This window comes from Wyeomyia smithii, chromosome 1 (assembly GCF_029784165.1).
Source record: "Wyeomyia smithii strain HCP4-BCI-WySm-NY-G18 chromosome 1, ASM2978416v1, whole genome shotgun sequence".
NCBI lineage: Eukaryota > Metazoa > Arthropoda > Insecta > Diptera > Culicidae > Wyeomyia > Wyeomyia smithii.
Window position 1 is genome coordinate 82237198 of NC_073694.1, and position 133714 is coordinate 82370911.

General features: G+C 38.8%; 1 protein-coding gene across 5 annotated transcripts; it reads right to left on the reverse strand.

Moving 5' to 3' along the window:
* Positions 1 to 16140: 16140 nt before the first annotated feature.
* LOC129726236 (neuropathy target esterase sws) lies at positions 16141 to 111815 on the reverse strand. 5 transcript variants are annotated; one of them, XM_055682978.1, is made up of 12 exons: positions 111755 to 111815; positions 111320 to 111606; positions 111083 to 111164; positions 86668 to 87227; positions 86400 to 86606; positions 86001 to 86345; positions 85714 to 85943; positions 49090 to 50086; positions 48748 to 49023; positions 48489 to 48675; positions 48121 to 48237; positions 16141 to 16217 (listed from the first exon to the last, which is right to left on the reverse strand). In XM_055682978.1, exons 2-12 carry the CDS (start codon positions 111416 to 111418, stop codon positions 16156 to 16158), a joined length of 3162 nt encoding a protein of 1053 aa, XP_055538953.1. In that variant the 5' UTR covers positions 111419 to 111606; positions 111755 to 111815; the 3' UTR covers positions 16141 to 16155. The 5 variants fall into 5 exon arrangements, with proteins under 5 accessions (XP_055538953.1, XP_055538954.1, XP_055538955.1 ...); XM_055682979.1 differs by having other exon boundaries at positions 111694 to 111761; XM_055682980.1 differs by lacking the exon at positions 111755 to 111815 and adding an exon at positions 110334 to 110439 and having other exon boundaries at positions 111320 to 111396.
* Between the last annotated feature and the right edge of the window lie 21899 nt (positions 111816 to 133714).

Below are 133714 nucleotides of genomic sequence, written 5' to 3' on the forward strand. Positions count from 1 at the left end.
TTGCTCTCTTAAGCGCCGCTCTTGCGGAACTGAATTCCCCTCGACGATCTTCCCTTTCTTCGTCGGTTCGCGCACGTTGAATCCTTCTTCTCGCTTGAAGACACGCTCTGCGGAGGTCCGCTATCGCGTCGGTCCACCAGTAGACTGGTGGCCTTCCATGCCTAGGCTGGCGGTTCCTAGGCATAGTGGCGTCGCACGCCCGCGAAAGTATGGCAACAAGTTGATCAGCGCTCGGGTTACGAATTCTGCTTGCCTCGTGTTCTAGTCTAATTGCTTCCGCAAATACCTCTTCGTTGAAGTGTGATATCCTCCACCCGCGAGGAGCTGGAGTGTTAATTCTACTCGCCACATGCGGTCTCGTTTTACAGTCTACGCTATAACAGACCGCCAGATGGTCGCTATGAGTGTAGCCATCGTCTACCCTCCAGTTCGTGATCAATCCTGGACTACAGAATGTCACATCGATGATCGACTCCGCGCCGTTTCTACTGAAGGTGCTCTTCAAGCCGACGTTGGCCAGATCTATGTTGAGCTTCGCCAAAGCCTCCAACAAGATCCGGCCTCTCTGGTTTGTGCGTCGACTTCCCCACTCAGTTGCCCATGCGTTGAAGTCGCCCGCCACTACCAACGGTGATAGACCGATCAGCTCCCCGGTGGCTCGGTCGATCATCCTTGCGAACTGCTCGGTAGACCAACGAGGCGGAGCATAGCAGCTGCAGTAGTACACTCCGTTCACCTTGGCAACCGCGTATCCTTCGTTTGAAGTTGACACTATCTCTTGAACCGGGAACCTGCTCGTCGTCCATATTGCCGCCATACCGGACCCGTCCGAAATCCAGTTACCGTTTCCGGAAGGAATTCGGTAGGGGTCCGAGATTATGGCGATGTCCGACAACGACTCAGTGACTGCTTGGTATAGCAGTTGCTGAGCCGCGAAGCAGTGGTTCAAATTTAGCTGTGTCACTCTCATGCCCGTGGCTTGCTAGTCGGCTTACCGGCCGTGCACCTCGGGCCTCCCATTATGTGCTTTGCGTCACGCTTCCCGGCGCACGCCAAGCACTTCGGGGGCTCTCCGCAGTCTTTGCTTTTGTGGCCTGCAGCACCACACCGCCTGCATAGGGAGCTCCTGTCAGGCCCTTTGCAGCTAAAGGACTTGTGTCCTTGCTCGAAGCATCGAAAGCAGACCTCCGGCGGCTGGTAGATGCTGAGTGGGCACATTGACCAGCCCACTTTGAGCCTCGCTACCTTTAGCGCCTGGTTTGCGTCTACTGACGAAAGCCTGACAGTGGCGGTCTGGGTTCCTACTGGGCCTTTGCGCAGTCGAACTGCCTCTGGTGCCACAACCACTTCGCACTGCTCCTTGAGGGCATCCACGACTTCGCATGCCTCGGTGACTTCGTCCAGGTATTTAAGTTGTAGGGTTACCTGCGACGTGAGTGCCCGAACCTGCACTCTATCTCCAAGCGCCTCTTGGGCCAATGCCCGATAGGCTGGGCCCTTGTTTCTGGCTTCTTTGCGGAGCTCAACGATCATTTCTCCCTTGCGGGATCGGCGGATGCTACGCACATCTGCCCCCAGATCTTTGAGCTTCGCATCGCCTCTCATTGCCTTAAGGACTTCCGAGTACTTTGACTCTTCTGTCTTAAGGATGAGTGCGTCGCCCTTATTTTTAACTTTCTTCGTCGCAGGATTTGTAACCGGATGCGGTTTTTTGGCCACCACTTTTTGGTTCCTACTCCTTCCCGGAACCGTTACCCACGGGTTACCGGGAGCCTTCTGCTCCTTGGCTGCCACCGTGGGCGTTGCTTGCGCCACTCCTACACCGGTCTGAGGGCTGTTTGCGATTAAACGCTTCTTGGTGCCCCCGGGGGCCGTCTCTCCCGGGGACTGTCGCGTTCGTTTGGCAGCTGGCCCTGCCGCGCAAACCGCCGCAAACGTGCTAGCGTCCGTTTGGACCGACTTCGTCGCCAGCTCGGTCACCTTCGTCTCCTCTTTCTCCGCAGCCGCAGCTTTCATTTCGAGCTCGGCGTGCTCCTTTTTCGCAGCATCGACGGAGGACCGAAGCATGTAGAGGGCCTGCTTCAAGTACTTCGTCGTATTGCTGCGACTTTTCGCAAACTCGATTATAGCATCGAGCTGCTCAGACAGGGCCACTACCCTCGGTAGCGTGTCCCGCTGTCTTCCGACCGCCTTTAATAGCTGTGGACCAGCCACCGCGATGTCTTGCGTAGATCCGGTAGGCGTACTGCCTTTACCGTCTTCGCAGGCGACCTTCACTGCATCCGTCTCCACTTTTCTAGGCGGAGACCGCTGGATGCCACCTCGCGCAAATGGGTTTTCCAACCCATCTGCCCCCATCTCCAGAGTTTTGTTTTTCTGCATTCTTGTTTATTGGGTCCCCCTACCAGCCGCTATCCTTATCCATAATGGAGTAGTCGCCTAAATGGTCCCAAGGTAGTCTATGCCGGAGCAGTGAGGCCATGGCTAGGGGCGGCTGCCATAGCGCCTTATGAGCAACTATGACACCCCCGACCGGCGCAAGTCAGGAAAAGACATCTGATCCTACTCCTGCCTGGTTCCCACCAGGCAATGGACTCGGAACGTACTGGAAGGCCTGCCAGGTTTTACGGGACGGAGACCCCTGCACCGGTTGTAATCTCGCCGTTTCAAGCCGTTATCACACGACATTACTAAGGGAGCTCGGCGCAGGTGCCAGCCCAAAATCATGGTACGAAAACGAAATCCGACTCGTATCCTATAGTGATGCGACCAGTTGCCGTAATTGGGAACATTACTGGCATCAGTCCCAATGGGCGGTATAGTGCATTTGGGTGGTGGGAGCGGCACTACTCGCTCCGTCGGAGCTGCTTCCGGCCAGTGTGGCTTTTGCGAGAATTCAGCGGCCCAGTGCCTGAATCTCGCCACGACCTAGGCTAGCTCCCGCTGATGGTCCGGGACTGCTTGCTAGCAGTGAGCACTTCCGTGGCCTTCGGTGATCGCCAATTACCGACCCGTGGTGGCATACAGCTCTGCCTATATATATATATATATATATATATATATATATATATGTATAACTACTGATGTTTAAACAAATTTTGCATGCCAGTTACATTTTGTGAATTTTTAGACAATATAAGCGTTAAAACAACAGTAAGGCGACATCTATATATTACGAAACGCAAAACCCATTTTTTTACCCCAAAGTAACGATACACATACCCCCTTATGAACATCACGCTACAAAAGTATCCTCCTAATTTTAAAAAAAATCGGCTCAAATCAAACTATTATAATATAATTAATAAAATATTATAATATTTATTTCTGCATTCAAAACGTGTTCATCTCGGTAAATATTCAAACTGTAGCGTCGATTTTACCGATGAAATTATTCTAATCAATTGCTCTGAACATCCGGCTACTAGAGAAACTTAGCGGAAGATACATCTATCTGAAATATTCTTTTTAATGAGCTGGATGATGAAACGTAACTGATCTGGTTTGTCAAACATGCTGCAGTGATAGTAAAAATAATAATTACACCTGCAGTTTTGGTTAATTTTACATATTTGCGCACTGATTTTAGATGTTATATGATGTTATGTGACGTCATTACGATCTGCAGACACTATTTTTAAAAGACGAACGGAGAAATAACTGGAATTTTTCTGTATCGGTGATTCCGGAAGTTTTTTGCGTGAGTTTGTGTTTTTAAGGTGGCGAAAAAAATAAATACACTAAAGTCGCTTTTTACGCGGGGGATACGTGCCGCGTAAAAAAAACCGCGTAAATTCCGGAATCCGCGTAAAAAAAACCGCGTAAATTCCGGAATCCGCGTAAAAAAACCATCGTTAATTTTGCATTCCGAGTGAAGGGAAACCGAAATCCGGGCAAAAAAATAACGCGTAAATTCCGGAATCCGCGTAAAGAAAACCGCGTAAATTCCGAAAACCGCGTGAAAAAAGCCGCGTAAAAAAACAGCGTAAAAAACGCGTAAAAAGCGACCTTAGTGTACACTATTAATATATATATATATATATATATATATATATATATATATATATATATATATATATATATATATATATATATATATATATATATATATATATATATATATATATATATATATATATATATATATATATATATATATATATATATATACGTTACACCACGACCGACCGGCCTAGGCGCACCCGGAGCCGAGACGTCAGCAAAAACCCAGCTGAGGCCCGTAGCAACAAGCGGAGGAACCAAACCAGCAACGAAACCATAAATTGACAATCGATGACGACTGCAGGATTCGATCGAACCACGCGGACAAAGGCTGCATCAGAATTGAACCACCGGAGGAACGACGAGTCAGCGGATTTAGTTTATTTAAGCTTTCTAGATTTAATTTTCAATTCAGTCTTGTGTGTAATTCAGTAGTGATCGGACATTAAAGTGTTAATCGTAGTAATAAAGTTTTTTTTAGTTCCCGCGATAAATCACGGCATAATTGGCACAGTCTCAAGGCCAAGTGGTTAGAAAAAGTGAACAGTGTTAACAGAGTGAATATCTAGTATCACAGTCACCGAGTTCTACAAAGAGGAACAGCCCACGTCTATGGCAGACAACTGATACACCCAGCAAGAACAACCCCTGAGTGAACATCAAGGACTTGCGGATATCAGAGGACCGATCCCGCCATTTGGAAACCTACCCCATCCATCCGTCACTTCACACCAAGACTCCAGGAGATGAAAGCAGTAATCTTCCTGTAAGTAACCACAATCATTTTTCTAAGATTAACACAAACAAAACCATACTAATTCAGAGGTGCGAGCCCCCACCAGCGGTAAGCGGACACCTGAAATATCACAAAGTGAAAAAACAAAACTAACAACTAACCGTGAAAGTGCAGTGTAAGGGAATACTGACAACAAATCTATACGCGATACAAAGCAAACGAAGTTAATTTATTATAATGGCCGAGCGCGACTTAATGATCTCACCAGATCTCGCAGCCCCAGAACTTTATGAAGAAGAGCCACAACCAGCTCCTCAACCAGCCCCACAACCGGCAATCACAATTGAGGGTTTACTTCAGCACATAAGAAGTTTAACCCAGAACCAAAATGAGTTGATTGGACAACTCAGAAATTTAAAAGAGAAGGCGGATGATCCTTTTATGCAATTCAGGACTCCAGACCCAATCAAAAATCTAACAACATTTAGTGGAAATAAAAAAGAGACCCATGCATGGCTGGAAGACGCGGAAAATACTCTCGAACTTTTTAGAAGATACCGAGATGAACCAGTGTATAGCCAATTAGTCAGGGCAGTGAAAAATAAAATTACGGGCGAAGCCAAAGAGATTTTGATCGCTGCTGGCAACCCGAACAGCTGGCTAGAAATTAAAGAGGTGATTTTGAATTCCTACGGGGATAGACGTGACCTTACGTCACACATCCAATCATTATTTTACATAACACAAGGGAAAAAGACAATTCCTGAGTATTATAATAAAATCAAAACCATCGACACCGCTATCAAATCGACAGCGGCGACGATGGAAGATTATCAGAATGCAACTAAGGCAATAAACAATTTAGTAAGCTTGATGACGCTTACTAGATTCATAGATGGCCTCACAGACGAATTGTCTATGCATGTTAGGAGCTATCGACCAAAAACATTGGAAGAAGCCTACGCTATAACAACGCAATACGCGAATGCCGCGTACAGGCAAAAATTTAACAAACATTCCAGTTCAACCTCTAACAATTCATTCAATTCAAAACCGTTTTCAAATTCCAACAACGGTAATCAGACGAATACAAAACCCAACTACACGAACAACAACAACAACAGCAACAACAAGCACGGTAACACGTTCAACGCGAAACCGAACGGATCAGGGAAATTTAAAACCCCTAGAGGTCCACCGGTGGACGACGACGTTTCAATGAAAACCGCAAAGTCCCGTACGGAGGTGAACAACCACGAAACCAAACCAAAACAAGAAAGCGAATTCAGCAAAAACTACGAGGATGAGTACGACACCTCTAATCAGCTGGAGGAATCAGCTATGAACTCGGAAGACGATGATTACTTCGTCGACGAGGAGTTAAATTTTCACGTGGTAGAAGAGCCACGTCGAAAAAAATAAAAAGCGATAACAATTTTGTACCTTATATAATAATTCAAACCTCGAAAGGTGAGATGAAATTTTCGATCGACACAGGAGCGAACAAAAATTATATTTCACTTGAGCACGTAAACATTGAAAATTGCAGAACTGAGAATGGAATCAGGGTAACGAATATAAGTGGAACACATAATAAACAAATCAGCTTCTTTTGATCCATTTCAGATCAAGAAGAAATTGAAATTTTATATTTTTAAATTCCACAAGTTTTTCGATGGATTAATAGGTTACGAGTCATTAAGAGACTTAAATGCTCAAATCGACATTCGTAATAATTCCTTGAAAATCGGACGAAAAACAATAAAAATGCAAAAAAAATTCCCTGAAGAGCAAGCAATTAACATAAATGAACAAGAATTTCAGTACATCGCACTGAAAACCAAAAAGAACGGTGATTTCATAATAGCGAATGAAAAGAAATACAATTCATTCACTATTTTACCTGGTATCTACAGAAGCAGCAATAATAAAGCTTTTGTAGCGATTCAAAATTTCTCAAAATCTTCACAAGAAATAAATTCGAGTGAAATCGAAATGGATGAGGATCCGTTCGATTTAACCGAATTGCCAAAGCAAATAAACATGACAAACTATACCTTTCGTGACGACCACATGAATAGGGAAGAAAAACAAGCCCTTGAAACGGTGATCGACCAATACAAAGATGTTTTATACGTGGAGTCCGACAAACTGTCATTCACACACAAAATAAGACATAAAATTCGAACGGTAGATAGTATCCCAGTCCATACGAAATCATATAAATATCCCTACGTTTATGAAAGCGAAGTACAAAAGCAAGTTAAAAAGATGCTAAACGATGGAATTATAAGAGAATCAATCTCACCATACACCTCACCCGTATGGATAGTCCCGAAAAAGGCAGATGCATCCGGTCACAAGAAATTTCGTTTAGTGATCGACTACAGAAAGCTAAATGAAAAAACTATCAACGACAAGTACCCCATACCCGAGATTACCGACATCTTGGATAAACTGGGAAGGGCTACATATTTCTCAACTATTGATTTAGTTTCTGGCTTCCACCAGATCCAGCTGGCAGAAGAAGACACAGAGAAAACAGCATTTTCTGTGAACGGAGGAAAGTACGAGTTTACTCGCATGCCATTTGGGTTGAAAAACGCCCCGGCAACTTTTCAAAGGGTAATGGACTGTATACTAAGGGATTTAATTGGAGTATGTTGTTTCGTCTATATGGACGATATAATCATATTTTCCAGTTCACTTCAGGAACACAAGAAAAATTTAGCACAAGTTCTAAAAAGACTTAAAGAAGCTAGACTAAAAATTCAGCTAGACAAGTGCGAATTTTTTAAAAAAGAAACGCAGTTTCTAGGTCATACTGTCTCTGAAGATGGAGTAAGACCAAACAGTGACAAAATAGAAATCATGAAAAAATGGCCAATCCCTAAAACAGAAAAAGAAGTTCGTCAATTCTTAGGAACGCTAGGCTATTATAGGAGATTTATAAAAGACTTCGCTAAAATAGTGAAACCGTTGACAGCACTTCTTAGAAAAGACGCGGAGTTTGAGATAACACCCGAAATAAACGCATGCTTCGAAAAGTGTAAACAAATTCTAACGCTAGATCCTGTGTTAATTTACCCCGATTTCAGCAAGGAATTTATTCTTACTACCGATGCAAGCGATTATGCAATAGGGGCAGTACTGTCGCAAGGGCCCGCAGGCAATGACAGACCCATAGCATACGCATCGCGAACTTTAAGTAAAACAGAGGAACGATACTCAACAACGAAAAAGGAATTTTTGGCAATCGTTTGGGCGGTCAAACATTTCAGACCGTATCTATACGGACGGAAATTCAAAATGTTTACAGATCACCAACCACTTACCTTCTCTATGACTAATGCAAATCACCGAATCATAAGAGGTAAACTGGCTTTAGAAGAATTTGACTACGAATTAATCTATAAACCAGGGAAACAAAACGTCGTCGCAGACGCGTTGTCTCGGATAAACCTAAAAAAACATAATCAATTAAACGCACATTCACAATCATCGATGTCTTTAAACGTGGAACCCTCCGAACGAGAAGAGGAACTTTCAGATGATGAAAGTGACGACATGACAGTACACTCAGCGGATACAAGCGATGATTACTTTATTCCGTGCACTGAGAGACCAATCAACACATTCAGGACCCAAATTATTTTTAAAATCGGAAAAATAGAGATTACGGCATATGAACAGATCTTTCCCAAATTTCACAGGCACATAATAGTCAAACAAAGTTATACGGAAGAAGAAATAGTAGAAATATTAAAGCGGACTCTTAACCCCAGAGGTTCAAGTTGCCTCAAAATTCCAATCTCTTTAGTTCAATTAGTTCAAGAAACTTAACGGAAACATTTTTCAACTAATAGCCCCTACAAAGTTTTTATTTCAGAAACCCTTCTAGAGGACATACGCCTAGATGAACAACAGGATGAAATTGTGAGGGAAACTCATAATCGTGGCCACAGAGGAATCAAAGAAAATAAGAACCAGATAATGCAAAAATATTTCTTCCCACAACTTGATCGAAAGATTAAAATTTTGATAGATTCCTGTGATATCTGCAAAAAAGCCAAATATGACAGGAAGCCACCGAATTTGATAAGAAAAAGCATTTTCGGCAATAACCCTTTCGATCGAGTCCACATTGACATATTCTTTTTAAAAGGTCAAAAGTGGCTCACCATAGTCGATTCGTTTTCCAAATTTGCAAATGCCATACCTTTGGAAACTAGAACAATAGTGGACGTAAAAAATGCTATTACAGAACACATTAGACAATTTGGCAGACCGAAGACTATTGTGAGTGACCAGGAACCTTCTTTCAGGTCTATTGATTTCATCGGATTCCTTAACGACCTAGGAGTCGAGTTACATTTCGCGAGTAGTTCAAATTCAAAAGGTATTGTAGAACGGTTTCATTCTACCCTAATCGAAATTTATCGAACAAACAAAATTAAATTCAACGATTTGTCTACAAGAGATCAAATTAATATCGCCGTCGATATTTATAACAACAGTTTTCACACCGCTATAAAAAATTTACCGCGTAATTTGGTATTCAATCATTCGGGCTCGACAAACATGGAAGAAATTTCGGAAAAATTTAAAAGCTTGCAATCAGCGGCTAAAATCGAACTGGATAAAAGGAAAGCTAAATATGAACAACAAAATAAAGATAACGAACAACCGGAACAATACAACCCAGGCGATGCTAAATACATTAAAATTTCCCAACGAATAACTAAAGACGTAAACCCTTACAAAATAACTACCATAAAAGAGAATAACGATCTTACATTTAAAGACATCAATGACGTAAAAATACACAAAAACAGAATAAAAAAATAATCGTTTAAATCAATAACTTAACTCTCGTTACAGATTAACTTACATCATCCTAATACACGGCACAAAATTTAAAGAAATATCATATAATAATGGCATAATTGCCATAAAACTAAAACAAGTTAGGATAAGAATAGGGTTCGAGAGAGTTATACACAAAATCAATATTAAATCCATTGCAAACAACATTGACTACATAGAAAAAACGACAGAAAACCTGAAAATAATAGATCATCTCAGAAGGACCCTTGATTACAAAATCCAATACGCAAGAGGAAAATTGTTGAGTTTATATCCCCGCAGAAATAGAAGAGCATTAGTTAACGCTTTAGGATCAGTAATTAAACTTATTGCAGGCAATCCAGATAACGATGATATGGAAATTATAAATCATAATTTAGAAACGTTAGAAAAGCAGGGAAACTTACTCTCTCAATCTTTATCAAGGCAAATAATTATAAACGAAAGAATTCAGAATAAACTGAATAATATTACAGATATTCTCAAGAAAATAAACAAACAAATTGTAGACCAAAATAATAACTCACTTACGACCAATACGGACTTGGAATACATTAATCTTATTATGAACCTTGACATGTTAATTCAAATTCTCACTAGCGTAGAAGAACAAATCGAATTTGCAAAGCTAAACATTTTGAATAGAAACTTATTTTCATTAGATGATAAATTGTACATTTATAACAGACTTAAAGCACAAAAATTGAATCTGGATTACTTAGATCAAATATTCCAATACAGCTCAGGAAGCGTAATTGTAAAAGGCGACGAAATCCTAATTTTGGCGAAAATACCCATCCTAGAAGACAACGAGTTCGACCTGATCAACATCCAGACGCTCAACTTAAACAACACACGAATCAGTACAGACATCAAGCTGGTGGCAAAGCACAGAGACATTATCTATAAACAAGAGCACATTTGTGACATCTGCGAAGCAACAACTCTTATCGAAGACGACTGTATCAACAACCTTTTGAATCATTTGACACCAAAATGTGTCCTAAAACCCGTCAGGCAACATATCAGAATACAAGAAATCAAAAAAGGAATCATACTATTGGATACGAATCAACAAGTATTGATTTCCGACTCATGTAATAACTCGAGATTAGTCAACACCCCGACTATTGTCGAAACAGACAATTGTACGATTAAGGTGATGAATCTCACATTTAATGGTGAAAAGCATCTAACAGACCACGAAGAATACCTCATACCAATCTATGGAAGGAAATTCATTCAACTCAACTACTCGGAAGAGCGGAATGAGATCACCCACATCAAACTGGAACACTTAGACAGTCTTCAAGAGATAAAGTTGGACCTGCATCGCTCGAAGAGGACAACAACCATCGGAGGAGGAATTCTCCTCACACTAACCTTTTTCTGCTCTTTTGCAATTTATATCATCAACAGAAGAACCAAATCTAAGGAAGATACCATCCTGAAAATCCATAAGCATGCTGAAACCACCACGGAACCTAAAGGAACCATTGGAAAAGGAGAACCCGCAACCTTACCGAGGCTCGTCCTTTTCGAAAAATCGTCCGAGGACGGACGACAATCTAAGGGGGGAGACGTTACACCACGACCGACCGGCCTAGGCGCACCCGGAGCCGAGACGTCAGCAAAAACCCAGCTGAGGCCCGTAGCAACAAGCGGAGGAACCAAACCAGCAACGAAACCATAAATTGACAATCGATGACGACTGCAGGATTCGATCGAACCACGCGGACAAAGGCTGCATCAGAATTGAACCACCGGAGGAACGACGAGTCAGCGGATTTAGTTTATTTAAGCTTTCTAGATTTAATTTTCAATTCAGTCTTGTGTGTAATTCAGTAGTGATCGGACATTAAAGTGTTAATCGTAGTAATAAAGTTTTTTTTAGTTCCCGCGATAAATCACGGCATAATTTATATATATATATATATATATATATATATATATATATATATATATATATATATATATATATATATATATATATATATATATATATATATATATATATATATATATATATATATATATATATATATATATATATATCCCATAACAATAGTGTAACTTTTCAGATCGATCGGTGAAACGCACGATTTGCGCCCGATTTTTAAAGTTTCCATACGATTTAATATGGGAAAATCCACTTTTTCAATACTTATTCTCTAAAGATATCAAGTTGGCACTTAAAAAATATCAATACATGAAATTTCATTAAGCAGACAGTATATATAGTAGAGAGAACGAAAATTAAGCGAACTAGAAATATGATACAGTTTTGGAAAAATATACCGCATCCCGACGGGACTTGAACCCGCAATCTCCCTGTCTCCGGCATGGTGTTTTGACCAATTAAACTACACGCAATAGCACATGGTTGAATTTGCAACAGCAGCATGCTGCAGCAGTATTGCTAGTAAAATTCAATGGTGAGCCGTTCGTCAGATATTCAGTCAGTCTGGGGTGAATTTCTTTTTTCACAAGCCAGGTAGCGCCTTGCGGTCTTCATAAGAGTTTTTCCCAGGAAAATTTCCTATAAATATCATGTTTCGATATATTTTTAGGAGCCAACTGGACATCTCTATAGAAAAAGTGGTTTTTCCCATATAAAATCGTATGGAAGCTTTAAAAATCGGGCGCAAATCGAGCGTTTCACCGATCGATCTGAAAAGTTACACAGTTGTTATAGGATCCATGAGGAACACGAAAAGTGTATGGGAGCGAAGAAATAACACCACCGCTTTTTTCCCATATAACCGTGTCCCAGTCTAATATATATACACAAAACATTCCAACTAAGCTTCATTTCTCTACATATTGTTAGAAAAGTGAACTTTTACGTTACAAAACTCACTTTCAATATTATGCGGCATGTCCTTTGTTTCGTTAGATCATATTCAATCTTCGTGGTATGTTTACCACCAGGTTTTCACGAGTAGAAGCTGGAATTACTTACCACGCTGCCTGTACGATGTTCGTCGACGTAAGTCTGTTTTATTCTTTGAATGATGCTTTGCAACCTAGACCTTCACAATCTACCATAGATTTTCTAAAGGATTCAAACTAAGAGACTGCGCTCACCAATCTAATAATGTTATATTTTCGTTCGAAAATCATCTTCGTGTTTTCAATACTGTATGTTTAGGATTGTTATACCGATAAAGATCCAGCAAAGTGGCATGTTTTCTTCGGCGTACGGAAGCAAAATTGACCACCTAGGTACACAGGAAACTTTATTCTACTTCAAAAGCGACACATTTAGGCAAAAACTGAATTTTCTAAAACGTTCTTAGACTAGGGTGCAACTAAATGGCACATTGTGTTTTGGTCGGATGAGTCAAAATGGTGGTGAGCTGGTGAGAAGACCGGTATTAACGCACAATTCACCAAGAACGCAGTAAAATTTGGAAGTGGCCACAAAATGGTGTGATGCTGTTTTCTGATGCTGGTGTGAAACCAATCCATTTTATAACATGAATGAGTACTAACGACTATGTGGATATTTTACGTAGCGTGATGCTTCCGTATACCGAAGAAAACATGCCACTTCGTTGGATCTTTATACAGGGTAACGATCCTAAATCTACAGCATTGAGAACTTGAAAATGATTTTCAGAGGAAAATATAAAATTATTGGATTGGCCAACACAGTGTTCTAATGTAAGCCGTATCAAAAATCTATGGAAGATTGTTAAGTTCAACGTTGCAAAGCATCATTCAAAGAATGATACAGACTTATGAAACGTCGTACTGATTTATAGAGCTTCTACTAGTGAAAACCTGGTAGTAAACATACCGACATACCGAATCACCAACACAGAAACATTCCAGTTATAGTAGTTATAGTTCCTCTTTTAAAAAAAGTGTCTACAGATCGCAATGACAAAATGTGGAAAATTATCCAACACTGCAAGTGTATTTATTATTTTCGCCATCACTTATATTATTCAACCGATTCTAATTATTTCAATCACATGTCCCAAAATATTAATCCTTCTTCGAATATTCCAAATCGTGTCAACTTATCAAATATTTCTGATTCTACCGTGTTTTTCGATACATGATGAAAGAACCTCGTGGAATCCCGGATTATTTACGCGTGCAGCAGATCCTCAAAATTTTTCCAATAAACTTCGAAACATCAATATGTTCTATACTGACGGATCACTTCTCGATGGGTCCACTGGCTTCGGTATCTACATTAACAATTTAACCGTCTCCCATAAGCTCGATAATCCTACTTCTGTTGACGTCGCAGAATTAGCTTGATCATAGTGCACCCTAGGGATTGAGGCTCTCCGATCGATGAAAGATATTAAGCACTCTCGTGTTTCCTGGGGAAAATACGGTAACATTTGAGTGCTTTATCCGAAAAATCTTCTAGATTACTGCTCGATACCGGGCAATGAGAAAGCGGACTCTTTGGCTAAGGTGAGCGCAACAATTGGTGACATTTATGAAAGACCAATTGCCTTTAATGAGTTTTTTTGCATTCGTACGTCAGAATACGATCATCAGTTGGCAAAATTCTTGGACCAGAGGGGAACTGGGAAGGTGGTTACATTCCATTATGCCCAAGGTATCGACGAACCCGTGGTTCAAGGGGTTGGCTGTAGGTCGAGATTTCATTTGCGTGATGTCTCGGCTTATGTCCAATCACTACAGATTTGACACGCATCTCCGTCGTGTTGGGCTCGGGGAAAGTGGTATCTGTGCCTGTGGTGAAGGTTATCACGACATAGAGCATGTTGTTTGGTCATGCCCTGTATACCGTGACGCCAGGTCTAAATTAATAGCTTCCCTTCAGGCCGAAGGTAGGCAGCCGGGTGTTCCTGTTCGTGATGTCTTGGCGAGCCGTGACCTACCTTACATGTCCCTTATATACGTTTTCCTGAAATCGATCCATGCCATCCATGCCAGTCTAGTCCTATTCCCTTCCACCTACATCCAGCCAAACGACAAGAACACGCTTAGAACCCGGGTCCGGAACCAGCAACCAGACCCGCAAGATATTCTCAGGGCCCGAGGGAGACAACACAATCTCCGTAGTATCTTGGCCCAGCAGCGGAACATATTAATATGCTGCTTACCTATGGCAATGGAAAACCATCAAACAACAAACCAGTGCTTCTTATGAAAAACATTCTAGCTTTAAGTTAGATTTAATTTCAGCTATTTCAGTTATTAAGATACTTTATAGACACCAGATATATCTGGCTCCGTTAAACATTAATTTGTATTCGTGCCATGTCAAATAAATTATAGATGAGGAAAAAAACGATTCTATTAACTCCATGCACGCAGGCGTAGATTACTCAACAACAAACACGCTCAGTGATAAATAAAAGTGCTCAATTCTGTTCAAAATGACGTCGGAACAAGAAGCCTTCTGCAAGCGTAATGTGCAGTTCTAACTGAACTGCAAAAAAATTCAGCAAAAAGCTCACGGTCAACCATTTTAAAGGCGAAAGTTTTTCGGTTTTGACTGTGTATCATTTCCTGTGAACCACTTATGAGATATGAATCGGGTATTGTTACCTGGTAGGTTTGACTTCTCTCTTTTTATTTTTTCTTAGGAAACAAAGCAAAATCATCTGGAGAAGAGGATGTACAAATCGTCGCAAAAGCTGTCGACAATCGCTGATCACTACCAAATGTACTGTAATATTATGTATTATTTATTGATTGTGAAAAAATGGAAGTGATGAAGGTTGGAGTCACTATAGTTGAATAAATAAATAAACAAACGATGTAAAGTAGATTTTACGAATTCTTGAATATTGGCTCCATAAGTTTGGTTTCGTGTCCTTGATAGTCTGAATCGGAGCTTACATCTGTTCAGATTTTATCTTGCTTATCAATGATCAAAACCGCGGCGTCAGCGGAAATTCACCAAGCGGTTGCTGAAAAAATCGCTTGGGTTTATTTTTACAACAGACACACGTACAGACTTATGCTCAGTTTTCAAAAGTGAGTCAAGTGATACGAAAGGTAAGATTTTTTTCCGTTACGTAACGTTTATCTTACCTTCCCCCTCCCCTACGTTCCCCTATGTAACGTTAGAACGTACCCCCGCTCCCCCCTAGGTACGTCACGTAATCTATGGATGCCGCCTAAGTTATTTGAGAAGTATTTAAAATAAGTTCAGCGAAGCAATCTAATGTAGTTTTCACCGTATCGAATTTAAGCTTTTGCTGCTTTGGTACTTTAGTAAACGGTAATTTTTGATAACATTGGAACAGTTAAGCATATCGCTACCATAGTTGGGCAAAACGGATTATTATTCCTTTTTCAAGCATTCTCAGCATGTGAAATAAGACCCGGAGTAAATATCGCCCGTCTTAATTAAAAATCGTCGTTAGATACGCTGGTAAAACCTTATAATGTACTACAATCTGTAATGTAATTTATCTGTGCAGCGGACGGTGATTTTTTAACTCGTGATTTTTGCGCAGTTCGTCGTTTCGCACAGAAAATCAATTTGCTAGAGCAGGTGTTCTTAAATCACGCTCCGCGAAGCTCTAGCAAGTGCTCCGCGGCATTTGCTATAGGGTGGCCGTCTTGCCCGAGGTTCCTCTAATCCTGTATTCACCATCTGTACATAAAACTATGGTAATCGATTAGTATATGCGTAAAAAAAAAGAAATATGGAATAGGCAAAAAACGAAAGAATATTAATAATGTTCCAGACAATTTACGTTTTAAAAATAAATGGAATCAGTCGTTACGTAAAAAATAATGCCTGAATGCAATTTTAACCATTGCGAGCTTCGCTCCGCGAGTTATGTGTGAATATTTTAGCATTAAATATTCTATTTTGTTAACTCGTTCACCTCCATGAATTCCATGCTGATGTGACGAACTAAACCGTAGAATCAAAATACATTGATGTCATATTATATTCAAAAGAACACCGAGTGGCGAACAAAGGAATATTATCCCTAAAATAGGAACTCTAATAGTTTATCGATTTAGAAAGAAAAATAAATCCGAAAAAATGTCTGCATTTTAAAATTTATTTCTCTTGGGGAAAATAAGTGAACATATGCATATTTTACATATGCACTTCACGGGAATCCTGTGAGCAAACTATAAGTGAGAAAATTACTAGCGAAGAAATTGCCAATTAATAAACTATGTCCGAGTTTCTCACGTGCGTGTTATTTTGTGAAATTATATCTGTAATAAAAATACGTAATATCATTTTTAAGGAGAACATTAGGATATAACAAATAATGAATTATACAGCTGTATCAAGTTATACTACATGATTTTGATTAAATGATTTGAAATGGCAAATGATTTACATTGGTGCCTGATAAAGAAAATTAAGGTTTTTAGACCAGCAAAGTGGATTTACGAATATTTTATACCCTTAACGATTGGTTTTGAGATACTAATCACTTGGTACAGTGGAAGAAACTCTACAAACCCTTGGATTAAGATATTTTACTTAGTTTGCCTGAAAATAACACGCGGTACACATATAAATATATGCCAATAGTGTCAGAGTATATGTAATCACCGTTGTCGGAGCTCGGATTTCAGTCTTTAATTTCGAAGACAATCCATCTCTGCCTCGAGTATGCGAAAGTCAGGGTTTGTTCACCATCAATCTTTTAGCAACATGAGTTGTTTTAAGCATAAAATAGCATTTGATAAAATAACAAAAAAACATAGTTTACCACTTGGCACAGTGCAATGAGTGTATGGTAACACGAGACAAAAGTCAAAACTACATGATTTTTTCGTGTGTTCACACATTGATGTAATAAGTAACATTTTTTCATTATGTTTAGAGCTACTACTTGCATGAGGGTCTTATAAGATTCACTTAATCGCCAAAGTGTCCCAGCGAATTTTACTTTCATCATTATATCATATAAAAATTCAGTTTGTACGGAAAAGTTGTAGCACATTTTATAAAAATTAATTTTGTCGAAAACACCATACTTCTATCTGCTTATTTAAATAGACTTTTGGGAAAATTTCTGTAGAATACCTCTCAAAATCAATTTTTTATATAACTTTTAAAAGTGAATTTTTCAATGTTCTGCAATGTTGTTTGCTATAATGAAATATATAATTTCACCGAAGATAACTTATTTTTACCTCCCATATTTCTTTAGTTACTGAAGATTTCTCTAAAAACATATACATACAAAAATGACATCGCTAGTAATTATTTGCTTCGGAGCACGCAAAACTAGTGGCGTCAGAATTCTATGCTTCGAACTGAGGAATAATGAAGTACGTTTACTTGCAATTCATAGCAATGAAACTAGAAAGAACGAGTATAGTTTCGCAACTCTTTTTTTCTCTTTTTGCACTGACAAACTATATTGGCTTATATTTTAACACAGAAAAAGTTTTATCTTTGGATGTTTGCTGTTTTTGTAGATATCGGTTAGTTAATTAGTGCATTATTTTGAAAAATAAATCAATAACTAAAGAAATATAAGAGATAACGATAAACTTTTTATCTCTTATATCTCTTCGGTAAAATTGTGTGTTATGTTATAGCAAAAAATATTGTAGGACATTGAAAAATTGTTGGGAATCACTATGAAGTTATATTGAGAAAATTTATTTCAGAGTCATTCTATACAATCCATTCTATGCTGCACAAAAGAATTATTAATAGAACACAGACGTAGGACACTGTTCGAGCATCCCTAATATATAATAGGATTAGTACTAAAGATTACGAAATATCGATCTCGCTCACTCAGCAGATCGCACTAGAAACTATACCTTCCTTATCACTAGCTTTCGGATAGCGAGAGAAGTCGTTCTGAATAGGCTTTCTCCTATCTTTGTCAGTTGAATGTACATATAAGCCATACGCAGCTCTTTCGAGAGTTCAGTCGAAATAATTTATCACATAGATACACATCTCCGGGCTTTTTTAAGCAGAAGAATTTCGGTCAAATATAATCGTGTTCAATAAAACGTGTCTTAGAAAATTCAACAATTTCACATTCCATCCGAGCAGCGAAGTCCGTCGCGCATTCAGACACTATGGCTCTGAAAGTTTTGTTTCTGGGCAAATAATTTCGATCACGTTTTTGTAGCGTTGGAAATAGTGTGCATTGCACAGTGGGGAATCGCTGGCCATCAGCCAAAATATTTTTTCGTTAGCTGTTTCATAATATTTTCCTTTATTACTATAACATTCAAGTGTCTAAATCCAAAATTTGGGCGCAATATCATGAAATTTTAATTTTTTATGACTTTTCAAAGCTTGTCATACTGACGTTTTTTGACATTTTGTTGAAAAAAAGTACATTACTTTGAAACGCTCTGTAGCTTCAATGATAGCTTGGATTTTTTTGACGTCAAAGGAAAAGTTGTTGTAAATATTATGCAAAACAAACCCCTTCCATTAGATATTGTAAAATTTGGTCATAGTAGGCCTGACACTAAAAAATAAAAAAACGTGATTTTTTGTAGAAAAGTTTAGTTGCCGCAGTTTGCCACGGTTGTGACTATATTCAAAATTTAGGTAAAAACGTAAGCTTTCAAATGCATACAGTCTGGTTTGCTACTATCTGCAACCCTCGGAGAAATATGGACTCAAAATATGGCTATTTTCAGTAAAAAACTAGAAATATCTTTACAACAAATGAAAATATCAAACCAATATATTCTACAAAAATGCGACTTTTAGCAGAATGAACAAAATCTTAGAACATCTTGAATTGTTTCGACGATTACAGAAAAAGTTACAGACGAAAAACTAATTTTAAGGAGTGTTTCTCGTAAAACTCTATTTCGTCATATCAGACGTACAGATAGAAGATTACAGTGTTCAGCAATTCTTTTTCTTATAAATTTTCCTACAACTGTGCTGAAGAAAGCAATCTGGTATTTTTAAAATTAGAAAAAATAGTTTTTATGGTAAGGAACGGCTTAGGCAGTAGCGCCTTTATAAATCAGTCGCAGAAAACAGGCCTCAAACTCCTGCTTTTTTAACAATATCGACAATTTTAATGATGGAAACGAAAACTTTGATTGTCTAGCTGTCTTACGAATATAAAAAATACCGTTAATCACAATGAAATCTGTGAATGGACAACATTTGAAACAAATCGACCTATATTGCAGCCATACAGGAGCAACTGCTGCAAAAAAAAAACGCCTGCAAAACAGATGGAAACTGCTTAAAATAGGTTCGGGGTAATTGGAATAGTGTCCCTCGATTGGTAACTTTAATTGATTATTCTTAAAGTTTGCTAACTCAGTTTTACAATCTGAAAATAAGTTCTGACAGAGAAAACGATAAAGAACAGACTGATATACTACTGTTTGAATTTCACTCAACACATTTCGAGTATTTCGTCTGAATACACAGGCGGTTCCTAAAGCTGCTTAGAATATGTTCCCTACCCTATATCTAACTACTAGGGGAATTGATCAAAAAACCGGAAACGCTAAAAGAAAGGCCTTGTTATATGGAATAAACTTGCTGAAGACACTGGGTACATAAAATCAATATTTCACAGTCAAATCTAAAACGATCACGATTTTTCGAGTTTAAACCACTGTGGCATCGGTTTGAGAACCAGCGCAAATTCAACATGAAATGTGAATTAAATGTCTGCTTCGGAAACCGGTGTTTGCTGTGCTTATAATAGTATTTCCGGTGCTTCCTCAAGCATACTTATATTTGTTTCCAACCCAAAAGGTATTTAGGAGCACTTGTGAGTACTTGGTGTATCCAAATAAAAAAAGATGTTTGTCTATGGCTAAACGCACTGTGCTTGGTTGCAATTCAGTACTTATTAAACTAAAGTCTCTAAAGTCACTTTTTACGCGGTTCATTTTTACGATTTTTTACCCGGCTATTTTCATGCGGAATTCGAAATTTACCTCTGTGTGGACTCATCACTGCGACCAGAGACATATTGATCTATTGTGATGTTGCCCAGGTGTTTTCTGTACTCCGCACTTCATATTATTGGCAGTATCACTATTGAAGTGAATGATACGCTTTTTTTTATTTATATCCGTGCTTGTGTGTGAGAGTTTACCCTTTCATTTCAAGCTTACTGCTCTACTATACCGAGCCTCTTTTCTATCCTACCAATATCGCCAAATTACAATTCCCTGAACTGAGGCTACACCTAACGTTCCTCTCTGGCCAGGTTTATTCTAAGAGGGACTTATTATGTCAAGAGAAAGGAGTCTTATCGAAACCTCGTTCCTCGTGCCAATATCGCCAATTACAATTCCCTGTAGAGAGTGAATATTTCTGAAATCAGTTTTATTATAAGAAGGACTTATTTTGTCAAGAGGAGGGATCCTTATCGAACCTCGTTCCTCCTACCAACACCGCGTCACAATCACAATTCCCTGAAGAGGCACTCAATGCTTCACCTCTGGTCAGGTTTATTATAAGTAGGACTTATATTTTTGTCAAGAGGAAACCTTGTTCCTCAAGCCAAGACCGCGTCATAATTACAATTCCCTGAAGGGAACTATTATACGTTACTCAGAACAGTTTTATTATAAGAGGGACTTTTTTGTTAGGATGCAAGTCAGCAAGGGTACTATAGAATTCAGCTTGAAGGAAGGGTATGTAGTGGAGAACCTGAGAATGAACCCATGTTAAAGTCCTTTGACAACCAAATGGCCTGATTCTACTAAGATTCGAACCCACGACCACTCGCTTATCAAAGCGGACTCTGTAACCTTGCGGCTACGAAGCTCTCGCTGTTTGTTTTTACGCGAATTTAAAATTTACGCATTTTTACGAGTTAACCTAATCCAATTACTGAATATACAGTCAGGTTTGTTTTTACGGGGTTTTTTATACACGGATTTTTTTACGAGTTTTTTTTTACGCGGATTTTTTAATTAACGCGGTTTTTTTTACGCGAATTTTTTAATTAACGCGGTTTTTTACGCGATACCACGCTAATTAAAAAAAAAAATTGGCAAATTTTCGAATTAACGTGGGTTTGGAACCAGAAACGTTTAAGTGTTTATCTAGTAAAAGACTTTGTCCAAAAACTACCCTCCGCCCTCCGAAAGATCCGGAATGACCGTCAACGAGGACAATTTTAAATACTGGTTCTAGAGCGTCTTGGGATTTTTCTAAAGCCCTTCTTGCTGGACTACTTTACGCGGATTTTTGAATTAACGTGTTTTTTTACGTGGATTTTTGAATTAACGCGTTTTTTTCACGCTGATTTTTTAATTAGCGCGGTTTTTTTACGCGGATTTTCGAATTACGCGGTTTTTTACGAGGTACGTATCCCCCGCGTAAAAAAACCTGACTGTATATTGTTTATTTCCTTCAGCCTCATTCAACTTCACAGTCTTAATGAGAGGTGACCCTTTTATGTTTTAGCTGATTCTCATCTCAATTTGCAGATTGAAATAACACTGCTATTAATTCTTTTTCGAATACAAATGTAGAAGCAGAAATGATACAAAACCTTTAGCAAATAAGTTTTTTACGCTGATTTCGGAATCTACAGGTTTATTTAAAAAAAAATCAGTAGTCATTCTGATTGCTAAGTCGGAACCACTGTATATTAGGTTCTTCACAACAAAGTCGTCTTCTCAACGAAGGATATATTTACAACTAAAATCGCTATGTCGGTGGCATGATGTGTAAATTGAATAAAATAATATTTTGCAACGAAAGATTGCAGAACGAATCAAAAATGGCATCAACATTGCATAAACATTGCATTACACAGGTTGAGTATAAAAATTTGGAAAAAGTGCGGCTTGAGTTGTCCGACAGGTTTGTCATGATTTCGATTGGTTGTGGATCGGTCTATAACTGCCTATCGCTTCAAAGTTTGTGGTTTGTAACAATGCGTCTCTAAAAGACGACATGGAAATTAATTTACATCAGTCTTTTTCAAGACCTTTTTAAAACTTGTTTTGTATGTAGTAAATACTTGTGTGATATTCTGCGTGAGCAAGAAGCTGGCGTAATGGAAGTTATTGAAACTACAATTCTTACGAAGTATTATTTTTCTGTGTATGAAACTACCTGTGTGTGGTCGATTTTCAAGAGAACCAAAGTGTTTTCAGCAAGGTTTTTTTTTCTACATACGATTACTTGAAACTTTGCTAGAAACTTCACTATGATTTGACAAATAATAAAAAACTATATTATTTTCATCTCACTTCAGGGTGGAATAATCAAAAATCTAGTTACCATACGTTACCAATGAGATCTGCAGAAACTTTGTCGAATACATTTTAGTATTTAAATTGCATTTTTACTCTGAAAAGCCTGATGATCACGTTTTTCACTTTCAAACCCCTGTTCTGGTCTGGTTAACATTGAATATCTGGTTAAGAAATGTGTTATCATCCGTACAAAACATTTACAAAAAATCTGTACAATATAAGGTTATCGAAAAATAATACAAATTAAGTAATTAAAATTAATATTCAAAACGTACATAATCGAAGGTTTTAACGTTATACATCTATAAGATCACAATAAAATCAATCAATATAAGCGTACATTTACCTGGAACATTGTTTGTGTAACAACCATCTAACAGTAGATGACCATCTCTATTATCACAGATAGGAGGGAATATTCCTGCTACAGACATACTAGCACGAACATAACGCCACAGTGTCCCTGGTAGTTTGATTGATTTAAATAACATATTAAGCGATAACAACAATAATTTAAAATCAATAAAAAACAAAAAAAAAATATCAATTTTTTTGTGTGTGCCAATTGTAAACGGTAAAGAGTCGAATTTCATATTGATATGCCAATTGAAAATAGTAAAAACAACATAAAATAAAATAATCCTACAAAATAGTTCTGAGCTTAAGTCCTTCCGATTTACGGGAGTCTTCAATAACTACTCTCTTTTTTCCTGGTATCTGATCAATTGTTGAAAATTAATATCATCAAAACATATATACACTTATAAAACTGCGTTAGCTATGTGTTCAACAAAGCGAGAATCTGTTTGGTCATTGTTGATTATGTCTTCATAGATGTGTCGTGTGTAGAAAAACAAACTTTATGAATAACAGACGAATAAATAAGACTTCGTCAGGTAAAAATTACATACTTGAATATACCAGGAATATATTGCATGTATTAGACGCTTGTTTTTTGGATATTAGGAAAACTATTGTAAGAGTCCACATAAATGCAATATGCGTGCAGAGAGTGCGGTTCTCCTGTCCATGATGTACTGAGATTGTTTATTTTCATCGAATATGATCCTTTTGAATTAGATATTGAAATACCCATTATATCCATATTTTTCGTTTTACCGTACATACTGAGCAGTTTCTCAAAAAAAATCCCAGTTTTAATATTTTTTTTAAATTGTCATTCTCGATTTGGCTGAAACTTTGCATAGACGTTTCTATAGGCAAAAGATGCCATTCTGTGTTTCTATTTGTTAATTTTTTTGAAACTCGACTCATTTTTGAGAAACTGTTGAAAAATGCTATTTTGGGAAGGTATTGATGATTACAAATATTTTTAGAGCCAAAAAAGTTTGTTTAATCGGTATGACGTCTTCAGAAAAGTTGTAGGTAACAATTTTGTCTTTCCGAAAAAAATATATATTCTGAAAAAAAATCTTTTTTTTGTGAAACTAAGTTAAAATAAAAATTAAAAAAGAATTAGGGTATCGAACGTCTTCGTCAGTGGTTTTCTTCGGCAGTTTTTCTGCAGCAATCTTATGCAAAAGGGGGCCGAAGAAAACCACTGACGAAGACGTTCGATACCCTATCTAAAAAGCTCATTTTTAAAAAATCTGTTTTTTTATTAAAAACTACAAAAGATTGCCTAAAGAATGAAACCAGTTCGATCATGGAGATATCAAGAAAAAAATAGTTACAATTTTTTGAAAAAAATGTGGTTTTTCTTTTCACAGGATATATTTTTACATAAGGACAAAATTAGTATCTACAATTTTGTCAAAGACACTATGCCAATCAAACAAACAGTCTCGACTGTTAAAATATTTTTATTTCCTCATGGAGTGCTCTATAGGAATTAAAAAATATTTCTACAGCCAAAACGGTTTGTTTGATTGACATAGTGTCTTCGGCAAAATTGTGGATAACAATTCTGTCCTTCCAAAAAAAAACATTTTTTTTCAAAATATCATAACTTTTTTTTTTCTTGATTCCATGATTCATTCCATGATTGGACTGGTTGTATTGTTTAGATAATTTTTTGTAGTTTTCATAAAAAAAATTAGATTTAAAAAAATGAGCTTTTTTAGATAGTTAATTTTTAATTTTTTGAACTTTTTTTACAAAAATAATATTTTTTTCTTAGAGTGTATACTTTTATAAAAGACAAAATTGTTGTCTACAACTTTGCAGAAGACGTCATACCGATCGAACAAACCGTTTTGACCCTAAAAATATTTGTAATCATCAATACCTTCCCAAATTAGCATTTTTCAAAAGCTTCTCAAAAATGTGTGTTCTGAAAAAATTTAACAAATAGCACAAAATGGCATTTTTTTGACTATAGAAACATCTATGCAAAGTTTCAGCCAAATCAAGAATGGTCGATCAAATAGGTTGCCCGTTTTGTGTGGAAATGCTCTACTGCAAAATATCAAAACCACCGCATAACAGCTCCCAGAAAAAAAAAAACGACAGCCCAAATCATGAATAGAACTAAAGTTTGTCGTTTTGTCATTGACGCACGAGATTTATGAAAACATTCGTGTCAAAGCCTCTTTTATTTTTCGACAACGACAAGATCCTCCAACAAGAATCACAACATCAAAATATTCGGAAACTAACTAACCCGGCTGACTCCCACGCCACAAATCAAACTAAATTTAGCATTGTAAATTTCGGTTGAACTTTGAAAATTACTGCTCCCTAGAATAACCAATATACTCAGGATAAGTTATAGCTCTGGTAATATTCTTATTTTTGTTAAATCTAATAATTGAGGAATACACTGCCTTCATTTTAATCTTTTTAATCGTTATCAAAAAATATTCACAAATGTCAACAAATATTCTTCTGAACCTATTTTAAAAGTTTTCAACTTGACCCTCTCGCTGAATCTGATTTTCTACATTTCAATGGGAGCATCCTGAACATGTCTCTAAGTGATTAATGATTGATCTTTGATTTTCATGTGCGTTTTTAGCAAGGGGCCATCCACATACCACGTGGACAGATTTTCAACGCTTTTGACCCCCCCCTTTCCCCCTCCGTGGACATCTGCCCATATAAATTCTAAAAAAATTGTATGGACCGTGGACATTAGCCAACCCCCCCCCCCCCCAAAGATGTCCACGTGGTATGTGGATGGCCCCTAAGCTATTTTATTCCCAGTTATTTTAGGTATTGCTTGATGGAGTTAGCTCCAACTTAGAACTGGTTAAATGTAGTTCTGGCTACTTGATCAAGGTAGTTTTCGAATTTCCAGTTACAAGAGGTATCGTATGATCAGTAATAGTTGAAGTATAGGACAACCGAAAAATCTTCATGAGGCCAATGTAGTTATAAATACATAATTTGACTTTTTTTGGTCTAGCCAGAAACTAACCATTTCCTCAGGAGCATTAAGAACTTAATTTGACTCCTTCTGATCTAGTATCTTAATGCCTACTAATTTTATGTACCGCATTTATGTACCGCAGAGATTTCTGGGACCGAATATGCTACTCTGAAATAGTTTAAAAGAGCTCTTCTATTCGAATTGGTCCAGTAGTTGCCAAATAGAGCATCCATTTCCCGACGGTGATCAGCTTCCCGGGAATCGGGCAATAAAAGTTTGATTTCCCGGGAAATTTTACTACTCAAATTTCGTTTAGCGGCAGGACTCAAAAATTTATTTTTCTCGGAAAAAGTTTTTAAGAAAAATATAAAAAGAGCCGCGGACAATTGTTCATTATATTTTTAAAATCGTCTTTTTTATGCTAAATGTCTCAGAAATGCATGAAGCGTCGGGATCTGGTGTTAACTCAAAAAATCTTTTTGGAAAAGAACCTGGAAATTAAGACTGGGAGACTTTCCCAGTTCGAATGTTTTAAAAAGTCTTAGAAAATTGATTAAAAAATCCAGAGAATATCATACATTAGCACTCTAAGGAGCATATTCAAAGACATAGAGTGAAAAGGATGATTCATACTGTTCAGGGCCGGGTTTGCAAACGGTTATGCAATTTTGATCAACCTTGCCCTGAAGTGTGCACAATTTCGAAAGAGTCTAATTTTTTTTCCGGTAACCCATCATTTTAATAAAAGAATTCCCTGGAATCAAGAATTCCGGGAAATTCACGACGTCCCGGGAAGGACACTCTATTGCCAAAGAAACGATGCCCTATATATTTATTTAGGGCATCTTCAGCGGTGGTCTATTTTTGAAACAACTTTATACTAGATTTACACCAGCGAAACCTGAATAGAACCAGTTAATATAGACCAACTTTTCGTTCTCCGCACCGGTGTTGTATATCTTGTTGTTTTAAACCGCTGACTTCTGTCACACTGTCCACAATTAAATACCCCATGCTATCAGTTTATGAGACTTGTTATAATAAAAAGCACTCAATATTTAACAAACGGAAATTCGATAATTTTTACGCACATTGAACAATTATTTTGGCAAGACACTTTATATCCACAAGACTTTATGGATTTGACGTTTGACCCGAGCGACAATGACACTTCTCAGGATGGATTGGTATGATCAAAAAATTTCTGCTACAAGTAGGGCTTCGGAGGATAGCGAAAAATATTTGAAAAAACGAAAATTTATGGATGTTTATAAATTAATAATAATAATGCCTTATAACAATATCTTATGGCCAACGATTTGTCGTTTCGTAGTCCACGCCATTTCGCAAATCAATGATGATCGATCATTTCCGATTTCGCTGAAACTTTATACAGTTGTTCCTTTCTGATAAAGAGGTCATTTTATGATATCAGTCCTTCATGTAGACTCACCACTGCTGTTTCATCCAAAAATGTGATTGGTAGATAAAAATTTCTGTTTAAGAGAAATGACTTGTTTGATTGAAATGGTGTCTTCAGCAAAGTTGTAGGTTGCAGTTGTAGAAAAAATAAATACACAGTAAAAAATTGTTTTTTGGATCAAATTTTCCAAATTGTCACAAAACAATATCCATATTCGCAGTTTTATGACCTTGAGCATTATTGAGTCACGCTACTGCAAGACTTATGGGTGCTTGCAAACATTTGAAATTAAATGGCAAGTTGGGGGGAAATATCTAGATACAGGAGCAACTTTGCACCTTTTGTATTTTACTTTTGAAATTGTTGCTTTAAAGATTTTAAGACTTTTTCAGTTTGTTTTCGTTATATTGATGGCATGGTGACCTGAAAACAAACGGACACCAAATGATTTTTATTCAATAAGATAATTGGAGATCTACAGTTTTAAAGGATTTCTATAAATCCGGAAGCTGAATTTGCAGAGTAAGAAACAATATATAGCGAAATTGATAGTTAGCAGTTTCTTACGATGTATTTAAAACTTTATTGGACAATTTCGAAGCATTAACATGCAGAGCAAAAATTACCGAATACAAATAACAAATCACTTTTTCGTCTTATACACCGACTTAACCGCCAATAAGTCATCTACATTTTTCGTCATTTTTTCTCTTTGAAATGATTCACCCATTTATTTTTGAATTGTTTCGACTTTTGCATGGGGAACTTTAGGATGCCAGCAAAAAACTGCTACAAAAAACTGTTACTCAATGTGGAAAAATGCTGAGATCAAATTGAAGACAATAGTCAGCTGATGGATTAAAATGAAAAACATCTGGCACATTTGCTCATCAGTCAAATTTATGTTTACCCTTTCATGAACAAATGAAATTGCTTTTTGTATCGGTTCAAAACACGGTGACTATCGCCTAACCAAGTATATAATACACAGACTTCGTGGATAATTGTTTAGAGTACAAAACAATTGCGGGGTTAGTGCTACGAGACCTTTAGACTAACCAGGAGGATGCCGGATTGGAGTGTACGATTACAGGAAAACTACTTGAACTACATTCGTTAAAAATACAGTCAAACTTGCTTTTGTGCGAGGGATAGGGACCGCACAAAATAAATCGCATAAAAAAATCATTTGAAGCTTCACGTACAGCTACAAAACAATATTTCCACAACATAATTGAAAAAAGAAACTTTTTTATGCGGTGCATAGAAACCACATAAAAAAACTTCTCAGTTAAAAATAACTCGAAAGTTGTTGATTCTGATTTAGAATACCTATGAGAACAATTTTAAAACATCGGATTGATAAACGTAACTTTTTTAAACATACTAATCCTTTCAACCGCTTTACTTCGTAGGCTAGCAATTCGTGACTTTTCCTACGTAAAACTGTCTCAAATAGTAGTTTTTTGACGCAACACTTAGGGAACATCCATAAATGACGTAGCTATTTTTTGGGTTTTTTTTGACTCCCCCCCGGATCGTAGCATTTCGTCACAAGTCAAGACCCCCTCTAGATAATTTCGTAGCTTCATGTCACCACCCCCCCCCCCCCTCCCTCTCAAGATGTTTTTTTGCTTGTTCTCATTACCAAAAACACATATATGAACAAGAAAAACCAAGAAAGCAATAAAAATAACCCTAAACAGACAAAACAGTGATAAAATAGAACAATTAAAAAAAACCTTTTTTCCTAAATTTCATATTAGCTACGTAGCTTGGCTTGACCCCCTACCCTCCCCATCGTCACATTTTGTCTCAAAACTACAAACCCCATCCTCCCCCCTCAAATGCTACGTAATTTATGAATGTTCCCTTATGTAATGCGTTGGAATTCATTCCAAGAATCGGAAAAAAATAAATAGCTGAAAATGTTGTCGGAAGTGGTCCTTTTTCATAGACCGCACAAAAACAGTCGCAAAAAAAAACGCATAAAAAAAGTCGTACAAAATAAATTTCGCACGAAAAAAAGTCGCACAAAAACAGGTTTGACTGTAGTTAAAATACGCAACTATTCCACCACAGTCATAAAAATCACGTTTTTCAATTCTTTTAAGGCTTTTGCTGCAAAAAGTTATCAAAAATAGAGATTCTTAACAGAATGATGTCACACGTCAACGAAAATTCAATTTTTGCAGATGAACAGTTTGGATTTTGCCATGGGTATTCCACTACTCGTCAATTGCTCAGAGTTACTAATATGATACGAGCCAGCAAATCTGAAGGTTTTTCAACTGGAGCCGCTCGTTTAGACATAGAAAAAGCATTCGACAGTGTTTGGCATAAAGGTTTGATTGCAAAATTGCAAACTTTTAATTTTCCAATTTTCCTAACCAAAATTTTAAAAAATTATCTTACTGATCGAACTCTGCAGGTTGTCTATCAGAATTCAAAATCTGATAGTTTTCCAGTTGAAGCAGGTGTGCCTCCGGTCTTAGGTCCAGTCCTGTACAACATGTTTACTTCAGATCTTCCTGATTTGCCTCCGGGATGCACAAAGTCATTGTTCTGCGATGACATAAGCATTTCCGTAAGAGGAAAAAGTCTTCGTGTCATATGCAGTCGATTGCAGAAAAGTTTAGATATTTTTTCTTCCTACTTGCAAAAGTGGAATATCTCTCACAATGCTTCTAAAACTCAAAAGATAATTTTTCCCCATAAGACTAGGGCTTCCCTCAAGCCAAACAATAATCACGTTGTCAAGATGTATGGGGTTTGTTTAAGTTGGTCTGACAAGGTTAAGTGCTTGGGACTAATTTACGATAAAAAATTTATTTTCAAAGAGCACATTGAGAGTATAAAAGCCGAGCGCATCAAATATACGAGATGTTTATATCCTCTCATTAACAGGAATTCTAAACTTTGTTTAAAGAACAAGCTTTTGATTTACAAACAAATTTTTAGACCAGCAATGCTGTATGCTGTACCGATCTGGTCAAGTTGTTGTTTATCAAGGAAGAAAACGCTTCGAAGGATTCAGAATAAAATTCTGAAAATGATTTTGAAGCGTCCTCCTTGGTTTGGTACACTCGAATTACATAGACTTACTGGTGTTGATACATTAGAAGGTATGTCAAATAAAATTAACAATTTTCGACAAAAATCGTTGCAATCCTCAATTGCTACCATAAGCTCTCTTTACAGCCAATAAGTTAGCAATTAAGTTAGTTGTTAGTTTACTTCCTTTTTTTGACAAGTAGGTTTAAATCCCTACGAATGATAAGTCCTAATTGCGAAAGCAAACAAATCCTAACAATTAAAATTATAATTTTCTAACAATGTTGAGAAGTTACCATTTGTGATTGGACACACGTACTTATAATTTACTAATAATTAACATAAATACTTAAGCTACTAACCCCTTAATGGAAAAATATCGAAAATAGAGTATTATTAAATGGATAATTACGCTGGTCGACAAAACCGAAAAAATGCCCTAAAGCTCGAATTGGACAAAAATGAAAAATTATAGCTTTTCAACTATTCCTGTGAATTTTGGAGCCCCTTGCAAAGATAAAAGCACTTCAAAAGGCCACGAAGCTCGCCGGGTTCATCGCTTCTACGTTTGCTCACGGAAAAATTTGATTTAAGTTCTTAAGACTAAGGTCCTTCCGACTTGTCTAGGAGAATCGAAATTCACAGGAGTGGTTAAAGAGCTGTAATCTTTCATATTTCCAGATAAACATTTCAAAAGATTCTATCTGCTTCCATCGTTTTTCCGAAGCGTCTTCTTATTTTGGTAATGGTTCAACTTAGGTAACTCTCCCAAGCGTGGTTTTCGTTCAGAAGGCTAGAGTGATCCCTCCGCTATCAACCTGTGCAAATAACGTGTCATGAAAGGTGTTTGATAAGTTGTGGTGATTGAATGAAAGTGATCGATCAAAAAATCGATTAAAACAGATAGGACCTTTTGAAATGTTTCTCTAAATTTGACGGGGAACTACGGTTTACTTTAGTAGGGTGGCATGCTGTGCAAAGTGTAATGAAAATGTGCTCTGGTTAAATGCATATAATGTGACTCTATCGGATTTAAAACACCAATGCCTTTGTCTAAAGTGAAGGTTGACTCTAACTTGTATAATAATTGGAATATATTTTCAATAGTATATATATGAAAAGTTGAGTTGAAAATCAGTCATTTTGGTTTAGTTTTGCAGCATTCAACCAATCATCAGCTGGTTTTTATAACGTGTGACAACTAAAAATTTGGAATTTTTTCTACAGCTGTCACAAAAAGGTCCACCTTAAAGAAAAACTGATTTTTGCCCATGAAGATACATTTACTTTGAACTAACAAAAAATATTGAACATTTGAGAAAGGTCCGTTACCGGCCTCCCGATGAAGTTTTCCTATGGTGCCAAAACAAGAGCGTTGTACGGCCTTAAAGTCAGATTTTCGAATGTGAGCAAAATCATTTCAAATCGCCTGGAAATACGCGAAAATTTAATCGACCATTTTTGATTTGAATGAAACTTTGCACACGTATTTGGCTTAGCAAACTGAGCATTTTTCACAGGTGGAGAGATTTTTTACACCCATGAGTTACATTCTAAAAGGGCGTATGCCTTTTGGTACAGGTTTTATTCGAAGCATTTTAGCCCAGAAACCGTTGGTTGTATAGAAAAACTGTCTGATAATAAGTTGTAGGGAATTAAAAATGCAGCATAAAAAATATACACTGTACAAAAAAAATTTTTTTTCTGACCAAAAAAAAAATAAAAATAAACATTAAATTTCAATGTAAAAAAAAAGAGTTGAATTTTTGTTTTATTTTTTTTTAAAGAAACTTGACATTAATACGCAACTTTAAAAAAAAAGTCCAGGATGGAGAAATGAAAAATAATTTTTTATGGTAGATAAATTTTTTTATGAAAATTCTAATTCAAACATTTTTCAAAATATTTGTATTCTGATGATTTTAAAAGATGCAAAAAGTCAAAAAGCTCTTGGTAGTAAACATTCTGAAGGCATTGGTTTTCGAGTTATTTCTAATTTAAGCTCGAAAAATTATAATTATTTAGGAAAATACACGTTCTTCTTAATTTGTCCATGGTTCTCCAGCGAAAACCATACGTTTTGTGGAATGCTTGATCAAAAATATACAATTAATTCTTTGACAACAAAACGATTGGGCGAACGGTTCTCAAGAAAAGAGTTAAATGTTTTAAGTGATATAAATATATATAAGAATTAAATATTTATTTTCGAGTTATATTATCTTAGGAACATATTTTTTTATGACATAGATACTTTACAGAACTAGTTTCACCTTATATTTTATATACATCATAAGTAAATGATTCGTCATCTTTTGAAAACAGCTTCGTTTTTATCTTATTTTCTGAAATCGGAACAAAAGACTAATACTTTTGTGTGGCAGCTATTATTATAGATTTTTTGAAAATATTGCTCCATTCTGTTACTTCTTGTTCATATTCTTCATATGATACCCAACTAAATGACATTTTTGATGAATTTTTATTATTTTGCTGATTAGACCAATCATACAATTCTTTTGCGCTTGTAACGGGATGTTCATGTTCTTTAGCTAAACTTGCATTTCCTGCCATTCGTTTTAATACCGACCAATTGCATCGCATGGGCCTTTACCATGAGAAGTCGCAAAAAATGCCACTCTGCATCGACGTTTTATTTTGTTTTGAACTTGCAAAGACTTGCAAAGTTTTTTCTATTTTTATATTGTGAGGCAGCTCCATCAGACATTAATATCGCTTTCTTCAACTCTATTGTTGTTTTCAAAAAACTCATTAATTTGGCAATGAACACCTGAACCGCAACAGTATCATGATGGAGTACTTCCGATATTATGATGAAGCTGATATTCTCAAGTGTTCCAAATTTGAATAGTAAACATCGAAGGGATGAATGGTGGCTTGACTATCATTCCAATAACTACACGAATCACGAATCATTGATAAAGACGTATTAAAATGAGCTTGACTGTTCAATATTTTTAATTTTGCAATAACATTTTTTTTTAATTTGCGTAAGCTTGATGAGCACCGATGATCAGGAAAGGGTTTACAGTATTTGTGCTTGGTGTATTCCATTTTCACTTTATTCATCTTCACAAAATGCAAACTGTTACTAACACATCTGGAGTAGTGCAATCGTATTTATATACGAAAACAGATGTTATAGGTAACCCAGTAGTTATTGGTTGCGTACTTTACAAACAGTTATTATTGGTAAACAAGTGATAGTGTTGCACGACAAACATATTTTTTATAAAACATTCGGCAAGGGGGAACGTGTAGGAAGGCTAAGGTTTAGCGCTTGAGTTATTTATCCAATCGTTTTGTTGTCAAAAAATGAATTGTATATTTTTGAACAAGCATTCCAATGAACGTATGGTTTTTGCTAGAGAACCATGGATAAATTGAGAAAAACGTGTATTTTCCGAAATATCAATAATTTTTCGAGCTTAAATTCAAAATAACTCGAAAACCGATGCCTTTAAAATGTTTACTACCAAGAGCTTTTTGATTCAAAATGACCTTCTGCATCTTTTAAAATCATCAGAATATCAGAATCAGAATATATTTTGAAAAAGGTTTAAATTAGAATTTTTATAAAAAAATTAATCTACCATAAAAAAATATTTTTCAGTTTTCCATCCTGGACTTTTTTTTAAAAGTTGCGTATTAACGTCAAGTTTCTTTAAAAAAAAATAAAAAAAAAATTCAATCTTTTTTTTAAATTCAAATTTAATGTTTATTTTTAATTTTTTTTGGTCAAAAAAAATATTTTTTTGTACAGTGTATATTTTTTTATGGTGCATTTTTAATTCCCTACAACTCATTCTCAGACAGTTTTTCTATACAACCAACGGTTTCTGGGCTACAATGCTTCGAATGTGCCAAAAGGCATACGCCCTTTTAGAATGTAACTCATGGGTGTAAAAAATCTCTCTACCTGTGAAAAATGCTCAGTTTGCTAAGCCAAATACGTGTGCAAAGTTTCATTCAAATCAAAAATGGTCGATATTCGACCATCGGTCATTTCGCGCGATTTGTCTCATGTATCTCTTGTTTCTATCGATCAACTGTTCGCGATTCGTTGATCTCCAGATATTTTTGCACCGAAGGAATTCAAAATCTCAAAGAAATATTCGATTGGACGACACTGAGGTGGATTTGTTTGGTTGCGTATTTAGGGTACCAAATGGAGTTGAGTGGTTGTTCAGAAACGTGTTTATTTCGACGTACTGTGATGATATTTTCTCTAATCAAAACTGATGGCAGCAGGCCCGTAGGTATCGGGGGGGCTAGGGGGGGCTTAGCCCCCCCACGCGTTTGTATTGGCCCACCACGCAATTTTCTCATGTATGTGATTGATACTAGGTGAAAAAATCCAAAAGAAAAATCTGAAATACTAGCAATAAGCAATATTGAATAGTCACCAGTTTTTTTTCAATGTTAACGGTATCAGTCAATTTTTTGGATAAATTATAGGATAATTAATTCAATCTTTTGGTGGATAAATTATTCAATCTTTTGGTGAGCCAGTATCCTAACTTTCTGCAATATGATCTTGTGATTCATGTTCATGTTCAGTTCAATGTATTTTGGCCGGACTTTTCCACATCTCGGAAGCATAACCCAGACTGTTACCTGGCCCGGACAACTCTGTTCCGGTTCGGTCCGGAATAAAATCAAACTATAAAATTGTAGTCTAACCGGACTTCGGACTAGGCATTCCACACTCTACCTGGTCTGATGGTGAACACTGATCAAACAAAGCCTATCGTTAAATTTAGAATTTGAGCTGACGGTTGAATCGCTCCATTCTCTCAGTATTTCTTCGCGAATAGATTCTCTCAGTATCGTTGGTTGACATCGATCGGCGACTCTCGAAGCTGGATTTATAACGCTGTAATTCCTTCAATGCATTTGTTGCTTTAGAGTAAAAACTTTTAAAAACTCTTCTGTTCTTAGCTGAACTTGCGTAAAAAATTGGTCCCCTGAAACTCAATTGCACAATGTTAACCTGCTCATTTAAGTTAGCAAACTCATTAAAATTTGAAGATTTTTTTTTCTTTAATAAGGAGGTTTTTAACCACAAGCTGGCTCGCCACTGTAAGACAGAAATTATTTCAATTATACGCACATTCGCAGTTTCGTTTTTTTTTTCGGAATATAAACCCGGAAACCGGATTTTCGGGAATAAGAAAATACTTACGGGACACCCCTAACGCTTATTTGAAAATAAATGAGCTTCTAAATCTTTAGGTGCTAAAACAATCGAAATGGGACGAAAACTGCAAACGGTATAAGAATTTCAATTTATGAATACCCAGGTACTCCGTTGGACGCGTAAAGATCCTTTTTTTGTCGAGCACATAACGGTTTTAAACTGCTTACTCCACAAAAAATAACGTTTTAAGAAATAAAAATTCTCTGCCACCTCCCCCCCAACCCCACGCAAAACGGAGTAGCTACGGCTCTGGATGGCAGCACTGCAACCTAGTGGAATGTGTCATTTGCATCACGCTTAGTATACAAGTGTAAACAAACAATCAATAAAGAATTACTTCTATCCATTGTTTTGAGTTAACCGCACGTGGCTATTTGCCAATAGGTTATGGACAGCATTTTTGCGGAAAAACGCGTCGGAACAAGTGTAAAAATCTATTTTTTGTTTTCGGTTCGAGTATAAGTTTTGCCGCCGGTAGTATTTTGTCGGTTTTATGTCGAAAATGGAAAGATCGGGAATAGCAAAACTTAGGAACGAAAATTACGATTCGTAGAAGTTAGAAGTCGATTTTTTTGCTGGTGAGAGGACTGTGGAAGTTTGTCTCATTAGGAGTGAACGGTCGGCAAACAATGCGAACGCAGCGGAGCTGGCAGCTTGGGATGAATGCGACCAGAAAGTGCGTGCGACGATTGGATTGCTTTTGACTCGGGGCCAACATGGCCATATTCGGGACACAACTACTTCGGAGGCGGTATGGAAAAAATTGGGGAGGCAGCACGAGAAGAAGACACCTTCAAAGTGCAACTATTAAAACGAATCTGTGACTTGAAATATGATATAGGAGACGACATTGAAGAGCATTTGGCTGCATTTGCTAATTTCTCAAACAAATCCTCGAACGCTAGGAGGTGCTAGCGTTCGAGGATTTGTTTGAGAAATTAGCAAATGCAGGAATGAAACAGGATGACGATTTTCAGGTTATATTAGTTTTTCGCAGTCTGCCTAGCATGTTTGATGCTTTGACTACAACACTCGAAAATCGCTGTGGAGATGAATTGACCATGGCCTTGGTCAAAAGTAAAATCATCAATGAGGTGAACAGACGAAGGAGTGTACTCGGTGAGAAATCGGTCGTTTTGAAGGCGGATGCTAGGACCCAAGTAACACACGTTGTTATAGAGCAGTTGAGATAACTCCTCTAATACAACCTTTAGTTATAGATTTCAGTTGACATTACCTTTTCCATGGCATCTCTATCACCAGAAAAGCGCAAAAATTGAAGGCTACTATAACAAGTAGGTACTGGTGCTATATGAAGTATTATATAACTTCATGAAAGCAAGCCAACTTGTTAGACTGAAGCTGCAAAATACATCTCAAGTACCAATACGGTTAGAAAAATTTCAAAACAGTTTATTTTCAAGTTGTAATTGCTAACTAATCAAAACATCATTGCGTGAGCATAAAACTTCAAAATAAAAATATTGTTGAACGGCACTGATTTATATTAGGAACAATAAAAAAAATAGTGATTATGGCGTTTCGAATAATCACCGGAATATAAGAAACAATATTAGATCAACGTTTCGATGCTTGTAATTCAAAGTTCTACGTGCGCGTCCAATTTCGTGGTGAAACATTGTGTTTTACTTCTGAAAAAATCATGCGCCATTCATTGGATACCGTTTTCTTTTTATCAATCAGTGGAAAAAAAGAGATTATGCATTACAGAGTGTTCGCTTATTTATTAAATTGCGAAGAGTCAATTTAGCCCACCACCGCATGGATTTGGTTCGTTAACAACTATCTGGCATCTCTTTCTTACATGCGTAGTAAATGTAAATGTCGTTTTTTTTCTTGGGTAGATCTGCACTGACCCAGTGGAATAAAGAAATTCGCGCATTCGTGGGTCAGAATCCGCCACAACAAAGCGAATGCGCAAATGCGTTGCTATGACAACATTTACCCAGCGCATGCGCAAATGTGGTGTTATGCGCAGTGCGACTAGATCGACAATCGTGTCGTCAATGGCAATTTGAATTGATTATAAAAAGCAATGTACAACCTTTCAAAATGGATTGTTTCTGTAGCTTGAATATTAAAATTGTTTTCGCATGGTTTCAACGTTATCTAGACTCAAAATATAACAGAACTAGAAATATTGTTAGATATACGGTAACAAAAAATGAAGTGATATGGGTTACACTGCAAGCGTTTTGTTTATCTTTTCATGGCACATTTTTACCCACCTCGAAAAGTTTTATTGAAATCGTTCAAAAATTTTAATAACAATTTGATCAAGTAATTTTGCATTGGCTGCTGAATACTAAGATCAATCATAAGAAAAGCACTTTGTAGGTACGTAGTGTTATAATTAGGTATGTAATATTGAACAGACGCGACTACCCCGGCATTTTATACACAGTTTTTCTAAAAGTGCAAACATCCGGAAGACAACTTGAAAACAAGTGCCATCCATGTAATAGTTATTGTTCGTTTAACCCATTCTATTGAAAAACATCTCCAAACCAGGAAAAAAAACGAGCTTGTTTTCGAAATGTGGTTGAATCACTGGTTAAAAACAACTTCTCGCAAATGATGTATTTTAAGTTGTTTTCTGTGCAGTTTTGATAACATCATAAATATAAGTTACGGAAAAGCAACGGCAGTTTATATTCAATAATATATGAGACACAATTCTGCTATAAAAGAACATCTCGAGAACAAGAATACAACAACACAAGTTTGCAATTTCGCTTGTAGTACTCTTATATGACTACGCTGCCGCTCATGGTAAGTCCGTCCCAATTGCATTTTTATCTATTTTGAGTTTATTAATGGAATACTTTCGATAAAACAAATATTTTTGAATACTTCGTTCTGAGGAACTATGAAAAAAATAGCAAGTCGGTTTGTCCCATAGCAAAAGTGATCGCAAGTCGGTCCCATTGAAAAAATCTCCGCAATTTAACCCCACAGCCAATAATGATTATGGAAAATGTGATATTTATCACAACTTATGGTCTTCAGGTTTAGAATTGGATGTAGGTACCAAGTGATATTCGATAGGAGGTTTGATTGAATTTTACGCGTTCTACATTGTGTGGCTCTAGCTGATAGTACAATGTTTTCTTCACGATAAAGCTTCCACCAGTAGCTTCTTTCAGCTGTTGTTTGTTGACAGTGAACGCTTTGGGTGTGTCACTGTATTGTTAGTTAAACCATTCTTTAGTAAATACTACTTTTCGTATTTTATCCGTATTTTTTGTAAAGATGTGAATAAGAATTGTTCAATTATTGTCGTGAATTTCGTTTTGAAGTATTTGTCAATCATATCAAATACTTCGGTACGCAACTTAGCTGTTTTTTAACGGAGCAAATATTTTCCTAAGCTATAGGTGTTCTTTCATATTTGCTACCACTGCTACGTGGAAGCTGTCCGCCGTCACGAACGTGTCACCGCTCTCAGGAAAATTTAGAGCAAGTTCCTAAACCTAAACTGATTTTGAATTTATCAGTAGTATCAAATCTAAAAATAAAATCTAATTTTATTTTGAGCCGCGCAGTTGGTACATTATGTTATGCTTCTCACAAAAATCTTGTCTAATGAAGCACGAGAGAAGGTCATTTATGAATTGACCAGCGATGGTTTCATTCCAAACGAAAGCTTTAGCACCGTCATCGATTTGCAGTAGTTTGTTTTTCATCACCGGTCTTTGCTGGCTATGGGACTGACTTACTATCATTCTGTCTACGTACCGTAAAAGTAATCGCATGTGAGTCCCAGTTTATGATTTTCAACAAATCTTAATCAAATTTCGGTGTTTATGCAAGTTTTATGAAGCAAATGTGTTAGATTGTCATTGCAGTACCAAATTCTGTTGATGGTCTTGATTCAAAAAGCATTTGAGTGCAAAATTAAAAAAAATTAAAGCGTTACGATTTTTAATTGCTGTTTTCTCATCAGCACCAAAACGCAAATGGGACGGACTTGCTATGAGCGGCAGTACGGTCATTGTAAATTCTTTTCTAACATGTTTTGTGTGTTACTCTTGTCAAAAGGTGGGCCATGAGAAACGTGTTTGCAAGCTCTTGGCCATAAATCGTGAACAAACCGAGAACCATCTTTCAGATGAAAACCGATATAACACATGGAAAATTTGGAAAGTCGCACCCGAGAGCAAAGGTTGCTCAATCGAATTCGGAAAACATTGCTTCCGGTGTTAAAGAGGATTCCGTCACTGACTGGATTATCGATTCGGGATCTAGTTCACACATGAGCTCCAATCGGAATTTTTCCAACTCACTGGTTGAAACAGGTGAACACATTCCCAAAAGTGTAACAATGGCCGACGGTAAAGAGCTATAGTGAAAGGAATTGCTAATTGTGTGGTGTGTTGCCATGGACCAGATGGCAAACAAAACGAAATTTCGTTCAGTGATATTCTATATGTACCGAAACTTGACATGAAGCTGTCGGTAGGTTGGTGCAGAAAGGTGCGAAAGTAACGTTCGACGAAAACGGATGTACGAACTCAAATAAAAACCGTGTGGCAATCAACGGGCTGTATCATTTGAGTTTGGCCAATGCAGTTACAGAAAAGCGGAACATATGGTGTAAGCAGACAAACTGTATGCATGACTGGCACCGGAAGCTAGGACATCGGGATATTGAAATCATATAGGATCTTGTGAGAAAACAGTTTGCCACTGGAATTAAGATACGTGATTGTAGTTCTATCAATACGTGTGAATGTTGCCTAGAAGGCAAAATGACTCGACTGTCATTCCTAAAAAAGGCAAAGAGAAAGTCGAAAGCCGTCCTCGATTTGATTCACAGTGATTTGTGTGGGCCAATGAACACAGTCACACCAGGAGGTTGCAAATATTTCCTCACATTAATGGACGATTTCAGTCGGTATACCACTTTGTATTTTCTACGACAGAAATCTGAAACAGCGGATGCAATTCAAGATTTCGTTCAGCGCATGAAAACACAGTTCGGTAAACCATCTAAAGCTATACGATCGGGTCAAGGTGGGGAGTATCGCGGCGCAAAGTTAGTTGTTTTTTTTTAAAAAATGAAGGTATTCAACAGCAATTTACAACCGCTTACACACCACAGCAAAACGGCGTCGCAGAGCGCAAAAACCGTTCACTGGTCGAGATGACGCGGTGTATGATACTGGATGCCAGAATCTACGATCTGGCACGAAGAAAAACCGAATATGGAAATGGTGCAAATATTTGGTTCACAGGCATATGTGTTTATTCCGAAAGAAAAAAGAAGAAAATTAGATGCTAAAGCAATGAAAATGGTGTTGGTCGGATATTCATTGCAACATAAGGCATGGCGTTTCATTGACCCAACGACCGAGAAAATAGTAATTAGCCGAGATGCCAAGTTTTTGCCATCGATTGGAATTGGAAGTGTGAAACAATCAGAAGTGAATGATGTAATAGATTTATTTCCGTTGACTGAATTAAATGTGTTAGATAATTTAAATGCTAATTCAGAAGTGAAAGAAATAGGCAGTGAATCCAATAGTGCAAACGAGAAAACTGAAACCAATGAAAGTGAATGCGAAGACTTTGTAGGTTCCGAAGATTTTTCGGATATGAGTTCATATAAAGATGCCAACAATAGTGAAGACTTTCCCATACAGGAGGAGCAATTATTAGAATCTGTCGGAACGCCAAGGCGATCTAAGCGGCCAACGAAAGAGAATCTACCGCAGAGGTTTGATCCAAGCAGTAAGTTTGTCCAGCAAGAATCTTATGAACCACGTACGTACAAACAGGCAATTAGCTGCACAGAAAGTGAACATTGGAAGGCCGCAATGGCGGATGAAATAAAGTTACTTCGAAATTGTGACACCTGGGATATTACTTCATTGCCTCCTGGAAAAAAGACGGTTGGGTGCCGATGGATCTACAAAAAGAGAACAAATGAACAAGGTAAAGTTATCCGTTACAAAGCGCGTCTTGTAGCGCAAGACTACACACAGCGGTACGGTACTATTATGATGAGGTGTTCGCACCTGTTGCGAAACACGTGACATTACGGATTTTGTTGACGACTAGCCGTCACCAAATTCAAGTGAAACACATCGATGTGAAGACGGCTTATTTAAACGGGGATCTAGAGGAAACAATTTTTATGAAGCTTCCGGCGGGTATTACTGCGGATGGTGACAAAGTTTGTTTGTTGCGCCGAAGCCTGTACGGTCTGAAGCAGTCCGCTAGGATGTGGAATCAAAAATTGGATGATGTACTGAAGCAGAACGGATTTAACCAAGCCGAAGCTGATCCGTGCCTGTATGTACGCTATCGCGACGGTAAGCGATCGTACATTTTGGTATACGTCGACGATATGCTGATTGCAACATGCAGCAAGCGCGAGTACGATGAAAATAAAACATATTTGGAAAATATGTTTCAACTGTCAGTGCTTGGAGATGTAAAACATTTTCTAGGATTACAGGTATCACGAAACAAAGCAGGTTACAGCCTGAATCAGAGAGCTTATATCGAAAAGTTGCTATTGCGTTTTGGACTTGAAAACGCGAAAGAATCAAATACCCCTATGGATTCCGGATACATACAGCAAAAGGAGGAGAGTGAGGCCCTTCTGAATAATAAAAAGTTGCAGAGCCTTATCGGAGGATTGTTGTATCTATCTGTAAATACAAGACCAGACATCGGTATCTGCACATCTTTCTTGGGAAGAAAAGTTAGCAAGCCAAGTTTAGCAGATTGGACGGAGGCCAACCAGTAACTTGGAACTTCAGTTAAGAAATGGTCTTCAGGAGCTTGAGGGCTTCACCGATGCTGATTGAGTCGGAAACGCGAGCGATCGAAAATCAAACTCAGGCTACATTTTTCAACTTGGTGGCGGCTCGATCTCATGGAGTTCAAAAAAGCAACCATGCGTGGCACTGTCATCTACGGAGGCCGAGTACATTGGATTGGCAGAAGGCTGCCAAGAATTATTGTGGCTTCGTAAACTGCTCCGAGACTTTAATGAAGAGTGCAAATACCCGGTTCGTATCCTGGAAGACAACCAAAGCTGTATGAAACTGTTGAATAAAAACGAATTGAAAAGGTCTAAACATGTAGATACAAAATTACATTTCGTTAGAGATTTGGTTGAACGCAAACTGATAAGCGTAGAATATTGTCCAACACAGGACATGCTTGCCGACATCTTTACTAAACCGTTAGGTCGAGTTAAGTTGGAAATGCAACGGGAAAAGATTGGTCTACGAACAGCGCGCGATGAGGAGTGATGGCAGCACTGCAACCTAGTGCAATGTGTGATTTGCATCACGCTTAGTATACAAGTGTAAACAACCATTCAATAAAGAATTACTTCTATCCATTGTCTTGAGTTAACCGCACGTGTTTTATTTTACTCTGCTATTTTCTAATAAAAACACATACTTTTAATCTGTATGGTATTTCGGAAGAAATGGAATCATAATGTTGTTCAAACTTTCGTTCTGGTATATGCTTTGAATGATAGCCAAATCACTAGGCTTGAACCATGATTTGACAAAGAGGAAAAAGCGCTTTTCTATCCACTACTCTGGCCGGTCTTCCACTATCTTCCTGGCGAATTATGGTTGAGGTTTGAAGGAAACCATAACCAATAGAAACCGGAAGATTTTCGCTTCCAAAATAGTTTACCATGAACTTTTTGCCAAAATTTTTGTGCAGTTCATAGTGAACTGTACAATGTACTTGCGGAATGCTCTTTGTTTGGACGCCATTTTTAACTGAACTGAGCATGTGTAAACAGAACAAAAAACACTGGCATAAAAAGGAAAGAGAAAGCTTTCATATACATATTCTCATTTTTCTCTGAGCGTGTTTGTTGTGGAGTAAAAGAACCCCAAAAAATTGCAGATTTCTAGTTATCACCCGTTAGCTGAGAACAGGATGGTATAATGTAGAATCGTACGTATCATGTGTGGCTCGAATGCATGTAATGTAACTTTCACTAAAGAGATCCTGAACACTAATGTCCTTATCGATAGATGAAGTTTTTTTCCAAATCAATATGTATAATAATTGGCATATCTTTCCAATTGGAAACCAGTGAAAAAATTAACTAAAAATCAATTGGGAAAGCAGAACATCTCCTATCACGAGTTCGCTTTCTGTTCCTGATGCTTACTTTAGTGCCATCTTCTAACTATCTCAGCCTTTATTACAAGTTCTCAGAGTTTGTCCGAGTTTCGGGCCGATAAAGCTCTCATAAACGCAACAATATAACACGTATTGTGCTGTGTTGCAGCTTGCAAGAACGACAATTAAACTATTTTCGACTCGGATGGTACCAAAAGTGCAACTGTCGCGTGTTGTATATTGCTGCTGTGCGACTGGGAAAAATTCTGTTCGTGCTGACATGAGTATGAAGCTCGAAATCCTGCTTTGATGTTAAGCTGTAACCACCTTTGATTAAGACGTTACATCCTTTTAATGGAGCGTTGTGAATGTTCTAAAACGGATTCAGCATTGTTAGCAAAACAATCTGAACTTATCTGCTAAAAATCGGAGTTTTTTTTTAAAGGGGGGGATTTGTTAGTAGCTTAAGTATTTATGATAAATATTAGTGTATAATGAGTATGAGTGTCCAATCACCAATGGTGACTTCTCAACACTGCTAGAAATTTGTAATTTCAATTGTTAGGATTTGTTTGCTTTCACAATTAGGACTTATCATTCGTAGGGATTTGAACCTACTTGTCAGAAAAGGGGAAGTAAACTTACAACTAACTTAATTGCTAACTTATTGGCTATAATGAGAGCTTATCGTAGCAATTGAGGATTGTATTGAGGATTTGAGTTTTAGAAGCATTGGGAGAGTATTCCACTTTTGCAAGTAGGAAGAAAAAATATCTAAACTTTTCTGCATATTACACGAAGACTTTTCCCTCTTACGGAAATGCTTGTGTCATCGCAGAACAATGACTTTGTGCATCCTTAAGGCAAATCAGGAAGATCTGAAGTGAATATGTTGAACAGGACTAGACCCAAGACTGAACCTTGAGGCACACCTGCTCTGACAGGAAATCTATCAGATTTTGAATTCTGATAATCAACCTGCAGAGTTCGATCAGTAAGATAATTTTTCAAAATTTTGATAACGAAAATTGGAAAATTAAAAGTTTGCAATGCTTTTTCTATGTCTAAAAGAGCAGCTCCAGTGGGGTTATTCCAGATTTGTTAGCTCGTATCATATTAGTAACCAGTGTTGGAATTGTCAGCAAAATATCAATTTCAAATGCGATACGTTTTCGCCTCTGAACCTTCTGTCGCTCGTTTCACACGCTGTTAAATCCCGATTGAACTTCGAGGTGCATGAAAACGAACTTGCATGAACTCGATTTGCCGCAACTCACCGATGCACGGATACGCAAACAATCAGATCGTTTTTTCTCGCTATCTCTTTACATCACATTCGCTCATGATATACCGAGAGCACATATCGTAAATGAAATAGCATGAAATGATTCGGGATATTGTTCGACGAAATATCGATCTTTACTCGCTCTTCAGCCAGATAACTGATTATACATACATTTCATTTACGACAAGTGCAATGAAGGTGCTGATGGGTGGTTCTAATGTAGGGCTATCTAGTAGTTGCATATGACAGCCTAAGCAGATAGCGAATTTCCTTATTTCACTGCATCAGGGCAAATATGTCGAGGAATGAAGAAACGACATCGCGATTTACGACGCAAGTATGAAAAAGATTCCAAATAATTGTTAACGAATTAAGAAGTAGAAGAAGTAGAATACTTTTACAAGAAAGATAACTCGGCTGCTTGCGTGTCAGTCATTTTTTTTCCAGTAAATAAACGTTGACCGTTCATTGGCAGTATTGTAATTTCTTTTTGTTTGATATTTTGAATGAAGTTCATTGAATATTTTTAAATTTTGTGCAAATGAGAAGTTGAAGTGCTGCCGAATTGTAATATGCACATTTAATACGACATCATCAAACGGGAACGGAACAAAGGCTACGGTTATGCAGAACGCGAATGACGGCGCGATGTGATTCGCTCTACCGTGGTGAAATGTACAGCTCTTTTTAAGGCGAAGTAGACCTATACATTTCAACACATTTCGTCTTGCCGAATCGCATCGCGCCGTTATCTGCGTTCTGCATAACCGTAGCCAAACACTAAGCGACGCTCGTAACACGTAATAATAGTCAGAGCAAGCATGTAGATGAAGATAATTAACTTTGGATTATAGCGCAAAACGAGAAAATATTAACTCTTCAAAAATTTTTAATGTCTTTTTGTGCAAATTATTGTACTTAGACAATAATCCTGTTTTGAATTGGATGAATTTTTAGTGAATAAACGTGAACCGTTTGTTATTCAAAGTTGGTCATGATGATCGCAGCCTTTGCGCTGCCCCTACAGTGGAGGGTTTACTAAATAAAGTAAAAGTAAAAATTAGACAACTACAACAGAATTTGATTGCATTCCGCACAGAATGTCTGCTTGTGTTGATGCCAGAAAATTACTAACCTTCAATTATTTGTTTATTTGCCTAGAAAAAAGCATTTTGCGGTTCAAAATCGGTTGCTGATTACAACTTTTGAGCTGCCGTAACATTGGGGGAATTAAGATACACGGACAACATGCACTGTGGAAGCTATTTTACATTTAGTAAATTCGACGGGTGCGACAGATTTAAATTGCTAGGATGCAACATAGAATGCTTGCTTGCGTTGACAAAAATTATTAACTTTCAATGACTTGTTTATTTGCCTTGAAAAAGGCATTTTGATTTCCAAAATTGGATTTTCTGATGGCAATCTTCATGCTGCCCCAACACGGGGGGAATAATGGCTGTCTGGCGACACACGCAGAGAAAAACCGCGCTGCTCCTGAGACGTGGTGACCAACCACAGGGCTAGTGCTGCTGCTAAGGAAGGACGACTGCTGTTGTCGCTGTCTAGAACTATTATGAGCGGCTCCGGCTGAAACAGGCTCTTATATAGGCCAAATAGCATGTTTGATCCTGTCGACCGTGCTTGGGAAGCAAGCATATAACGACAAATCAGAGGTCGCATTTTTCGTTTTGAAAAGGCTTGACTATTTTCAATAGTACAATAGTGTGAATGAAAAAAATTACAATTATCTTCTTTTGAGAAGAATCTTAGAAGATTTTCCAATCTATTGCTGCAAGAACGAAGGAAATCCATCGAATACTAACCGATTTATTAGCATTTGAAATTGGACATATTTTTCACTTTTTTCAGTTTTAGATTTTCATTTCACATCCCTATGTAGCCGAACTTCCTGAGAGAAGTATTCTACTTCAAAATATCCTTAGATCGCATATCCTGGATGATCTTCTTGTGCGAAGTTCTTTGGCGATTTTTCATTGCATTGAGCGGTGAGTGAACTTTTTTCTTATCATGATTATTCCAACACTGATTGGTATGATGTGCTAAGATCCTGAAAGATCCCAATACATGTTTTCAAAGAAAAGATTCAATTCAGCAAAGTTGATTTAACCTTTGGGTCAGATGATATTTCTGAATTTTTTGGTTTTCTCTCTGGCCCAGGGAGGGGTTTCTCGATTGTCTGCTCTTGACTTCTCTTTTTTCATTGATTTAAAAATGCAGGTGCTTCGCCAAATGTTTTGATTTAAAAAAGTGTTCCGCCGAGCAAAAGATGTGAAAGCTAATAGAAAAAATATGTTTTTTCGAGGATGGTTTTGTTTTTATCAAAAATACCGCACTCTGCTTTACATTATTCTATATTTAATTCAATTTGAAACGAACGTAATTGAAAAAAATGTCTAACGATATACTGATTCTCCAGAGATAAATAATAACTTTACAAAAAACTGGCGTCACAGTGTTGGAGGTATGTCTTTTTGATAACAACAAGAGAAACGACGTGCCCAAAACTTATCGATAAGACCTGTACAAAACTCCCATCACGATTCTGCAAAAAATACAGAACATGTAAAATAGCGTTTCAAAAGTTTCATCAGTATGTCCAACCTGCCACTATATCCTATACATAAAATAGGATTCATTCTATTACAAAAGGCCAATTTGTTCGAGATGGTTATATACTGTTAGGAGGTATTTTTTTGTAATGAATAGACATTGTATTGAGTGAAAATGTTAGTGATGATAAATTATGTCTAGATTTAATAGAAACTAAAAAATATAAACTAACAGAAAGCAATGCATGTTTCAACTTTCAATTGTACAAATAGAATGAAAAGATAACATAGAAAGCATCGAAAATGTGGATTGGTAAAACATGATATGCTATATTTACCTGGTAGGTTATTGACATAACCGCCATCCAGCAGCAAATGTCCATCTTTTGGATCACACAACGGTGGCATATATCCGCTAAGTGACATTGATGAACGAACATAGCGCCAAAGAGAGCCTTCATGTGTTTGATGGAAGAAATTGTTGGAAATGTTTTCGTGAAGGAATATGAAAATAAATTTTATGCAGGATGGATAGTGCAATAAAATGCAACGATTTTAATTAGAAAATCCATAAATTGAAATGAAAAAAGAGAGATTTCTTTAAAAAAACAATTGTTGTTTGCATATCGGGAATTCGCATAAGCTTTCAGAACATATTTTATGGGCATTTGAAAAACAACAAATAATGACAAAAGACGTTTTTTACCGTGAGTATGAGTACGTGCACAGCTGGCAGATATATCGGTGGTAAGTGTGAAGTACGGAATCCACAAGTCTTCGATGCATACATCACCAAAAGTTCCGTGAATCGTCTGGTTGAAATCTCTTCCAGAGAACATGGAGGTGATAGGATATGTAAGGTCGAGTAGCTGCCGACCCCATTGGGTCATTTTCTGTTTGCAAAAGCGTAGCACATATGAATGTAATGACATTGCGTAACTGCATTAGAAATAAAAAAAACTTACCTTGCACCATTCACGAGCTTTCTGTGTAACAGTAGTGATGTTTTTCTCTGAACACCATAGAGCCCCCATGAAAGCTCCAATACTAACTCCTCCAACCATATCGATTGGAATGCCAGCTTCTTGGATAGCTCTTAGCATACCAACATGCGCTGCACCGCGCGCTCCTCCGCCACCAAGCACTAATCCAACAGAATTTCCAGTCAGCCATCGAGCCAGCCTCGAAAAGTCAGAGTGAATATTTGGCTCAGACATAAGAACTTTACTGTATAAATCATTCTACAATCAATTAGAAACGAAAAATATGACGGTTGTGCAAATTCAAGAATACTTATGTGTATTTACAATTCGATATTGACTTCTCCTAGTGAACATGCGCCTCGGACATTGAATATGGTGATGTTGCGATACCCATGCCCGCATGTTCAACCAGCTGGTAGTATTGCTAGGTCGAGTCGAACCCTCACGATGTAGAAGGACCAGTTCCTTAGCTGTTCGGATTGCCAGTCTATCTATTTCTTTTTCGATTTTTCCAATGGTAGGTGGACGGTCGCCCAGTCCCACAATGATTATTACATCAGCCTGTCGCAAGCATCGTTGAGTCCATGGACCAAATGTTTGATCACACTGATACAGTGCAATGTTGTGACGATCTTCTTGTTGACCAAGCCAGCTGGTTAATCTATATTCATTAGATTGCTCCATTATTTGAGGTCCTAATGTTTTACGTATAACCTCGGACGTAAGTCGTAAGGTGGACCCGATAGCGCATAACGAGTGATATAACTCGTATGTGAACGCGGTTAGTGGTACATCTTCGCTTATTCCAACAATGGCTACAGTTGAATACCGATGTTGGATTTGCTGATTCGTATCAAATGGAACGGCTGTCAATGAACTTCCTTTGATTGAAGCAGATTGCATAGATCCTAGTATTCGGTGACTAAGTAAGCTTATTAATTGAGTTACCACAATTGGATACTTAAACTTTATAGCATTGAATAGGCCTTCTGGTAGCTTGGCTAGCTCAGAATCTCGAACAGCCATTACAGTGGTTGTGCGTGGTGTTTCAGTAATCATCTCCACTATGCCGATTAAGTCACCTTTGCCATATTCGCCAACGATTTCTTTTTTGCCGTTCGAATGGGTAATAACTGAACGGAGACGACCGTTCAGCACAATGTAGGTGCAGTCACTATTCTCGTCCTGGCGATAAACCGCTCGTCCCGATTCAAGAAAATTCCAGTCTAACGCAAAATCGCATTGGCGTACTAAAGGTGACAGTCGCTTAACTACACTGTCTGCAATATCTAAGACTACACCGGGGCGTTCGCGCATAATACTGTAAAAGATGTTTAGAAATAAATATAAAATACGAATTATATTTCAATAAACAAAGATATAAGGTTTTAACCAGCAAAGAGTTGCGTCCTAATTTACAGTATTGAATATATATATATATATATATATATATATATATATATATATATATATATATATATATATATATATATATATATATATATATATATATATATATATATATATATATATATATATATATATATATATATATATATATATATATATATATATATATATATATATATATATATATATATATATATATATATATATATATATATATATATATATATACATATATATATATATATATATATATACATATATATATATATATATATATATATATATATATATATATATATATATATATATATATATATATATATATATATATATATATATATATATATATATATATATATATAAAGAGTAGTGTCGCCAAAAACGGAAGAAGTGGGGTGGTTTATAACATCCTTTATTATTTTAAAACTGTTGAAAAGTTTGTTATGCAAATGCTTACCGTAGTAACGTAATGTAATGTAATCCACAAAACATTATTTTACTTAGATGAAAAACTCTGAGATGAAAAAGTATCAATAAAACAGTACAACGAAAATTTACTTTTTCTTCTACCTTGGCTTCTATGTATGATGTTTTCATGTATTTTGACGAAAAAACAAAAATTCCTCCGACTTTGAACACGTTTCACACGTTACCATTTTGAAATTTTCGATAAATCGGAAATTTTCTATGTTTTTTTGACGCAATTGTCTTTTAAAGCAGAATATCAAACGTCTAAGAGAACAAAAATTTCTCCGACTTTGAACACGTTTCACACGTTACCATTTTGAAATTTTCGAAAAATCGGAAATTTTCGATGTTTTTTGACGTAATTGTTTTTTAAAGCACAATATCAAAATTCTAAGAGTTTGTCCACATATTAGCATTTTCTAACCCATCTTTTAAAAAAAGCAGATCTCAAATAAGACAAAAATTGAGCTTAAAACGGTGATTCTACGAAAACGGTTTTAGCATGATTTTAGTATATTTTACACGCGAAATAATATCGAGTATATATGAGCATTAAAGGTTGTTGGGGCTGCAGTGGACTGTGACTACGCCGGTCGGTAACGTTGCTTGCGTTCTCAGCGGAAAAAAAGCCGCGTGGAAGCAGGACCCTTTCGTTCCTTTCCAGGAGGGCATCTAGATTGGCCCGGACTCCTTGGATCGGCTTCGCCTCATGAAGCCGCGACGTGATTGGCCTGGACTAGCCTGCTTGGCTAGCAGCAATCAAAACTCAAAGATGAAAAAGGCTCTCAAAAAACTCTTCAATTTCTTGTTTTTTTCTTGTTTATTGTTTCTCGTCTTCGAATAAAAATCGTACAGACTAATTATAGCTTATTCTAATTTCTAATTCTATTTTTAAAAGCCGTTTTCGTCATACCCAATTCATGGAGGTCACTGACATCGTTATATGCTTTCAGACATGCATTATATGCACTATCACGTCCGTAACTAGTTCTGCGGAACGGTAAATTAATCGTGGGATAACTTCGGAGGGCTCGCGGGGGTACATTAAAATTGATGTGTCTTAACAGTCCTGGACAGTCGATAACATTTTCTATTATGTCGAAAAAAAAAACGTTCTCTGCAGCTTGATTCGACGGGCTGCGAGAGTTTCTAAGTTAAGAAACATGCAACGCGCGGTGTAGTCGGGTAAGTTCACCGGATCATTCCACGGTAGTTGGCGTAAAGCATACCGAATGAACTGCTTTTGTATCCGCTCTAATTTCACGGCGTGCGCTAGTTGGTATGGTGCCAGACTTGAACTGCATACTCAAGGATGCTCCGAACCAATGCACAGAAGAGGGTTTTTAGAGTGTATACATCAGTGAAATGGCGCGACTGCCTTCGAATGAGTCCGAGCACTGCAAACGCTTTGGCTGCGATGATTGAGACATGATCATGAAATCGGAGTTTAGAGTCTATTGTGACTCCTAAATCGCGAATTGAAGTGACCCGCTCCAGGACGTTACCATCAATGTAATATGTATGGTTTACAGAGTTAGAGCGTCTTGTGAATGAAACACTTCGCACTTTTGCACTTCGCTGCGTTCATTTTCATGCCATTTTGTGAACACCATAGTGAGAGTTCGTTAATGTCGTCTTGCAAAGCTAGACAGTCCAGAGGTGACGATACTACTCTATAGAATTTGAGGTCATCAGCAAACATCTGCTTCTGGGACTTCAGTCTAGTGCATATGTCGTTTACAAACAAGACAAATATAAGCGGACCCAGTACGCTTCCCTGTGGGACACCAGACGTGAGGATTAACTCTTTGGAACACACGGAGTTCACGCAGACTAAGGCTTTACGATTAGTGAGGTATGAGTGTAGCCATCCGGTGATGTGCTCTGGAAACCCAATACGTTTGAGTTTTTCGATGGCATAATCGTGTGGTACAACATCAAAAGCCTTAGAGAAATCGACGTAGACAGCATCGACTTGTTTTCTGTTCTCAATTTCCGGAAATAGCGCGTTTGTATAACACATCAGGTTGGAGGTTGTGGACCTTTGTTGCACAAACCCGTGTTGGTATTCTGATATAAGCGGTCGTGCAACTATGTATAGCACGACATGAACTAGCGACTAAAATATCTTCGCAAGTGAGCATAGTATCGATATGCCACGATAATTGTTGACGTGGTGAATATTGCCTGTTTTGAGGATCGGTACAATGCGTGCGGTTTTCCAGACTGTTGGGAAGATCTTCGATGAGAGCGATAAGTTGAAGAGGCATGAAACAGGATGAGCCAGTGATGCTGCGCAATTTTTGAGAAGTAGTGGCGGAAGCCCGTCTGCTCCAGCGCCTTTTGTGGTGTCGACATTTTCCAGTGCTTTTCGAACCTCTCCAATCGAAAACCTTATTTCTGGTAGACTTATGTCATACGAATTTACACTCTGGAAGCATTCGGGACGTATCACAGGGGACGATGTACTATAGACACTTTGGAAGCAGTCGGAAAATAATTCAACAGCTTCATCAGCCGTATTTGAGGTTTTACTCGCATGTTGTAAACTGGACGGTATTCTAGGGCCAGCCTTCAGTGACTTTACATATTTCCAGAAAGAGGCCGGATTTTGCCTTAGGTGTTGTTGTACATTTTGCATATACGCCCTGTGAGTATCAGCAAAAAGGTTCTTATACGTAGCTTCCATATTCCGAAGCACCCTATGGTTTTCTTGGGTTTTCGACTTGAAGAAGCTTTTTCTCATTTCCCGAAGCATGTTCCTTGAGTGGCGAAGTTCGGGAGTCCACCAAGACCTACGAGTTGATGCGTAGGGCGCACGACGTACAAGCGGAACATGTGTGTTGATTACTTCAAACAGTTTATCATAGAAAGTAGACATATCCAAATCGACGGATTCGTTTACCAGATGCTGTTGCCAGTCGATAGGGGCAAGAGCATTATTCAGCACATCAAAATCGCACCGCCTGAAATTTAGCTCCACTTCGGCTGGTCGATCCGCAGCATTTAACACATCGCAACGAGCAATGCAACGAATGGTCTATGATGACAATCAACTGGTAGCAGCGGGTGGGGGGGCTCGTCTACTTCGACTTCATCCGGCATGTTACTTAAAAACAAGTCCAGCCAGCGCCCATTCACATTTGTGAGATTGTTCAATTGCACTAAATCACAGGCGAGTAGTGTTTCAGTAAGTGCTATCTCTTGTTCAGACGATGCACTACTGGGCAAATAATCGTTCAGATCCGCGTCACATTGCCATCCTAGGTGTGGGAGGTTGTAGTCCCCTAGCACCATTATAACGTCAGTATTGTCGACCTGATCAGACATTGCCCCGATTGCTGCAGAGTGAGCAGCGTACACATCAGCCTGCTCAAGATGGCTACTGTTCGGCAGTGAGATCAAAGTGCTTGTGATGTTATTTTTGATTGCAATAAGCACACTACCACCCCGCGATAGTTCACTGGTACGCTCACTGCGGTCACATCTAAATAAGGAGAGACTAAGACATCGTAGTCACAACTGGTAAGCAACAGTCTCAGCTCGTTTGTTTTGGTACGTAGGCCCCGCACGTTCTGGTAGTACACAGTCAGATAATTTTTTACGGTGGTACTCTGTGATCTGGAAGCGTAGTGCGGATCAGTAGTGCATGCGGTAGAAACGGAAGTGTACTTGCCGTGACTAACATTTTGGAAGCCCCGTTCCCCGCTACCACACGCAGGACCGGGACGACTGTTGAGCGCTGGCGGCAGTGGCACGACTGCGGTGGGGGGTTCGGAGGATTCCACAATGCTAGAGTCGTTGCGTCCCGGAGTTGTCAGCGAGTCGACCGTAGAACGCCGTGTGTTGGAGACTGGTGGCCGAGTGTCAAGTTTTAGCGGGCTGGAAGCGCAGTGCTGATGAAAATGATTACCGTAAAAAGATTTGTACTTGCCATTGATGAGTTCTTGGAAGCCCCGTTCCCCACTTCCACACGCAGGACCGGGACGACTGATGAGCGCTGGCGGCAGTGGCTCGACTGCGGTGGAGGGGTCAGGGACAACCTTAATTCGAGAGTCGGTGCGTCCCAGTGGCCAGAGGAATGTGCTTGTAGCTGGTGAAAAATTGGTTGATGCGTTGGTCTTCGTGTCTACGAGGTTTCCATTTGCGAAGAGCCTACTTCCGTGCTGGGGGGCCAGAGGGAGCTTGTTGGGGTTACCTCTATGCGGGGAGCATTCGGTGTCTTTTCTTGAATTTGTGGTGCCCAGAAGTTTTTTGCATTAGTGCCGTCGAACTCCCGGAACACAACGCCACGTGGCCAGGTTTCCACGTCAAGCGTGATATCGCGGTATTTTTTGTCCATTCAAACTTTGAAGGATATGAAGTTCATCGTGCTAAAGTCGGCGTTCCTTTTCAACAAAGGAATTACTTTAATTGGCTCGTTGCACTGTAGACTCACTTTAGCGAGCTCGACAATAGCCTTAGTTTTGACACTAGGATGAATTCTCGACGTCGCGGCGACGTTTTTTTGGAGGCTCTCTAGCTTCATTTCTTGAAGAGAGTGGTGTGGATGCAGTTTCAATGACCTTCTTGGAAAGTTTTTCCACGTGTCCACCATTGGCTTTGATTGCCTGTTTCAATTCGCTAAGAGCTTCGGCGTGTCGATCTTGGGTTGATGAAACGCCACAGATAACAGATGACATAGCTTCCTTGAAGCAAGTCATTTTCATGAGCTTTACACACTCGTCGCACATCCAGAAGAGATTTTTCCTTTCGCGAAGAATTTTCAAAAAGGACGAGTTCATTTTGGCACACATAACATGGGCGATTTGGTTACAGAAACCCATGCATCGAATATTATCCCCATCAGCTTGAGCCGGCTTAGCGCACTGGTCACACACATTCTCCATTTTCGCGAAATCAAATGTGTAAATTTAAAACGGCGGTAGATATGACCTTATCCTCGATGGCGGTGGCGCAAACGAGCAACAAAAACAATAGGCGGTGTCAGTGATTAAAATGAAACTTCGCAGCTTAAGAATTAACGGAATCAATTAAACTTCACTTTTCTTTGGTCACAAATCACTTTAGAAAATAGATGAGATAAAACACATAGCAGACGAAGTTTGATGTTGAAAGAAAAACACAGATAAAAAACTACTCGAAAAAACGCTGAATGTAAACAACAGAACAGGTGTCTTGCAAAAGGATTTCAATTAACTCTTACGTGTGGAGACGGAGGACAGGATGTTCGGCAGTCGGGTGCAAACGCAGAACTACTGTTTACACTAATTTATTCATTTTCCTCTTCTTCTTATTCTATTCTCCGCGTTAATGTTCTTCGCGGTGACGCAACTTTTACACACCGACGGGCTGCTACTGCTACTGCAGCTACTATTATTGCTTCTGTTCTCCTTCCACTTTCTGCTTTTTAATGTTTATCGTATCGCGGTTGGAAAAATACTAATATCTGCTGCTGCATCTGTTGCTCTCTTATACCATTCTGCAGTGCGAAAGTTTACAAAGGGGCGTTGCTGAAACTCACACCGCTGTTTACCTACTTCGACGCAATTAGTGGATATTGCGTTCGCTCGCTGCCACTTTGTCGCTTCAGTTCGAACAGGTTGGACTGAACAATGGTAGTCAAATTAGGTCTTATATTGAGTAAAAAAGTCTCAGGAATCGATTGGTAGGTGCCTGATCCACGTCAAATGTCCGCAACATGTCAATTTTGCCTCAATTCCCCTGCAATACTGAAATAGGTTTATCCCGATGTAGAATTAAGTTATTCGAAATCTGCTTAAGGTAGAATCAAGAGTGTAAAAGATACTCAAGATACTATAACAAAAAATCAACATGATCGCCCCTCTTTTGATTGTCGCATTTTTGGCCAGGATCATTCAAAATATAAAAATCTCGCTTAAGCTTCGAGACAGAATCATCGTTGATTCATAAAAAATTATGGAGTTTGAGGTATTTTAACCCTATCGAGTTGAATGGTATAAATAAGTGTTGCGATGAATTGTGCTTAATAGTGTTGAGAGCTGAATAAAAGAGATGCTAAAGATAAAATTTGCACCCAGCTGCGAATGGGGGTCCATGCGCAATTGGATACACGGCATGATGGCACGATTCCTGCTGCTCTTTTGAAGGCGTGTTGTGAGGAGTTGAAATTTCACTGTTTCACTGTTTTGCTAAGTCTCTCTTTACGAAGCCATTAATTTCCTAAAAGTTGGAAGTCATCGCACATGTTTCTCATATTTTAAAAAGGTGATAAGCAGAATGTGGAGCATTATCGTGGAATCACTTATTGTGCGCTGATTCTAAAATATTTGAGAGTATCGTTTATAAACATCTTATGTTCCGTGTAAAAAAATACATATCCACAAAAACCAAGCTACATCCAATTTATTGGAGTTTATTTCGTTGTGTTCGCGCACCATGGAGCATGGCAATCAAATTAATGCCATATGCACCGATCTCAAAGCGGCATTCGATCGGGGAACCTCAAGGTAGCATTTTAGGCCTGCAACTTTTCTCACTGTTCATTAACGATGTTACTCGGTTGCTGCCTCGTGGATCTAGGTTATGTTGTGACGTCACACCCCGCGAAGATTACCCAATGCTCCGTCACGATGCATCAGAATTCAGGCTAGAAACCATAGTTTGCTGCCGAGCCTACTTAATACTGTAGAGAATCAAAACAATTTCAACATAAACTAGAGCATAAGCTTGCAGAAGAGTTTACTTAACTCGCAAAAAACCCAGTTACAATAACATAGCATTCTAGAGCATCCTTATTATGAATTGTTGGCTGAACAGAACGACATCAAGGCATTTTTGTATTATAAACTCAACCGAACAGAACAAAACATCCTTGTTATGAGTCGTTGAAAATCAATAACCACGCGTCCTAGTTATAAAGCGTCGAACGATGGGTGGCTTACGAAATGTAAATATCTTAACGATCATGCCACACCATGTATACCTTTTTTCAATTTAACTATAATCAAAACAGAAGCCGGAGGCACAACGTCACTCACAGCGCCACTCACGGTCGCTCACGGTTGCGCGCGGTTCTGAGTTAATGCGCGCGGTTCAGAGTAAACACGCGCTCTCGCACGCGCCCTAATGTTCTCAGCAAATAGTCGAATATATGTACTAAAATTCAATAAATACAACAAATTCAACGAAACAGGGTAATAAATTCTATAGGTTAGAATAGAACCGCTAGATAGACGATAACTCAGGTCGGAGGAGAAGAGTCTCTCTGCTCTGAGTTACACAGGTTAATATTTAAGCAAAATTGTAACTTAATAAAATTAATCATTTTTATCTATCATCCAAAAGAGGTGATTCCGCGAATTGAATGTTCGCGTACAGGACTTCGTGTGTTTCATTTCTAAGTGATCACAGGTCCTGGTAGAGCTCTAGCTAGCTCTACACGGTGGTGACAGCGGTTTTTTTGGTTTCTAGAAAAGGAAACGGACCACGCGAGGTAATATAAAGTAAAAAGAAGCTTAAGTATAAGTAGTGTTCGATAACGGTAAAAAGCGCGATAAAATAGTTCGAAGTATAAATTGTGTGACGTTGAACGAAAGTGGATATTGTGCAACGAGAACTAAAAGTGTTAGAGGAAAAAATTGTGCACGCGAAACAGAAAAAAAAACAGCAGAAAATAGTAAGGAAGAACATTGGTTACAAACTTTTATAGTGTTAAAAACAAACTTGGTTCTCACTCGAAGGAAGAAAAATGTAAAAGTGGATTATAGTGGTAATGAAGCAACACAGTGGGTACCTGCACAGAACACACTAGGAACAAGAGGAGGAAAAATAATATGATCAAGTAAACAATTGTACAATAATAATACGAGTAAAGACGAAGTGAAAAATTATTAAAAATGGACAAGAACACAAGAGCGAAGCTGTTGTTGTGTATGATAAGGATTTTCTTTACCAGTGTGTAAATAGTGTAAAAAAGTGTTGGAAGAAACCTAACATTACGCGAACTCGATTTATTTGTTTTTTTTTCTGACGAATCTGTCGCAACAGGAAGATGAATTTTAACCGGTAAGTTCTTGGTTTTCTTCCCTATAACAAAGAAGGTTCATTCATTTCGCCCAAAAATAATGTGACTCCGTACCAGCGAAATAGCCTAAAGTAAATGAAAAGACAGCTCAGGCGAAACTTACCAAAGTCCAACGATTGGCCTGTCTCTCAGTTACCAGTGCCCTGCGCACAACACCGACAGCAGCCTTGGAGGCCTTGCTTTGCTTACTTCCTCTACATCTCCATGTGAAGAAGGAAGCAGAGCTTGGCGCACTAAGGCTGCGAAGAAATACAACGATGCTCGAAGGTGACCTAACGGGTCACCTAAGCATCCTAAAGGAGTTTAAGCTGACACCTTTAGTAACAACAGTCTCGGACTGGATGGAAGCGAAGCCAAACATGGACGTTCCATATATAGTGATCGACACAGCTCCATGTGGAACAATGGAGGGCCGAGTCTTCCATCGGGCACAATCCGCTTCTACACGGATGGCTCAAAAATCGGACCCCAGACTGGTTCAGGGATCTACGGACCAGGTATAAAGGCCACTATCTCAATGGGTAAGTGGCCAACCGTCTTTCAGGCGGAGGTATACGCAATATATATCTGTGCTATAACATGTCTACATCGCAAATATAGACATGCGAAAATCGGAATCTTTTCGGACAGTCAGGCGGCACTAAAGGCATTAAAGTCTGCTACATGTGTCTCCAGACTAGTCTGGGAGTGCATCGCAACACTCAGGGACCTCTCCCGCCTCAACAAAGTTATTCTACTTTGGGTACCCGGTCACTGCGGAATCGAGGGAAATGAACATGCCGACAGCCTCGCAAGACAAGGATCTGCTCAGCAATTCATTGGACCGGAACCGTTTTTGGGTGCTTCCACATCCGCCATTAAAGGCAAACTAAGTACATGGTAAAAGCTAAAGATAGCATCTCAATGGCAACATGCGCAGGGTTGCAGGCAAGCTAAACAGTTTATCTACCCTAACCCTACGGTTACCAAACGGCTACTTGGTTTAACTCGTAGTGAACTACGCATCATCACGGGACTTCTCACTGGACACTGTCCTGCTCTTTATCATTTAAAGAAAATCGGCAAAGTCCTAACCGACTATTGTCGCTTTTGCAACGCTAAACCTGAGAGCTCAGCGCATTTGCTTTGCTTTTGCGGGGCTCTTGCTTCATCGAGGTTTAACTTCTTTGGAAGTTACCTCTCAACTCCATACCAGGTATGGAGCACCAATCCCAAAACGGTCACAGGTTTCATCAACCATGTAGTTCCGGATTGGGGCACAGGCTTACAACCAACTAGCTCAACTCCATCAATGAGTTCGAGCATCTTGTAATCTGTGTAAAGAAATCGGGACCAGCCACAAAAGACAAACATTCCTGTCGCAGTGGCGCTTTCTACCCTATGCCCTTCAGGCATACAAAAAAAAAAACCAGCGAAATAAACTAGTTGACAATTGCACGACCTGACTGATTAAATAGCAGTGCCTGCGGTAACACCGATGGCAAGACGAATTGTAGAACGCAAACAGACAGAGTTACGCACATGGGACTCACCTTATTTGATTTGAAAAAGAGTTTTAGCTCACTGGTAGCCATACAGCAAGTATGTAAATTGGGAGCTACGCTATCGTTAGCGATATAAAAAGAGCGTGAGAGCCTCTGCGATCGCGTCTTCACTTATACAGCATAGTAGCATACGCTAGAATGCTTGTCGTCCCGTTCTTATGCCACCAGGTTGAATAGGTGACGTATTTTACAGTGTTATTGCGATCAGCTGTGCCAGGCACGGTCAAGGTCGCGGTTTGTATGCAGTAATTTTAATGGCCGATGGTAGATCGTGCTGCTAGCATAAGCAAAACGAATCAGTAGCGATGAAATGTTTAGTGGGTCAAAGGAAAAATTAGATCAATAAGCGCAACGCGCGCGGCGATACAATTAAATATCCGCCGGGGGGAAATGTTAACAGACTGCAAAGATATGTTATGATGAATGTTGTCGTAAGGAGACAGATGTTGCAATATTCTTATGAAACAGCTCTAAAACAAAACATTTACAATTTTTGATTAGTTGTAAAATTGGTTAAATTACAATATAAAAAAAATGACTATTTTATCTCAGATATGTTGGGGTAAAAATATTATTAAAATAATTGTTTGATTGATTAACAGGAATAAACATTGAAGCTTTAACACCAAATGGTTCGAACCTTCGTGTTCAGATTTTTTGATGGCGCGACGAAGAAATTAGAGTCAGTCACGCTGCGTTATCACATCTGGCTAACAGAAGCGTTATTGATACCTAGGAAAAAGAGAAAGAAGGCCACATGAGCCTTTACAATTGTCTTTACAGACGGATATTTTTTTTACAGTGCTAGTAATTTTTTATAATATTTTAAAGCAATATAGAATCCTTAATATTAATGCTTGGAAATAATTTACAATAATTGTAATTATTATTCAAAAGAAACTTTAGAATTTCTTTTATCAGGAAGAGTAATATTTATTGTAAAATGGAGTACACGTTCCCAGAAAGAGATGCCATGGAGTGCATCCCAGAATATGACGGATCAGTAGAAGAACTAGAAGCGTTCATTTAGCATACTGAACATTTTGCCCTAGAAATACCAGGAGGAGTATCACATGCTTCACTAGTGTATATTGTTCTATTGAAATTGAAAGGCAGAGCTGCTGCCGCAATACATCGAATCAACGCAAACGCTTGGCCACAGGTCAAGCAGAATCTTTACAAGGAATTTGGAGAAAATATATCTATAGGAGCGGTAATTATTCAGGTAGAAACGTTGAGGCAGGGAGTGTATGAGGCCTTCCCTGAATACAAAAGAAGAGTACTTAAAATTAAGAGACAAATCGACTTCTACGAAAACAAATGTGAGAAGTCTTGTATGATAGTGAGTCTCCGGTTACATTGTATAGCAGGGCTGCACGACAGCTTATTGAAAGAAGCCGCCGGAGGTAGAGAAGCGCTGAAATTAGAAAAGCTGCTTGATTACATAGAAGATTATGAACGGGAGATCAAACATACCTCCGATATTGAGAACCGGTTGCGTGGCTTAGAATTGCTTGAAAAACGGCACGCCGCGCCCAAGCATTGTATCAGAAGCAGAAATATTTTCTCAATCAACCACACGGGTACGAGTTATAGAAAAAGGTGGTTCAAAAGAGATAAGCATATCAGTCGCAGGACTAGAAATTATGAAAGATATAGCGGGAATCGGCCCAGTTATAACAATCACGACGCTCCTAGGAATTGGCGTAATCAGGAGAACTATGCCAGAAACAGGCAGCACAATTATTATGGTCAGAGCGGATCAATGAACGGACGGTCCGATCACTACGACCGCAGACACCGAAATATTTTGAGTATAAGACATACTGGAAGGGGGGATACAAATTACCAAGGTATAAAAGATCCGTTTGCACAAGAGTATTTCAGCGATGACTTCACAGAATTGTGTCAGGACATCGACTGGCGTATGTGCACAGATGAACCCAGCAACATAGAAATATCAGATTGGGAGACCGCGTGCAATCACATAAGAGATAACAGCGCTTGTGTGGCTAAGCGCGTCTATTACGATGTCAAAGGGTACTTAATGTTAACGCTGCTGGCTAAGCAGAATGTCCAATTTACGTTAAACTTAATCTTAGATACAGGTGCATGTACGAATATAATTAATGCACGCATTGTAAACCTTTTGAATGTACCGGTAAATACACAGAATGTAACTACTTTTGGAGGTATCGGCCGCAACATTGTACGAACCTCAGGTACAATTACGTTGGATTTAATAGTCGGAGACTTCCTAATCCCGACACAATTTCATATATTAGAAAATTTGCCAAGCGACGGAATAATCGGAGCAGAGTTTTTAAAGAAGCATACTCTTCAAATTGGGAATAATTTTGATTACATCGTGTTCAAGAAACACGGCAATAGAAGTCCGGACGACTTGAGTCCGTGGAGAATGCCCAAAGAAGAAGTCCTTAGTCGACATGTTTATATGGCAGCCAGAAATAGAGTCATTGTGCAGAACGAGTTGCGAGATACTAGCAACACAGCCCGCAATGAGGCTGACGTAGACAAAAACGAAATAAGTAGGGAGCACCAAACATATCGGGATGAAGAGCCGAAGAATAATTTTCTCGACTCGAAGAATATTATGATGCCCGAGTTAGTTCGAGGCTTGACTATGACCTGTTGGCGCACAAGCTGACACCAGAGTCAAAAGGTATTGCAAGAATTGAAAAACTACGGCAAGTGTTAAATTTGGCCCACTTGCCTGATATGGAATTTAAGACAGTGAAGAATATAGTTGAAAGCTTCGCAGACATTTTCTTTTTCGAAGGCGACAGATTGACTACGACTGACGCCGCCGTACACACTATCGAGACGTCATCGGAAGTCCCGATCAACAAGAGACAGTACAGATTTCCGGAAGCTACAAAAAGGCACATTAATAGAGAAATCGATGAAATGAGGGCGCAGGGTATTACCCAGCCCCAGCACTAGTCCGTGGAATGCACCGGTATTATGTGTACCAAAAAAACCGGATGCTGACGGTAATAAAAGATACAGAATTGTGGTGGACTTCAGATCATTGAACGAAGTTACCAAGCCTTTTGTATACTCAATACCTCTTATAAATGAGATATTGGATAATGTTGGAGGAGCAAAATATTTCTCCTCAATTGATTTAAAATCGGGTTTCTACCAAGTCCCGATCGACCGCCGAGATGTGGCTAAAACAGCATTTTCAACTCCAAAAGGCCATTTTGAATTTACGCGGATGCCAATGGGGTTGAAGAACAGTCCTTCAACCTTTCAAAAACTAATGAATACCGTTTTGTTTGAGATCGGGGATGTGAAAGCATTTGTTTACCTCGATGATATTATAGTTTTCGGCGACACTATCACCGATCATAATGATAATTTGTGCAAAATATTGCAAGCTTTGCGTAGGCACAATTTGAAAATTGAACCATCGAAATGCCAGCTTCTAAAGAGAGGGATAGAATACTTGGGACATGTCGTTAACGAGAACGGCATCAAACCCACTAATGCAAATATACATGCCATACAGAGCCTCAAGCCACCCACTAACGTGAAAGGTATAAGATCGTTTTTGGGCACAGTGAATTTTTACGGGAAATTTATCCCTAATATCGCGGAAAAACGCAGACCGCTGAATGATTTGTTAAAGAAAGACGCTAAATTTGTGTGGGGAAAAGAATGCCAAGAAGCGTTCGAATTCCTTAGAGAAGCGCTGATTACAGAGCCTGTTTTAGTCCGGCCAGATTATAAGGACACTTTTGTTATTACGACGGACGCTAACAATTATGCTATTGGGGCAGTCCTGTCAAACGAAAAATCCATGCACCGGCCGATCGCATTCGCGAGTCGTGCACTTGTAGGTGCAGAAACAAGATACCATATTATAGAAAAGGAACTACTGGCAATTGTATGGGCCATAGAATATTTCAAACATTACATTTTTGGTCAAAAGTTTATCGTTTACACGGACCACAGACCACTTATAGCGATTTGGAGGCTCAAAGAGACATCTCCAACGCTGACAAGATTGAGACTGAAGTTGCAGGGTTTAGAATGCAGCATCAGGTACAAACAAGGAAGCGAGAATGTAGTCGCAGATTTTTTGTCACGTTTGTCAGATGGGACATGTCAGGGGCAAGAAAGTGCTCCCCACAGACAGATAGCAATGATTACGCGCCAGCAGAAACGCTTGCTAGAGCAGCAGAAAAACACTTCAGATGAACTACAGGGCACAATACAAGATTTGAGTGCCATAGACATTGCGGACATCGTTGAGGACGAGGATGAGCAACAACTCGTCAACATTTCGTATGATGATTTTTCCCAGGCATTATCAGATGGCCTGATACCAAACGAGACGGTGAAGGTCTCGAAGAGAATATTGGATGAGAGAAATATCGAAGCTCGTCTTGTCATTTTAAACAGTCGGACGGCATACAGAGAACTTCAGAACCTGTATCACCTGTCACAAGGACTGAAAGAATACGTAGAGGATGGTGTACTCAAATTAAAAGACAAGAAAGTAGGCGGTTTTATATTAGACGGCAGCGGAAATTCATTAATCGACTGCCGGAAATTCTTTTCACTGTTTTTAGAGAGTTTCAATAGAAGTCCCACGGCCGTGAAAGCTGCTGGGGTAATTCATTTAATATCATTTAGAAAAATCAAACAACGGGAGATTTTACAAATGATTCAATTTATAGCGGGTAAGCTAAAGAAGCAAATTATACTATATAATGCTGATAGCGAGCGTACGTTGGTTGCGCCGGTTCAGATAGAAACAATTTTGAAAGAATTTCCCGATGCACCCTTGGGAGGGCATGTTGGAGCGCGACGAATGCGCCAGAGGATTGGCACACTATTTACGTGGGCCACTATGAAACGAGATATTGAGAATTATGTGCGGCAGTGTGATTCCTGCCAGAAGAACAAAATTTGTAAGTCCAATAGGATTCCAATGCAGATTACGACTACTGCTTCGGAACCATTTGATAAACTTTATATGGATATAGTTGTGTTACCCGAGTTTGACAGCGGGAACAAATATGGATTAGTCATGCAAGATGATTTGACTAGATACTTGATCGCGGCACCAATGCCGAATCAAGAGAGCTACACAGTAGCTGAAACTTTTGTGGAAAACTATATATGCAAATTTGGGGCACCGTTAGAATTAGTTACGGATAATGATGCAAATTTTGTGAGCGCACTAATGAAAGATGTGTTTAAGATCTTGAAGATCAAGAAAATAACCACTAGCCCGTATCACCCACAGGCTAACTTGGTGCAGAGATCAAACCGTGAGTTAAAAACTTACCTAAGGCAATTTATTAGCGGAAAACCGCACACGTGGGATAAATTACTTCCATTTTTTACGTTTGAGTATAATACTTCAGTAAACTCATCCACGGGATACACCCCTTTCGAATTATTGTATGGACGTACAGCACGCATTCCGACCTCCGTTTACAAGCGGAATGGAGTGGACAATTTGACATATGAAACATATACACAAGAGATGAAAAAAATATTTTTTGACCTCCACGCAAACGCGAAGGCCAACCTAAAGGATTCAAAAGAAAAGCGCAAACAAGTTTATGATAGAAAGGCAAATGAATGGCAGCCCATGTTTTGCGATTTAGTTTTAATGAAATCAGTCCCGACAGGACCAGGTCAAAAGCTCCAGAATATGTGGAGAGGACCTTATGAAGTAGTGGAATGCCCAAGTGAAATGACCACAGTAATCAAAAACGGAAATCGTTTAGAGAAAGTTCATAATAACCGACTTAAACGTTATTATGACTGATTATATGAACTTGAGTTGGAATACGATATTGGATGTTATAAGTTACGACAGCGCAGGCACCTGAGCACCTCAGGGTGACGGGCTGTATTTTTTTGAGTAATTCGAAGGAAAACACGAAGTAACGCATGCTGAGTCTAATATATCACAAGATATATTCAAACACAAAATCCCGTGACGAAAAACGGACATGTAAATACAAAGAAATCTTACGGCTGTTGATGAGCCCAACAAACAACAGTACAGAATCGCGTTAACAAGAGCCGACCATAAGCTACGTAAGTTCGAGGCCAAAATTAGTAATGAATGGGAAAACATGATAATATATTATACCTGCGGGGAAAAATACGATAAATAAAAAATTAAAGAGGAAAATAAAATATAAAGGCGTGAAGAAATAGACAAAGTCGCCGAGAAAGATGAATGATTTTATTGACGGGAGTCAATAGGCAGAACCAAACGGAAAAAAGTATACTGAAGTTAAGGCGTGAAGAAATAGACAAAGTCGCCGAAAATATCAAGAGCCTTTCAATGACAGGAATCAAAAGGCGTGACAAGGTTTAAAGAAGGAAATGGCGTGAAGAAATACGAAAAGGCGCCGAAAAGAGCGACTCAAATGGCATAACGCAGTTGGAACAATTTAAATACGAATGAAGGCGTGAGGGACAAGGAACCCTGCCGATAACAGTTAAATAAATAGAAAACTTGGGAAATTTAAAGGATTAGGATGACCTGGAAGGTTGTAATGGAAAAAAGAAAGGAGAAAAATTATATAGTGAACAAAAGACCTCATGAAAACGAGGTTTGAATAATTCAAAATAGCTAATGGCCCAATAAGAAAAAGAAGCAGAAAATTGATTGATGATGTACTAGAAAGTTTTGTGTGATGGAGATTTTTTAAATGACGGAAAACAATAGAACTAGGAGAGACTTTGGACAAGAAGGCTAAACCTACCGGACAAGGAGACTGCTGACTTTAGGAGATTCAGACTATTCTAATTTTAGTTAAGGACGAGCGAATGAAGACAACGGGGATGGTTACCCAGAATGATTGGCGGGAGTGAAAATTGAGTGAAAGGAAAACAAGGGAATAACCGGCCCAGGATGATTGAGTGTGCGAGTTTTCGTTTATTTCCTAACCTTCTTATCTTACAGGAATCTCTAGAGCGGGCGGTCGCACCTTCGGACGGAAGGGGGAGAGGTACTATGCAGACTACTGCATAACAGGAGAAGTGTAAGTAAATGTAAGTATGGCGGGATAAAAAGAAATTTTAGAGAGAATAAAAAAAAGATACGAAGAAATAAAACTACAAAACTTAATGGAAAACAAGGAAGTCAAGAGAGTATCGAGAGTTTTTGAAAGAGTCAATGATAGGAGATATATGAAGACAGAGGTAAAAAAAATAAATATTTAACCCACGCGATTGTTTACAACGAAAAGATTTATTTATGAAACAGACAGAGAATACCTGACAAAGAAAAGGAAGAGATTTAACCGATGCGGTTTGAACATGATAAAACGAAGATAGAGAGATGAAAGAATGTGTGAAACAGATATATTTTAGTGAAAATGTTGTAAGGAAAATGAAAGATTATATCCAAAGAAAAGCAAGAGGATGGAAAAATTTGTAACCAAAAGGTAACAAACAAGCAAAACATTTATGATTTTTCATCAAATTGAAAAAAAGTTATTCAATGGCCAAAAGACAAGTTAAACTGATATTTCAACATAGAAAGTAAAAGGCCTGTTAGAGATGAATCGGATTGATATGTGTCAACATGGTGTTTAATCTGGAAAAACATCATATATCAAAGTTAAAAGTGAAACGAAATAAAAGAAAGAATGCACATTTAAATATTATTTTTTGTAAAATCAGATAAACAAAATATACACACAAAAATATTGTACGTTTCAGTAGGGGAAGAGAATTGAAAGTATATTAACCGAAAGAAAAAAGAATACGGGCATAGATTAAAAGTAGAAGCGTAGAACAGAAAATAAATGTAAGAGGCCCGTACGCGAGTGAATTAATTTTAGACAGCAAGTGGAGAAAATTACCAAAACAAAAAAAGAATTGATGAAATGATAGCAAAAAATATATGCACCACTTGCTCAGCAGGGTTAGCATTTAAGGTTTAAGATGAGCAATAACACACAACCCGAAGTAAGCAGCAAAACCAAAATAACGAAGACGTGTTCCAGATCGTTTAAGACGACTACGATGCAGCCCACGAAGGACCTGGGAGGTAGCCGAGTGCAGGAAGTTGAACGGAGGGGTGTTTACGGCCGGCGTGTACCCAGGAGTGGCCACGAACAGATGATTACGAGACTGGCGAAGAAAGTTTTCGCTGTAAACTGGAAAAGAAAAGGATGGAGCAAGGCAAAGCGATCCATGGATTATCTTTAATGAGGCAGGTAGCGGGGCAAGACACGCACCCTACCCCAACAGAGGAAAAAACGAATATAGGCCAAGCCAAAGAAAGGCCATATCATACCCGGGAAAACTTCGTTAGTATTGGTTCTACCCAATGCATATGAATACAGATGCGTATAGCGCAGTTCTACACAAGCGCATAGCAATACGCGGTGAATTGACACCGTCGTAGAACAAAACAAAACTCGATCAAAGCACACGAATCAGCTGTTGACGAGCAGGCCATTGGCACTCAAACTTATTGCCAACTGCACAGTAAAAAAAATTTACATCACTTTTAATGCACATAAATGGAGCATTGTAAACCATGTAATATTCCGTGTGGTATTATATTCACATGCATATTTATATTCGAAGCTTTAAGTTTATATCAATTAACATACAAATTTACATGGCTTAAAACGATTCTGTATTGTGCATTATTAACGGTGTGAAATTGTATATATTATTCACTTTATGTGCTAGAAATCATTATGTGCTTTCATTTGTATTAGTTGTAGATTTCATTTTTTGGTACTGTGTGGGTTAAAACTAATAATTACGATTACACATAGCGCAGCGAGTACCGCAGCAAGGTAGCGCAAACAAATAATCCGGCGCGCAGAGGTGCGCCAATAAAGAATGAGAACCGTTAAAGGTGTTAACTAAGGCGACGTGATGACGTCGTCGCGTGATCCAGATAGGCGACCACTACAGGCCGAGGGGGTCCCCACCGACCGGACACACTCCACCCGCAAGATTTTCACAACACAGTACGAGTAGCAGCGCAGCGGATGAACAGTCACATAACATACGCGATTGCGGTTTTTAATTTTATATGAAGAAATTTTATGTATGAAAATGTAAATTAATGAAAAAACAATATGGTACATCAATGACAAGCAATATTACAGAAAATACAAATATGTAAATAGTAACATGCCAAGAAAACAAAGACGAATTGTATAAAATCTCTGAGACAAAGAAAAAAATGTTATAAAGAGCATTAGACGCACCCAGAAACCATCATAGCCAGACATTAGGTCGTTATCTTCTGTAATAACAACCACCTCGGGAGAGTGGGGAGATGTGACGTCACACCCCGCGAAGATTACCCAATGTTCCGTCACGATGCATCAGAATTCAGGCTAGAAACCATAGTTTGCTGCCGAGCCTACTCAATACTGTAGAGAATCAAAACAATTTCAACATAAACTAGAGCATTAGCTTGCAGGAGAGTTCACTTAACTCGCAAAAAACCCAGTTACAATAACATAGCATTCTAGAGCATCCTTTTTATGAACTGTTGGCTGAACAGAACGACATCAAGGCATTTTTGTATTATAAACTCAACCGAACAGAACAAAACATCCTTATTATGAGTCGTTGAAAATCAATAACCACGCGTCCTAGTTATAAAACGTCGAACGATCGGTGGCTTACGAAATGTAAATATCTTAACGATCATGCCACACCATGTATACCTTTTTTCAATTTAACTATAATCAAAACAGAAGCCGGAGGCACAACGTCACTCACAGCGCCACTCACGGTCGCTCACGGTTGCGCGCGGTTCTGAGTAAATGCGCGCGGTTCAGAGTAAATACGCGCTCTCGCACGCGCCTTAATGTTCTCAGCAAATAGTCGAATATATGTACTAAAATTCAACTCGAAAACGAAACAGGGTAATAAATTCTATAGGTTAGAATAGAAACACTAGATAGACGATAACTCAGGTCGGAGGAGAAGAGTCTCTCCGCTCTGAGTTACACAGGTTAATATTTAAGCAAAATTGTAACTTAATAAAATTAATCATTTTTATCTATCATCCAAAAGAGGTGATTCCGCGAATTGAATGTTCGCGTACAGGACTTCGTGTGTTTCATTTCTAAGTGATCACAGGTCATGGTAGAGCTCTAGCTAGCTCTAAAATGTTACACCGATGATGTTTTAAAATCTATTTGCTGATAGAATCAATCGACGACTGCGCAAGACAATCAGCATTTCAAATTGCACTGTTATCAGTTTCAGTCGCAAAAAACAGCCTTTGGTTTACGATTAATGCATTGATAAAACGTATTTAAGACGCAGCGACAACGTAACTGATCTTGGCGTGGCGTTATACCTCGTTCACACTATACCTCATATCACTTGATATCAAACGAATCGTGCTATCGAGGCCATATCACCATCAATATAACCTAATATCCCATACAATCGAGCTATCGTCGGATATCACCTCGGCTACATGATATCGCGGATATCATGTTCGAAAACCAATAAAAACCAGATTTGCAGTAGTTGACGACACGGACTTAAGATATTTGACCCAACCCTATAAATTTCGCAATTCGCGTTGCATGCGAAAAAGAAGGAAGGACATATTTTTGCTTTTGTCATCTCGTACATGTTGACAACTGCATATGGGAGTTCGCGTTGGTGCGAGCCAACTAGCTGACATCTCTATTCTAATTGCATTGCTCTTGTTGTCTTATTTTTGTTTTCTTCTCTTTTCAATTTACAAAGCAAATGTCAAACCATATCATCTGACTGTAGTGTGCACACTCGAAGTTATATCCGATATCATCATGCGATATCAGGTGATATAAGTCGTAGTCTGAACAAGGCATTAGATACTCTTTTGACATTCAGACAACACTATATGACGATTATCAACAAGCCGAATCGACAGCTGGGAAATATTTTCAGACTTGGACAAGAATTTATTGATCCCGGTACTCTACGTACTCTGTATTGCTCTCTGGTACGTTCTATCCTCGAAGCTAGCTGTGTAGTTTGGAATCCACACTACGAGTTCTGGATTAACCGTTTGGAGCGCATACAGAAATGTTTCAGTCGCAAAATTTGCAGCATGCTTCTATGGAGAAACCCTGATGCACGACCGCCCTATGAAGAACTGTGTCGACTGATCGGCTTAGCGCCGCTCGAACAACGTCGCAAGTATATCTTAGCAAACACCGCCCATAGGATATTATCGGGCGTTTATGACTGCCCTGCTGTACTGTCGCTTCTTCAGCTGCACTGACCACTTCGACCACAACGGAATAATCACCTGCTGCGGGTTAGGTCACATCGCACCAAATACGAACTGCATGAGCCAATTCGTCAGATGGCGTTAGAATACAACCGACGTGATAAGAGCTTAGATTTTAAACTGTATATTAGGGTGGGGAAAAGTGATCGATTTCCCAGAACCAAGTTTTTTTGGTTCCTTTTGGGGCCCCAAACAACCGAAAACTTACCGGAAGTCGATTGGTTTTGTCTCCGGTTGGCGCATTGGAATCCAAATTTGTATGAAAATTTATATGGGAAAACCTACTTTTTTGCATTTACCTTTCTAGAGAGCTCAATAATAATCTAATAATGCACTACATTATGTAAAGGTATAGTATTTTAGATGCCTAACAACTTTGCAGAAGACACTGAAGAGCTATAGCTGTTCAAAGTTGAGTATGCCGATTTAAATACAGAAAATCTTGTTTTCTGCCAACATTACCAATGTACCGGCGTCAGTAGGATTCGCATCAAAAGTAACCTGTCGTAACGAGTTTATACACTCAGCTGGACCAAGCAAACAAATTTAGGTCAATATTCTAGGCGTTAATAGAACCTACAACGTGATTCAGAGGTTACTTCTGATGGAAATCTGACTGACGCCGGTAAACTAGCAGTGTTGGCAGAAAAAATGATTTGCAACATAAATTTCGACATACTAAACTTTGAACAGCTCTAGTATTTTTTTTTTGGACACCCTAGCTCTTTAGTGTCTTCGGCCAAGTTGTTAGGCATCGAAAAAACTACCATTTGAAGTCATAAAACCTATGGTTTGAGCCACTTTGAGCTCTTTAGAATGGAAAATGCAAAAACGTTGGCTTTTCCATACAAATCTCCAAATAAATTTGAAATGCAATGCGCCAAGCGGAGACTAAACCAATCGACTTCCGATAATTCTAGGATTGTTTGGGGCTCCAAATAGAACAAAAAAAAAAACTTGGTTCTGGCTTTCTGCTATCAAGTTTCGTTTTTTCCATAGAACGATTCCCCACCCTACTGTATAAGTTTATTTGTAGTGTTCTGATTTCCAATTGTTTTATTTCGTGATTGCATTGTACGAAAAGATACTGGGTTTTTATGCCGCTTTGAGTGAAGACTAATGTTTACTTAAGGCGGCTTTTCCCAGTCCAAATACCAAATATCATTAAGACATTTACTGCCGCTCTTCGCATGTCCGTCCCATAGCAAAAAAAAAAACTCAAATGGAGAAAACGTCGATTGAATTATTTAAGCAATTTTCGGTTATTTCGTGTCCGCATAGCTTGTCCTAGTAAGAAATTGTTATCAATTAGTTAAACTAAGTATATAGAAGTATAATTAGTTAACTAAGTATCAATTGACTTAAAAATAACATAAATTACGTTTTTTTATTATCATAACCGCAATATGACTGACTTGCGAATAATTTTCGATCTGATCAGCTGAATATTCGCATAACCGTCTCGTAACGAAAAGTGTTGCTTCAGGGTATCCGACAACTTCGGCAGCAGTTCTCTTTGGCAGGTTTTCTACAGCATTCTAATGCACAACCCGTCGAAGAAAACTGCAACCGAAATAGTCCGATACCCTACTTTTCCCATTTTTTTGTCATAATCAATTATTTATTACCCCTTTCCCCGCGGTTGATGCCATGTTGTATCATCAGACATCTAAACTTTAATCACAATTCATAAGCTATACTTGAAACTATGAACGATGAAACTATTAAATATGGTTAGAGAACAGATCGATCTTCAATATGCATCACAATTGGAGAGAAGTGTGAGTTTGTGCAAAATGTTCTAAGAATTCATGCATTCAACTAAGCTTTCCTCAAGACTTTGTAAAATTTATTGTTTTGACAATCACAAAAAAAAAATTATAGAGAAAAAACTGATTTTAAGGAGGGGTTTTCCACAAAAAACTATTTGTCGTGTTCAACGTACATATAGGACTTCGCAGTATTCAGCAATTGTTTTTCTTATAAAATTTTTCATAACTTTACTGAAGGAAGCAATCCGGTATATTTAAAATTAGAAAAAATATTTTTTTATCTAACTGTTATGTGGATTGATCGAAAAACCAAAAACGCCAAAAGTAAGGCCTTGTTCTATGAAACAATTTTGCTGAAGACATTGAGTACATAAAATCAATTTTTCATAGTCCAATCTAGAAAGATCACGATTTTTCGAATTTAGACCACTGTGCACTGTGGGATTTTCAAATAAATCTTTCCACCAATTGTAAATGTCTTGAAATATAATACTTGGAATGTGTAGAAACTATTTTGGAAGTTGTTTCATAAAATTGTGGCTAAAAACCTGCTTTACATTGAGTATTTCGTCGTTTTAATATCACTTTTTTGTACTTTACGACCTTCAAAAGGGCATTATTCAAAAATGTACGGTACGATGATTTTGAAATTTTGACCAGAGATTCTGGACGTCATAACAAATCGAATGGTGTACTCAGGTTCTTTTGTGCATTTTTTTTATAATAACGGTCTGTGGGAGCACCGTGAAGTATGATCAGAGTTTAATTAAGAATAATAAGCATTTCCAGTGCATAGTATGGTTCAAAAAAGGACACTTTAGGACATCAGTTAGTCCCCCCACGATCAATAAAATGAACGTGACTATAACGTGAACGTGAATATTTTCAACATGGGAAAACACAAATGGTTGTTAACTTTCCATATTTCACGAACAATGTTTACTATTTTTTATAAAACTTGAGATGATTTCAAACAGATTCCCACGAAAAAGTCAAAATCATTAAAAATCGATATGGGACAGATATGCGAAGAGCGGCAGTTTAGTCGGATGACGAAAATTAATAAATGAATAGATGATTAAAACAATAGGCAGTTGACATACAGTGGAGCGCGTTGATTAGTCACCAATTAGCTTGCTTCGAAAAAATTCAAAATGGCGCCATTGTTGCCCCTCAATATAAAATAGGTCCACACTCGCAGAAATTTGTTTTTGCATGGAAATACTTCAAAAAATCATAAAAGCGGTGTTTTTTTGCGAGCTCCTCAGATACGCACGATTCGCTACTCTCTTCAAGCAAGTACGTCGGTCGCTTTGCTCAGCAGTGTGAGAGTAGTTGTTTGAGCAGTGAAAGAAAATCTCCTCTATGGTAGTGTTTCTCCGAGGAGAAAAGACAAGCGTGGTTAGGGCTTCAATTTTGATGCTTAAATTAGTTTGCGATTTGGCCGCAATGACTCTTTTTCCTCTTTCTGTATCTGTCAATTTTCAGGGTTCGATGCGAGCGCTCGACTTTTGCGGTTCTTTTTTCTACTCCGCGCCGATAAAATAATTTCTTGATTGCTGTTCAGCGCAATGTCAGCAAAATCACATTTCACTTAGTGTTCCCGCGTGGTGCCATCACAATCTTAATAAGTACAAAGGGTGGAGAAAAAATTCTATAAAATTAGGTCGTTTTGTAGAACTCATGAAAGTGATGCTAATGCTAAAATCCTACTTTTTTTGGTGGCGGAACGCGTTTCTCGCGAGCGCTTACCATGAGTTTATGCGAATAAGCGCAAAGTGAACTTAAGGAAAATCTTAAGCAATAAGAGCGCGTGTGCAGGAGAATTGTGTTTCACCCATGCGACGTTTCTCGCACTAACACAATAGTTCAGAGAAATACGTTTGAGGAAAAAAACGTCGTGGTTGCGAGTACTCGTTTGACATGCTTGTTCAAGAATGTAGACAGCGAGCCTTACCACCGTCAGAGAAAAAAAGAACACGATTACCGCATTGAAAAGTGGTTCTACCGTGACCATTTGGAAGCCTGAATACTAGTTTTGGAGATATTCTACTTGTATTTTTTTTTCTATTTGAATGGCAGAATGGATAGGTCGAGGGAGAGCAGTTTCGTTCTCTTTGGCTGTGGTTATAGTGGATTCGAATAGCGGCGCGAGGCTGTTCGCTTTGCCGTGTTTCAATGCACAACTCTACTGTACATTGAAACACTGCAAGGCGATTCGCCTCGCGCCGTTATTCGCATCCACTATAACCAGAGCCTTTGCCTTTGATAGGGTTGATGATGATGATGATGGTCCCGCCACATACCCCTACAAAGTTTTGAGCTGGACGAGGGTTTTCATGACCTTCAGTCAGACTAACCACAACTACTTCATGTATATTCTCTAAGCATTCAAATAACAATTTAAGTTTAAACTGTAAAAGAATCCATTTATATCTGACTTCCGCGCGCGAGGCTCAAACTTATGTAGTCACTTTCTATTATTTTTTTAAAGCTACAACAACATAAAGGAAAAAAAAATCCATCATCACCACCGCGACGAACACAGTAGTTTTGTCATTATATGTTAAAAAAAGATCCAATATAAAATATAAATAAAATTTTACAACACAATCATATCCGTTCGTAAAAAACTTCGTCAGTTACAGGCTTCAATTAAACAATCAATAGATAAATAGGTTTCAAAAATAAATATTTCATCCAAAATAAATCCGTTGTTTAAACTTCGTCATATAAACTCTCGTCATTGTTAAAAGCTTTTAAATTTCGTTCTGTACAACAGAAACTTTCACGTGTGAAATACATTGTCTCTTGAACTCCGCAAGTGTTGGTGCACGTTTAACATGTCTTGGCATCGAATTGAAAAAAATTATACCTTTATAAAATAATGACGACGCTTGGGCCGAGGGTGATGCGACGCGAATAGCATCGAGACAGTTCGGGATGCGTTCGGACGCACTTTAGTTTTCACTGTTAAGATTATTCCTTCAAATGAGGAAAGGCGTCATCCGTAAATTATGTAAGGATTTACCTTACCCCCTCCCCCCCGCGAATCTAACGTAAGATTTTCTTTTAAGAGAAAAAAATTATTTTCGAAAATGATTTTTTTTACATATAACGTTTTCGTAGAGAATAAAAACAAAACAAGTTAATGCAGTTAAAGTCATGTTAAAGTAAATAAAATTTTAAATTAAGTAGAAATAAAGTAAAGTACATAATCTTTCAGCGACGGTGAATTCACTGCTTTCTCAAGGTTCAGCAGTTAAGATCACAGCGAGAAATAATTAAACTAATTTTATTTTTTTTAGTTCTGTTAATTTTTTTTTAGTTTTTCAAATTTTTTCAATCTTACGTGAGATTCGCTTGAATCCCCCTCTCCCCCTTCGTAAGCATTCGTAAGAAATTTAGATACCCATCCTCTCCCCCTAAACCCTTACGTAATTTGTGGATGAGCCCAAAGACGATGTTCGTGCCGCATCGTTTTGCTGTATGACCTCGGCCTTACTTTACGTGCTGAGACTTGAAAAGCACAGACTGGAGGATTGTTGCGATTGCGAGTCTGTGAATTCTTGTTTTCTTTTTTTCTCTTTGCAATCATATGTTAAAGTTAACGCACACGCCCTTTTTTTCGTTCGATTCGAATGGCGATGAACAAGCGAGAGAGAGAGAGTTTTATTCTTTCTGCAGCTTCGAGTTCTCTCGCGTACGTAGTCAACCTACACACCAGGGAGGCGCCGAGACACTATACATCCTTTTTTTAAGAAGGGGGGTTGTTAGTTACTTGAGTGTTTATGATAAGTACTAGCTGACCCGGCAAACTTCGTCCCGCCTATTTAGGTGTTTGATTTAATAATTTTAAACATTTCAAATTCATTGATTCCTTGCGATTGTATTATATCGTTTAAAAATGATTGGTTTTATCGGAATGACAACATCCTCGACTGTTGGCTTTTGTACATGACCTGTATTCCGGATATATATTGGGTGCATTTCAGTTATTTCCGTTGTTTTCCAGAAACTGAAAGTGGTCATCTTCTAATTCAAAATAGTGCCCAGGGTCAATGCTTGGCTTCTCTACATCATTTCGATTACGGACATATCCATATGTAGTAGTATTCGGTTAGTTTCGGCTGTTTCCCAGAAGTTGCCAATTTTCAATTCAAACTATTGTCTAAGGTCAATTTATAGCTCCTTGCATCATTCTGGATCCGGTGATACTCATATTGGGTGGTATTTAGTCACTTTGGGCTATTTTTCAGGAACCGTAAGTCGCCATCTTGGATTTCATAATGGCATTTGGTGACAATTTCTGGCCCCTGAGCGTCATTCTGGACTAAGAAACACCCATATTGGGTGTTATTTGGTCATTTTCGGCTGTTTTCCAGAAACCGGATGTCACCATCTTCGAATTCAAAATGGTGTCTGTGGTCGATTCTAGCTCCTGTGTATCACTCTGGATCCGAAGATACTCATACTGTATGGAAATCAGCCATTTTTGGCTGTTTTTTAGAAACCGGAAGTTGCTATCTTACAATTCATAAAGGTGTCTGAGGTAAATTTTCAGCTTCATTCTCGTTCCAGAGATACTCATATTGGGTGGTATTTGGTCATTTTCGGCTGTTTTCCAGACACCGGAAGTCGCCATCTTACAATTCAAAATGTTGTTTGAGGTTGATAGGTCGATTTGTGGCTTCAGTGCATCATAACATTTCCGGAAATACGCATATTCAGGGGTATTTGGTCAATTGCCGCTGTTTTTCGGAAACCGGAAGTCGCCATCTTGGATTTCAAAATGGCATTAGGAAACAACTTCCGGCCTCCGTGCGTCAATCTGGTTAAAGAAACGTTCATATTGAGTGGTATTTGGTCATTTTCGGCTGTTTTCCAGATACCGGAAGTCGCCATCTTACAATTCAAAATGTTGTCTGAGGTCGATTTGTGGCTTCATTGCATCATAACAATCCCGGAAATAACCATATTGGGTGGTATTTGGTCATTTGCAGCTGTTTTTCAGAAACCGGAAGTCGCCATCTTAGATTTCAAAATGGCATTAGGAGACAATTTTTGGCCTGTGAGCGTCAATCTGGTTGAAGGAACATTCATATTGGGTGGTATTTGGTCATTTTCGGCTGTTTCCCAGACACCGGAGACATGCCAGATCCAGTATTTGGAGATATGCCAGAAGAAGAAAGGGTGTCGAAACATTATGGACATGTTTGTTACACCTATAAACATTCACCTGCCAAATTTGGTTATATTTGTTTGATTGGTTCTCGAGCTGTGCGTAATTTGAGTTTCATTTGTATGGATATATTTGTTACCCCTAAAAACAATCACCTGCCAAATTTGGTTCCATTTAGTTGGTTAGTTCTCGAGATAAGCAGAAATTTGTGTTTCATTTGTTATGAACCCCTCCCTCACAGAAGAGGGAGGGGAGTCACTATGGACATACTTGTTACCTCTAAAAACATTCACATACCAAATTTGGTTGTATTTGGTTGATTGGTTCTCGAGCTGTGCGAAATTCGTGTTTTATTTGTATGGGACCCCTCTCTTGTAGAAGAGGGAGGGGTGTCAAACCATTATGGATATATTTGTTATCCCTAAAAACATCCACCTACCGAATTTGGTTCTATTTACTTTGTTAGTTCTCGAGATGTGCATAAATTTGTGTTTCATTTGTATGGGACCCCTCCCTTCCAGAAGAGGGAAGGGTGTCGAATCAACATCGATATATTTGTTACTCCTAAAAACATCCACATGCCAAATTTGGTTCCATTTGCTTGGTTAGTCTTCGAGATGTGTAGAAATTTGTGTTTCATTTGTATGGGACCCCTCCCTTCCAGAGGAGGGAAGGGTGTCGAACCAACATATCTGTTACTCCTAAAAACATTCACTTGCCAAATTTGGTTCCATTTGGTTGGTTAGTTTTTGAGATGTGCAGAAATTTGTGTTTCATTTGTATGGGACCCCTCCCTTCCAGAAGAGGGAAGGGTGTCGAATCAACATCGATATACTTGTTACTCCTAAAAACATCCACATGCCAAATTTGGTTCCATTTGCTTGGTTAGTTTTCGAGATGTGCAGAAATTTGTATTTCATTTGTATGGGAACCCTCCCTTGCAGAAGAGGGAGCGGTTTCGAACTATCTTAGCCACCTTTCTCGGCCCCTAAAATCCCTATATACAAAATTTCACGCCGATCGGTTCGGTAGTTTTCAAGCCTATATAAATCAGACAGACAGACAGACAGACAGACAGACAGAGCTGCATTTTTATATGTTTAGATTAGTAAATAATCAGTATGTGTATTCAATCACAAATGGTCAACACTCTTAGGAAAATTGTAATTTTAATTGTTCAGATTTGTTTGCTTTCGCGATTAGGACTTAACATTCGTAGGGATTTTAACCTACTTGTCAAAAGAGGGAAGTCAACTTTTTTTTCTCTGTGTGGACTGTGACCAGAGACATTTTGATCTATTGTGATATTGCCCAGGTGTTTTCTGTACTCCGCACTTCATATTATTGGCAGTATCACTATTGAAGTGAATGATACGCTTTTTTTTATTTATATCCGTGCTTGTGTGTGAGAGTTTACCCTTTCATTTCAAGCTTACTGCTCTACTATACCGAGCCTCTTTTCTATCCTACCAATATCGCCAAATTACAATTCCCTGAACTAAGGCTCCACCTAACGTTCCTCTCTGGCCAGGTTTATTCTAAGAGGGACTTATTATGTTAAGAGGAAGGAGTCTTATCGAAACCTCGTTCCTCGTGCCAATATCGCCAATTACAATTCCCTGTAGAGGGTAAATATTTCTGAAATCAGTTTTATTATAAGAAGGACTTATTTTGTCAAGAGGAAGGAGTCTTATCGAACCTCGTTCCTCCTACCAACACCTCGTCACAATCACAATTCACTGAAGAGTTACTCATGCTTCACCTCTGGTCAGGTTTATTATAAGTAGGACCTATATTTTTGTCAAGAGGAAGGAGTCGTATCGAAACCTCGTTCCTCCAGCCAAGACCACGTCATAATTACAATTACCTGAAGAGAACTATTATACGTTACTCAGAACAGTTTTGCCTTTCTCCTAGAAAGGTATAGCAATCACTTGCAAAACCGAAAGTATCAAAGTGCTCCAAAGGGCCGAATGGCATATATCACTCGACTCAGCTCGACGAGCTGAGCATTTTCTGTATGTGTGTGTGTATGTGTGTGTGTGTGTGTATGTGTATGTGCAGATTTTTATTCTCACTCACTTCTCTCAGAGATGGCTGGACCGATTTTCATGAAATTAAATGCAAATGAAAGGTCTTGTTGCCCCATAAGACCCTATTAAATTTTATTGTAATCGGATTTTTAGTTTAGAGGTTATGTTTAAAAAAGTGAAAATCATGAAACATCAATATCTCAGAAACTTCACAATCTATTTGAACAAAATTGGTCTCAAAAGAACGGGCTACCTAGAAAACCCTTAAGTTTTGAATTTCATAAAGATTGAACTTGTGGTTCAAAAGTTATGAAAAGAAACGTGTTCTGAAGACTGTTTAATCTCACTCATGTTTCTAAGAGATGGCCGTACCGATTTTCATAAAATCAGTGTCAAATGGAAGGTCTAATTGCCCCATAAGACCCTATTAATTTGTTTTGCAATCGGACTATTACTTTGCCTGTTATGTTTAAAAATGTGAAATCCAGCTATGCAAAGGAACATATTCCGATGACTACTTGGACTCACTCACTTTTCTCAGAGATGGCCGACCCGATTTCCACAAAATTAGTGTCAAATGAATGGTCTAGCTGCCTCAGAAGACCCTATCGAATTTTACTGTAATCGAACTGTAACTTCATTTGTAACGTGCCGAATTGTGAAAATCACGAAACTTCATTATCTCAGAAACTACACAACCGATTTGATTATTATTATCAGATGAGCGGGCTAGTTAAGGGTTAACTGATGAATTATGACTTAACACGTGGTTTTAAAGTTTGGCTGCCCTATACGTTTCCTTTTCATTCGATTATAATTGACCGTTATGTATTAAATTGTTAATAAAACAACGAAAGTTTATTATTTCAAAGATTACATGACTTATTTGAACATAACTAGTGTCATACGAACAAGTCATCTCTCAAACTTACAAATAACAAACTTCATAACAATTTGATATGTGGCTCAAAAGTTATGAAAAGAAGAGAAATTCAAAGACTATTTAGAACTATACCTGCTTTGATCGATATATGTGGCCTCAACATAATTTAAATGTGGTGTCGTACTATTTGAACGTTCCAAGTTCATTGATTCCTTGCGGTTTGTTCGAAGTCTGCAAATGCACGACGAATCGGCCATAGGATATGATCAAAGTCTAATAACAAATCGTTTGAAATGATTGGTTTTATCGAAATGACAACATCCTCGTCTTTTGGCTTCTGTACATCGCCTTAATTCTGAATATATTCATATTGGGTGGTATTCTGTCATTATCAACAGACTTTCTGGCATCAATCTGACACCGGAAATACCCATATTGGGAGGTATTTTTGGTTGTTTTCCAGAAATTAAAAGTGGTCGTCTTCAAATTAAAAATAGTGTCCAGAGTCAATGTTTGGTTTCTATGCATCATCACGTTTACGGAAATATCCATATTGAGTATTATTCGGTCATTTCCGACTGTTGCCTATAAGTTGCCATTTAGCAATTCAAAATGGTGCCTGAGGTCAATTGTTAGCTCCTTGCATCATTCTGGTTCCAGAGATACTCATATTGGATAGTATTTGTTTATTTTAGGCTGTTTTTCACAAACCGGTAGTCGCCAACTTGGATTTCAAAATGGTATTCAGGTTACTGGTTAAAGAAAAACTCATATTGGGTGATATTTGGTCACTTTGAACTGTTTTTCAGGAGCCGAAAGTCGTCATTTTGGACTTTAAAATTGCCTGTGAAATCAATTTCTGTCATCTGGGCGTAATTCTGGTTCCGAAAACATTCATATTGAATGGTATTTGGTCATTTCCGGCTGTTTGCCAGACACCGGAAGTCACCATCTTAAAATTCAAGATTGTGTCTGTGATCAATTTTTAGCTTCTGTGCATCTTTCTGGTTCCAGAAATACTAATATTTAATGGGAATCGTCCATTTCAGGCTGTTTTCCAGAAACCGGAAGTTGCCATCTTACAATTCAAAATGTTGTCTGAAGTCGATTTGTGGCTCCAGTGCATCATTACGGTTCCGGAAATACCCATATTGGGTGGTATTTGGTCATTTGCCGCTGTTTTTCCGACACCGGAAGTCGCCATTTTGGATTTCATAATGACATTTGGAGACAATTTCTGGATTTTGAACGGCATACTGGTTAACCCTCTAGTGCCCAAGTTAATTTCTAGACGGACTTTGGAAAAATCACTATGAATCATTATAAACACTTTTAAAGTATTTATTGAAGCTTTTCAGAGGTTTGACTCAAACCCGCCAAATGGCGGCATTGGGCACTAGAGGGTTAAAGAAAAACTCATATCGGGTGGTATTTGGTCATTTTCTGCTGTTTTTTCAGAAACCGGAAGTCGCCATCTTAGAATTTAAAATGCTATCTGTGGTCGATTTTAGCTCCTGTGTATTATTCTAGATCCGGATGTTATTATATTGGGTGGAAATCGGCCATTTTCGGCTGTTTTCCAGACCCCGGATGTTGCCATCTTACAATCCAAAATGTTGTCTGAGGTCGATTATGGAACATATTTGTTACCTTTTTAAAACATTCACCTGCCAATATGGTTCCATTTAGTTGATTAGTTCGCGAGATGTGCAGAAATTTGTGAAGAAAGATGTACTTCCAGAAGAGGGAGGGGTCTGAAACTATCATAGGAACCTTTATCGGCACCAAAAACCCCTACATACAAATTTTCACGTCGATCGGTTCGGTAGTTTTCGGGCCTCTATGGATCAGACAGACAGACAGACTTGACTGCATTTTTATATGTAAAGATTACAACATCAATATTTTAGAACCTGAAGAGTGGATATACATTTATTGGATTGAAGCGTTCATGTAAATCTATTTTTACAAATAAAAAATTGAATGAGAAAGGCTGGGTCTGACCGCTAGGTGGATTAATTTAGGTTTTATTATAAGAGGGACCTTTTTGTTAGGATGAAAGTCAGCAAGGGTACTATAGAATTCAGCTTGAAGGAAAGATATGTAGTAGAGAGCCTGAGAATGAACCCATGTTAAAGTCCTTTGACAACCAAATGGCCTGATTCTACTAAGATTCGAACCCACGACCACTCGCTTACCAAAGCGGACTCTGTAACCTTGCGGCTACGAAGCTCTCTGGGAAGTCAACTTACAACTATCTTAATTGCTAACTTATTGGCTAAGAGAGCTTATCGTAGCAATTGAGGATTGCAACGATTTTTGTCAAAAATTGTTAATAATTTTATTTGGCATAACTTCTAATGGTTCAACACCAGTAAGTCTATGTAATTCGAGTGTACCAAACCAAGGAGGACGTTTCAAAATCATTTTCAGAATTTTATCTGAATCCTTTGAAGCGTTTTCTTCCTAGTTAAAGAACAACTTGACCAGATCGGTACAGCATAACGCATTGCTGGTCTAAAAATTTGTTTGTAAATCAAAAGTTTTTTCTTTAAACAAAGTTTAGAATTCCTGTTAATGAGAGGATATAAACATCTCGTATATTTGATGCACTTTGTTTGCACACTCTCAATGTGCTCTTTGAAAATAAGTTTTCTATCGTAAATTAGTCCCAAGTACTCAACCTTGTCAGACCGACTTAAAATAACCCCATTCATCTTGATAACGTGATTATTGTTTGGCTTGAGGAAAGAAGCCCTAGTTTCATTGGGAAAATTATCATTTGAGTTTTAAAAGCATTGGGAGAGATTTTCCACTTTTACAAGTAGGAAGAAAAAATATCTAAACTTTTCTGCAATCGACTGCATATGACACGAATATATGTGAATGTTCGTGTCATCGCAGAACAATGACTTTGTGCATCCTGGAGGCAAATCAGGAAGATCTGAAGTAAATATGTTGTACAGGGCTGGACCCAAGACTGACATGTTCAAAATCCGAGCCAAACGAAAAAGAAAGGTAACACATTGAAAGGTGGTGCAATCAAGTACAATAAAGGATATATTTATTTTCACACGTTTTTCATGTTTTCTTGCTAAACAATGAATTGAGAATGTTCCAAAATTGGTTTATCACAGTGATTTTTAACTGGTGGTTCACAAACCTTTTGTATGATCATCAAAATAATGGTCAATTATGGTAAAAGTATATAATATTAAATATAAACATAAAATTTAACACTTTCGAGGTTTTTTGTGATGCACTTTATTATTGCCCCAGGATTTCCACCGTCACTATCAGTTATACGAGTCGAATAAAAAATTTTGTCAACATTGCGCTTTAAGAAGAGATCTGGCACCTCTGACATGTGAAACCTAGTTGCCAAATTGGCGGTTTTTTTCATCGCTTATCTCTCTCTATGAGTATCTCTAGTTTTGACCTGGGAGGGAGAAACGAATATTACACTCAAAACAGAGAACACGCACATGCGTCGTTTTCTAATAGCGTGTAACTATCTTCTTGCTGTAACGCATGCATGACTCGAAAAAAGTTTTTAGTAACATCAGGAATTCGCGTTGACGGTGTTGCTGATATTTGTTTGGTTTTTGGTGCGTAAGAGAAGGAAGGAAATATTTTTGCTTTTGTCATCACGCACATTTCATGCATGAGAGCTCACATTAGTGCGAACAGCCTTTAAAATCCTTTTCAACGCGAATTTTCGAACAACTGAAAGGTATCAGTTATAACAATACTCATCGCAAAAAAAAGCTTTTTTTCCTTGGTTCAAATTGACAGTCGATGACAGCTCATTCTGATTCATTTTGACACTTACACAGCTTCGTATCCGTTTCTCCCTCCCAGGTTTTGACCTATTATCGACCTGACGCTGACAGGCGCACCGTAAAATTTGTTAGTTTTAGCACACCACCGCATGGGCTCAGTCGTAAACAACTATTTGGCATCTCTCTCTCACCAGCGTTGTAAATCGCAATATCATATCTTTATTCCTGGAGGTTACCAATTCGCTATAAGAGTGCGTGTTCCACTAGAGTGGCGTCATGTCATTCAAGGTAACACTCTGGTTAGGCTGGTGACACTGATCATATATTCTCACACGAGTTTAATAAGATGGATGCTCGATTGGAATGACACTGACAGACAATTTTGATTCCAATTTCGACAGTGTCGTCACTCTAGTAATACAGGCACTCTAATAGAGTATTTAAATTATTTTTGATATATTTAATACAGTGTACCTAGATACTGATAGCTAAATAATATAATTGTTATTATTAAAGTAAGATTCTCACCTATAGATTATTTCTTTGCTGAGAAGTCCAACCCTTGAATAGTGCTTTGCTTTAATTGTGTATAAACTACTTTCGCCTGTTAGCACTGCTAGGCCTCCAACAACATCACCTGGATGAATAGCTACAGTATGGTTTTCAGACTTGTCTAACTTTTTATTGCAACCCATATTAATCTGGGGATACTGTGCTATTGTCAATCCGCCACTAATAACAAAAATTAGGAGCACATCCTTAGAAAAGAGTAAAATTCAAACGGGCTACTTTGTATTTATATCGTAAAAACTTACATCACTGCGACCTTGGTGCGTAAGTGTGGTACCTGGTGCAATTTCTTTTAGAACAATGTTTTCCTCAATGAAAGGCCTATCTGCATCCTGCAGGCCCAGCTCCTTCAGAAAACCTTCAATAGCAATCGATTTCATCACAGTATCTTCCATCGGTTCACTCGGAAGAGCCGAAGTACGTCGACTTCCGATGTGATCAGCTAAATCCGCAAGCATATCTGGTTTGGTTTCATTATTTGATGCTTGGCCAACCAGTGAATGCGAAGGAACTTGTACATCCGATGGTACTCGACGATGGCCAGGGCTATTTTTCATCGGAACGACGACTTTTTTGCGCTGTGATGAACACTACACGAAAAAAAAGTTAGAATGTGAGTTTTAGCGTTATAAGGCCTCACTTACTTGAATATATTCAGTACTAAGACCAAGATAATTGTGCAATGCAGTGATGGTTACTCGTTGCAAACGGATCATAATAACTTGTATCACTCGGATTAGTAAATCTGGACTTTCATTAAACACTTCTTTGAACGCATACATGGGCAGGCGAATGACTTGAGAATCCTCCATGGCTCTTGCTGTGACGGTTTTGTATTGGCTGATGTTACCCTGTGAAAAGGTAATTAAATGAAAAATTTGTGGCTAAATATGACAAAATGTTCAGCCTTACCACAAGCACATCAATAAAACTCAACAAAGACGTCACAGATTCTCCCTTCCTAACAACCTTAAGAGCAATCGAACTACCATCCGGATTATTTAAAAACACGTTTATCTGGCCATATTGCACAATAAAAACACTATCGTCGTTGTCTCCTACTTTAATTAGTGATTCACCGGAGATTAAGTTTCTTATTTCAGTATGTTTGCATAATTTTAGGAACACCGGTTTTTCGAAATGACCGAAGATTCGAATACTTTGTAACATATAAAGTGCATCAGGAGGAACTTTATCATTACCCTCGGCAGCTTCCTCCAAGTATTCGGCCGGGGGCTCTACTACCTGAAGCTGAATCGGATCAATATCTCTTCGAATGTGCAGTAATCGTTTTGCGAAGCGCATTACGGCTTTCCGTTTTTTGCCTTGTACTCCATATGCTTGACCAGATATCGATTTCATTTTCCTTAACATGCGTCGACCGTAAAACATCATTTTGTCTCGTTTCCGGAATCGTAACTGTGGTGACTCATAGTTTTGAAACAATAGTTGTGCAGCTTTATCTCGAATCTCTGGAACAAGAAACAAAAGTCCACGATCACGCCTCAATAAGTTTAGTATAATCGGAACATATTTACCTATATTTATATTTGTTCGTCATCTGACTTTTTAGGTCTTAATTAAGTGTACATTAATTACCACAGGCAACAAACTAATACAAAAATATTTGGTTTCGTTCTTAGTCTGTTATTGTGCTTTTCATTTAACTACCATGCGAACAAGGTCGTCGTGTTTTGTTCCAATTCTGGCGCGTGAGAGACTGATATTGCAAGTAGGATCATAGTACCTACTAGCTTTGTTTGTTTAAAGTGAAACGGGATTGTGGTCTTTTCCTATACAATTTTGAGGTTGGAGTTCTTTTTACTTTTGTAGTTTGAGCGTAAAAAATTCGGCTTCCACTAAATAAACAGCATTAAAATTGCTACTTCAGGCATGCAACAGTTGTGAAAACAATTGATCAAAGTTTCATGTACGTAGTCTTCATAAATCAAGTAAAAATTAGATTGCAAAATTCGAGTTGATCGCGACCACGTCCCGTTTCAATCTTAACAGTTGGCTTCGAAGTCTAAATATGGTAAAAAATGTTGGTGTTCAAGACAAAACTGCATGGTTGACGTTGAATTACGATAGTTTCCCGCTCAGAAGAGCATAACTAAAAAATATCAATCATTTTTCTGCCTGAGATACAAATAACATGTTTTGCTTCGATTTTGTGTTTTCTCATATGCTTTTGATAATAAAAATGAATCTGCATGAGATAGAATAAAAAATCGTGAAATGAAGTTGTTTCGGAACAAGTCTAACAAATATTTCGTCTCTATCGAAGAATGTTGTTTCTAACAAAGGTTGTTACCCTTGCTATATGCTATCTTATTTTGTTATGAAGCTGATAGCCGTTTTGCTATAATTTTTGTTATTTTAACACCTAACGGAATCGAATTGAAAACACAACCAGAACAGTTTTAACAACTAATAGCTTCTATTACATTTTTATTTTATCTTATTGATCGGGTTTATATTTCATTAACGGGTGACAATTGAAAATTTGTATTTGGTTTAAGAATGAATGAATGAATATTTATACTAGAGGTCAATGAGACGTATGAAAAAACCTAATTTAATCCACCTAGTTGTCAGACTCAGCCTTTCTCATTAAAACTTATTATTTGTAAAAATAGATTTACATGAATGCTTAAATCCAATAAAGGTATATTCACTCTTTGGGTTCTAAAATATTGATGTTGTAATTGAAGTATAAAATATGAACTTTGACGTAATGTTAGTGCTTAAGAAATAGCGAAATGAAAGAATTAACTCTTAATTTCGAACAATTTAATCACGAGCGATATTAGGCACGTTCAAATAGTACGATACCACGTTTAAATCATGTTGAGGCCATATATATTGATCAAAGCAGGTATAGTGTTGAATAGTCTTTGAATTTCTTTTCTTTCCAAAACGTTTGAACAGCATATTAAATTGTTATGCAGTTTGTTATTTGTAAGTTTGAGAGATGACTCGCTTGTATGACACAAGTTATGTTCAAATAAGTCGTGTAATACTTGAGATTTCGTTTTTTTAACAATTTAATACTAAACGGTTGCTTAAGTTTGATTACAATCGAATGAAAAGGGAACGTATAGGGCAGCCAAACTTTGAAACCACGTGTTCAATCATAATTCATCAGTTGACCCTTAACTAGCCCGTCCATCTGATAATAATTTTGTTCAAATCGGTTGTGTAGTTTCTAAGATAATAAAGTTTCGTGATTTTCACATTTCGATACATTACAGACGAAGTTACAGTCCGATTACAGCAAAATTCAATAGGGTGTTATGAGGCAGCTAGCCCTTTCATTTGACACTAATTTTGTGAAATAGGTTCGACCATCTCTGAGAAAGGTGAGTGAGTCTGAGTAGTCTTCGGAATATGTTTCTTTTCATAGCTGGATTTAACATTTTTAAACATAACAGACAAAGTTATAATTCGTTTGCAAAAAAAATCAATAGGGTCTTATGGGGCAACAAGACCTTCCATATGACACTGATTTTATGAAAATTGGTCCAGCCATCTCTGAGAAACATGAGTGAGCTTAAATTGTCTCCAGAATACGTTTCTTTCCATAACTTCTGAACCACATGTTCAATCTTCATAAAATGAAGAGGTAAGGGTTTTTAGGTAGCCCGTTCATTTGAAGATAATTTTGTTCAAATCGGTTGTGTAGTTTCTGAGATATTGATGTTTCGTGATTTTTACATTTTGATACATAACCTCTAAACTAGAAATCAGATTACAATAATATTTAATAGGGTCCTATAGGGCAACTAGACCTTTCATTTGCAATTAGTTTCATTGAAATCGGTTCAGCAATCTCTGAGAAAATCGAGTGAGATTGGGAGAGCGTTACACACATACACACACACATATACAGAAAATGCTCAGCTCGTCTCTGAGTCGAGCGATATACGTCATTCGGCCCTTTTGAGCACTTTTATACCTTTAGTTTTTGCAGTGATTTCTATACCTTTCTAGGAGGAAGACAATAGGAGAAAGGCAAAAAGTGAAATGATAGAAAAGGCTTTTTATTTCAACGTCAATCCTGAGCAAGGCCGCAAACATTGAAATAGTACAATATCAAATTTAAATGACGTTGAGGCCACATATTTTGATCGTAGCTATAGTTTTAAACAGTCTGCGGGTTACGTTTCTTTCTATAACTTTCAAGCCACAGGTCTAAACATTATGAAATTCTTTGTTTAATGGTTTAAAAGCCCATTAATTTGAATTCACCTATGTTCATAGCTTCTGAGATATAAGAGCGATTTTCACATTTTGCCGCAGCGCCAAAACTGAAAGTTTGATTACAATGAAATTCAATAGCAACCTAAGCGGCAAATAGACCCTTCATTTGACACCAAGATAGAAAGAATCGATCAGACCATTTCTGAGAAAAGTGAATGCGAGAAAAAGGTGCACATACACACGTACACACCCCCACATAAACATATACACCTATACATGCATACATGCAGTAAATGCTCGATTCGTCGAGCTGAGTCGAGTAGTATATGACATTCGGCCATTTGGATCATTTTTCTACCTTTTAATTAGCCAGTGATCGTTTGGAGAAAGTCAATATGTTTACTTTCATTATGTGATTTCACATTTTTATGAACAACGTACAAAGTGATTACAATGAAATTCAATAGCAACCTATTGGACAACTATACCTTTCATTTGACACTAATTCTGTGAAAATCGGTTCAGCCATCTCTGAGAAAAATGAGTGAGCTTAAACAACCTCAGAATAACTTTTCTTTACATAATTTTTTAACCATATGTTTAATCATTACGAAATTTAAAAGTTAAGGGTTTTGGAGACAGTCCGATCATTTGAAACCAGTTTTATTGAAATCGGTTATGTTGATTCTGAGATATTGATGTTTCGTGATTTTTACATTCTGATACATAACCTCTAAACTAAAAATCCGATTACAGTGTACACACGTACACACATACATACATACATACAGAAAATGCTCAGTTCGTCGAATGGGGTCGAGCGGTATATGACATTCGGCCATTGGGACCCCTTTTATATCTTTGGTTTTCTAGTGATTGCTATACCTTTCTAGGAGAACGGCAAAAATAGACCTTCGAATATCGTTTAGCGGTAGGGCTCTAAAGTTTCGTCTTTTCGGAAAAAGTCCCGATGCAAAATTTCAGCTCGATTGGACATCGGGAACACGTGCCTCAAAGTGATCAAAGTTTCACGAAAAATAACGATGAAAAAAAAACCGATATCGAAAATTTTTTTTGATGCTATGTCTTAGAAATGCATGAAACGTCGAGATTTGGTATTAACTCGAAATTTCTTTTTTTAAATATAAACTTTCTGGGTCTTAGAAATTTATATATGAACGTTCCCGGCGATGCTCGGGATCAAAGGTTTCGAAGATAGTTTTTTTTATATTTCATTACTGCATTAGCTCAACTCACTTCAAAAATATAATTCACACCTTATACTTCCATCCTCACTTGGATTGTTTTTTGTGACTTTGGGCTGATTTACAGAAACTGGAAGTCACCATTTTGGATTTCAAAATGACGTATGGATTTCCACTTTCGAAGGTATTAAAATTGTTGGCCAAATATCACTTTAGAAGTCATAAATTAGCATGTTTCACGTAGTTTTGTGTATGATATCTCAAATTTAGCAATCAGATATTTGTTATTTTTCTTCAAATGTCTTTTCTCAACGTTAACAAACATTTTAATAAAAAAACACGTGTCATCGCTATAAAATGACGTATGGAGCTCCACTTTCGGAAGTATTGAAATTGTTGACCAAATATCACTTTAGGTTATTTTCCTGAAACCGGAAGTCGTCATTTTTTAATCCACAAAACTTCGTAGAAAATAAGAAAATAAAATGTTTTTAATGCTTAAGCTGCCTCTTATTCGATATTCAAACCAATGAATCGTAATGAATCTTTCCTCCTGCTAAATGTCCCAAGAGTTCTAGTTTGGATTAACGTAAAAAAAGGAAAACAGTAAGGCTTAGAGCTGAATGACCGTCTGGTTAAAAGCTCTCTAATAAAAATCAAATTCAAATTCAAAAGTACAAAAGTAAATCGGATGCCGTGATATGTAACTATTCACAAAACTACGAAAACATCAGAAATGTAAAATGATTATGCTCGAGACATGGATTATTCTGCAAAAAAAATTGTAGATGTTGAAAGAACAACGAACATTTTATTGAAAAAAAAAAAACACAAATCATTGAATTTTGATTAAGAGGCGAATTGTGCATAAAAAATCAAAGTTTCACATGTATACGTATAATACGTATAAATTTGAAAAAAATATATTTTCAGGTGATTTTCTGTATTCTGTATGCTGTATGTGGTCCTCGTGGCTCTGTGGTGAGCGATGTCGATTGGCTCCCACATGGTTGGGATATCGGGTTTGATCCTCGATCAGGTCGAGAATTTTTTCGAACTGGAATTTTTTTCGGCTCAGTTTTGGGGCACGGTGTATCGTTGTACTTATGCTACAACATGCAAAATGTGCTAAAAACAATATCGATAACGAATTTTCTCAACTAATCTGGTTGATCGAGAGCGCTATTAGCAGGCTAGCGTGCGATATTGTTGTGCTGTATACAGAAAATCATCTTCAAACATTCATTTTATATTTTAACATAAACAAACATTTTAATGAAAAAAGAATCACATGCCATCGCTTTGAATTTCGATTTAGAGACAAATTTAGCATAAAAAGTCATAAATTTGCATGTTTCACGTAGTTTTGTGAACAATATCTCAAGTTTTAGTGATCAGATACTAATTATTTTTTCTCACATGTCTTTCCTGAACGTTAACAAACAGTTTAATGAAAAAAAATCACATGTCATCGCTATGAAATTAGATTTAGAGGCAAATTCAACATAAAAAGTCATAATTTTGCAAGTTTTACGTAGTTTTGTGAATTATATCTCAAGTTTTAGTAAACAGATACTTGTTCCTTGTCTTCAAATGTCTTTCCTGAACATTAACAAACATTTTAATGTAAAAAAATCGCATGTCATCGCTTTAAATTTTGATTTAGAGGCAAATTCAGCATAAAAAGTCATATTTTTGCATGTTTCACATAGTTTTGTGAATAAAATCTCAAGTTTTAGTAATGAGATACTTGTTATTTTTCTTCAAATGTCTTACCTGAACGTTAAAAAACATTTTAATGTAAGAAAAATCACATGTCATCGCTTTAAATTTTGATTTAGAGGCAAATTCAGCATAAAAAGTCATATTTTTGCATGTCTCACATAGTTTTGTGAAAAAAATCTCAAGTTTTAGTAATCAAATACTTTTGATTTTTCCCCAAATATCTTTCCTAAACGTTAACAAACATTTTCATGTAAAAAAACCCACATGTCACCGCTTATTTTTTTGATTTAGAACGATTTAAAATGATGGTGGTGACTGTACACCACTGAGACGGAGGCAATAACATCAATAAGATCAAGCGTTACGGAATTCCATTTTTATATAGTAGATATATATATATATATATATATATATATATATATATATATATATATATATATATATATATATATATATATATATATATATATATATATATATATATATATATATATATATATATATATATATATATATATATATATATATATATATATATATATATATATATATATATATATATATATATATATATATATATATATATATATATATATATATATATATATATATATATATATATATATATATATATATATATATATATATATATATATATATATATATATATAAATCAAATTCAAATTCATATTTATATATATATATATATATATATATATATATATATATATATATATATATATATATATATATATATATATATATATATATATATATAACCCATTTGCGCGAGGTGGCATCCAGCGGTCTCCGCCGAGAAAAGTGTGGAGACAGATGCAGTGAAGGTCGCCTGCGAAGACGGTAAAGGCAGTACGCCTACCGGATCTACGCAAGACATCGCGGTGGCTGGTCCACTTAAAGGCGGTCGGAAGACAGCGGGACACGCTACCGAGGGTGCTATAATCGAGTTTGCGAAAAGCCGCAGCAATACAACGAAGTACTTGAAGCAGGCCCTCTACATGCTTCGGTCCTCCGTCGATGCTGCGAAAAAGGAGCATGCTGAGCTCGAAATGAAAGCTGCGGCTGCAGAGGAAGAGGAGACGAAGGTGACCGAGCGGGCAACGAAGTCGGTCCAAACGGACACCAGCACGTTTGCGGCGGTTTGCGCGGCAGGGCTAGCTGCCAAACGAACGCGACAGTCCCCGGGAGGGACGGCCCCCGGGGGCACCAAGAAGCGTTTAATCGCAAACAGCCCTCAGACCGGCGTAGGAGTGGCGCAAACAACGCCCACGGTGGCAGCCAAGGAGCAGAAAGCTTCAGATAACCCGTGGGTAACGGTTCCAGGAAGGAGTAGGAACCAAAAAGTGGTGGCCAGAAAACCGCACCCGGTTACAAATCCTGCGACGAAGAAAGTCAAAAATAAGGGCGACGCACTCATCCTCAAGACAGAAGAGTCAACGTACTCGGATGTCCTTAAGGCAATGAGAGGTGATGCGAAGCTTAAAGATCTGGGGGCAGATGTGCGTAGCATCCGCCGATCCCGCAAGGTAGGAATGATCGTTGAACTCCGCCAGAAACAAGGGCCTAGCCTATCGGGCATCGGTCCAAGGGGCGCTTGGAGATGGAGTGCAGGTTCGGGCACTCGCGTCGCAGGTAACCCTACAAATTAAATATCATCGAGGTATGCGAAGTCGTGGATGCCCTCAAGGAGCAGTGCGAAGTGGTTGTGGTACCAGAGGCAGTTCGACTGCGTAAAGGCCCAGTAGGGACCCAGACCGCCTTTGTCAGGCTTCTGTCGGTGGATGGAAACCAGGCGCTGAAGGTAGCGAGGCTCAAAGTGGGCTGGTCAATGTGCCCACTCAGCATCTACCAGCCGCCGGAGGTCTGATTTCGATGCTTCGAGCAAGGACACAAGTCCTTTAGCTGCAAGGGGCCTGGCAGGAGCTCCCTATGCAGGCGGTGCGGCGCTGCAGTTCACAAAAGCAAAGACTGCGGAGAGCCCCTGAAGTATTTGGCGTGCGCCGGAAAGCGTGACGCAAAACACATAATGGGAGGCCTGAGGTGCACGGCCGGTAAGCCGACTAGTAAGCCACGGGCGTGAGAGTGACACAGCTAAATTTGAACCACTGCTTCGCGGCTCAGCAACTGCTATACCAAGCAGTCAGTGAGTCGTTGTCGGACATTGCCATAATCTCGGACCCCTACCGTATTCCTTCCGGAAACGGGAACTGGATTTCGGACGGGTCCGGTTTGGCAGCAATATGGACTACGAGCAGGTTCTCGGTTCAGGAGGTAGTGTCAACCTCAAACGAAGGATACGCGGTTGCCAAGCTGCAGCTGCTATGCTCCGCCTCGTTGGTTTACCGAGCAGGTCGCAAGGATTATCGACCGAGCCACCGTGGAGCTGATCGGTCTATCATCGTTGGTAGTGGCGGGCGACTTCAACGCATGGGCAACTGAGTGGGGAAGTCGACGCACAAACCAGAGAGGCCGGATCATGTTGGAGGCTTTGGCGAAGCTCAGCATAGATCTGGCCAACGTCGGCATGAAGAGCACCCTCAGTAGAAACGGCGCGGAGTCGATCATCGATGCGACGTTCTGTAGTCCAGGACTGATCACGAACTGGAGGGTAGACGATGGCTGTGTAGACCGTAAAACCTCGAGACCACATGCGGCGAGTAGAATAAACACTCCAGCTCCTCGCGGGTGGAGGATATCACACTTCAATGAAGAGGTATTTGCGGGAGCAATTAGACGAGAACACGAGGCGAGCAGAATTCGTCACCCGAGCGCTGATCAACTTGTTGCCATACTTTCGCGGGCGTGTGACGCCACCATGCATAGGAACCACCAGCCTAGGTATGGAAGGCCACCAGTCTACTGGTGGACCGACGCGATAGCGGACCTCCGCAGAGCGTGTCTTCAAGCGAGAAGAAGGATTCAACTTGCGCGAACCGACGAAGAAAGGGAAGATCGTCGAGCGGCATTTAGTTCCGCAAGAACGGTGCTTAAGAGAGCAGTAAAAGCTAGTAAACGTGCGTGCTTTGAAAGTCTGTGCGCTAGTGCCAACACTAACCCGTGGGGTAACGCCTATAGGATGGTGATGGCTAAGACCAAGGGTGCGATGGCGCCTGCAGAAAAATCACCAGCGATGCTTGAGCGGATCATAGAAGGACTCTTTCCACGCCACGAGCCAAATCCTTGGCCTCCGGCTGGCGAGTCACTTCACCGACGTTCCAGTATCTCAAACTCAGACCAGAGATGGTCGGCCAACCTGCCGAACACCCAATATATGAGTGACGACGTAAGCCGTGCCGAGGCAGAGGCAGAAATGGTTACGAATGAGGAGCTCATCGTGATCGCCAACTCCCTGAAGGTGAGCAAGGCGCCGGGATTGGATGGGGTTCCGAATCTGGCTGTGAAGAAAGCCATCAAAGGGGCCCCCAGACTATTTCGGGAAGTCATGCAGAAGTGCCTGGATGACTGAACATTCCCAGAGATATGGAAGCGACAGAAGCTGGTCTTATTTCCGAAGACAGGGAAACCACCTGGTGACTTGCCGGCATATAGACCGATATGTCTGCTCGATACGGCGGGAAAGGTGCTCGAGAAGGTTATTCTCAATAGACTGGCTAGGTACACCGAAAGTGCAAATGGTCTGTCGAGTAACCAGTTCGGCTTCCGAAAAGGCAAGTCTACGGTGGATGTTAATCTGTCCGTCACCAAAGTAGCAGAGGTAGCACTCCAGCGTAAAACATGGGGCATTCGCTATTGCGCAGTCGTCACGTTGGACGTGAAAAATGCGTTCAATAGTGTTAGCTGGGAATCCATAGCCCACTCGCTTCGGAAACTAGACATTCCGGTGTCTTTGTACAAGATTCTGGAAAATTATTTCCAGAATCGTGTGCTAGTTTACAACACAAACGAGGGTCAAAAATGTGTCCCAATTACCGCAGGGGTTCCACAAGGTTTCATTCTGGGCCCGGTACTGTGGAATATCATGTACGATGAAGTGCTGAAACTCAAGCTTCCCCAAGGGGTTGTGATCGTTGGATTTGCGGACGAAATCACACTTGAGGTCTACGGCGAGTCGATCGAGGAGGTAGAGTTGACGACTTCGCACTCTATAAGCGTCGTCGAGGACTGGATGCGCTCCAAAAAACTGGAGCTGGCGCATTATAAGACGGAGATTTCAGTTGTTAATAACCGCAAGTCGAAGCAAAAAAAAAAAAAAAAATATATATATATATATATATATATATATATATATATATATATATATATATATATATATATATATATATATTATAAAATAAAAAAAATATATATATATATATATATATATATATATATATATATATATATATATATATATATATATAAACTTTCGAATTTCGTTTAGTGGTAGGGGTCAAATGTTTCGGCTTCTCGAATAGAGTTCCCATGCCAAATTTCTGCTTGACCGGACATCGGTAACACGTGCTCTCCTTTCGTCACCTAACGACCGCGTATGGAGAGACAAACACAATGAGTGAATCGCTTCTCAGAGCTGAATTTTGTCGAATTCGTTTTCGCGGTGTAGCTGCACCACCGTCCCAGACTACACTATGCAGCTTGAAAAATAAAAAAAAACATTTCCAGTGTAGTTGCATTGGTATGCGTGATAATACGGATCACCGCCTGTTTTCATACAGCATATCTTACTGCTGACAGCGGCCACAAATAAATTGACCCCAGGACATGAGTTCATTGTCATTCACTGTTACTCGGTATAGGGATGCCAATCCGATCAGAAAGACAAAACAAAAATGTAACAGAAAGTATTAGTTAATTATACGAAAAACGTTTCAGGTTGTGTATTGTATTTAATCCCATTTGGTTTTAAAATAACAGAAATTATAACAAAAATGATTCTACTAGTATCAAACTGATATCAAATTTTACTACTAACGTATCAGCTTTCTTACAAAATGAGATAGCATATAAAACAGGTTGATAACAACCATTGTTAGAAACAACAGTTTTTGATAGAGGTGAAATATTTGGAAGTATTGGTTCAGAGCAACTTCGTTTCAGGATTTATCATATCAATTTTAGATTAATTTTTGTTATCAAAAAGATATTGGGAAATACTAAATCGCACCAAAATATGTGACGTAGCTATTTGGGTTTACCATTGAGTTTGTTTAGTTGTTTACATTTGAAGCATTTACTAGTACTACAAAAATGCACTCTCCTCCTCTCCTCTCTTTTATGCTCATTGGAGATAGTTGTCAATTTGTTTTGTTTTGGTCGTTATTGCCATAGTCATTTTATCTCGTTTCCATTTCATATTTCCATCTCGCAAATGTTCTGAAAAAAAAAAGTACCTGACACTACCACGTGGAAAGAGAAGCGAAACAAGCCGATTTTGACACATACGTGTGAATGTGTTAGTAACTCCCTACAGTACACTCTGCTTCTTTCAGGTGTAGTCCGGGACAGGAAAAGTGTAGTCAGCGACAGAAAAAGTGTAGTCCGGAAAGTGAAAAAAAAACCTTTACGGGGTAAAAACCCGATCAGAAGAGCTTAACTAAAAAATTACAAAACTCTATCAGCACGAGATACAAATAACATAATTTGATACGATTTTATATGTTACCATATGTTATTGATAACAAAACTGAATCTTAATGAGTTATAAAAACAAATCCGGAAATGAAGTTGTTCTAAAACAAATCTAACAATTTTTTCGTCTCTGTCAAAACATGTTGTTTATGAGAATAGTTGTTATTATACTGTTCTGTATGTTATCTAATTTTGTAAGAAAGCTGATACTTTAATAACAAAGTTTGATATGGGTCTGATATTAGTAGAATATTTTTTGTTATAATTTCTGTTATTTTAACACCTACCGGGATCAAATTTAAAACACAACCTGAAAGGTTTTTTGCATAACAAACTAACAGCTTCTGTTATATTTTTGTTTTGTCTTTCTGATCGGGAAGTGAAGTCCGAGCGTAACTACACCGCGAAAGCGACTTCGACATAAGTCTAATGATGTGTCCCATTTCTCACAGAAACCTATGCACCATATCATCATTTTATTATGGGTTGAGAGGATACAAGTTTAGTCTGTTACCCGTCAGGATTTGTACAGATCGAGACTAAACGACGGTCGCATCTCATTTCCATCACTGATCTCTAATATATACACACGATTAAAATTGACTTTCGAATATCATTCAGCGGCAGGGCTCAAAAGTTTCGTCTTCTCGAAAGAAGTTCCGATGCAAAATTTCAGTTCAATCGGACTACGGGATTACGTGGCTCAAATTTAACACTTCCCCAAATCCGATTGAGCTGAAAACTTGTATGAAGTCATTTTTCTAGTAGACGAAACCTTTGAGCCCTGCCGCTATACGAAATTCGAAGTTCAATTTTTTCCTATATGTTCCATTGGCCCAGCTCTAAAATTTCTTAGTGCCGATTTTGTCAAAAAAAAAAAAAAATCAGATTACACCAGATCTTGACGTTTCATATATTTCTAAGACATTTGGAAATTCGAAAAAATCGTTTTTCATTGGCAGCTTAATACACATGTACACACATACATACATAAATCAATCCAAACAAATAAAAATGCAGCTCTGTCTGTCTGTTTGATCCATATAGGCTTGAAAACTACTGAACCGATCGGCGTGAAATTTTGTATATAAGGGTTTTAGGGGCCAAGAAAGGTGACTAAGATAGTTCGAGATCCCTTCCTTTCTGGAAGGGAGGGGTTCCATATAAATGAAACACAAATTTATGCACATCTCGAGAACTAATCAAGTAAATGGAACCAAATTTGGCAAGTGGATGTTTTTAGGGGTAACTAATATATCCGTAATGGTTTGACACTCTTCCCTCTTTTATAAGGGAGGGGTCCCATACAAATGAAATACAAATTTCGCACAGGTCGAGAACCAATCAACCAAATACAACGAAATTTGGCATGTGAATATTTTTAGGGGTAACAAATATGTTCATAATGGTTCGACACCCCTTCCTATTTTGTGGAAGAAGGGTTCAGTACAAATGAAATACAAACCTCTGTGCACATCTCGAAAACTAACCAAATGAATGGAAACAAATTTAGCATGTTAACATTTTTAGGGGTAACAAACATGTCCATAATGTTTCGACACCCATCCTTCTTCTGGAAGGGAGGCGTTCCACACAAATGTAACAAAAATTTCTGCACATCTCGAGAAATAATCAAGTAAATAAAACAAAATTTAGCATGTGGAGGTTTTTGGGAGCAAAAAATATTTTCATGGTGGTTCGACACCCCTCCCACTTCTTAATGGGAAGGCTCTTATAAAGGGTGATTTTTTAAGAATTTGGTTTTTCTTTAAAATAAACGCATAAAAATTAAAAAACTGTATGAAATCTTTATTTGAGCCGATAAATTGATTTATGCCATTTACTTTTTAAAGATAAATTCATTCAAATGTTGGCCACGGTTACGTTTTAAATGGTCCATACGAAAAGTCCAATTATGGGTCACTTTTTCGAGCATTTCGGCTGATATCTCGCGAATAACGCGTGTCATGTTGTCTTCCAAGGCTGGAATTGTTGTTGGCTTATCCGCATAGACGAGAGACTTAACGTAGCCTCACATAAAATAATCTAGCGGTGTTAAATCGCATGATCTAGGCGGCCAATTCACTGGTCCATTTCGTGAGATGAATTGCTCACCGAACTCATTCCACAATATGTCCATTGATTCGCGCGATGTGTGGCACGTTACTACGTCTTGCTGAAACCACATGTCATCAAGACCCAGCTCTTCCATTTCCGGCAAAAAAAAACAGAAATTATCGCGCGATCGAGAGCGCCATTGACCGTAACGTTGCGATTTTGATCATCTTTGAAGAAGCACGGACCAATGATGCCTCCAGCGTGTAAACCGCACCAAACCGTGCATTTTCTGGGTGCATTGGCGATTCTTGTATTGCCTCTGGTTGCTCTTCGATCCAAATGCGGCAATTTTGCTTATTAACATACCCATTTAACCAGAAATGAGCTTCGTCACTGAACACAATTTTTCGGTGAAAAAGTGGATTTTCGGCAAGTTGTTCTAAGGCCCATTCACCAAAAATTCGACGCTGCGGCAAGTCGTTCGGCTTCAATTCTGCTGTATTTTGTAAGGCCTTACATCAAGATCCTTTCGTAAAATCTTCCATGTAGTCGAATAACACAAGCCCAATTGTCAAATTGACATTTCACCGTTTTCCACTACACTGGCTGATACAGCCATGCTGCTCTGTTTTGGTATTTATTTATATATATATATATATATATATATATATATATATATATATATATATATATATATATATATATATATATATATATATATATATATATATATATATATATATATATATATATATATATATATATATATATATATATATATTTTTTTTTATTCTCGCTTATTTTCCGTCGGTCTAGTTCCGCCACTGTTGTGGCCAATCACCGACGCCCAGGGAGGCGACTCCACACCCAGGACCCTAACTCACGACCCGTTTATTAACGGACCGGCGCCAACGGCTTTACTTCCTCATGCGATGGAAGGCGTGATCCCAGAGATTTTTCGCCTCAGAAAATCTCCCGGTGTCGGCTAGGATTGAATCTAGACCAGTTGGGTTCGTTGTGAGTGGATCACGCCACCTCACAACCATCAACACCTATGTCGGCGGTGGGATTCGAACCCAGGCGTCGAGCGTGGTTGGCGGAGACGTTACCAACCACACTAAGCCCCCGCCCTTATATATATATATATATATATATATATATATATATATATATATATATATATATATATATATATATATATATATATATATATATATATATATATATATATATATATATATATATATATATATATATATATATATATATATATATATATATATATATATATATATATATATAATCCGCGTTAAAAAACCGCGTAAATTCCGGAATCCGCGTAGCAAAAACCATCGTTAATTTTGCATTCTGAGTGAAGGGAAACCGAAATCCGGGCAAAAAATAAAATACCGCGTAAATTCCGGAATCCGCGTAAAAAACCGCGTAAATTCCGGAATCTGCGTAAAAAAACCCCGTAAATTCCGGAATCCGCGTAAAAAAAACCGCGTAAAAAGCGACCTTAGTGTATATTTTATTTAATTGCGTTATTTTAAAAAATCGCGTAAAAAAAACCTCCATTCAATAATAACATCCGATTAAAAATAATGGCACGTAAGTAGATATAAACTTGAAAAATAATATAAAAATGGTAACGGAACACACGAAATGACTTTATAGTGCTTCTAAAATGAAAATTCATTGAAGAACATGACAATAACTTTTTTATAATAATATGCCACATGTTTAAGCTTTCGTTCCTTTATCGGAAGCTAATCGCAACGTCCCTGACTCGTATCGTTATACAACTTTTAATGTAGTTTTATTTCTTCTCCCCGAATCAACGGAATTTGCCTATTTTTTGATAATAACAGCAAATATATTAAAAATATGCATTATTAAGATTAATAAAACAGAATACAGTTATACCTCGATTATACGCACCCTCGATTTTACGTACTTCGATTTTACGCACATTTTACCTCGATTTTACGTGTACTTTTGCCAAAAATCTTGCTAATTCAATTATTTTTGTTTGAATTATGCATATTGCAGGATTCTATATATTAGACATCGTTCACAAGTAATGGGCTGTCTATATAGACTGGTAAATCACCTCACAACCATCAACACCTATGTCGGCGGTGGGATTCGAACCCAGGCGTCGAGCGTGGTTGGCGGAGACGTTACCAACCACACTAAGCCCCCGCCCTTATATATATATATATATATATATATATATATATATATATATATATATATATATATATATATATATATATATATATATATATATATATATATATATATATATATATATATATATATATATATATATATATATATATATATATATATATATATATATATATATATATATATATATATATATATATATATATATATATATAATCCGCGTTATAAAACCGCGTAAATTCCGGAATCCGCGTAGCAAAAACCATCGTTAATTTTGCATTCTGAGTGAAGGGAAACCGAAATCCGGGCAAAAAATAAAATACCGCGTAAATTCCGGAATCCGCGTAAAAAACCGCGTTAATTCCGGAATCTGCGTAAAAAAAACCCGTAAATTCCGGAATCCGCGTAAAAAAACCGCGTAAAAAGCGACCTTAGTGTATATTTTATTTAATTGCGTTATTTTAAAAAATCGCGTAAAAAAACCTCCATTCAATAATAACATCCGATTAAAAATAATGGCACGTAAGTAGACATAAACTTGAAAAATAATATAAAAATGGTAACGGAACACACGAAATGACTTTATAGTGCTTCTAAAATGAAAATTCATTGAAGAACATGACAATAACTTTTTTATAATAATATGCCACATGTTTAAGCTTTCGTTCCTTTATCGGAAGCTAATCGCAACGTCCCTGACTCGTATCGTTATACAACTTTTAATGTAGTTTTATTTCTTCTCCCCGAATCAACGGAATTTGCCTATTTTTTGATAGTAACAGCAAATATATTAAAAATATGCATTATTAAGATTAATAAAACAGAATACAGTTATACCTCGATTATACGCACCCTCGATTTTACGTACTTCGATTTTACGCACATTTTACCTCGATTTTACGTGTACTTTTGCCAAAAATCTTTCTAATTCAATTATTTTTGTTTGAATTATGCATATTGCAGGATTCTATATATTAGACATCGTTTACAAGTAATGGGCTGTCTATATAGACTGGTAAATCTGCCGAAAATTGGGAGACAGTAACAAAAACACCACCTCTGGGAAACAGCGAACTACTTTACAGTTGTTTACGTGTCTAACGTGTAAAATATATAATGTCGTACGGATACAACCTCTGTTGGAGTAAATTAATAACACTTTTATATAAAACGTCTACTGTTGCAAAATAAAGGGGCTGTTTTCAAAGCATGTCGACGTCATACAAATACTCACACATATACTCACATACACACACTTACACATATATGCACACAAGCATACACGCATATACACATGCATACACACGTACATACACGCCCATATTCATTGTTATAAAGAATTTCTTTCAAGCATTTTCCAAATCTTTTGGACCCATTAGAGAACTACATGTAACGCAAATAAATACCTCTTTCGACCCCCCTTCCCCTCCCATGTCGATCTCTTATTTGAATCATTACAAGTTTCTGATCACGGAAACTAATTTTGGACTATAAAAAATATTAAAAATCTTGCTTCGATTTTACGCACAATTCGATTTTACGCACATTTCAAAAACGAGAATGTGCGTAAAATCGAGGCATACCTGTATCTTATTGTCATGAACCATACGATTAAATTTTACTTCATTGAATTTACTTATACTAAACTTATTAAATACCGCGTAAAAATAATCTTCCAAATCGCATAAAAATAATCCGCGTTATTTAAAAAAACCGCGTAAAAAAAACGCGTTATTGTAAAAAAATCGCGCAAAAAAAGTCGCGTATAAAAAAAACCGCATAAAAATAACCCGCGTAAAAAAGACCCCAGTGTATCCCAATAAAATAAAACTGAAAGTAGCTGCCAACATCTGCCTAGATATGTTGTCTTGAAAATTGTGTCATAAAATTGAAAAAAACAGACATAACTCCTCCAAATTAAGAGATAGCGATTCACTTGGAGGAAGTTCATGGAAGACTTGAACAAATACCATCCAAATAAAGTATTCATTAAACAGAAACTTTCTAGAAGACAGCAAAACGCTAAAACCATGCGTTTCGTCCCAAACATCAATGTCCTACTATTTTTGATTTCGTCCCACTGTGTGCCGGTATGGTAGCTGAAGAGAAGTGATTTAACAGGGTTGTCGTCCGGCATCCTTACGACGTGACCGACCCACCACAACCTGTTGACTTTCGCCAAGCGTGCAATGGGGTTCTCTCCAAGTAGCGGTTCATGCGCCATCGCCATTCTCCGTCGTTCATCTGTACTCCACTGTAGATAGTCCGCAACATCTTATGTTCGAAAACTCCAAGGGCGTTAGGGTCTTCCGTGAGAAGCGATTCCGTAGAGGACTTTTTTCAGGGTTTTGTGCAACTTCAACTTCGTGCGTCGTTGCACTCGACTCGATTGAAGTGTCACCGAAGTGAAAGTAGGCACGATCTCCAGCCTGGATGCATCTCTGGATTTCTTTGCTGGTGTGATTGTCGGCGGTCACCAGTGACCCCAAATACACGAACTCGTCGACCACCTCAAGCTCATCGCCGTCTACAAAAATTTGAGATTGGAGGCTGATTCTTTTCACCTTGAACCCTTTTACTCGCATGTATTTCGTTTTCGACACATTTATTCGCGGTTTGTCCGGTCCACGGCTTTCAGTCGATCGTAAGTTTCCTCCACCATCGCAAAGTTACGTGTTATGATGTCACGTGTTACGTGTTATCAAGTCACCCGCGAAGCCCAGAAGCTGAACAGACCTTGTGAAAATCGTACCCCTAGTGTCGATGCCCGCACTTCTGATTACACTCTCAAGGGCGATATCATGTTTTTCCTCCTCCCAAATCCTGGAAATGACCCATTGCAGCGCTCTAGCCAATGCCTCTCTCCAATGTTTGAAGAGCTCGCTCGGCAGTCCGTCTTTGCCTGCGGTTTTGTTGTTTTTCAGCTTCCCGATCTTTTAAAGAGCTTCATGAACATCGGGGACTGGTCTTTGGTCATCTGCTCCTGGTGATCCTGGGTCAGTTACTGCTCTGCTTCTGTTTACTGTATCGCCATTCAGGTCTATCGAAGTACTCCTATAACCTGTCGACCACCTCGCTGACATTTGTGAGAAGGTTTCCACCCGCATTGTTGCACATGTCGGCTTGCGGCACATAGCCTCTGCGAGACTGGTTCACCTTCTCATAGAGCATCCTGTTGTTGATGCTCTGTTGATTTTGCGAAAAAATTTGTTTAGGTATCAGTAGGACGACCCTGGCTTGGCTACGACTTTGTCACCCGTGAACCTTGCCTTGTTCCTCACTACCTACTAGGGGAAACAGTGTGACGCCGGCCCTGACTCGCAGCAGTTCCACCATTTTCAGATCCGTCCAAACATCGGTCAATGAAGTTGTTGTAGGACTACTCTGCCGACTGGCGCTGGTTCACCGTCTGACTTTTGTCACACGACTGACGTCTACCGTGCCAACCCACGAGTTGTGAGGTGATTAAAAGGTGCAAGATACGACGAGCATCTTAACGGCGAGGACGACGACGAAGTAAGAGTAGATCTCGGTGTACGCAGATGACGACAGAATTTCAGCCCCTGAGCTCCAGGAGGTTAAAGAGGAGATCGGCAGAAAAACAACATAACAGCTGGAGCTTGTCAACTTTACAGTGAGTTGTTGAATCATGGTGGCGAAGCACTGGCTAAGGCGCTACACTGGGTTATTGCCAAAATTTGGGAGGAGGAAGTACCGGAGGAATGGATGAAGGGTACCGCGTGCCCTATCTACAAAAAGGTTGACAAGTTGGATTGCTGCAACTACTGTGCAACCACGCGTATTTATAAGTTGATAATAGCGATTATCGAGCTAAATTTTCAGTTAGCGGTGCCCATCACTGGCTTTAACTCGAATTTCTCGATGTCGACAGTTAGAAATTCACTTTCAGTTAAACTTTGCGATGGCTAATTTTGAGAAACAGGTTACTGAATCATAGTTTATCAGTTTTTTTTTTTGCATAGACGACCAGTCACTTTGACCAGAAGCAGTAAGCCGCACTATATATTATCGGTTGTATCTCGAGATTACAAATCGAGATACAAATCGGCACGAAGCAAAATAAAGCAGTACCTAAGAGACTCAGGCTGAGACGTATGATATGCTCCAATCGAAGACATACCCGTCACAGGCACCGAACCTGAAAAAGTGTTAGCTAGGAACTGGAAGTAACATTTTGGTACCAGTCCCCAGTACCATGTGTGCTTTTGGGAGTAAAAGTAATACATTTATTCCTTTTATTTGTGTTTGTGTGTGTTTACGCTTCGTTTCAAGTTTACTACTCTACTATACTGCCGGTACCCGGATAACTGTCTCATTAAGTCATTATGAAAATCAACATGTTGAGAAAACGGCGATTTAATATTATCCGTAAATTTTCTGATTTCCAGCTATTTTAAGCAATTACATCCAAAACCAATGACCAGAACAGTTTCATGGCATCACAAGTTCAACGTCGAGAACAAATAACCATGGGTGGAATTGGTTTTACGTTATATAACTTAAAAAAAAATAATATGGGACAAAATATGCGGATACATTTCAAAAGTACTCGCATATTTTGTCCCATCACAGATAAATGCAACCAGCAACCGGCAGTACCACCAGCAACGTAAATTGTACCACAGAAAAACAATATTAGTCTAGTTAATTGAATTGTAATTGTACTTTTGTATGGAAAAACATGGAAAAAATACCAAGTTGTGTTTGTCCCATATTGAAAGTACCCGCATTACAGTCCCACTGCATAGTGGTACAAACTACTCTGAACATATAACTTTGCTCCAAATAATTGTATATCGGATAATTTTAGGCATATAGAAATATGTCATTTAATTAACTATACTAATGTTGTTTGTCTGTAGTACAATCTACGTTGCCAGTGATACTGCCGGTTGCTGGTTAAATTTATATGTGATGGGACAAAATATGTGAGTACTTTTGAAATGTACCCGCATATTTTGTCCCATATTATTTTTTTTTTCGAATTTAATTTTGTAACGTAAAACCAATTCCATGCATGGTTTTTTATTCTTAACGTCGAAATATGGTGACATGAAACTGTTCTGGTCATTGGTTTTGGATGTAATTGCTTAAAATAGCTGGAAATCAGAAAATTCACGGATAATATTAAATCGCCGTTTTCTCAACATGTTGTTTTTCATTCTGGGACTGTTATCCGGGTACCGGCAGTATATGCCTTAAATCATCTGATATACACTAATCTGGAGCAAAATTATATGTTCGCAGTTCGTACCACTATGTAGTGGGACTGTAATGCGGGTACTTTCAATATGGGATAAACACAACTTTTTCCATACAAAAGTATCAATTTCAGATTTTTTTCGGAAAATATGATAACAATTAAGTCAATTCTCGATGATAACACAAAAGTGACAAGAATCAATATGGCACAGTTATGCGGCAGTATAGTACTGAGCCTTCCTGCCCCGCTGAAGTACCGTGACTGCGGATAATTCCGCGCAGCACATTTTTCCGCGCACTCATCTTAAAAAACTATTTTTTAACAGTAAATTACACAGTTAAATTGTGTGCTTTACCATGTGCATAGCATAGCCTGCTGTAATAGTACAGAAATTAGGTGTTTTAGTAAAATTTACTGTTGAAAAACAGTTTTTTAAGACGAGTGCTTGGAAAAATGTGCAGCGCGGAATTACCCGCAGTCACGGTATTTCAATTACAATATTCTGTAGAGACCTTATTGCGTTCCTCGTACATTTTGTTCATATTTGAAAAATTGGCATTTCACATGAAACTAATAAAATACTACTACATATTATAGAATTGTAGTTATCAGAAACATAGCGTTATACGTTTGGACTAACTAAAGTCATTTTGCGGTTTAGGGGGAAGTCCTCTATGTCCGGACGGCCTCTATGTCCGGACAACAGTGATTTTTCGAAAACAAAAAATCCTAATGTTGTTTTGACATGATGGGAGAAGAGTAAATGAAAACTTTTTGCAGTGTACAAATTTTGGCATCACTGTCTGCAAAGGTAAACAAACGAGAGCTGTCAAAAGTTTCAACCTGCTGGTACAAAGTGTAACGCCTAAACCTTATACTAATCTTGAAAAGACTTTTTTGGACCCTTAAGGGTGAATTGCACATAGAAGTCAGTGTTGGTAAGTTTGTTTTGCATTGCAGTGCATATTAAACGCATACCTAATCAAAAAATTCTATGGAAAAAACAAATTCTTCAAAACATTAGTGAGTCCTCTATGGCCGGACACTATCTCGTCCTCTGTGTCCGGACAAGAAAAAACTAAACATTGAACATGGATTTTTCAAAGACTCTTTCTTCTCTAAAACAGGATATGGAACGAAAAACAAAACCTTCTTGGTCTTCGGAGAATCTAAAGACTTCTCTGAATATGGTGCTCTCGAAACAGATGACCATAAGAGAAGCAGCCGTAAAGTACGGGGTACCTAAAAGCACTCTGCAGGATCGTATCAGTTGCATCAGATCTGGTAAAGATATGATTATGGGGCCCAAGCCCGGTGGATTTACAAGGACATTTTCCCCCGAATACGAGGAGCTGCTTGCGCATCATGTCACGGATTTGGCAAATCGTTGTATGCCACTTACCAAGAAGGAGTTTTCCAAACTTGCCTATGATCTCGCGGTAGAGCTCAAAATTCCACATCGCTTCAACATTGAGAAGGGTGAAGCAGGGAAAAATTTTTATTACAGTTTCATGAAAAAGCATGGCTTTACACTGCGAACTCCAGAGTCGACAAGTCTTATGAGAGCTGTTGGATTCAACCGTCCACAGGTCCAGTTGTTTTACTCGAACCTTGACAATATGATGACGAAGTACAGATTCGAACCGTCCAGAATATATAACTGCGACGAAACGGGAGTTACTTGTGTACCTAGGCATCAAAAGATTCTAGCTCCCAAAGGTGTTCGACAGGTTGGTAAACTAGCTTCTGCTGAGCGTGGAAAAAATATAACAACCATTTTTTGTATGAGCGCATCCGGGAACTACATTCCACCACTGTTCATCTTCCCAAGGCACAAAATGAACCCTAGACTCATGCTGAACGACCCTGCACAAAGCATGGGAGTGGCTCAGCCAAAAGGCTGGATGACTGGGGATTTCTTTCTGAAATGGCTCGAGCATTTTGTGAACTTTGCACATCCATCATCCCAATCGCCAGTATTGTTGATTCTTGACGGGCACAGCAGCCACAAGACGCTACCAGTGATCAACTTTTGCAGAGATCATTTCGTCCATCTTCTGAGTCTTCCGCCGCACACGAGTCACAAACTGCAGCCCCTTGACAGGACATTCATGAAACCGTTTAAAAACTCTTATCATGAACGCTGTAACGCGTGGATGCGGAAAAACACAGGAGCTCGAATAACAGACTACGAAATTGCTGGGCTTGTGGGAGAAGCTTACGGGAAGGTGGCACGAATTGATATTGCAGTTTCGGGTTTCCGGTGCTCAGGAATTTATCCATTCGATCAACATATTTTCTCGAACGTTGATTTTCTTCCCTGTGATCTTACAAATCTTCCGCTGAAAGAATGTACAACTGACCCTGAAGATCTGGATGTCAACCCGTCAGCCTATTCGGTAGCTACAGTTGTCGCATGCATCCAAAAACTGTCACCTCTACCCGATGCCGCACAGAAACGTTCGGAATCTAGGAAGCGAAAATCAGAAAAAAGCACAATTCTTACATCATTCTCAAATAAAACACTGATTGAGGAAAAGGAAAAGAAAAAGCGAGTTAAGCAGTCCATGCAGAATTTTCGTAGAAAACAGAAACCAACCGAAGGACAGAGCGAGAACAACAAAGAAAACCACTTGGAAATAAAACGTCCTAGACGTGTTTGTTTAGTTTGCCAGAACACCAACAAGGAAGGCTTTGTAAGGTGTACATCATGCAAGGACTGGACACACAAGGCTTGTGCGGGTATTGTAAAGCGTCTCCCTACATTTTTGTGCCATTGGTGCAGGGTTTGATGAAGAAGATTGTTTTGTCCGGACATTGAGGACACTGTGTCCGGACATAGAGGACATGTTTCGTTTTGACTGAATATGAATTCAAAATGTTTTCAAGCACTAATCGAAACTAAGCAGGATTATTTTTTTTCTCATGTTATTTCTTGATCATAATATTGTTTTTCTTTGAAATAGTAAATAAATAAATAAATAAAAAGTTGCGTATTTTTAGTTATTGCTTAAAAACCTGAAGTGTCCGAACATAGAGGACTTCCCCCTATATCAGCTATTTGAAAAGGTGTGCGCCAAACGCTACGACTTTCAATGGAACAATTACTTACTTTTCAAATAGATCCGTCTCCAACAGTATATGCCAAATGTGATGCCGATGAATAACAAGAGCAAGCTCAAAGACCAGGCAAACTGCAATAAGAAATAAATAGCTTGTGTATAATTCTAAGGACAGAAAGTTTAACTAAATTCAACTAAACTGTTTGAAATGCAGGGGAAGTCATTAATGCAAAAATAACATTGTACACTTTATGTTTTTGCATAAGTAATTAATTTGGGAAACTTACATTATTTCTTAACTCTTTGGCTATTATAGTATACCACGAATCTTTAAGAATTGTTCCATAATCGGAATAAGAACGTTTAACTAGTCCTACAATATCCATTCTATATTAGTTGTTAGCTGCGTTATTATCGATTTGCGTGCAATTGGATACACATCGTAATGCAAAAACAATATACTTTAGCACTATCAGAAATACTTGACAATGCTGTATCAATTCGTCTCTTTAGTCACCACTCTCAATTAGTTTAAATGGCATAAAATTGATATTCTAGAATAGTTACTCTATTGCTATTTATAAAACAATAAATAGAATAGGGGCCTTCACATCGAGCGCGTATACAAATAATCAGCCGTAAACTGTGTATCTTCCATTACTCGTCAATGGAGGTGAGTATTTTTACGGCTGGGTATTTGTATACGAGCTCGACATGAATACCCATAATGTTGTTGTAATGTAATCACTCGCGAACGTTACGGACGAATCAACCGATAATGACAGAAAAAGAGCACTATATAATACCCAAAGAACATCAAATTTTATAGGGGTGTTGATGTAATATTGACAGTGGACAGTAGATATTTCCGCTATTAAGCCGTATGAATGAAAGCGTTTGCTTTACTCATCCCGTGCAAATCTTTATATATATATATATATATATATATATATATATATATATATATATATATATATATATATATATATATATATATATATATATATATATATATATATATATATATATATATATATATATATATATATATATATATATATATATATATATATATATATATATATATATATATATATATATATATATATATATATATATATATATATATATATATATATATATATATATATATATATATATATATATATATATATATATATATATATATATCGTTACTTTTCCAGAACATGAACAACCCTATGTGCAGTGTCAAAGTTGTTGATATCTTACAACAACGTTGCCAGTATGCCAGATAAGTCTGGATTTTGCCGGGTTTTTGTTTGCGCGCCATACAAACAGTTAAACCCTAGGGGTAAGACACTCTTGGTATATTGCGATATATTTCCAATATTCAATATTAAAAAATATTAATGGGTTCGATGATGGCAATTTCGGTCACGGGTTACTTTAAAACACGTTTTATTATGTCAAAGCCGACGTTTCAAGGATGTATTTCCTCGTCCTCAGGGCAAAAACAAAACAAACAAGTTCTCGTCAAAATATGGTGCATTGGTGTTAAATTGCTGTTGGTTAACTACACTACAAAAGTATCTTCCAACACACATCACACACGATTCGTGTGTTGGAAGATACTGTTGTAGTGTAGTTAACCAACAGCAATTTAACACCAATGCACCATATATTGGTGTTAAATTGCTGTTGGTTAACTACACTACAAAAGTATCTTCCAACACACATCACACACGATTCGTGTGTTGGAAGATACTGTTGTAGTGTAGTTAACCAACAGCAATTTAACACCAATGCACCATATTTTGACGAGAACTTGTTTGTTTTGTTTTTGCCCTGAGGACGAGGAAATACATCCTTGAAACGTCGGCTTTGACATAATAAAACGTGTTTTAAAGTAACCCGTGACCGGAATTGCCATCATCGAACCCATTAACTATTTATTGGTCAAACAACGCTTAACATTAAAAAATATTTACCGTTCCATTTTCGGGCATCCCTCTATCTATATCATAGCTCATTGCCGTTACATCAAGCGTTACATTATCGTTGGAGAATGTCAACTGACAGATAAACGATAAATATCAAAATATATCAACCAATATTGTGTTATATTATCGAAATATTTGTCATGAAAACAAAGGTGTCTAGCCCCTAGGATAAACCTCAGAATCTGCCAGATATTTGAAAATGAGACATATTTTTGCCAGATTTCACCCACTTACTTACCTACAGACGGCGAGAACAATAAAGAGGACTTCACTTATAATTTTGTCGGGAATTTTATCCGACCATGAGTGCCAGATTTTTGCCAGACTTTTTATATTTGTTTTGCCAGATTTTATTGAAAACTTAGTGGCAACGCTGTCTTACGATTACACTGTAAAATAAATCCTCAGTTCCGCGGAGTGATTTGCTATAAACCTAAGGGCATCCTCAACGGTGCCCTCTTATACTTCGTTCAACTTCATAAATAGAGAGCAACATGTCAAAAGGGTCTATCTACTTTCATCGATTTTCTTGATTGACTCTTCATTTGTTTAATAGTTCAGCTAAAGTAACTATTCCCAAAGTGGTGTTTACTTAAAAAGCTAGATGAAATTCTCCGCTAAGGACATATCATGAAACGTGTTTAAAAAGCGGTGGCGGTTGAAAGAAACCGATCGATCAAAAAATCGATCAAAGCAGATAGATCATTTTTACATGTTGCTCTACAAAAACTTCATTCACTGTTTGGCCGTCAGTATTTCATCGATCAATTTACTGAAAACCTAAGGGAAGAAATCTGGCTTCTTACTCTTCTTCTTCACCCACCTCGATGATCCCTGTTGTATTTTTCGTAAGTGATGCCATTCACTCGGAAAATACTTGAATGTTTTTAATGCTTTTCATCAGCATTATGCACAATTCCTTCTGCAGGCGATAGTTTTACCGTCTGAGGATTACCGGAGAATCTGCATCTTTAATATCCTTAAAATCAAACGTGTCATCTATCAATGATTATGATTCATTCATTGAGTCATCTGAATTGTACACCCCGCACAAGCAATATGCCTAAACATGCCTAAACAGGTATGTTTCAAACTTAATCCAGAACGGATTCAAAAGTAGAAGTGAGCATACACTACACTATTTACTTCCGACATTCAGGAGCGATATGCTGTTCTTATGCTTCACGAAAACCGTATTAACTCCTTGCGCACTTTTAGATATTTTGGTAATTGATATAAGTGATGATCCAAGTCGGATCTCCTACTACACCCGCATTTGTACGCTTTGTACTTTATTTTGAATGCTCACTTGAAAATGTTTTAGATTACAACAGGCGACATCATAAAAAAACATAAATCAAAATAACGAAACATGTTGTTCAGCAACACTGCCAGCAAGCCTGATGATAAAATTTAACGCACTCGGGATCAGGCTTCGAAATGGTCACGGTAGAACCACATTTCACTGCGATAATCGTCTTCTTCTTCCTCTGACGCTACCAAGACTCGCTGTCTGAATACATTCTTAAACAAACATGTCAAATGAGTATCGCCATCACGACGTTATTTTCCTCAAACGTATTTTGACAATTTTTTCTAAAAATGAGAATTACGCACGTTAAGTGCGTGTATTCTGGAATTTTTTCATAGCATTGATCTTGTAATAATATTTCTCGCCGTCAATGAACGAAGTAGACAAAAATTGGCCGAAAAAACATCGCTAAACGATTGACAGTGTGCATCTCTTTGATACGCGAGTGTCGTTTGACTATTCTTTTCTTTCTGTGTGCTGAGCGGCGATGGTTTGGTTATATAACATTTACGAGCGAAAGCCGACTGTGACGAACGCTAAGGAAGCGAGATCAAATGAAAATGGTGACCGTTTACAAGCCTGCTCGGGATTTTCAATTTCAACCAATCAGCGAGTGGTTCCCAAAGTGGATGCAAATCTATACCCAGTTGTCTCCCCTTAGCTGAAAACCAGTAATCGACACAGGGATTCGTGATAAAACAGCAAAACTGTTTGCTGAACAGGAAACTGTTAATGAATGTGTTTTGTTTTGTTCACACAACATTTATTTGACACGGCACAATACAAATTAATTTAATGAATGTTTGTTTGATCCCAGCGAATAAATCGATATGTCAAAAATCTTCATGCCAAGCTGGCTTTTACCCTTATTTTTTGTTACTCTAAAGTGAGTTAGGTATCACCCATTGTTGGTACGGTTGAAGCTTTCGGGCTCCTTGGAGCAAACGAGTATTTTTCACGTCGTATCAGCTCAAAGCTATAAATGATTTATTTCAATAAACGTGCTTAATCTAATTTTGTCTACCTACAATTTGGTATCCGATTGGTAATATTTTCAACCGTCCACCGCTATTCTAATTTGTATTTATTTACTGTGAATTTTATATAATTTTTATAAGAAAAGAGAAAAACAATCTTTAGTTTAAGGCAAAATAATTACGTTAGAGTTGAACAATTTTGCTGCTGTCTGACCAGTTTCTGGCTATTGTTTAACATGACAATCATTTTTCGTGGTGGTCGATCTTGTCAAACCGCTGACGTCTACAACCTGTCACTGTCCGATTGACCCGACTTGTATGCAACATCCTCCCCCACGTGTCGCCGGATGCTCCTAATCGGCGTCACCATCCTGCCTTATATCCAACAAGGCAAGGTTGCATACCGCTCTGTCTTTCAGCACTGCTCCACTCGCAATTCGTACGTCTGCGCGACGTGGTACTCCGTCTTTCCCCGGATACGTTTTTATTACCAGTCCCTTGATCCACCGGTTTCTGACACCTTCATCTACAATCATCACTAACTCACCTTCTCGAATAGTCCAAACGTTATGAAACCACTTAGTTCGTCTCGTTATTGTAGGCAGATATTCTTTAAGCCAGTGACGCCAAAATATGTCCAATGTATGCTGAATCATATTCCAGCTCCTTTTTAATGCCTTCCCCGCATCAGTTGGTTCCTTTTCTGGTTGCTTCGCATCACTGGAGTTCAAGAGCAAGAAGCGGTTCGGTGTAAGAGCTTCCTGTTCGGCAGTTTCTAATGGCACAATGGTTAGAGGACGAGAATTAATCATGTGTTGTGCCTCTTTCAGGAGTGTTTCCAATCATTCGTCATCCAGCTTCCGTTCAACAGGGTGAGCACCTAAGGCAGTTTTGACGGACCGAACCATCCTTTCCCAACCACCCCCCATGTGTGGCGAAGCAGGTGGATTAAACTTCCACTTAGTTATCGTATCTGTAAAGGTGTTACTGATTCCTTTATTAATATTCGCAATTTCCGCCTCCAACTCCTTACTTGCTCCTACGAAGTTCGTCCCACGATCCGAGTAGATTTCCGCAGGGGGTCCCCTGCAGGCTATAAATCTGCGTATCGCTATCTTACAGGAATCTGTTGTCAATCTGCCTACGAGCTCCAAATGTATCGCTCTCGTTGTCAGGCACGTAAAAAGAGCGACCCATCTTTTTGCCGTGGCCCTGCCGACCTTGACAAGGTATGGCCCGAAATAGTCTATCCCAACATAAGTAAAGGCTCGTTGAAACGGTGTCAACCTCGCTTTAGGAAGTTGACCCATCCTCGGCTGTATGCGCACTGGTTTCTTAACCCGACACCACATACAGCGTTTTCTTGTTTGACGTACTTCAACTCTCAACTGCGGAATATGAAATTTTTGGCGAACTTCATTGATAACTGTCTCTTCATTGGCGTGCTTGAACTGACGGTGGTACCAATCCAATACGAGGTACGTGATACGATGGCCCCTTGGAAGTAATATTGGGTTAATGCTATCGAATGTAGCATATTCGCAAGCTTTGATACGTGTGTCAACCCGGATCAATTACGGGTGTCAACTTACTAAGTGCACTAGAGTTTTCCAACTTTTTTAGTTTAGAAGCATTAGACTGTGAGTTTTGCGTTAATATGGCTACCTCGTCTGGATATGCTTCTGACTGTACAATACGCCAAATGCTTCGTTCTCCTTTCTGCAACTCCTGCGTCGAAAGATCAGCTCCCATCTTCATTGTCTCGTTCATCCTACGTCGTTTCCAATTGTCAATGTAACGTTGAACATACGAGACACATCGCAGCAATCGCTCCCACTTTGAGAATCTCTCAGGTAACAACGTCGACTTTGCTGTAAAGTGGCTAAAAACGTACGATGGTCGAAGTTCCTCCACTGATTCTAAGCTCATTTCTTTGCAACCCTTCGGCCATTGCTGCTCACTTTTATATAGGAATTTCGGTCCTTGTAACCACCGACTGCCTTCTTCGAAGGAAGGACCTTTACCCCACTTGGTGGCTTCATCTGCCACATTCTGATTCGTGGGAACCCAGTGCCATTCATCCGTCGTTGAATGACTTAATATTTCACTCACGCGAAACGCAACAAATGGGCGATAGCGCCGCAGGTCGGATTTCACCCATGCCAGTACGGTGTTTGCGTCACAAAAACAAGTTCTTGTAACGACGAGACTGTGGTTTTGCACGATGGTTTTCTCAGTCGGGCGCCTATCACTGCCGCCATTAGCTCCAGGCGAGGGATCGAAATAAGTTTCAATGGAGCGACCTTCGTTTTAGATGCAACTAAACTGCAACGGATTCTAGCTTGATCGACGATGCGAAAATAGGCGCAAGCAGCGAATGCCTGTTAACTTGCGTCTACGAATATGTGAAGCTCAAGTGATTGATAGCTTTTTCGATCGTAACCAGGAAAGTAACAGCGCGGAATCTTGACATCAGACATTCTCCGAAGCACACAAAGCCATTGCTTCCATCGATCGAATACGTCAGAATGAATACTAGAGTCCCAGCTCACGCCGCTTCGCCATACGTCCTGCACAGGGATTTTCCCGTGAATAACAAAGGCTGCCACCAGTCCGGATGGATCGTACATACTCATAACAATGCGAAGCATTTCTCTTTTAGAAGGAACCACTGTTCCTTCAACCAGTTCTCGTAACTCGTCTCTCGCGTTCAGCACAAATAAAAACACGTCTGCTTGAGGATCCCAAGCGATACCTAAGAGTCGTTCGAATTGTCCTTCTCCTACAAGCCGCTTCACTGTTGTTGGATTATTCTCGCCAATTTGATTCAGCACTACTTGGCTGTTTGAGATCCAATTCCGAATAAAATAGTAGGAGGGTGGTATTCAAGACACGACCGCATAGTTGACGTAGGACTACAAGAATTTTATATATATATATATATATATATATATATATATATATATATATATATATATATATATTTATTTTTTTTTGAAGCTATGTTTGATTTGAGCTCGTTTTTAACCAATTTAAGCTTAACATCTTCCAAAAGGAGAGTATTTTGGTTCGGGTGGTAATATCAAGTATCTAGGTCGTCAGCCGAAGTTCATCAAGCGACACCTCAAACGACATGGAGCTAAAACTAGTTCATTGGTGGCCATTTCTACTTTAAGGTCGTCTTTGATCACTTGAAAAGTCAAAAAAATCATGAAAAAAGAACCGTTCATTATTGGCATGGTTCGATTTTGGCAACAGGAAAAATTCTGGCGTGTTGCCAAAATCGAACGGGGTCTGTATTTTGACTATTTCTTTGCAGCACTCTATCCTAGAAGAAAAATATTCTCTTTAACATTCACAATAGTCCAGAAACCAAATTTAGGGGGCAATTTGGGTTTAGAGCTCTATAGCAATGTTTAAGAAAAAAACATTATTTTACAAAGTTACTTAAAATTATTGGAGCTTTAAAATTGTAGAACAAGGTTTTCTATCTACAAACATGTAAAAGTTAGATACTGATAGCATCGAAAATTTTGACCATTCTAATTTTTGATACTTTTTCAATAAGCGCATTATCATATGTAGCAACTTGAAGAAAGTTTTCTCTAAAATATTGCTATAGAGCTCTAGACCCAAATTTCCCCCTAAATTTGGTTTCTAGAACATTGATGAATACCTTTCATTCTAATACAGCGAATTTTCTTTAATACGCGAAAAGGTAACCTTCAACGAAATATTTAATTGAGTACGATTTAGTAGAAATTAAACTTCCTTCTATATCTATTTGTCTCGTTGAAGTTGGCTCACTCACCGATCACCAAGCGGCAAAGATGTCACATAAGTTTTTTTCCTGCAGTTACAAGCTCGTGGAAAAAATATCGATAACGAATTACAGTTTCAGTAGAAAATAAACATTCACAGAAAATTTGAAATTTACATAGAATTTTATGAACATGTTAACATTCAATTCAACTCAATTTAAACAATTTATCAGTATACAGAATCAATCAGAAAAAAATTTGATCAGTTTCAAGATACCAAAGAAAAACGAAGATACCATATTTGAAAGTCATTATGTCTGTTATCTTAAATAAACTGAGCTAGAGTGATGCACAACTATAGCCTCAGCAATTAATGTTTGCATAGCGTAGTTCAATTACAAGTAAGGTTATGGAAAGTAATATTTTATAGCAAATGCTAATTTAAAAAAAAATTCAATTGAAAAATACAAATACTAATGTCGGAACTCTAATATCAAGATGAAATGAATTTGGTTTTCCTCTAAACCGCCACCGCGGGATGCAACTAGTATTGTCATATTGGACTATATTCATTCAGCTAGTAAAATGTAATCATCAGAACACCTCGTTTAACTACCTATTCAAAGATCTGTACGGAGCATTTTGGTTTTCTATTGTCTTTTGAATACTCTATATTCAGTTATTTGAATAAATCTGAAAAAAGCAGAGCGTAGAGTTCAAAAACAAACAACGCATTTTGTTGTTCCCGGCGGTGCAGCCTATTTTACGGCACCCGAAAAATCATATTGACTTCTGATGTTTGCTGCTATACGAAACAATAAGAAGAAGAAGACAATTCAAACGGCAATTCGATTGTGTTCCACGCCCTACTGTGCGTCAACAGCAGCAATGTCTGCACAAAAATGAATATCGAGTTCTTCTGCACTGATAGACGACGAGTAACCCACGCTCTGTTCATACATTGCTCGGTGCAGTACTGTTGCCTGTGCCATCATATTCTCCTTCAAGACATCAGTTTTATTAACATTAACATATTTATTAACAACAGAACGTAAAACTGTCTGATAGTGGAGGTGGTTACGAACTTTCCGAAAAAGCTTCACCTTCAAGACATCAAAATAGTCTAGGCTCATGGAAGCTAACATTAGTTGACCTATTGAGACGGGGAGATTCCGTCAAATTTTTTTTGGCCACTGCTATACAGGATATCTCAGCAGGCAGTTGGTGTCTATTCATGAAGTCTGTGCCAGGCGTGCTCGCATATGATTGGTGCATTGTTGGTGAAAATTCGACCTTGAAACTTTTATTCAATTTTCACTGTTTAACAATGAAGTGATAATGAAAATTGAAGAATCGCAAAATTGTCCATCATTTTATCAATCCAACGATATATTGATTATTGTGATCCATCATGTGGTTACATCAGTATAACCGTTTGAAATCTTTCATTCCAACGTTACATCTTGGTTTTAGTTTTCGCGGAATGTAACTCGATATAGTGCGGTTAGACGTAGTCCTACGTCAAAACCCACCAGCTGCATGTATTTTGGACACTTCCAACGCCAGCTTCACCGCTTCTTGCACTGTGTCAAGGCTATCTAAATAATCGTCTAGTGCCTTTCTTTAATGGCTTGTGTTGCTTTTGGGTAACTCTTTTGGTAATCGTCAGCATTTTTGTTCTTTATGAACTGCGAGTGTGCCGGTGAACAAGTTGCACCGAATATCGCAACATCCATAACCATCGTTTCTAATGGTAGCTCCGGTGAGTCTCGCCACTTGTAGAGTTGCGCGCAGCGATCTTCTGGGCGAATAAGTATTTGGTGGAACATCTCCATAATATCCGCACACTCTTAGCAAGGGCACGAGAAGATCCGGGCCGCTAAGTAACTCCGTGTTGAGAGATACGCCGTTAATTTTGGCTGCTGCATCCCAGATTAGCCGAACTTTACCCGTTTTTTTTCGGATTTAATACCACTCCGAGTGGGAGAAACCAGGTTCTACGCGGTTCTTCCAATTCATTTGGAGTGGCCTTATGAGTATATCCTTTCTGCTGCATTCCGATGATTTGTTGTCGAACATTCTCATATAGGGTAGGGTCCTTGCGCAGATGCTTTTCTAGCTGATAATGCCGTTTTTCTGCCATTAATTCACTATCTGGAAAGGAAATATAATCGCTCTTCCATAATAGACCCGTTTGAAACCTGCCACTTGCAACACGCGTTGTCGTTTTTTCTAATATTTGTTTTGCTCTTTGTTCTTCTACATTTTCGACCGTTGGTACCACTGCAATTCCCAGGCTTTCAAGCGTGAAGAACTCTCGGACGTATATACTGACCATCCAAGGCGAGTCTTAGTTGCTATTGGTTCATCAGTACGTCCTTCCCGCAACTTAAGTATTGCTAGCAAGTGTACATTATTTAATCCTATTAGAATGCCTGGAACCGCTGCCGTAATATTTTTAACTGGTAGTCCCTTAAGATACTCGAACCGTTCCTGCAGCTCCTCAAAGTGAACTGTTTGTTCCGGTAACCCTAAACTTTCGACCACGTAGACGTCAGATGCCTTGAACCGCTTGTTGCCACCCGCCGCTGATACTTCAAGTTTTTCTTGCTGCGTATCCTGAAATTTTTTCTCAATACCTACGGTCCAATGTATGCAAAGAGTTTGGGGCTTCCCTTCGAGGCCGATTCTGTTAGCACTCTCTACCATTGTGATTGAAGAACCGTCGTCCAGGAAGGCAAATGTATCTACCTGTCCTTTGCTACCATACAGTGTAACGGGCAGCATTCTAAATAAAGTAGTCGGTGTCGGTTGCCGATGAATACCAACGACTCCGTTAGTAACGGTCTCGGTACGTTGATCTGAAGAAATATAGTGTAGAAGCTGGTGATGGCGCTTTTGGCAACCATCTATTCCACAAATTTTACCCTTACACGGATAGCGTCTATGTTAAGTGAGACACCGTCCGCAGATCCGCTTTTCTTTTACTAGTTTCCATCGATCTTCGCAATTAAGTTTTTTAAACGTCACACAACTCACCACTTGATGATTGCCACCATTACAGGATAAACATATATTAAAGGTTGTTTTCATCGTTGGCTTAAATTGTTGTGCCACTCCTTTCAAACTTTCATTCGGGTTTGTATCCGCTGCTGAAGTATGTGTATTAACGAACGCTTTCTGTTTGGAACCGAGATGGCTATTTTTACTGTAAGTGGGTACATTCTCCGTACACGTTGGCAAATTGCTCATTGCAAATGCGATCCTGGAAATATAATCTCCGAAATGGTTTAATTTTACAACCGGAAGTTGTTCTTGGTACAAGGCCCAATTCAATTTCACTGCTTCGGGTAACTTCGCGACAAGATCGCGTAGTAGGATCGGGTTTGATAAATGATTCTCCATTCCCATTGCCCGCAGATGGTCACATAAATTCTGTACCAATAAGCCATATCTAACTATTTCTTCTGAGCGCCCTGCTTTTGGTGCTGGTGTTTCAAGCACACGAGCGATCAAGTCGTGAACAATTTGCTCAGGTTTTCCAAATCTAACTTGCAACGCCCATATAACTTGCGGAACTGTGGCGGGGTGTAAGAGACGGCTGCTAACGTCACGCTTAGCTTCACCCTTTAGCGCCTTTTAAAGGCGCAATAAGTTCTCTGAATCCGAAAATCCGCAAACATTGGTAGAATGGTAATAGCTACTTGTGAATGAAGGCCAATCTTCTACCTTGCCATCGAATGTAGCCAGATCTTTGGAGATAACATGTCTCGCTGCCAACTGCTGCCTAGTGGGCCCTCCCTCAAGTAGCATATCGTGACAGTAGCTTAGGGGGGTGTTGTATGTGGGCGCCACAGCAGGCTTTGTTTGGTGTGGAAAAGACGTCGTTGGGTGATATTGTGGTAAGTTTTGTGGGATAGTATTGATATGCGGAACATTACGCACGGGATGTATTTCGGTGGTAATGAATGACGAGAAAGGACTTGGTGCACTTGGGTGGTTAGAATAGTTTGTTCGCCCACCGATTTGTGACGAGAAGGAAAACTGGTCGTCTTTATCGTTAGCTGGTGGACGAACATACTTTGGGTCGTTACCTAAAACTTCTCCGTAACTTACTGACCGTTTTGAACTCGAAGGTGCCTGTGGTTGAAAAGTGTCGATCTCGTGAATATTCGCTGCATGTACCTTATCTCGTAACTCTTCTAACGCCCTTCGCACTCTTAAATTCTGAATTCTCAGCTTGGTTTCTTGACGCTCTCGAACTTGAAGCTGTTGTAGTAATTCTGCTTCCCGTTTCTCTCGTAGGTTCAATATCGCTTCGGCCTTCCGAAGTTTACTAATCAAATCATTTTTCCCTACGCGCGATTCATAGATCTCCTGCTCTCGTTGTTGTTGCGTTGTGAGCGGCTCAGGTCGTTCCTCGTGTCGCTTGCGCATTTTATCAGTCTGCTTTCGCCATTCCTCATACGAAACCGCATTTATTTTGTGAATTGCACCCGTCGTTGGTACCCGAGGGGTCGTGTCGTCCAGTAATTTTACGAGACTTTGAATACTCACTGGTGCTAGAGGAGATACGTGGTTCTGAAAGTCGAATTCCAGATCTCCGTAATCCCAACATTCCTCTCCAAATTTTTCTTTGCTGCTGTCATTCGTTCGATCAGTTGCCTTAGCCAGCCCTTCATTTACGTTGCTAACGACTTGTATCGGCTTACTGAGAGGGGTGGATGAAGGATGCACCTTGTCGGCTGCAACATTTCCCCTACGATTGCATTATCATGCAAATGATCACCACCCCATGCTCCGGTTTTCTCTATATTCTGATCATGTACCCACTCTCTCGTTCGACTCGTATGACTCCTAATACTCATATTCTCCGATGTCTCGGACTTATTTGAAATATAATACTTTCGCGCGAGATATTCTTTCTCCCGCTCTAATTGACTCAATGCTGCTTTTTCCATCAACAATCTTTCCTCTTCTAGTCGCTGTAAATCGCGAGCCAAGCGTAGTGCAACTTGACGCAGTCTACCGGTCAGTTTCGGAAACAGCCGCCGGAGCGGGAGTAGGATGTACGCACAATCAGTGCTGATAAAAGTCATTTTCCCCAGTTAAATTCTTCGAAAATTACAGCCAATCATTTTCAATTTTCACTTCCAATGATCGCAGCACTCTTTCAGATACACTAGATTTTCGTCCTAGTAACGTGCTGTTATACTCAGATGAAATAGATCGCGTTCACGGTTACGGAATAAAATTTGACGACAATTATAACCAAATGATCTTCACTTAAAATCGAAAAAGAGAAACAAACAGTCCACTCAACCAAAATGAACCTCACCGAAACACTTTTTCACTGACACTGACCGATGCCTTGACAATCTTCGTTAACTGATAAACTGATTTTGTTGTCTTACTTCCATCGCATGAAATATAATGAGGTGTTTCGACAGTTCACTTCCATGCAAAAAGCGGGAAGGAAGAACTCTGAAAGTATTGTGAAAAAATAACGTTTATGGATGCTTTTTTCACTTTCACTCAAGAGTGTCAACAAATATCAACCCCGGCACAATACACATAAGAAGGATTTCGATTTTACGGTTTCACGATTTCCTCAGGCACATGAGAAACGGTACCAACGAGCACAATCTTTGCATTGTACTATAAACGATTCCGCACTATTTGGACGATCGCATCCGCCGCACTCAGTTTTATCTCCCCGTACGTCCTCATCGACCTCGGAGACCTCGAAAAGATTCCCAATGGACGTCGCAGATGCACACTCATGCCGACCGTCTTCGATTTCGAGGTTAACTCCCATCACAGCTCGCGTCTGGGATCGAGTTGGCCGGACGAATGATTTTCCAAGCATTTTACTTTATGTTAATCCACAAATTCTTTGAGTTTCTGTTGGTACGGTTGAAGCTATCGGACCCCTTGGAGCAAACGAGTATTTTTCACGTCGTATCAGCTCAAAGCTATAAATGAGTTATTTCAATAACGTGCTTAATCTAATTTTGTCTACCTACAATTTGGTATCCGATTGGTAATATTTTCAACCGTCCACAGCATATTTCTACCGTCCACCGCTATTCTAATTTGTATTTATTTACTGTGAATTTTATATAATTTTTATAAGAAAAGAGAAAAACAATCTTCAATTTAAGCCAATATAATTACGTTAGAGTTGAACAATTTCGCTGCTGTCTGAACAGTTTCTGGCTATTGTTTCACATGACAATCATTTTTCGTGGTGGTCGATCTTGTCAAACCGCTGACGTCTACAGCCTGTCACTGTCCGATTGACCCGACTTGTATGCAACACCTATTTTTGAAAAAAAAGTGGTGATACCCTAATTAGGGTACTTTTACGGTTACTCACTTCTGAGTAAGGTCGTCATACGTCAAATAGTAAGAGGGTCGAGAGGAGGGTGGTATTCAAGAAACGACTGCATGACGTTGACTACGGTATTCTTATATTCCATTAAAACAAATAGTAGAGGGAATTGCATCTCCAGTATTTGCTGCAATTTTATCTAACAGTGCATTTCTGAATACTGAGACGTTAAAACGTTTTAAATAATAATATATACTAAAAAAATGGATCTCTCTTATTTAATCGCTGTCATTTCATACATATTAGAATCAAACCGTTGTTCGTAACTGCACTACCAAGACAATCATTTAATTTAGCAAATTGGGTAAAATTTTCTTATCTAAGCAAAAAGCAAACTCAACGAAACTATCTGAAATCGAAACCTACAGAAAACGTCAAAATGGGCTGCGTGCACTGTCCGCCGTTACCGCTCGTGGAAAGATGGATACCATTCTACATGTGATAAGAAAAGTTTACGGTTTACTTTATGATGCATTTCCAAACATTTGTTATTGATATTTGATAGCCTGGTTTTGTATTCACGCATAACATCCCATACCGGCAAATGGGCAGTATGGGCGCCGCATCTTACGCTGTCCAGGATATCTAAGGAAAAATTATCATCTTGTTCGGTATTGGCAGACTTGTTAGATTCTTTCGAATAATTTTCACAGAAATCGTTGTTTTCTGGAACGATTTCAGCATCACAATCGATGATTTCAGAGTCCTCTAAATCGCTGTGTGATTCAGATTATACAGTGTTATTTAGCAATTCATATTCATCATTCTGTGCCGAACACGCATCAGTATCGGACGTGTGATCGGTGATCGCTCCGATAGAATATAAAACAAAAGACGTGTGAACAAGTGTTGGCATTGTTTGCCTGGTCGAGTGAAATAAATCCGGGTTCAAGGTCGCGCCTTTGTGCAGCTGTTTCGCATCGTGACTACCAGCTGGTGCGTAAGCCGATTTGGCTGCTGGCTGAATTGTGCTACAGCAGTGGACGAGACACAAAAGAGGAAAATGAAGAAGTCATCAGTTGACAGTGAGTTGTATCGCTGTGTGGAGTGATCTCACACCTGGCTCGCTGCTGGTGGCTGTTTGGTGCTGCTGTATTGGTGCTGCTGGCTGTAACGGCTGCAACTTCGAACGATCGGACAACCAACCTTACTGGAAGAGAGAAGTAAAAAGGTACGTGCTCTTGTCGGGGCTAGTGCGCTAGACTTAGCGGGATGGATGTAGATCCCTCGCCTCCCGCGCCTCCATCCCCGAACCCCTCTGACCCTGACCCTTCTGTTACCCCCTCCCCTGTTCATTCTTCAGTCCCCCTCGCCCCAGGCTTTACCCAGACGGAGCCCAGGGCAGCTATACTGTCTATTTTCGGCCAAAGGCGGGACCGAAATCGAAACAGTTGAACCTCTTGCAGATTTCTAAAGACCTGACGAAGGAGTACAAGGGCGTGACCGAAATTTCCAAGGTCCGGCCTAGCAAGCTCCGTGTCGTGGTCAGTAACCTGAAAGAGGCCAACGATATAGCTTGCTCTGAGCTCTTCACACGCGAGTATCGCGTTTACATACCCGCACGAGACGTGGAGATCGACGGTGTCATAACCGATTCGAGTCTGTCCGTCGAGTGTATACTGAAAAGTGCCAATGGGTGCTTTAAGAACAAAACCTGTCCCGATGTAAAGGTGCTCGACTGCAAGCAATTGCGGTCAGCATCGATCATCGGTGGCAAAACAGTATACACCCCGTCAGACCCGTTTCGAGTTACGTTCGCCGGGTCAGCGCTACCAAGCCACGTCTCGATCCACCGGGTTCGTCTCCCTGTGCGATTATATGTGCCTCGCGTCATGAACTGCCTGAATTGTAAGCAGTTAGGCCACACCGCCGCCTACTGCTGCAATAAGGCACGTTGTGGCAAGTGTGGGGAGAATCATGCGGATGATTCCTGCAGTAAAAATGCTGAAAAATGCATTCACTGTGGGGAGAGTCAGCATGAGCTCTCGACATATGTGGTGTACATGCAGCGCAGGGATAAAATAAAGAGGTCTCTCAAAGAGCGTTCGAAGCGTTCTTACGCTGAGATGCTGAAAAAGACCGTTACCACTTCTCCCATTACATCAAACCCTTATGATATGTTGTCCTCTGATGGAACCAATTCTGACGATTCACCAGCGGGAACATCTTACGCCAATCCTGGGGAGTCTAGAAAGAGGAAAAATATTTCCTCTCCTAAACTTCCCAGAAAAGGTCCTAAGATTTCTCAAAGTGAAATGAAAGTTACAAGCAAACCAAACAGTGCTGCGGAAAAACCGAAGCAAACTCCTCCTGGGCTTGCAAATTTAAAGTCCCAGAAGGAGTTCCCAGCACTGCCAGGAACATCTAAAACCCCAGTTGTTCCTTTTGCACATCCTGTTGATGAAACAAACTCTGGATTAGTGAAATTTTCTGACATTGTGGACTGGATTTTTGAAACTTTCAATGTACCCGATCCAATTAAAATTTTTCTTACAGCATTTCTCCCAACAGTTAGATCATTTTTGAAGCAGTTGACTGCCCAATGGCCCCTCCTTGCAGCGATTGTATCCTTCGATGCCTAATTCAACTGCGTATATGAAGGATTCTATCTCTGTCTTACAGTGGAATTGTAGAAGTATTTTACCAAAAATTGATTCGTTTAAAATTTTGATAAATAAAAACAAATGCGATGCATTTTCCCTTTGTGAAACTTGGCTTACTTCAAATATTGATCTCAACTTCCATGATTTTAATATTATTCGCCTTGATCGAGACACCCCATATGGAGGAGTACTTTTAGGGATTAAAAAGTGCTATTCTTTCTATCGTATTAACCTCCCCTCGATTCCAGGCATCGAAGTTGTCGCATGTCAAATGACAATACAAGGTAAAGAGCTTTGTATTGCCTCAATATATATTCCTCCCAGAGCACAGGTTGGACAACGGCTGCTCTTTGATTTAACAGAACTTCTTCCCTCGCCACGTTTGATTTTGGGAGACTTCAACTCTCATGGCGTGGCTTGGGGTTCCCCTTACAATGATAACCGCTCCTCTTTAATCTATAACCTTTGCGATGACTTCGACATGACTATTTTAAACAACGGCGAAATGACACGTATCCCGAAGCCTCCAGTGCGCCCAAGCGCTTATGTTCGACGTCGCTACGGTTGGATTGCACATGGAAGGTAATCCTCGATCCTCACGGTAGCCTATTCTTATTTCAATTAATAACGGGTCAACTCGCATGCGACCAGTTGACATTCCGTATGACCTCACACGGAATGTCGATTGGAAGTTATACGAGGAAATGATTTCAAAAGCGGTCGATTCGATTCAACATCATCCACCACTTGAAGAATACAACCTCCTGGCGGGCTTGATTCTCGACGCCGCGTTGCAAGCCCAAACGAAGAAATATCCCGGCGTTACGATCAAAGAACGGCCTCCCACTTCGTGGTGGGACCAAGAGTGCTCCGATGTCTACACGCAAAGATCCGACGCGTTTTTGGCCTACCAGAAGGGAGGCTCCGACTATTTACGGTATTTGGAGCTTGACACCAAGCTTAAAAGCTTGGCTAAAGCAAAGAAACGCGGATATTGGCGTCGGTTCGTGAACGAGACGTCGAGGGAGACATCGATGAGCACTCTTTGGAACACAGCCCGAAGAATGCGGAATCGCGTAACGGTCAACGAAAGCGAGGAGTCTTCAAGTAGGTGGATATTTGATTTTGCCAGGAAAGTATGTTCGGACTCTGTTCCTGAGCAAAATATTGTTCGTGATGCGTCTCCGGGCCACGACGCGATAGAATCACCTTTTACGATGGCAGAATTTTCAGTTGCCCTCCTGTCCTGTAACAATAACGCGCCTGGGTTAGATAGAATCAAATTCAACTTGTTGAAGAATCTACCCGGCAATGCCAAGAGGCGCTTGTTGTACTTGTTCAATAAGTTCCTGGAGCAAAACATTGTACCGCAGGATTGGAGGCAAGTGAGATGATCGCCATCCAAAAACCAGGGAAACCAGCTTTCGATCACAACTCTTATAGGCCGATTGCAATGCTATCCTGTATCCGGAAATTGATGGAAAAAATGATACTCCGTCGTTTGGACCATTGGGTCGAATCAAATGGCCTACTATCGGATACTCAATTTGGCTTCCGCCGTGCCAAAAGGGACGAACGATTGTCTTGCGCTGCTTTCAACAGATATTCAGCTGGCGTATGCTCGCAAAGAACAAATGGCGTCTGCGTTCTTGGACATTAAGGGGGCTTTTGATTCCGTTTCTATTGACATTCTTTCGGGCAAACTTCACCGACAAGGATTTTCTACAATTTTAAACAATTTTTTGCACAATTTGTTGTCCGAAAAGCACATGCATTTTACGCACGGCGATTTGGCAACTTTTCGCATTAGTTACATGGGTCTTCCCAAGGGCTTATGTTTAAGCCCCCTTCTTTACAACTTTTATGTAAATGACATCGACGAATGTCTGGCAAATTCATGCACGATAAGACAACTTGTCATTCCGCGTCGAACACTCGACAGAAACGGACGTGCAAAGTGGTCGTTCTATTACAATCCGGTCCGTGTGTACGAATAGCCAAACAAAAGAGTGTATTATTCGCGCTAAAGGCCAACTAGATTGTGAGTTGTGTCGATACGTTCTGTACCCGGCTCGCAACTTTGGCTGTATTGGTGCAAAATACCAGCTGCAGTTTTGATCTGTGCACAGTGAATAGATCTTTCTAATTCAAGGCCATCATTTGACAGTCGAGTCGGGTCGCTGTGCTGAGTGATCTCACACCCGGCTCACTGCTGGTGGCTGTATTGGTGCTGCTGTACTTGTGCTGCTGGCTGCTTTGGGTGCAGCTTCGAACGATCGGACAACCACTGCTGGAAGGAAGAAGTAAATAGGTACGTGTTCTTGTCGGCGCTAGTGCGCTAGTGCGCTACATTTAGCGCAATGGATATAGATCCCTCGCCTCCCGTGCCACCATCCCCGAACCCCCTTGACCCTGACCCTTCTGTTACCCCCTCCCCTGTTCATTCTCCAGTCCCCCCTCGCCCCAGGCTTTACCCGGACGGATCTCAACAGGGCAGCTATACTGTTTATTTTCGTCCAAAGGCAGGAGTGAATTCAAAGCGATTAAACATACTGCAAATTTCTAAAGACCTGACGAAGGGGTACAAGGCCGTGACCGAAATTTCCAAGGTCCGACCTAACAAGCTCCGTGTCGTAGTCAGTGATCTGGCACAGGCCAATGCTATCGCTTGCTCTGAGCTCTTCACACGCGAGTATCGCGTTTACATACCCGCACGAGACGTGGAGATCGACGGTGTCATAACCGATTCGAGTCTGTCTGTCGAGTGTATCCTAAAAAGCGCAACCGGTTGCTTCAAAAATACCGAAACACAGGCGAAGATTTTGGATTGTAAGCAATTGCGGTCCATGTCTCTCGTCGGCGGTAAAAAAGTTTACACTCCGTCAGACTCGTTTCGCGTTACGTTTGCCGGATCTGCACTCCCTAGCCACATCTCGATCGATCGGGTTCGTCTGCCTGTGCGATTGTATGTACCCCGTGTTATGAATTGCACCAATTGCAAGCAGTTAGGCCACACAGCCGCCTACTGCTGCAATAAGGCACGATGTAGCAAGTGTGGGGAGACTCATGCGGAAGATTCTTGCAGTGTTAATGCTGAAAAATGTATTCACTGTGGGGAAAACCAGCATGAGCTCTCCACATGCCCGGTGTACATGCAGCGCAGAGATAAAATCAAGCGGTCACTTAAGGAGCGTTCAAAGCGTTCTTATGCTGAGATGCTGAAGAAGACCGTGACCACTTCTACCATAACATCGAACCCCTTCGATCTGTTGCCCTCTGATGAAACCGATTCTGACGATACATCAGCGGGAACATCTTATGCCAATCCTGGGGAGTCTAGGAAGAGGAAAAATGTTTCTTCTCCTAAACTTCCCCGTAAAGGTCCTAAGATTTCCCAAAGTGTAATGAAAAGTACGAACAAACCAAACAGTGCTGCGGAAAAACCGAAGCAAACTCCTCCTGGGCTTGCAAATTTAAAGTCCCAGAAGGAGTTCCCAGCACTGCCAGGAACATCTAAAACCCCAGTTGTTCCTTTTGCACATCCAGTTGATGAAACAAACTCTGGATTAGTGAAACTTTCTGACATTGTGGACTGGATTTTTGAAAATTTCAATGTACCCGATCCAATTAAAATTTTTCTTACAGCATTCCTCCCAACAGTTAGATCATTTTTGAAGCAGTTGACTGCCCAATGGCCCCTCCTTGCAGCGATTGTATCCTTCGATGCCTAACTCAACTGCGTATATGAAGGATTCTATCTCTGTCTTACAGTGGAATTGTAGAAGTATTTTACCAAAAATTGATTCGTTTAAAGTTTTGATAAATAAAAACAAATGCGATGCATTTTCCCTTTGTGAAACTTGGCTTACTTCAAATATTGATCTCAACTTCCATGATTTTAATATTATTCGCCTTGATCGAGACACCCCATATGGAGGAGTACTTTTAGGGATTAAAAAGTGCTATTCTTTCTATCGTATTAACCTCCCCTCGATTCCAGGCATCGAAGTTGTCGCATGTCAAATGACAATACAAGGTAAAGAGCTTTGTATTGCCTCAATATATATTCCTCCCAGAGCACAGGTTGGGCAACGGCTGCTCTTTGATTTAATAGAACTTCTTCCCTCGCCACGTTTGATTTTGGGAGACTTCAACTCTCATGGTGTGGCTTGGGGTTCCCCTTACAATGATAACCGCTCCTCTTTAATCTATAACCTTTGCGATGACTTCGACATGACTATTTTAAACAACGGTGAAATGACACGTATCCCAAAACCTCCAGCGCGCCCAAGCGCTCTGGATCTATCCTTATGTTCGACGTCGCTACGGTTGGATTGCACATGGAAGGTAATCCTCGATCCTCACGGTAGCGACCATCTGCCTATTCTTATTTCAATTACAAACGGGTCAACTCGCATGCGACCAATTGACATTCCGTATGACCTCACACGGAATGTCGATTGGAAGTTATACGAGGAAATGATTTCAAAAGCGGTCGAGTCGATTCAACATCATCCACCACTTGAAGAATACAACCTCCTCGCGGGCTTAATCCTCGACGCCGCGTTGCAAGCCCAAACGAAGAAATATCCCGGCGTCACGATCAAAGAGCGGCCTCCAACTCCGTGGTGGGACAAAGAGTGCTCCGATGTCTACACGCAAAGATCCGACGCGTTTTTGGCCTACCAGAAGGGAGGTATACCCGACGACTATATACGGTATTCGGAGCTTAATACCAAGCTTAAAAGCCTGGCTAAAGCGAAGAAACGCGGATATTGGCGTCGGTTCGTGAACGAGACGTCGAGGGAGACATCGATGAGCACTCTTTGGAACACAGCCCGAAGAATGCGGAATCGCGTAACGGTCAACGGAAGCGAGGAGTCTTCAAGTCGGTGGATATTTGATTTTGCCAGGAAAGTATGTCCGGACTCTGTTCCTGAGCAAAACATTGTTCGCGATGCGTCTCCGGGCCACGACGCGATAGAATCACCTTTTACGATGGCAGAATTTTCAGTTGCCCTTCTGTCTTGTAACAATAACGCGCCTGGGTTAGATAGAATCAAATTCAACTTGTTGAAGAATCTACCCGGCAATGCCAAGAGGCGCTTGTTGTACTTGTTCAATAAGTTCCTGGAGCAAAACATTGTACCGCAGGATTGGAGGCAAGTGAAGGTGATCGCCATCCAAAAACCAGGGAAACCAGCTTCTGATCACAACTCTTATAGGCCGATTGCAATGCTATCCTGTATCCGGAAATTGATGGAAAAAATGATACTCCGTCGTTTAGACCATTGGGTCGAATCAAATGGTCTACTATCAGATACTCAATTTGGCTTCCGCCGTGCCAAAGGGACGAATGATTGTCTTGCGTTGCTTTCAACAGATATTCAGCTGGCGTATGCTCGCAAAGAACAAATGGCGTCTGCGTTCTTGGACATTAAGGGGGCTTTTGATTCCGTTTCTATTGACATTCTTTCGGGTAAACTTCACCGACAAGGATTTTCTCCAATTTTGAACAATTTTTTGCACAATTTGTTGTCCGAAAAGCACATGCATTTTACGCACGGCGATTTGGCAACTTTTCGCATTAGCTACATGGGTCTTCCCCAGGGCTCATGTTTAAGCCCCCTTCTTTACAACTTTTATGTAAATG

Coding starts and splice junctions, on each gene's coding strand:
- LOC129726236 (XM_055682978.1), bottom strand. CDS start 111,418: ATGGATATTGTAGGACTAGTTAAACGTTCTTATTCCGATTATGGAACA. Junction 86,346..86,399: donor TTAGTACTGAATATATTCAA/GTAAGTGAGGCC, acceptor TTTTTCGTGTAG/TGTTCATCACAGCGCAAAAA. Junction 49,024..49,089: donor GGAGAAGTCAATATCGAATT/GTAAATACACAT, acceptor AATTGATTGTAG/AATGATTTATACAGTAAAGT.